The sequence below is a fragment of the Ranitomeya variabilis genome, chromosome 6 (assembly GCF_051348905.1).
Source record: "Ranitomeya variabilis isolate aRanVar5 chromosome 6, aRanVar5.hap1, whole genome shotgun sequence".
Classification (NCBI taxonomy): Eukaryota; Metazoa; Chordata; class Amphibia; order Anura; family Dendrobatidae; genus Ranitomeya; species Ranitomeya variabilis.
Genome location: NC_135237.1, coordinates 22078307 through 22222485, shown reverse-complemented (window position 1 = coordinate 22222485; position 144179 = coordinate 22078307). Strand labels below are relative to the sequence as shown.

General features: G+C 44.8%; 5 protein-coding genes across 15 annotated transcripts; 3 read left to right on the top strand and 2 right to left on the bottom strand.

Moving 5' to 3' along the window:
* The first annotated feature begins 10955 nt into the window (after positions 1-10955).
* Positions 10956-17775, top strand: DNAJC19 (DnaJ heat shock protein family (Hsp40) member C19). Its single transcript, XM_077268030.1, has 6 exons — positions 10956-11086; positions 15130-15181; positions 15457-15530; positions 15788-15864; positions 16049-16119; positions 17616-17775. The coding sequence occupies exons 1-6, from the start codon at positions 11084-11086 to the stop codon at positions 17684-17686; spliced, it is 348 nt and encodes a 115-aa protein (XP_077124145.1). The 5' UTR covers positions 10956-11083; the 3' UTR covers positions 17687-17775.
* Positions 17776-27755: 9980 nt separating this feature from the next.
* On the bottom strand, positions 27756-30113 carry LOC143781428 (E3 ubiquitin/ISG15 ligase TRIM25-like). The gene has a single exon (XM_077268029.1). The coding sequence runs from the start codon at positions 29977-29979 to the stop codon at positions 28390-28392; it is 1590 nt and encodes a 529-aa protein (XP_077124144.1). The 5' UTR covers positions 29980-30113; the 3' UTR covers positions 27756-28389.
* Positions 30114-40082: 9969 nt separating this feature from the next.
* Positions 40083-62393, top strand: SELENON (selenoprotein N). Of its 2 annotated transcripts, none has more exons than XM_077268021.1 (2): positions 40083-40212; positions 59278-61940. In XM_077268021.1, the coding sequence occupies exon 2, from the start codon at positions 59280-59282 to the stop codon at positions 60972-60974; it is 1695 nt and encodes a 564-aa protein (XP_077124136.1). In that variant the 5' UTR covers positions 40083-40212; positions 59278-59279; the 3' UTR covers positions 60975-61940. The 2 variants fall into 2 exon arrangements, with proteins under 2 accessions (XP_077124136.1, XP_077124135.1); XM_077268020.1 differs by having other exon boundaries at positions 40089-40319; positions 59278-62393.
* A 2661-nt stretch (positions 62394-65054) lies between these two features.
* Positions 65055-75696, bottom strand: SEC22C (SEC22 homolog C, vesicle trafficking protein). 6 transcript variants are annotated; one of them, XM_077268022.1, is made up of 9 exons: positions 75581-75696; positions 74140-74215; positions 73860-73949; positions 71977-72188; positions 69263-69426; positions 68308-68463; positions 67289-67404; positions 67046-67111; positions 65055-65885 (listed from the first exon to the last, which is right to left on the bottom strand). In XM_077268022.1, the coding sequence occupies exons 4-9, from the start codon at positions 72150-72152 to the stop codon at positions 65685-65687; spliced, it is 879 nt and encodes a 292-aa protein (XP_077124137.1). In that variant the 5' UTR covers positions 72153-72188; positions 73860-73949; positions 74140-74215; positions 75581-75696; the 3' UTR covers positions 65055-65684. The 6 variants fall into 6 exon arrangements, with proteins under 6 accessions (XP_077124137.1, XP_077124140.1, XP_077124139.1 ...); XM_077268025.1 differs by having other exon boundaries at positions 71977-72421; positions 72922-73949; positions 75581-75687; XM_077268024.1 differs by having other exon boundaries at positions 73666-73949; positions 75581-75687.
* A 15236-nt stretch (positions 75697-90932) lies between these two features.
* NKTR (natural killer cell triggering receptor) lies at positions 90933-126626 on the top strand. 5 transcript variants are annotated; one of them, XM_077268041.1, is made up of 18 exons: positions 90933-91068; positions 98008-98084; positions 100761-100835; positions 100916-100940; positions 101025-101132; positions 101656-101700; positions 105963-106050; positions 106294-106323; positions 108693-108838; positions 109222-109435; positions 109517-109666; positions 109777-109867; positions 109988-110136; positions 114072-116654; positions 116809-116904; positions 117171-117221; positions 125125-125223; positions 125309-126626. In XM_077268041.1, the coding sequence occupies exons 2-18, from the start codon at positions 98061-98063 to the stop codon at positions 125379-125381; spliced, it is 4047 nt and encodes a 1348-aa protein (XP_077124156.1). In that variant the 5' UTR covers positions 90933-91068; positions 98008-98060; the 3' UTR covers positions 125382-126626. The 5 variants fall into 5 exon arrangements, with proteins under 5 accessions (XP_077124156.1, XP_077124155.1, XP_077124154.1 ...); XM_077268042.1 differs by having other exon boundaries at positions 91015-91068; positions 100916-100944; XM_077268040.1 differs by lacking the exon at positions 100916-100940 and having other exon boundaries at positions 117174-117221.
* The last annotated feature ends 17553 nt before the right edge of the window (positions 126627-144179 follow it).

Sequence of the window (144179 nt, the reverse complement as noted above, 5' to 3'; positions counted from 1 at the left end):
TTATAGTAGTTATATTCTTGTACATAGGGGCAGTATTATAGTAGTTATATTCTTACACATAGGAGCAGTATTATTGTAGTTATATTCCTGTACATAGGAGCAGTATTATAGTAGTTATATTCCTGTACATAGGAGCAGTATTATAGTAGTTATATTCCTGTACATAGGAGCAGTATTATAGTAGTTATATTCTTGTACATAGGGGCAGTATTATAGTAGTTATATTCTTACACATAGGAGCAGTATTATAGTAGTTATATTCCTGTACATAGGAGCAGTATTATAGTAGTTATATTCCTGTACATAGGAGCAGTATTATAGTAGTTATATTCTTGTACATAGGGGCAGTATTATAGTAGTTATATTCTTACACATAGGAGCAGTATTATAGTAGTTATATTCTTATACATAGGAGCAGTATTATAGTAGTTATATTCCTGTACATAGGAGCAGTATTATAGTAGTTATATTCTTGTACATAGGAGCAGTATTATAGCAGTTATATTCTTGTACATAGGAGCAGTATTATAGTAGTTATATTCTTGTACATAGGAGCAGTATTAAAGTAGTTATATTCTTGTACATAGGAACAGTATTATAGTAGTTATATTCTTGTACATAGGGGCAGTATTATAGTAGTTATATTCTTGTACATAGGAGCAGTATTATAGTAGTTATATTCTTGTACATAGGGAGCAGTATTATAGTAGTTATATTCTTGTACATAGGGGCAGTATTATAGTAGTTATATTCTTGTACATAGGAGCAGTATTATAGTAGTTATATTCTTGTATATAGGAGCAGTATTATAGTAGTTATATTCTTGTACATAGGAGCAGTATCATAGTAGTTATTTTCCTGTACATAGGAGCAGTATTATAGTAGTTATATTCCTGTACATAGGAGCAGTATTATAGTAGTTATATTCTTGTACATAGGGGCAGTATTATAGTAGTTATATTCTTACACATAGGAGCAGTATTATAGTAGTTATATTCCTGTACATAGGAGCAGTATTATAGAAGTTATATTCCTGTACATAGGAGCAGTATTATAGTAGTTATATTCTTGTACATAGGAGCAGTATTATAGTAGTTACATTCTTGTACATAGGGGCAGTATTATAGTAGTTATATTCTTACACATAGGAGCAGTATTATAGTAGTTATATTCTTATACATAGGAGCAGTATTATAGTAGTTATATTCCTGTACATAGGAGCAGTATTATAGTAGTTATATTCTTGTACATAGGCGCAGTATTATAGTAGTTATATTCTTGTACATAGGAGCAGTATTATAGTAGTTATGTTCTTGTACATAGGAGCAGTATTATAGTAGTTATATTCTTGTACATAGGAGCAGTATTATAGTAGTTATATTCCTGTACATAGGAGCAGTATTATAGTAGTTATATTCTTGTATATAGGAGCAGTATTATAGTAGTTATATTCTTGTACATAGGAGCAGTATCATAGTAGTTATATTCCTGTACATAGGAGCAGTATTATAGTAGTTATATTCCTGTACATAGGAGCAGTATTATAGTAGTTATATTCTTGTATATAGGAGCAGTATTATAGTAGTTATATTCTTGTACATAGGAGCAGTATCATAGTAGTTATATTACTGTACATAGGAGCAGTATTATAGTAGTTATATTCCTGTACATAGGAGCAGTATTATAGTAGTTATATTCTTGTACATAGGGGCAGTATTATAGTAGTTATATTCTTACACATAGGAGCAGTATTATAGTAGTTATATTCCTGTACATAGGAGCAGTATTACAGTAGTTATATTCCTGTACATAGGAGCAGTATTATAGTAGTTATATTCTTGTACATAGGGGCAGTATTATAGTAGTTATATTCTTACACATAGGAGCAGTATTATAGTAGTTATATTCTTATACATAGGAGCAGTATTATAGTAGTTATATTCCTGTACATAGGAGCAGTATTATAGTAGTTATATTCTTGTACATAGGAGCAGTATTATAGTAGTTATATTCTTGTACATAGGGGCAGTATTATAGTAGTTATATTCTTGTACATAGGAGCAGTATTATAGTAGTTATATTCTTGTACATAGGGAGCAGTATTATAGTAGTTATATTCTTGTACATAGGGGCAGTATTATAGTAGTTATATTCTTGTACATAGGAGCAGTATTATAGTAGTTATATTCTTGTATATAGGAGCAGTATTATAGTAGTTATATTCTTGTACATAGGAGCAGTATCATAGTAGTTATTTTCCTGTACATAGGAGCAGTATTATAGTAGTTATATTCCTGTACATAGGAGCAGTATTATAGTAGTTATATTCTTGTACATAGGGGCAGTATTATAGTAGTTATATTCTTACACATAGGAGCAGTATTATAGTAGTTATATTCCTGTACATAGGAGCAGTATTATAGTAGTTATATTCCTGTACATAGGAGCAGTATTATAGTAGTTATATTCCTGTACATAGGAGCAGTATTATAGTAGTTATATTCTTGTACATAGGGGCAGTATTATAGTAGTTATATTCTTACACATAGGAGCAGTATTATAGTAGTTATATTCCTGTACATAGGAGCAGTTTTATAGTAGTTATATTCCTGTACATAGGAGCAGTATTATAGTAGTTATATTCTTGTACATAGGAGCAGTATTATAGTAGTTATATTCTTGTACATAGGAGCAGTATTATAGTAGTTATATTCTTGTACATAGGAGCAGTATTATAGTAGTTATATTCTTGTACATAGGAGCAGTATTATAGTAGTTATATTCTTGTACATAGGAACAGTATTATAGTAGTTATCTTCTTGTACATAGGGGCAGTATTATAGTAGTTATATTCTTGTACATAGGAGCAGTATTATAGTAGTTATATTCTTGTACATAGGGAGCAGTATTATAGTAGTTATATTCTTGTACATAGGGGCAGTATTATAGTAATTATATTCTTGCACATAGGAGCAGTATTATAGTAGTTATATTCTTGTATATAGGAGCAGTATTACAGTAGTTATATTCTTGTACATAGGAGCAGTATCATAGTAGTTATTTTCCTGTACATAGGAGCAGTATTATAGTAGTTATATTCCTGTACATAGGAGCAGTATTATAGTAGTTATATTCTTGTACATAGGGGCAGTATTATAGTAGTTATATTCTTACATATAGGAGCAGTATTATAGTAGTTATATTCCTGTACATAGGAGCAGTATTATAGTAGTTATATTCCTGTACATAGGAGCAGTATTATAGTAGTTATATTCTTACACATAGGAGCAGTATTATAGTAGTTATATTCTTATACATAGGAGCAGTATTATAGTAGTTATATTCCTGTACATAGGAGCAGTATTATAGTAGTTATATTCTTGTACATAGGAGCAGTATTATAGTAGTTATATTCTTGTACATAGGAGCAGTATTATAGTAGTTATATTCTTGTACATAGGGGCAGTATTATAGTAGTTATATTCTTGTACATAGGAGCAGTATTATAGTAGTTATATTCTTGTACATAGGAACAGTATTATAGTAGTTATATTCTTGTACATAGGGGCAGTATTATAGTAGTTATATTCCTGTACATAGGAGCAGTATTATAGTAGTTATATTCTTGTACATAGGAGCAGTATTATAGTAGTTATATTCTTGTACATAGGAGCAGTATTATAGTAGTTATATTCTTGTACATAGGGTCAGTATTATAGTAGTTATATTCTTGTACATATGGGCAGTATTATAGTAGTTATATTCTTGTACATAGGAGCAGTATTATAGTAGTTATATTCTTGTACATAGGAGCAGTATTATAGTAGTTATATTCTTGTACATAGGGGCAGTATTATAGTAGTTATATTCTTGTACATAGGAGCAGTATTATAGTAGGTATATTCTTGTACATAGGGGCAGTATTATAGTAGTTACATTCTTGTACATAGGGGGCAGTATTATAGTAGTTATATTCTTGTACATAGGGGCAGTATTATAGTAGTTATATTCTTGTACATAGGGGCAGTATCATAGTAGTTATATTCCTGTACATAGGAGCAGTATTATAGTAGTTATATTCTTGTACATAGGAGCAGTATTATAGTAGTTATATTCTTGTACATAGGGGGCAGTATTATAGTAGTTATATTCTTGTACATAGGGGTAGTATTATAGTAGTTATATTCTTGTACATAGGGGGCTGTATTATAGTAGATATATTCTTGTACATAGGGGCAGTATTATAGTAGTTATATTCTTGTACATAGGAGCAGTATTATAGTAGTTATATTCTTGTACATAGGAGCAGTATTATAGTAGTTATATTCTTGTACATAGGAGCAGTATTATAGTAGTTATATTCTTGTACATAGGAGCAGTATTATAGTAGTTATATTCTTTTACATAGGAACAGTATTATAGTAGTTATATTCTTGTACATAGGAGCAGTATTATAGTAGTTATATTCTTGTACATAGGGGCAGTATTATAGTAGTTATATTCTTGTACATAGGAGCAGTATTATAGTAGGTATATTCTTGTACATAGGGGCAGTATTATAGTAGTTACATTCTTGTACATAGGGGGCAGTATTATAGTAGTTATATTCTTGTACATAGGGGCAGTATCATAGTAGTTATATTCCTGTACATAGGAGCAGTATTATAGTAGTTATATTCTTGTACATAGGAGCAGTATTATAGTAGTTATATTCTTGTACATAGGGGGCAGTATTATAGTAGTTATATTCTTGTACATAGGGGTAGTATTATAGTAGTTATATTCTTGTACATAGGGGGCTGTATTATAGTAGATATATTCTTGTACATAGGAGCAGTATTATAGTAGTTATATTCTTGTACATAGGAGCAGTATTATAGTAGTTATATTCTTGTACATAGGGAGCAGTATTACAGTAGTTATATTCTTGTACATAGGAGCAGTATTATAGTAGTTATATTCTTGTACATAGGAGCAGTATTATAGTAGTTATATTCTTGTACATAGGAGCAGTATTATAGTAGTTATATTCTTGTACATAGGGTCAGTATTATAGTAGTTATATTCTTGTACATATGGGCAGTATTATAGTAGTTATATTCTTGTACATAGGAGCAGTATTATAGTAGTTATATTCTTGTACATAGGAGCAGTATTATAGTAGTTATATTCTTGTACATAGGGGCAGTATTATAGTAGTTATATTCTTGTACATAGGAGCAGTATTATAGTAGGTATATTCTTGTACATAGGGGCAGTATTATAGTAGTTACATTCTTGTACATAGGGGGCAGTATTATAGTAGTTATATTCTTGTACATAGGGGCAGTATTATAGTAGTTATATTCTTGTACATAGGGGCAGTATCATAGTAGTTATATTCCTGTACATAGGAGCAGTATTATAGTAGTTATATTCTTGTACATAGGAGCAGTATTATAGTAGTTATATTCTTGTACATAGGGGGCAGTATTATAGTAGTTATATTCTTGTACATAGGGGTAGTATTATAGTAGTTATATTCTTGTACATAGGGGGCTGTATTATAGTAGATATATTCTTGTACATAGGGGCAGTATTATAGTAGTTATATTCTTGTACATAGGAGCAGTATTATAGTAGTTATATTCTTGTACATAGGAGCAGTATTATAGTAGTTATATTCTTGTACATAGGAGCAGTATTATAGTAGTTATATTCTTGTACATAGGAGCAGTATTATAGTAGTTATATTCTTTTACATAGGAACAGTATTATAGTAGTTATATTCTTGTACATAGGAGCAGTATTATAGTAGTTATATTCTTGTACATAGGGGCAGTATTATAGTAGTTATATTCTTGTACATAGGAGCAGTATTATAGTAGGTATATTCTTGTACATAGGGGCAGTATTATAGTAGTTACATTCTTGTACATAGGGGGCAGTATTATAGTAGTTATATTCTTGTACATAGGGGCAGTATCATAGTAGTTATATTCCTGTACATAGGAGCAGTATTATAGTAGTTATATTCTTGTACATAGGAGCAGTATTATAGTAGTTATATTCTTGTACATAGGGGGCAGTATTATAGTAGTTATATTCTTGTACATAGGGGTAGTATTATAGTAGTTATATTCTTGTACATAGGGGGCTGTATTATAGTAGATATATTCTTGTACATAGGAGCAGTATTATAGTAGTTATATTCTTTTACATAGGAACAGTATTATAGTAGTTATATTCTTGTACATAGGAGCAGTATTATAGTAGTTATATTCTTGTACATAGGAGCAGTATTATAGTAGTTATATTCTTGTACATAGGAGCAGTATTATAGTAGTTATATTCTTGTAAATAGGGGCAGTATTATAGTAGTTATATTCCTGTACATAGGAGCAGTATTATAGTAGTTATATTTTTGTACATAGGAGCAGTATTATAGTAGTTATATTCTTGTAAATAGGAGCAGTGTTATAGTAGTTATATTCTTGTACATAGGGACAGTATTATAGTAGTTATATTCTTGTACATAGGAGCAGTATTATAGTAGTTATATTCTTGTACATATGGGGAGTATTATAGTAGTTATATTCTTGTACATAAGGGGCAGTATTATAGTATTTATATTCTTGTACATAGGGGGCAGTATTATATTAGTTTTATTCTTGCACATAATGGGCAGTATTATAGTAGTTATATTCTTGTACATAGGGGCAGTATTATAGTAGTTATATTCTTATTCATAGGAGCAGTATTATAGTAGTTATATTCTTGTACATAGGAGCAGTATTATAGTAGTTATATTCTTGTACATAGGAGCAGTATTATAGTAGTTATATTCTTGTACATAGGGAGCAGTATTATAGTAGTTATATTCTTGTATCAAGGGACAGTATTATAGTAGTTATATTCTTGTACATTGGAGGCAGTATTATAGTAGTTATATTCTTGTACATAGAGGCAGTATTATAGTAGTTATATTCTTGTACATAGGGGCAGTATTATAGTAGTTATATTCTTGTACATGTGAGCAGTATTATAGTAGTTATATTCTTGTACATAGGAGCAGTATTATAGTAGTTATATTCTTGTACATAGGGAGCAGTATTACAGTAGTTATATTCTTGTACATAGGGGCAGTATTATAGTAGTTATATTCTTGTACATAGAGGCAGTATTATAGTAGTTATATTCTTGTACATAGGGGCAGTATTATAGTAGTTATATTCTTGTACATAGGGGCAGTATTATAGTAGTTATATTCCTGTACATAGAGGGCAGTATTATAGTAGTTATATTCTTTTACATAGGGGCAGTATTATAGTAGTTATATTCTTGTACATAGGGGCAGTATTATAGTAGTTATATTCTTGTACATAGGAGCAGTATTATAGTAGTTATATTCTTGTACATAGGAGCAGTATTATAGTAGTTATATTCTTGTACATAGGAGCAGTATTATAGTAGTTATATTCTTGTACATAGGATCAGTATTATAGTAGTTATATTCCTGTACATAGGGAGCAGTATTACAGTAGTTATATTCTTGTACATAGGGGGCAGTATTATAGTAGTTATATTCTTGTACATGGGGGCAGTATTATAGTAGTTATATTCTTGTACATGTGAGCAGTATTATAGTAGTTATATTCTTGTACATAGGAGCAGTATTATAGTAGTTATATTCTTGTACATAGGGAGCAGTATTACAGTAGTTATATTCTTGTACATAGGGGCAGTATTATAGTAGTTATATTCTTGTACATAGAGGCAGTATTATAGTAGTTATATTCTTGTACATAGGGGCAGTATTATAGTAGTTATATTCTTGTACATAGGGGTAGTATTATAGTAGTTATATTCTTGTACATAGGGGCAGTATTATAGTAGTTATATTCTTGTACATAGGGGTAGTATTATAGTAGTTATATTCTTGTACATAGGGGCAGTATTATAGTAGTTATATTCCTGTACATAGAGGGCAGTATTATAGTAGTTATATTCTTGTACATAGGGGCAGTATTATAGTAGTTATATTCTTGTACATAGGGGCAGTATTATAGTAGTTATATTCTTGTACATAGGAGCAGTATTATAGTAGTTATATTCTTGTACATAGGAGCAGTATTATAGTAGTTATATTCTTGTACATAGGGGCAGTATTATAGTAGTTATATTCCTGTACATAGAGGGCAGTATTATAGTAGTTATATTCTTGTACATAGGGGCAGTATTATAGTAGTTATATTCTTGTACATAGGAGCAGTATTATAGTAGTTATATTCCTGTACATAGAGGGCAGTATTATAGTAGTTATATTCTTGTACATAGGGGCAGTATTACAGTAGTTATATTCTTGTACATAGGGGCAGTATTATAGTAGTTATATTCTTGTACATAGGAGCAGTATTATAGTAGTTATATTCCTGTACATAGGGGCAGTATTATATATAAAGAAGCCCCACAGATACATTAACAATTTTCTATCAGACATACTGATAGGGAATTTAGATTGAGCGCCCCATCGGGGACAGCGATGATGATGTGTGTAAAGCGCTGCGGAATATGTTAGCGCTATATAAATAATAATATAGTAATAATTTTATTTATATGGCGCCAACATATTCCGCAGCGCTTTACATTATAGAGGGGACTTGTACAGACAATAGACATTACAGCATAACAGAAATCACAGTTCAAAACAGATACCAGGAGGAATGAGGGCCCTGCTGCTCGCAAGCTACAAACTATGAGGAAAAGGGGAGACACGAGAGGTGGATGGTAACAATTGCTTTAGTTATTTGGACCGGCCATAGTGTAAGGCTCGGGTGTTCATGTAACGCTGCATGAACCAGTTATCAGCCTAAGTATGTAGCAGTACAGACACAGAGGCTATTGACTGCATAAAGTGTATGAGAACATGATGAGAGGAACCTGTTTATGGTTTAAGTTTTTTTAATAGGCCACACAGGGATAGTTAGGTTAATGCGTTGAGGCGGTAGGCCAGTCTGAACAAATGCGTTTTTAGGGCACGCTTAAAACTGTGGGGATTGGGGATTAATCGTATTAACCTAGGTAATGCATTCCAAAGAATCGGCGCAGCACGTGTAAAGTCTTGGAGACGGGAGTGGGAGGTTCTGATTATTGACGATGCTAACCTGAGGTCATTAGCGGAGCGGAGGGCACTGGTAGGGTGGTAGACTGAGACCAGAGAGGAGATGTAGGGTGGTGCTGAGTCATGGAGTGCTTTGTGGATGAGGGTAGTAGTTTTGTACTGGATTCTGGAGTGGATGGGTAGCCAGTGTAATGACTGGCACAGGGTAGAGGCATCGGTGTAACGGTTGGTGAGGAATATGATCCTGGCAGCAGCATTCAGGACAGATTGGAGCGGGGAGAGTTTGGTAAGAGGGAGGCCGATTAGTAGAGAGTTACAATAGTCCAGGTAAGAATGAATAAGAGAAACAGTAAGAGTTTTTTGCAGAGTCGAAAGTAAGAAAAGGGCGAATTCTAGAAATGTTTTTGAGATGGAGATAAGAAGAGCGAGCCAGTGATCGGATGTGGGGGGTGAATGAAAGCTCGGAATCAAGGATAACCCCAAGGCAGCGGGCATGTTGCTTTGGAGTAATGGTGGAACCGCACACGGAGATGGCAATGTCAGGCAAAGGTAGTTTAGTAGAGGGAGAGAACACGAGGATAAAGATTATTATTATTATTATTATTATTATCAGATGGACGATATGTTCTGTGCTCTGTAGATGGCGTCTGATTGAACTTGAACTGAACTTGAACTTTCTTTCGGATTTGCTGATGCTGGTTCTTTGCTGCCATCTAGTGTTCATTATTGCATATAACATGTTCCAAATACAAAGCAAACACTGTAAGGGTATGTTTCCACGGTCAGGAAACGTTGCTTGTTTGACGCTGCGCAGAGCTGCAGCGTCAAACAAGCAGCGTCCAGATGTTCCAGCATAGTGGAGGGGATTTTATGAAATTCCGTCTTCTCTATGCGTGGAAACCCGCACGCGGCGGCCCTGCGACTCCGGACATGCTGCGCGTCTTTTCAGACCGCAGCATGTCCGTACACCTTGCGGGGACGCAGCGTCCCCGCAAGGCATATCACAGGGCCCTATGGGAGAGAGCGATCATCCCGGATGTGAAGAGTTAACACATCCGGCAGGATCGCGTCCCAGAAAGGGGGCGGGGCTTCGCCGCTGCGACGATACCGCCGGCCATCCTGACAGTGGAAACATAGCCTAATACTACCTCTCCAGCAATGGATCCTTGATAGCCACAGATGTCACACGTGCACGCTCCTCATTCAGGGTATGTGCACACGATGCAGATTTTTCTGCTGCAGAAACGCTGCAGATTTCAAAGACGTGCACGTCGCTTCTTTTGCGCAGTTCTGCAGCGTTTCTGCGCAGATTTTTCTGCACCATGTGCACAGCTTTTTTTTTCACATTGATTTACATTGTACTGCACAGAAACTGCATCAAATCTGCAGATGCAGATTAATGCAGAAAATTCTGCACCACATTTCCTACATGAGCACATAGTCAGACATTTATTTTTCCCTTTTCTTTGATAAATGAACCGTAAGTAAATAACCATCATTATCTTCCATCTCAGCTCAGATTGCCACAATCGTCTCTTTCGCTCACAATCCCGACTCACGAGCGATCAGATTGAGGCTGCGGTCACACGCTCAGTATTTGGTCAGTATTTTACATCAGGATTTGTAGCCAAAACCAGGAGTGGAACAATCAGAGGAAAAGTATAATAGAAACCTCTGCACCACTTCTGTATTTATCACCCACTCCTGGTTTTGGCTACAAATACTGATGGAAAATACTGAATGTGTGACGGCAGCCTGACAATTATCTATGCGTGACCGTGTGTCTGTGAACAATAAAGTTTAAAAAAAAAAAAAATAATAATCTTATGGCGCAACCTAACCTTGACTTTTCCACTATTCCATATAGTGGGCGGGGTTAGTGACGGAAAGGGAGGTGCTTCGGTCGCACAGCGCGGCGGCTCCTGCTGGTCATGGTGTGCGGGCGGTGACGCTGCGGCTCCGGTGTGTTTAGCGCCTGTCAGCATGGTGAGGAGACGGGAGGGACCGGGCTCGGCTGTGGGGCAGGGAACGGGAAGGCCGCCATGGACAGGTCACGTGTCTCTGTATCCGACACGGTCAGTCACAGGTGGTCACGTGTCCCCATGTGGTCACATGACCTGTGTGCTCTGAGCTGTCAATTATCTTGTGTTTTTCTTTTCCCATAATCTCTGCTTGCTGTCAGTGTATGAGCGCGTTTAATCCTGTGGTAGAAGCTTGTGCACTGGTGCTGGGGAGGATGCTGTGGTGTCACCCCTCTGCCCCCGGGCACTGGTGCTGGGGGGATGCTGTGGTGTCACCCCTCTGCCCCCGGGTGCTGGGGAGGATGCTGTGGTGTCACCCCTCTGCCCCCGGGTGCTGGGGAGGATGCTGTGGTGTCACCCCTCTGCCCCCGGGTGCTGGGGAGGATGCTGTGGTGTCACCCCTCTGCCCCCGTGCACTGGTGCTGGGGAGGATGCTGTGGTGTCACTCCTCTGCCCCCGGGCACTGGTGCTGGGGAGGATGCTGTGGTGTCACCCCTCTGCCCCCGTGCACTGGTGCTGGAGAGGATGCTGTGGTGTCACTCCTCTGCCCCCGGGCACTGGTGCTGGGGAGGATGCTGTGGTGTCACCCCTCTGCCCCCCGGGTGCTGGGGAGGATGCTGTGGTGTCACCCCTCTGCCCTCGTGCACTGGTGCTGGGGAGGATGCTGTGGTGTCACCCCTCTGCCCCCCGGGTACTGGTGCTGGGGAGGATGCTGTGGTGTCACCCCTCTGCCCCCGGGTGCTGGGGAGGATGCTGTGGTGTCACCCCTCTGCCCCCGGGTGCTGGGGAGGATGCTGTGGTGTCACCCCTCTGCCCCCGTGCACTGGTGCTGGGGAGGATGCTGTGGTGTCACCCCTCTGCCCCCCGGGTACTGGTGCTGGGGAGGATGCTGTGGTGTCACCCCTCTGCCCCCCGGGTACTGGTGCTGGGGAGGATGCTGTGGTGTCACCCCTCTGCCCCCGTGTACTGGTGCTGGGGAGGATGCTGTGGTGTCACCCCTCTGCCCCCGTGCACTGGTGCTGGAGAGGATGCTGTGGTGTCACCCCTCTGCCCCCGGGGACTGGTGCTGGGGGGGATGCTGTGGTGTCACCCCTCTGCCCCCGGGTACTGGTGCTGGGGAGGATGCTGTGGTGTCACCCCTCTGCCCCCGGGTACTGGTGCTGGGGAGGATGCTGTGGTGTCACCCCTCTGCCCCCATGCACTGGTGCTGGGGAGGATGCTGTGGTGTCACCCCTCTGCCCCCGGGCACTGGTGCTGGGGAGGATGCTGTGGTGTCACCCCTCTGCCCCCGGGGACTGGTGCTGGGGAGGATGCTGTGGTGTCACCCCTCTGCCCCCCGGGTACTGGTGCTGGGGAGGATGCTGTGGTGTCACCCCTCTGCCCCCGGGGACTGGTGCTGGGGAGGATGCTGTGGTGTCACCCCTCTGCCCCCGTGTACTGGTGCTGGGGAGGATGCTGTGGTGTCACCCCTCTGCCCCCGTGCACTGGTGCTGGAGAGGATGCTGTGGTGTCACCCCTCTGCCCCCGGGGACTGGTGCTGGGGAGGATGCTGTGGTGTCACCCCTCTGCCCCCTGGTGCTGGGGAGGATGCTGTGGTGTCACCCCACTGCCCCTGGGTACTGGTGCTGGAGAGGATGCTGTGGTGTCACCCCTCTGCCCCCGGGTGCTGGGGGGGATGCTGTGGTGTCACCCCTCTGCCCCCGGGTACTGGTGCTGGGGAGGATGCTGTGGTGTCACCCCTCTGCCCCCGGGGACTGGTGCTGGGGAGGATGCTGTGGTGTCACCCCTCTGCTCCCCGGGCACTGGTGCTGGGGATGATGCTGTGGTGCCACCCCTCTGCCCCCGGGCACTGGTGCTGGGGAGGATGCTGTGGTGCCACCCCTCTGCCCCCGTGCACTGGTGCTGGGGAGGATGCTGTGGTGTCACCCCTCTGCCCCCGGGCACTGGTGCTGGGGAGGATGTTGTTTTGTCACCCCACTGCCCCCGGGCACTGGTGCTGGGGAGGATGCTGTGGTGTCACCCCTCTGCCCCCTGGTGCTGGGGAGGATGCTGTGGTGTCACCCCACTGCCCCTGGGTACTGGTGCTGGAGAGGATGCTGTGGTGTCACCCCTCTGCTCCCCGGGCACTGGTGCTGGGGATGATGCTGTGGTGCCACCCCTCTGCCCCCGGGCACTGGTGTTGGGGAGGATGCTGTGGTGCCACCCCTCTGCCCCCGTGCACTGGTGCTGGGGAGGATGCTGTGGTGTCACCCCTCTGCCCCCGGGCACTGGTGCTGGGGAGGATGTTGTTTTGTCACCCCTCTGCCCCCGGGCACTGGTGCTGGGGAGGATGTTGTTTTGTCACCCCACTGCCCCCGGGCACTGGTGCTGGGGAGGATGCTGTGGTGTCACCCCTCTGCCCCCGGGCACTGGTGCTGGGGAGGATGTTGTTTTGTCACCCCTCTGCCCCCGGGTGCTGGGGGGGATGCTGTGGTGTCACCCCTCTGTCCCCGGGCACTGGTGCTGGGGAGGAAGCTGTGGTGTCACCCCTCTGCCCCCGGGGACTGGTGCTGGGAGGATGCTGTGGTGTCACCTCTCTGCCCCCGGGCACTGGTGCTGGGGAGGATGCTGTGGTGTCACCTCTCTGCCCCCGGGCACTGGTGCTGGGGAGGATGCTGTGGTGTCACCTCTCTGCCCCCGGGCACTGGTGCTGGGGAGGATGCTGTGGTGTCACCTCTCTGCCCCCGGGCACTGGTGCTGGGGAGGATGCTGTGGTGTCACCCCTCTGCCCCCGGGCACTGGTGCTGGGGAGGATGCTGTGGTGTCACCCCTCTGCCCCGGGCACTGGTGCTGGGGAGGATGCTGTGGTGTCACCCCTCTGCCCCCGGGGACTGGTGCTGGGGAGGATGCTGTGGTGCCACCCCTCTGCCCCCGTGCACTGGTGCTGGGGAGGATGCTGTGGTGTCACCCCTCTGTCCCCGGGGACTGGTGCTGGGGAGGATGCTGTGGTGCCACCCCTCTGCCCCCCGTGTGCTGGGGAGGATGCTGTGGTGTCACCCCTCTGCCCCCCGTATACTGGTCTTGGGGAGGATGCTGTGGTGTCACCCCTCTGCCCCCCGTATACTGGTCTTGGGGAGGATGCTGTGGTGTCACCCCTCTGCCCCCCATGTGCTGGGGAGGATGCTGTGGTGTCACCCCTCTGCCCCCCGTGTGCTGGGGAGGATGCTGTGGTGTCACCCCTCTGCCCCCCATGTGCTGGGGAGGATGCTGTGGTGTCACCCCTCTGCCCCCCGTATACTGGTCTTGGGGAGGATGCTGTGGTGCCACCCCTCTGCCCCCGTGCACTGGTGCTGGGGAGGATGCTGTGGTGTCACCCCTCTGCCCCCCGTATACTGGTCTTGGGGAGTATGCTGTGGTGTCACCCCTCTGCAGTTCACCATATAAGATAAATATTCTGATGCTTTATTAGTTCTGACCGTCTCGAGCTGCGGTACCAAATGTTTCTTTTAAATGTTATTTTTCTTTTGGGAAAAAAAGAGGATGATGTGAAATTTTATTAATTTTGTATTCCTCTTTCCCCCATTTTATTGGTTTCTGTGGGGGACATGAACCTATGACCACTTTTACAATACAGTGTAATACTGCAATGTTTCCTATAATCCTTGATCTCCTATCAGCCAAGTGGATCAAACGCCGCCGACACCATGCCTCTATACCACCATCCGCATGGGACTGAGGGGGCTTGGAATGGACACTCTCCCCGCTGGGCAGAGTGAGGCCCCTCCGGCACCATGAATTCAGCTGTTTGGATGTACATTGTATAGTGGCCGCAGTCAGTACTGCAGCTCAATCAGCTCCTACAGAAGTGAATGTGATCTGAGCTGCAGTACCAAGAACATCCACTAGACGGAGCTGTGCTATGTTGGCTGCAAACAGCTGATTTGTGGAGGAGTCGCACCGATCTGATAGTGATCCATTATCCTAAAACACGGCAGGTAAACGTTTCTTTTTGTTTTTTTTTCTCCCCAGGCAAGCTCTTTGATCGCAGCCGGTCTCACCATTGCAGTGGCGGGATTTGCAGGTACCGAACACACCGATAAAGGAATTCACGTTGAATAAATGCGTTATACAAGAACATGGCTGCTATATTCCAGAAACTGCGCCACCCCTGTCCTTGGGTGGTGTCTGGTATTACAACTTGCTATACATGTTCTGTGGACAGGTGTTTCTGGAGGAAAGCGGCCATGTGATACACATATGAGGAGCGCGGAGCTGCTGTGGATCGCGCGGAGCTCCTCCGGAGGATTATAATAATATATTACATGATATCTGAGTCCGTGTCTTTCTTCTCTTCAGGCCGGTACGCGCTGCAGGCCTTCAAACACCTGGAGCCTCAGGTCAAGCAGGCGATGCAGACCCTGCCCCAGTCGGTAAGAGATCTACCCTGCGTCCTGGCATCATGCACATGGTCATGTTAGGTGACAAGGTCTGGAGCTGGCGGCATCGCCAGTCTCTGGGCATCGTGCCTGATCCATCATCCGCAGCTTACCCCCTTATACAGACACTGCTGTGTGGTTCATTCCTCCTCTCGCACAGATCTGTCCTGAGACGACTACAACAACAACAACCCCTTTATAAAAAAAAATAATAATTTCGGGAGGTAAATTAATCTTTCTTCTCCCTTTAGGCATTTGCCGGTTATTACAAAGGTGGATTTGAACCCAAAATGACCAAAAGGGAAGCTGCACTGGTCCTCGGAGTGAGGTAGGTGCCAGCCAAACGTTAAGGGATGGTGTAGACTGGATACAATTGGAGCAAACCCTCAGCTGTGCCGGGAGAACGTGCTAAATGCAAACTAGTGTCCAAATTCACTGAAAGCAAGCGGAGATCTTACAAATGGAGGAAAAATGGTGGTTGCTGGCGTTGACTCCTATCTGTTTTCTTGTAGCCCCACGGCAAATAAACTGAAGATCCGGGAAGCTCACAGGCGGATCATGCTGCTCAATCACCCCGACAAAGGTAAACACAAGTGTGGGGGTCCCTTAACTGCTTCCCGCGCCCGCCTCGAAACTGTTCCATACAGGGCAGCTGCCCGTTGTTTGTATATCCAGCAGCGATCACAGAGAGCTCCGATCACTGCTGTTTAACCATTTAGATGCCAGTACCTTTCACTGACTGACTGCGGCATTTAATGACGTCATCACCTCTCACATACACAATCAGGCGCCCTCTGCTTTCACCCTCTTCCTTCCCCTTTTTAAGTTAATAAATGCCGGTCAATTACCCTGGGAGGCGATTTTTTTTTTTTTCTTTTTTTAACGTGAAATATAATTAAATTACACTAAAAAGAAATATTAAAAATATAAATAAATACTACTTTTCCTATCCAAAATACTTCAGTACTTAAAATATACATGTTTGGAATCACTATGAAAATAAAAAGAAAGTAACCCAGACAGTAATCTGCTTGAAATAATATATTGAAAAGCTAGAATTGCATCTTTTTAAGTCACCGCACCCTTCACAAAAAAAATCCAATAAAAAAAGATCTAAACATCAAATTAACCCCCAAAATAGTAACAAAAGGTTCAGGTCGCCGAGCAAAACACGAGGCTGGACGCACCTCCAATAAAGGATAAAAGAAAAGTTCCTGGTCTCAGATTTTTATTTATTTTTTATGTACAAAGAGAAGAATATTTTTTTTTAACTGCTAGTATAATGTTTCACTAGTAAACTACACTGTTCTGCGGAAAGAAAAAACTGCAATTTAGTTTTTACCATTTTACTTAAATTTTTTTTTCCAGTGCAGTAAGTCCTTTATACAGTAAAATAATGTGGAACTGCATCTTGTCCCTCCCCCCCAAAAAAAAAAAAAAGAATCGTAAAAAAAACGAAAACTAGCTCTGTCTCAAAAGGTTTGATTTGGCATCTGATAATCCAGAAAGTCTGACATCTACGACCTTTTCCATGCGAGACTTGCCTGATAATCCAGAAGCATAATTTCCAGACTAAAGGAATGTTATTATTAAAATCTTTTTAAATGTACAGAGGATGAACTGTAACAATGGGAATGTGCTGCTGTAATGACTGATCTGAAGCCAATCTTCACCTGTGTCCTTCTGACAACACTTCCTGTCACAGGGCCGCTGTGTGGCTGATGGCTACCATTAATAGTGGCCGCTGTGTGTGCAGAATATGTGGGCATTGGTGGCAGGAAGTGTTATCATGGGTGCACAGAAATGGATGTGCGTGACAATATGGGGTTGCTGCAGAGTGTAGGGTCTGAAGCCTGTCGTTCAGTCCTGTTTGTGACCCTATGGTAACACTTCTGGTCATAGTTACATTGTGCGGAGCTCTCTCCTCTGCACATCTGGATGGTAATTTGCATCTTCACAACTTCCTAGTGACAGGCAGAGTTGTCATGGGGACGCAGAAGTCGCTGATTTGCGCAGTGTGATTGGCTGCTGTCTGTCCTTCCTTTGTGTTTTACAGACGCCCCTCTCCGTATTTTCCAGGCGGATCTCCGTATATCGCGGCCAAGATTAACGAAGCAAAGGATTTGCTGGAAGGACAAGTGAAGAAATAGACCCGAGCGGCCGACACTGGACTGATTTATACCTCAAGCTTCCGGGAATTCTGGGGACTCGATTGTCAATAAAGCAAATTGAATTGTGATCACGGGCCGAAGACGTTTTTATCATGTTCTAGCTCGAAATGGCTGATAACAGAGAGTACTAAAATGTATATATCTTTCCTCTTCTGAAGCTTTCCCCAAAGCAGAAAGTGGCAATAGAATATGCTACCTGTCCTCTAGTCAGGGTCTCGGTCAGTCTGAAGTGGCTGATAACAGGGAACAATAGTGTGAATTCCCCTGTGCTGCAGTCGGACCTTCAATTTGTAACATTTACTGAATTAGCCTGGCTGATAACAGAGAACAATATACGGTATTATACATGGGGATGTTGGGTACATTTCTTAAAGGGATCATAATTCTCAAAATCAGCCGGGAAGCAAACGTGCACGATGGCAGATGGAGGGTACAGTGCACTGCTTGCTGGGATTACTACTTTTCTGTCCACGCAGAACATGAACCAGCAGGGGCTGACCATGACCGGTTAGAGCTCCTTCAACTGTCAGGAAACAAGCAGAATTCTGAATACAGCTCTGGGTGTAGGTACATGGTGGGAGATGGAGGCTTCTGCTCTTCTGTCTGTTGGGAGGGACGACTCCATCTCCTTCAGTGCAATGTAGCAGATGATCTTTATAGACACTGAACAAGCAGGAGGGGGACGAGATTTGAGCTCTTTCCAGGAGCAGAATTGTGAGTGCAGCTCTGGATGTAACAAAGTTGATATGTAGTCTAGAGGAATATTTTGTCCTGCAATAATGTGACCGGACGGCCTCTTTCAGCAGCGGCTCCTTCGCTCTCATGGCACGTGCCTCCTCCTTGAGGATCTCGGAGCTTTTCTTGCACATCTTATGAATTAAACATCTGGTCTGTGGGGAATTGATTCCTGCTTCTTACTCCGCTCACATCCTGCTGACCCGACGCTCTGCTGCTGCCGGCGCTGCCAATGAAGGGCAGCTGCCAGGGAATGGCGGCTGCTCGCTCAGACGCCTCCTTAAGATACTGTCTGCTTGGCTTTTACATTTCAGTGAATTCCTCTGAAAAGATGGAGCTTCACTTACCAATCATTATTCTACTCTAGTTACATCCAAAGCTGCAGGAATACAACCGTGCCTGGTGGGAGATGTAGTGATAACATTTTACCTTTACCAAGATAATATCTGCTTGCTGTCAGTGAATGGAAACGCTGCACTTGTGATGAGCGATCTCAATACTGCGCCTTTGTTGGCATGACTCCAATCACACCCAAAGCAGCAGTAACAGCCTCTGGTCAGCTCTGAAGCTGCCTTACTGAATGCTGCCCTCTGCTGGTGCAGTAACTGTATCCCCGGAGGCGGTGCAGCAGAGGGAGGCACATGTTGATATCTGTCCGCAGCTTCTCAGTTGCAGCTCTGGCTGTGATTGGAGTATAAGACCTGCTGTTATTTCTGCGGACCCCCGCAGTATGCTATGGGTTAGGTGTAATGTACAGAGCACAAACTTACACGGTATTGGCAATGCTGTGCGCCACGTATTGCGGTCTGGGGTGTGATGACTTTTGCTCTTGGCCAGTGTATGGTGTCTCTTCCGGATCTCTGATGGAGCGGATGCTTATTCCAGCCTGCAGTGTGGATTGAGTTACCCCCCACGTTCTGCTCATGCCCTTCGTGGTCTCTTCTATTGTGCCATGCTGACAGTTTCCATTTCTGCGCAGAGGTCTGTCACTAATGAGCGGCTCACATTTCTTCCTGCCTCCAGCTGTCGCACCCTGCGTGCCGATATTATAAATGACCTTCGGCGTATATGGAGAGCTGTATACGTTATATAGTCACACCCTATACAGAAAAATGCCATTCCGTGCTATTGCTCTCTGTTATCAGCTGTTTTACACTGGGAACGTTATGACAAATCCGTGCCGCCATTTACCCAGAGAATTATTTACTTCCACAGTCTGACTGGTGGCGGCAATAAAATGTCCACCAGCTGCTCCTTTAAGGTTTACTGGCCCTTTAAGTTGCTTGGATGTTCTGCATAGAATGTGGTCACAGCTGCTGAGAGGAGTGTGGACGGGCGTGAAGACATCCGCAGCTGACTACTGTCTCCTCCCCGAAGTGTGAAAAGTGGCATGAAAGGAAAAGGAGCTGCTCCATCTGGAGTAACAATCGCCATAAAAAAGGACTACATCACCCAGCATCAGTCTGTCTGTGGCCTAGGATGTCGCTCAGCGTCAGTCGGTACACTAGGACGTCGCTCGGCGTCAGTCTGTCTCTACACTAGGACGTCGCTCAGCCTCAGTCTCTACACTAGGATGTCGCTCAGCGTCAGTCTCTACACTAGGATGTCGCTCAGCGTCAGTCTGTCTCTACACTAGGACGTCGCTCAGCCTCAGTCTCTACACTAGGATGTCGCTCAGCGTCAGTCTCTACACTAGGATGTCGCTCAGCGTCAGTCTGTCTCTACACTAGGACGTCGCTCAGCGTCAGTCTGTCTCTACACTAGGACGTCGCTCGGCGTCAGTCTGTCTCTACACTAGGACGTCGCTCGGCGTCAGTCTGTCTCTACACTAGGACGTCGCTCAGCCTCAGTCTGTCTCTGGACTAGGACGTCGCTCGGCGTCAGTCTGTCTCTACACTAGGACGTCGCTCGGCGTCAGTCTGTCTCTACACTAGGACGTCGCTCAGCCTCAGTCTGTCTCTGGACTAGGACGTCGCTCGGCGTCAGTCTGTCTCTGGACTAGGACGTTGCTCGGCGTCAGTCTGTCTCTACACTCGGACGTCGCTCAGCCTCAGTCTGTCTCTGGACTAGGACGTCGCTCGGCGTCAGTCTGTCTCTACACTAGGACGTCGCTCAGCATCAGTCTGTCTCTACACTAGGACGTCGCTCGGCGTCAGTCTGTCTCTACACTAGGACGTCGCTCGGCGTCAGTCTGTCTCTACACTCGGACGTCGCTCAGCATCAGTCTGTCTCTACACTAGGACATCGCTCGGCGTCAGTCAGTCTCTACACTAGGATGTCTCTCAGCGTCTGTCTCTACACTAGGACGTTGCTCAGCGTCAGTGTCTAGTCGAGGACGTCGCTCGGCGTCAGTCTGTCTCTACACTAGGACGTCGCTCAGCGTCAGTCTGTCTACACTAGGCCGTCGCTCGGCGTCGGTCTGTCTACACTAGAACGTCGCTCGGCGTCGGTCTGTCTACACTAGAACGTCGCTCGGCGTCAGTCTGTCTCTACACTCGGACGTCGCTCAGCATCAGTCTGTCTCTGGACTAGGACGTCGCTCGGCGTCAGTCTGTCTCTACACTAGGACGTCGCTCGGCGTCAGTCTGTCTCTACACTAGGACGTCGCTCGGCGTCAGTCTGTCTCTACACTCGGACGTCGCTCAGCATCAGTCTGTCTCTGGACTAGGATGTCTCTCAGCGTCTGTCTCTACACTAGGACGTTGCTCAGCGTCAGTGTCTAGTCGAGGACGCCGCTCGGCGTCAGTCTGTCTCTACACTAGGACGTCGGTCAGCGTCAGTCTCTACACTAGGACGTCGCTTGGCGTCAGTCTGTCTACACTCGGACGTCGCTCAGTGTCAGTCTGTCTCTGGACTAGGATGTCTCAGCATCAGTCTGTACACTAAGGCTAGGTTCACATTGCGTTAGGGCAATCCGTTTAGCGCTTGCGGATTGCGCTAACGCAATGTTTTTGTAGGGGCCGCGTTTAGGGGTCGCGCTAACGTCCCCGCTCTCGCAGATCCCCGATCTGCGAGAGCGGGGAACGGACCTCGGGCGCGCCGCGGACGCTGCAAGCAGCGTCCGAGGCGCGCTTCAAAAGCGGCACATCGCTAGCGCGAGCCGAAAAAGGCACGCGCTAGTGATGCGCTACAGGCAAAATTTACATTGCTGTCAATGGGTGCGCTAACGGACCCGTTGCACGGCGTTAATTGCGACATTTTCGCCGTGCAACGCTGTCCGTTAGCGATCACCCACTAACGCAATGTGAACCTAGCCTTAGACGTCGCTCAGCGTCAGTCTGTCTCTGGACTAGGATGTCTCTCAGCGTCAGTCTGTCTGTACACTAGGACATCGCTCAGCGTCATCTGTCTCTGGTCGAAGACGTCGCTCAGCGTCAAGTCTGTCTCTACACTAGGACGTCGCTCGGCGTCAGTCTGTCTCTGGACTAGGATGTCTCTCAGCGTCAGTCTGTACACTAGGACGTCGCTCAGAATCATCTGTCTCTGGTCGAGGACGTCGCTCAGCGTCAAGTCTGTCTCTACACTAGGACGTCGCTCGGCGTCAGTCTGTCTCTGGACTAGGATGTCTCTCAGCGTCAGTCTGTACACTAGGACGTCGCTCAGAATCATCTGTCTCTGGTCGAGGACGTCGCTCAGCGTCAAGTCTGTCTCTACACTAGGACGTCGCTCGGCGTCAGTCTGTCTCTGGACTAGGATGTCTCTCAGCGTCAGTCTGTACACTAGGACGTCGCTCAGAATCATCTGTCTCTGGTCGAGGACGTCGCTCAGCGTCAAGTCTGTCTCTACACTAGGACGTCGCTCAGCGTCAGTCTGTCTCTACACCAGGACATCGCTCGGCGTCAGTCTGTCTCTACACCAGGACGTCGCTCAGTGTCATCTGTTTCTACACTAGGACGTCGCTCAGCGTCAGTCTGTCTCTGGTCGAGGACGTCGCTCAGCGTCAGTCTGTCTCTACACCCGGACGTCACTCAGTGTCATCTGTTTCTACACCAGGACGTCGCTCAGCGTCAGTCTGTCTCTGGACCAGGACGTCGCTCAGCGTCAGTCTGTCTCTACACCAGGACGTCGCTCAGCGTCAGTCTGTCTCTACACCCGGACGTCACTCAGTGTCATCTGTTTCTACACTAGGACGTCGCTCAGCGTCTTTCTCTACACCAGGACGTCGCTCAGCGTCAGTCTGTCTCTACACCAGGACGTCGCTCAGCGTCAGTCTGTCTCTACACCAGGACGTCACTCAGTGTCATCTGTTTCTACACTAGGACGTCGCTCAGCATCAGTCTGTCTCTACACTAGGACGTCGCTCAGCGTCAGTCTGTCTCTACACCAGGACGTCGCTCAGCGTCAGTCTGTCTCTACACCAGGACGTCGCTCAGCGTCTGTCTGTCTCTACACCAGGACGTCGCTCAGCGTCAGTCTGTCTCTACACCAGGACGTCGCTCAGCGCCAGTCTGTCTCTACACCAGGACGTCACTCAGTGTCATCTGTTTCTACACTAGGACGTCGCTCAGCATCAGTCTGTCTCTGGACCAGGACGTCGCTCAGCGTCAGTCTGTCTCTGGACCAGGACGTCGCTCAGCGTCAGTCTGTCTCTACACTAGGACGTCGCTCAGCGTCAGTCTGTCTCTACACCAGGACGTCGCTCAGCGTCAGTCTGTCTCTACACCAGGACGTCGCTCAGCGTCTGTCTGTCTCTACACCAGGACGTCGCTCAGCGTCAGTCTGTCTCTACACTAGGACGTCGCTCAGCGTCAGTCTGTCTCTACACCAGGACGTCGCTCAGCGTCAGTCTGTCTCTACACCAGGACGTCGCTCAGCGTCTGTCTGTCTCTACACCAGGACGTCGCTCAGCGTCAGTCTGTCTCTACACCAGGACGTCGCTCAGCGTCAGTCTGTCTCTACACCAGGACGTCACTCAGTGTCATCTGTTTCTACACTAGGACGTCGCTCAGCATCAGTCTGTCTCTGGACCAGGATGTCGCTCAGCGTCAGTCTGTCTCTACACCAGGACGTCGCTCAGCGTCAGTCTGTCTCTACACCAGGACGTCACTCAGTGTCATCTGTTTCTACACTAGGACGTCGCTCAGCGTCAGTCTGTCTCTACACCAGGACGTCGCTCAGCGTCAGTCTGTCTCTGGACCAGGACGTCGCTCAGCGTCAGTCTGTCTCTACACTAGGACGTCGCTCAGCATCAGTCTGTCTCTACACCAGGACGTCGCTCAGCGTCTGTCTGTCTCTACACCAGGACGTCGCTCAGCGTCAGTCTGTCTCTACACCAGGACGTCGCTCAGCGTCAGTCTGTCTCTACACCAGGACGTCGCTCAGCGTCAGTCTGTCTCTACACCAGGACGTCGCTCAGCGTCAGTCTGTCTCTACACCAGGACGTCACTCAGTGTCATCTGTTTCTACACTAGGACGTCGCTCAGCATCAGTCTGTCTCTGGACCAGGACGTCGCTCAGCGTCAGTCTGTCTCTACACTAGGACGTCGCTCAGCGTCAGTCTGTCTCTACACCAGGACGTCGCTCAGCGTCAGTCTGTCTCTACACTAGGACGTCGCTCAGCGTCAGTCTGTCTCTACACCAGGACGTCGCTCAGCGTCAGTCTGTCTCTACACCAGGACGTCGCTCAGCGTCTGTCTGTCTCTACACCAGGACGTCGCTCAGCGTCAGTCTGTCTCTACACCAGGACGTCGCTCAGCGTCAGTCTGTCTCTACACCAGGACGTCGCTCAGCGTCAGTCTGTCTCTACACCAGGACGTCACTCAGTGTCATCTGTTTCTACACTAGGACGTCGCTCAGCATCAGTCTGTCTCTGGACCAGGATGTCGCTCAGCGTCAGTCTGTCTCTGGCAAAGCACATTGCTTGGCTTTAGTTGAACTGCCTTAAATCCCAACAGTACATTCTATTATTGAGTATTCCCAGAATAGAGAGTAACATACTGATTGCTGGAGCCCAATAATGGCGATCTGCAGCGCCCCCTACGGAGTGCAATGAAGGTGCGCATCCTCAACCTCCGCTCAATTCGTTGTCTATGGGACTGTTGGGGAAAGCCGAGTGCAGCTCTCCATTATGTCCGCCAGTCCCATAGGGAATAAATAGATGGGTTTTGCTCCCGTTCTTGAGATCCAGAGCTACATTCTTCAGATCACTGAGAGGTAAAGCTACACACGTTGCGGATTCGGGTGTGGATATTTTTGCACTGTTTTTGCAAAATCCGCAGGTAAACCACACTGCGGATTACCCGCGGATTTAACGTGGATTTTGTGTGGATTCCACCTTCAGCTTTACACCTGCGGATTCCTATTGAGGAGCAGGTGTAAACTGCTGCGGAATCCGCACAAAGAATTGACATGCTGCGGAAAAAACACTGCTGCGTTTCTGCGCATTTTTTTTCCGCACCATGTACACTGCGGATTTTGTTTTCCATAGGTTTACATGGTACTGTAAACTCAGGGAAAACAGCTGCAGATCTGCAGCGTCAAATCCGCTGCGGATCCGCAGCAAAATCTGCAACGTGTGCACATACCCTAAGACCTGCAGTAAGACCCCCAGCGATCACCAAGTTATTGTCTTATGGATAGGAAAAAAGTTCAGTTTAAAGAATACCCTTTTAAGAGGACTGGTGGTCCATGACACTGGGAGCTATGGGAACAGTCAAGCGTGCGGACCCCCAGGTAACACCTCAGTCATGTAGGACATCTGTGGATATGCCATAAATGTCTGCAGTGAGGATACCCCTTAGGCTGGCAGGGATTCCGCTATCTATAAACGATCTTTCTATTTTTTTATTGTAACATTTCTGAGACCAGACGATAGAATATTGCCAGAACAGAAAGTTTAAAAAAAAAATAAAGGAATTCCAAACATTCCTCATGGCAGCAGTAATATAATCTGTGTAATCTGCTCTGACGTTACATCCGCCCCGTGTGAGCGGCCCCGACAATATCCCACTCCCATATGGGACATGGAAACATCTCTCTAAGGCCGGGGTCACACTAGACCATAATACGGACGAGTGCTATGCGATAAAAAATCGCATAGCACTCGGCCCAATGTTAATCTATGGTTCAGCTCCCATCATCCGATATTTTCTCCACCGTATTTCGGATCCGAGGGAACTCGCAGCAGGCTGCGATTGTCAGCGTATCTCGGCCGAGACTCGCCAATGAAAGTCTATGGGTGCGAGAAAAAATCGGATTACACACGGACCATGCGTGTGCATTGCAAGAAATACGCAGCGGTGTTCTATAGAAAAGCCGGTAATTCAATTGCCGGCTTTTCATTTCTCCTTCACAAACCCGACAGGATATGAGACATGATTACATACAGTAAACCATCTCATATCCCCCTTTTTTTTGCATATTCCACACTACTAATGTTAGTAGTGTGTATGTGCAAAATTTGGCCGCTGTAGCTGCTGAAATAAAGGGTTAAATGGCGGAAAAAATTGGCGTGGGCTCCCGCGCAATTTTCTCCGCCAGAATGGTAAAGCCAGTGACTGAGGGCAGATATTAATAGTCAGGAGAGGGTCCATGGTTATTGGCCCCCCCGTGGCTAAAAACATCTGCCCCCAGCCACCCCAGAAAAGGCACATCTGGAAGATGCGCCTATTCTGGCACTTGGCCACTCTCTTCCCACTCCCTGTAGCGGTGGGATATGGGGTAATGAAGGGTTAATGCCACCTTGCTATTGTAAGGTGACATTAAGCCAGATTAATAATGGAGAGGCGTCAATTATGTCACCTATCCATTATTAATCCAATTGTCTGAAAGGGTTAAAACACACACACACACACACACACACACACACACACATGATTTAAAAGTATTTTAATGAAATAAACACAGCGGTTGTTTTAATAATTTATTGCTCTCTCAATCCATTTTCAGACCCTCGCTTGGCAAAACAATAAACACACAATATACATACCTTCTGATGTCCTATCACGTCCCACGAGGTAATCCATCTGGAGGGGTTAACTAATATTACAGGCACGAGCTGCGATAATCCACTCGCTCGTGCCTGTAATCCCCGGGTGCTGAAAGGAAAGCAGAGTGATCTATACTTACATTCATTTGCGGTGATGCGCCCCCTGGTGGATGTCCTCATATGACCTGGAGCGTGGGAAAAAGTTCCCAGGCTGCAGTTCATGAGAACATCCAGCAGGGGCGCATCACCGCGACGCAATGTAAGTATAGATCCAGCTTTCCTTTCAGCACCCGGGGATTACAGGTACGAGCGAGTGGATTATCGCAGCTCGTGCCTGTAATATTAGTTAACCCCTCCAGATGGATTACCTCGTGGGACGTGATAGGACATCAGAAGGTATGTATATTGTGTGTTTATTGTTTTGCCAAGCGAGGGTCTGAAAATGGATTGAGAGAGCAATAAATTATTAAAACAACCGCTGTGTTTATTTCATTAAAATACTTTTAAATCATGTGTGTGTGTGTTTTTTAACCCTTTCAGACAATTGGATTAATAATGGATAGGTGACATAATTGACGCCTCTCCATTATTAATCTGGCTTAATGTCACCTTACAATAGCAAGGTGGCATTAACCCTTCATTACCCCATATCCCACCGCTACACGGGAGTGGGAAGAGAGTGGCCAAGTGCCAGAATAGGCGCATCTTCCAGATGTGCCTTTTCTGGGGTGGCTGGGGGCAGATGTTTTTAGCCAGGGGGGGCCAATAACCATGGACCCTCTCCTGGCTATTAATATCTGCCCTCAGTCACTGGCTTTACCACTCTGGCGGAGAAAATTGCGCAGGAGCCCACGCCAATTTTTTCCGCCATTTAACCCTTTATTTTAGCAGCTACAGCGGCCAAATTTGGCACATACACACTACTAACATTAGTAGTGTGGAATATGCAAAAAAAAAAGGGGATATGAGATGGTTTACTGTATGTAATCATGTCTCATATCCTGTCGGGTTTGTGCAGGAGAAATTAAAAGCCGGCAATTGAATTACCGACTTTTCACAGATATCGCGCTGAATGAAATATAAATACAGAATATATATATATATATATATATATGTGTCTCAATGACATATATATATATATATATATATATATATATATATATATATATATATATATATATATATATATATATATATATATATATATATATACACTGTATATATGTTTTCTCGAACATTTGAGCACATAAATCCATTAGATGTCGGTTTTGCAAGCTTGCGAGAAAATCTCGGCATACGGATGCCATACGGATCATTTGATGCGAGGAAATCGCATCCTCGCACTGCACACGGATCACTGTTTTTGAAACATTTGTGCGATTCTCGGCCGTGAAAAACGGACCGTTTTTTTATACGTTAAGTGTGTCCCCGGCCTAACACCCGCTCCCTGCACCAATAACAATGGAAATAACACTGTTGTCCAGCAAGGAATGGGAGGCAGGTGCTGGGTAATAAAGGGTGATACAATCATCTGACCTAAGGCCACCCAGCACCAGGTGAAAAAGACCAGCAGCCAGAAAACACCAACAACATGGCGGATGGTCAAAAACAAAACAGATTCTAACAACAGCAATCAGAGATGTTAAAAATGGCAAAAAAGTATATTAGAAAGTTACAGAACATTGCATTACACAATGACGGTCACATTCAAGATTATAGCAACGTCACCTACATCAGGTCACAGAGCTTACAGGGGATCAGGGGCTCCTTCCTTTTAAAGGGGATCACAACAATCCACAATATGGCCATTGAGGAGCTCCGTCACACGGCCGTAGGGGCAAGAGGCTACCGTACAATGCTTGCTGGGAACACTACACCTCCCACAGTGCACCACAGCAGAGCATGAACCAGCAGGGGATGACAAGGGCAGAGTTGAGGTCCTTTATCCTTCCATCGTCCTGCCCCCCGATATCTGCGTCGCCCACTACATACATGTGACCCCTCTGGCCTACGCTGGGTCTCAGCTTCTGATACGGACCCAGGAGTTATTGTAGACGCAGAAGGCGGCGTGCAGGGGTTCTGTGAAGTGTGCGATGAACGTGTGCAGGTGCCTGATGGACTCACACACCTGGTAGAAGGACAGGCGGCCCGCCTCGTAGTCCAGGTATATGCCGAGTCTTTGCACCGCCGTGTCGGGGTACAAGGGGTTAATCTTGGAGTCGTGGATGGCGGAGTGCGTCTTGTCCGACATTCGCAGGCACCAGGACTTCTTGTTGTAGCCGGTCACGGCCCGGTCTCCTTTCCTTTCGATACTTGGGTAGGCCAATCCCACCATCCAGTAGCCGGACTCGCTGGTCTCCACCTCCCAGTAGTTCTGTCCGGACGTGAAGATTCTGGTGCTTAATATGTGATAGTTCACGAAGCGTTCCGAGGTCTTGGGTCGGCACTGCTTAGACTCCGACCAGGAGGCCGTTTTCAGGTCCCGGGACACTGCGACGTAGTCCCCGGCGGTGTTGACGTCCAGCAGTATATTGGAGGCCAGCTTCATGTTGAAGCCTCGCTTTGCCTTCAGGCCGGTCACGATGTCCGTTAGGGCCGTGTGGAGCATGACGGAGATCAGGCCTTCATCTAGATCGCACACGGCCTGGACCTTTTTCTCGTCCCTCTTCCTGTCCTCCAGTTCTCCACCCTCAACGGCGTAACAGTTGGTGGCTTCCGACTCCCGTCCTTGCAAGACGGTCAGCGGGTCGGTGATGCTGCACAGCTCTTCGATGCATTGCATCTTCTTGGTCAACTGGTCCTTCTCCATCTCCAGCTGTTGGATCAGATCGGTCACGTGAAGGGAAACCTGCTCCTCTTGACTGGACACCTCATTCAAGACCTTCTTCTCCAGGACCTCCAACTCTTCCCGAATCTCCTTAAACAAGAGGGTGACCCTCTCGGTGATGGCGGACGCCTTCTCTTCTACTTTTTGCCGGTGCTCTTGTAAACTTTGCACCCTTTTTTCGGTCTCTTCTCTCTTCGAGGTCAGTTTCTCCATGACGAGTCTCAGTTTCTCCTTCTTCTTCTTGGATGCCTCGTAGAGAAGCGACACCTGATGTCCCCGGTGCTCTCCGAAGGCGCAGCAGGACACGCAGATGCAGGCCGCATCCTGGGAACAGTAGTACTCCAGTAGCTTTTTATGGATGGAGCATTTTCGATTTTCCAGAGAGGTGGTGGGCTCAGTGAGGGTGTGCTCCACCAGCTTGCTGTGTGCCCTTAGGTGGATGTCACACAGGGAGGTCTCGCACTGCAGACAAGTCTTAACGGCGGGCACAGGACAATGGACGCAGTAGGTGCAGAAGATCCCCGCTTGCTCCTGCACCGGTCTGGAGGACAGGAAGCATTCCACGATATTGCACAGTTTCATGTTCCTCTGCACCGGGGGGCGGCTGACAGACTCGGCTCGGCATTCTGGACAGCTGTAGACCCCCGCGTCCTCCTGGCTGTCCAGGACTCGGCTGATACACACCCGGCAGAAGTTGTGGCCGCAGTTCAGCATGGCGGGGTCGGTGTAAATGCTCAGACAGATGGAACAGTTCAGCTCCTCTTTCAGCTCAGTCGTAGCCATGTTTGTAGCTGCAGAAGATCGCCTCCTGACACCGTGCAGACCCCCTGCAGCCGCTATGTGACAGCTGCAAGCCCACGAATGCAAATGTAGCCTGACTGCAGAAAAGCACAAGACTTCATCTGCCCACAGCCCGCCAGTCAGTGCTCGCAGCCCCCAATAGCAGCGCCTGTCTCAGCCCACAGTGCCAGAAAGTGCAAAGCGAGCCGGGATTGGTCGCTGTGTTGATAAGGAAGAAAACTCTGAGACAAGAAGGAAACTTAGCTTAAAGGGGCGCGGACCGCTGATAAAGAACAGCAGCATTGTAAGGCTATGTGCCCACATTGCAGAATAGAAGCAGAATTTTATTTTCAATTCTGCATACCCTTGGCAGGAAAAACGCATGCGGATTTAGATGCGGTTTTACCGCGTATTTACTGCGTTCTCCATGCGTTTTACAAGCATTATTTTTAATACATGTCTATGGGTGGGGAATTGCCGCGATTCCGCAAAAATAATGAACATGCTGCGTTTTTTACCACAATGCGTTTCCGCCGCAGACAAAAAAAAAAAAGCGGCATGGGCACATCAATTGCGGAATGAATTAGAAATTAATGGGATGCTGTTTGTAAGCGTTTTTTTAACCCCTTAAGCCCCAAGGGTGGTTTGCACGTTAATGACCGGGCCAATTTTTACAATTCTGACCACTGTCCCTTTATGAGGCTATAACTCTGGAACGCTACAACGGATCTTGGCGATTCTGACATTGTTTTCTCATGACATATTGTACTTCATTATAGTGGTAACATTTCTTTGATATTACCTGCGTTTATTTGTGAAAAAAAACCCGGAAATTTGGCAAAAATTTAGAAAATTTCGCAATTTTCCAACTTTGAATTTTTATACAATTAAATCACAGAGATATGTCACACAAAATACTTAATAAGTAACATTTCCCACATGTCTACTTTACATCAGCACAATTTTGGAAACAAATTTTTTTTTTGTTAGGGAGTTATAAGGGTTCAAAGTTGACCAGCAATTTCTCAGTTTTACAACACCATTTTTTTTTAGGGACCACATCTCATTTGAAGTCATTCTGAGGGGTCTATATGATAGAAAATACTCAAGTGTGACACCATTCCAAAAACTGCACCCCTCAAGGTGCTCAAAACCACATTCAAGAAGTTTATTAACCCTTCAGGTGTTTCAGAGGAATTTTTGGAATGTTTAAATAAAAATGAACATTTAACTTATTTACACAAAAAATTTACTTCAGCTCCAATTTGTTCTATTTTACCAAGGGTAACAGGAGAAAATGGACCCCAAAAGTTGTTGTACAATTTGTCCTGAGTACGCCGATACATCATATGTGGGGGTAAACCACTGTTTGGGCACATGGCAGAGCTCGGAAGGGAAGGAGCGCCATTTGACTTTTCAATGCAAAATTGACTGGAATTGAGATGGGACGCCATGTCGTGTTTCGGGAGCCCCTGATGTACCTAAACATTGAAACCCCCCACAAGTGACACCATTTTGGAAAGTAGACCCCCTAAGGAACTTATCTAGATGTGTGGTGAGCACTTTGACCCACCAACTGCTTCACAGAAGTTTATAACGCAGAGCCGTAAAAATAAAAAATAAAAATTTTCCCCACAAAAATTATTTTTTAGCCCCCAGTTTTGTATTTTCCCAAGGGTAACAGGAGATATTGGACCCCAAACGTTGTTGTCCAATTTGTCCTGAGTACGCTGATACCCCATATGTGGGGGCGAACCACTGTTTGGGCGCATGGGAGAGCTTGGAAGGGAAGGAGCGTCATTTGGAATGCAGACTTAGATGGAATGGTCTGCAGGCGTCATGCTGAATTTGCAGAGCCCCTAATGTACCTAAACCGTAGAAACCCCCCACAAGTGACCCCATATTGGAAACTAGACCCCCCAAGGAACTTATCTAGATGTGTTGTGAGAACTTTGAACCCCCAAGTGTTTCACTACAGTTTATAACACAGAGCCGTGAAAATAAAAAATATTTTTATTTTACACAAAAATTATTTTTTAGCCCCCAGTTTTGTATTTTCCCAAGGGTAAAGGTACCGTCACACTAAACGACATCGCTAGCGATCCGTGACGTTGCAGCGTCCTGGCTAGCGATATCGTTTAGTTTGACACGCAGCAGCGATCAGGATCCTGCTGTGATGTCGCTGGTCGCTGAATAAAGTCCAGAACTTTATTTGGTCGTCCGATCGCCGTGTATCGTTGTGTTTGACACCAAAAGCAACGATACCAGCGATGTTTTACACTGGTAACCAGGGTAAACATCGGGTTACTAAGCGCAGGGCCGCGCTTAGTAACCCGATGTTTACCCTGGTTACCAGCGTAAAAGTAAAAAAACCAAACAGTACATGCTCACCTGCGCGCCCCCAGCGTCTGCTTCCTGCTCTGACTGAGATCCGGCCCTAAAGAGAAAGTGAAAGCACAGCGGTGACGTCACCGCTGTGCTGTTAGGGCCGGAGCTCAGTCAGTGTCAGGAAGCAGACGCTGGGGGCGCGCAGGTGAGCATGTACTGTTTGGTTTTTTTACTTTTACGCTGGTAACCAGGGTAAACATCGGGTTACTAAGCGCGGCCCTGCGCTTAGTAACCCGATGTTTACCCTGGTTACCCGGGGACCTCGGCATCGTTGGTCGCTGGAGAGCGGTCTGTGTGACAGCTCTCCAGCGATCAAACAGCGACGCTGCAGCGATCGACATCGTTGTCGCTATCGCTGCAGCGTCGCTTAATGTGACGGTACCTTTACAGGAGAAATTGGACCGCAAAAGTTGTTGTCCAATGTGTCCTGAGTACGCCGATACCCCATATGTTGGAGTAAACCCCTGTTTGTGCGCACGGGAGAGCTTGGAAGGGAAGGAGCACTGTTTTACTTTTTCAACGCAGAATTGGCTGGAATTGAGATCGGATGCAATGTCGCATTTGGAGAGCCCCTGATGTGCCTAAACAGTGGAAACCCCCAATTATAACTGAAACCCTAATCCAAACACACCCCTAACCCTAATCTCAACTGTAACCCTAACCACACCTCTAACCCTAATCCCAACCCTATTCCCAACTGTAAATGTAATCCTAACCCTAACTTTAGCCCCAACCCTAACTGTAGCCCTAACCCTAGCCCTAACTCTAACCCTAACCCTAGCCCTAACCCTTTTATTTTTCGTATCTAAGGGGGTGATGAAGGGGGGTTTGATTTACTATTTATAGCGGGTTTTCTAGCGGATTTTTATGATTGGCAGCCGTCACACACTAAAAGACAGTTTTTATTGCAAAAAATTTTTTTGGCGTTACCACATTTTGAGTGCTATAATTTTTCCATATTTTGGTCCAATGAGTCATTTGAGGTCTTGTTTTTTGCGGGACGAGTTGACGTTTTTATTGGTAACATTTTCGGGCATGTGACATTTTTTGATCGCTTTTTATTCCGATTTTTGTGAGGCAGAATGACCAAAAACCAGCTATTCATGAATTTCTTTTGGGAGGGGGCGCTTATACCGTTCCGCGTTTGGTAAAATGGATAAAGCAGTTTTATTCTTCGGGTCAGTACGATTACAGCGATACCTCACTTATATTTTTTTTATGTTTTGGCGCTTTTAAAAACTATTTTATAGAAAAAATAATTATTTTTGCATCGCTTTATTCTGAGGACTATAAGTTTTTTATTTTTTCGCTGATGATACTCTATGGTGGCTTGTTCTTTGCGGGACAAGATGACGTTTTCAGTGGTACCATTGTTATTTATATCCGTCTTTTTGATCGCATGTTATTCCACTTTTTGTTCGCCGGTATGATAATAAAGCGTTTTTTGCCTCGTTTTGGTGGTTTTTTTTTACGGTGTTCACTGAAGGGGTTAACTAGTGGGAAAGTTTTATAGGTCGGGTAGTTACGGACGTGGCGATCCTAAATATGTGTACTTTTATTGTTTTTTGATTTTTATTTAGCTAAAGGAATGTATTTATTGGAACAATATTTTTTTTTATTATTATTTATTTAGGATTTTTTTTTTTTTTTTTTTACACATGTAATTTTTTAAATTTTTTTTTTTTTACATTTTTACTTTGCCCCGGGGGGGTGGGGGGGACATCACAGTAAAGTGACAGATCGCCGATCTGACACTTTGCTGTGCACTGTGTCAGATCGGCGATCACACAGCACAGCAGGGAGGCTTCCCGGCGCTTGCTCTGAGCAGGCGCTGTGAAGCCACCTTCCTGCAGGACCCGGATGTAGTCCCGCGGACATTTTGGATCCGGGGCCTGCAGGGAGGAGACGCTCGGTACAAGGTGAGCACATCGCCTTGTACCGATCGTCTCAGGGAAGCACGCAGGGAGCCCCCTCCCTGCGCGATGCTTCCCTGTACCGCCGGCATACCATGATCATGTTTGATCGCAGTGTGCCGGGGGTTAATGTGCCGGGGGCAGTCCGTGACCGCTCCTGGCACATAGTGCCGGATGTCAGCTGCGATAGTCCCGTGAGCACGGCCGATTGCGCTGGACGTACTATTCCGTCCTTGGGAAGTAGAGCCCACCCCACATGGACGGAATAGTACGTCCAAAGACAGAAAGGGGTTAAGTATTTACGCAGCGGAAAATTGCTGCAAAAACGCTTAAAAAACACAAAGTAGGCACATAACCTAAGAGGAGCACTGGAGACACAGGACGTAAAGCAGCGTCCCTGACATCATCGGGGGCCCCGCACCTAACCTCACTCATCCCAGTGAAGAGCACCACGTGGAGCATGCAATGGCTGATAGCAGAGAGTAATAGATTGTATTCTCCTGTCCTCTCCCCAGTAATGGCTGATAACAGACAGCAAGAGATTGTAGGTCTTTTATTAAATAAAAAATACTTCGCGTGACACTAACTATGATACATTACAAATAAAACACAACAGAACAAAACCTAAGAACAAAGCTCCAATCAGACGACAGCAAACGACAAAAATCACAAAGAAATAAACCAGAAATGGAACCAAAATGGAGAAAGTTCATGACCAACAAATCAGGGACAAGAAAGAAAAATTCCATTAAAATAAAGAAAGCAAAACTAAAAGACAACAAATAAAATACTTATAACTCACATGAATACACCGTAAAATAATAAATAATAAATAGTATAAAATCATGTAAGACCCCCGGCCCAGCTTCATTCATACTACTATAAACAACCCCAGCTACATTCACACCGTCCTGTATACAATATTATATACACTATAAACATATTACACTAAACCGATTTATAAAACACCGCAAACACAACAAAACCCTACTGGTCCCACTGCCTCACCTTACAGCCACCCCCTTACACCACCACATTCACCCTACAACAAACCTAAATACAATACAGTGTTGTTTTTTTTGTTTTCTTTTTTTAAATTAACATTTTTTTTTTCAATTTATTATTATTTTTTTTTCTTTTTCCATTGTTATTATTTAAAAAAAAATATATATATATATATATATATATATATATATATACACACACACACACACACACACACACACCTACACTAACTATCCCGCCACCCCTGATCCAGCTCTGGCCACAAAGTTCAGGAATTATCCGAGCTAGGATCAGGCCCCAAAGTTTTTCCCCAGGCGGGACCTGGGCCAGGCCAGATCAGTCTCTTATCACCGCTGTTGAACCCCCCAATCCCCCCACCCAACCTTAGACCCTCTATTATACACACTATATACAATACACTATATACAATATATACATAAACCAACATCACAGAACACAACCTACATACTCACCACCCAAGGCTCAAGTTCGATGCCTGCAAACCTTCTATTCAGGGAACAGAAATACAAAACAAAAATCTAGGGTGTAAAGACATCAGCCCGCCACCAGGATGTAGGAGCGCTAACGGACTAAGGCACCCCGAAGGAGAAACCCCTCCAGAGATGGGCCGCCCTCTGGGCACCCAGTCCCCCGCACTCCAGAGAACGCACCTTCACCAGGGCACCTAGGATGCTGCTACAAACTTCTTCTACACGGAGGATTTTACTCTGCGTCGAAACTAAAACTCGTGCGTTCCACGTGAAGTACCTGACCACTGCGCTGACTAAGAATAAAGTGGCTCGGTCCCTTGGTCCCTTCTCCCGAGGTCTCTGAACGCTCCATAGGCCCACTCGGCATAGGACAGAGTGGCCAGCCGCGGCCAACCAATGGAAGCGCCCACCTGTTGTACACCTCTGTATTAAAGGGACAATGAAGCAGGAAGTGCTCCAAGCTTTCCAGCATGGTAGCGCAATCCTCACGGGGACAATTCCTGTCCACGGAGCTCCTGTGCTTCAAATTGTCCCTCACATACAACTTACCTTGGAAGCAGCGCCAAGTCAAGTCCCAATACTTCTTGGGTGGATGGCCACCATGTCCCAACAAGGCTGGGACGTCAGCAAGGAGGTGGAGGAGTCATGTTTTGGGCCGGAATCATGGGGAGAGAGCTGGTAGCCCCTCTAGGGTCCCTGAAGGTGTGAAAATGATATTGGAAAAGTATATAGAGTTCCTGACTGACCATTTTCTTCCATCGTACAAAATCCTGTTCATGCCACAAATGATACCTCCGAGTCATTGGCTGCTGTGGGCGTAAAAGGAGAGAAACTCATAGTGCGGCCACCACCCTCCCCTGACCTCAGACCTACTGAGAACCAGAAGACCTATGAAGGTGGGGGCCGATCACATCAGAACAGCAGAAACTCTCCAAAAACTTCCAAGATCAATGGAGGCCGAATTGTGGCGGTGAAATCATGAAGCTCCGGGCCATGTGCTGCAGATGTTGACCGATCTCTGCTCTTTACAACCTATAACATGGCCGGAGTCTTGTTGTGCAGAACAATTTGATGCATTTCGAGTTTTTTTTTTTAAATAAATCCTGATCTCATTGGGAGATTTGTCCAATAAATGTGATTTATCCTCGAACAGTCGATGATTGAACATTACACGTCTCACCTGCAGCCGCCATCCTGGAAAATCAGAGGAAAAACAGCATCTGTGTAATCATTTGTAGCGCAGTGTAGCATGAAATGTCTGATAATACATTGGTACAGGAAAGATCTATATCTTGGTACCGTGTTCGCCAGTGGATAGAAAAATATTTAGAATTGAGAGTCCTCAGTAGTTGATTCCTTTTAATGGCTAACTGAAAAGATGGTAACAAATTGCAGCTTTTGGGACTACATACGTCTCTTCATCAGGCAAAGACTAAAAGAAATTCTGAAGAATCACATATTTATGCACAACACAGAAAAATGCCATAGATAAGACAGGTGATGTGAAGCAGAACTATCATTATAGGAGAGGGATAAACAGTTGTCCATAAATATTGGAACATTTCACAGATAAGGAGTGTGAATGTTTTATTGTCCTCTGATTGGGGTCTGTGCTGTGATGCCCCCACAAGGTCTGAGGAGCAAATTCCTTAATTTACGTAAAATGCTGCCATATAAGGCTCCCATAGTGCTGCCATAGGGTTGCCATATTACTCTGCTCCCATAGTGCTGCCATATTACTCTGCTCCCATAGTGCTGCCATATAGGGCTCCAATAGTGCTCCCATATAGGGCTCCCATAGTGCTGCCATATAGGGCTCCCATAGTGCTGCCATATTACTCTGCTCCCATAGTGCTGTCATATTACTCTGCTCCCATAGTGCTGTCATATAGGGCTCCCATATAGGGCTCCCATAGTGCTGCCATATAGGGCTCCCATAGTGCTCCCATATAGGGCTCCCATAGTGCTGCCATATAGGGCTCCCATAGTGCTGCCATATTACTCTGCTCCCATAGTGCTGTCATATAGGGCTCCCATAGTGCTGCCATACAGAGCTCCCATAGTGCTGCCATATAGGGCTCCCATAGTGCTGACATATAGGGCTCCCATAGTGCTGCCATATAGTGCTCCCATAGTGCTGCCATATAGGGCTCCCATAGTGCTGCCATATAGGGCTCCCATAGTGTTGCCATATAGGGCTCCCATAGTGCCGCCATATAGGGCTCCCATAGTGCTGCCATATAGGACTCCCATAGTGCTGCCATATAGGGCTCCCATAGTGCCGCCATATAGGGCTCCCATAGTGCTGCCATATAGGGCTCCCATAGTGCTGCCATATAGGGCTCCCATAGTGTTGCCATATAGGGCTCCCATAGTGCTGCCATATAGGGCTCCCATAGTGTTGCCATATAGTGCTCCCATAGTGCTGCCATATAGGGCTCCCATAGTGCTGCCATATAGGGCTCCCATAGTGCTGCCATACAGTGCTCCCATATAGGGCTCCCATAGTGTTGCCATATAGGGCTCCCATAGTGCTGCCATATAGGGCTCCCATAGTGCTGCCATATAGGGCTCCCATAGTGCTGCCATATAGGGCTCCCATAGTGTTGTCATATAGGGCTCCCATAGTGTTGCCATATAGGGCTCCCATAGTGCTGCCATATAGGGCTCCCATAGTGCTGCCATATAGGGCTCCCATAGTGCTGCCATATAGGGCTCCCATAGTGCTGCCATATAGGGCTCCCATAGTGCTGCCATATTACTCTGCTCCCATAGTGCTGTCATATAGGGCTCCCATAGTGCTCCCATATAGGGCTCCCATAGTGCTGCCATATAGGGCTCCCATAGTGCTCCCATATAGGGCTCCCATAGTGCTGCCATATAGGGCTCCCATAGTGCTGCCATATTACTCTGCTCCCATAGTGCTGTCATATAGGGCTCCCATAGTGCTGCCATACAGAGCTCCCATAGTGCTGCCATATAGGGCTCCCATAGTGCTGCCATATAGGGCTCCCATAGTGCTGCCATATAGGGCTCCCATAGTGCTGCCATATAGGGCTCCCATAGTGTTGCCATATAGGGCTCCCATAGTGCCGCCATATAGGGCTCCCATAGTGCTGCCATATAGGACTCCCATAGTGCTGCCATATAGGGCTCCCATAGTGCCGCCATATAGGGCTCCCATAGTGCTGCCATATAGGGCTCCCATAGTGCTGCCATATAGGGCTCCCATAGTGTTGCCATATAGGGCTCCCATAGTGTTGCCATATAGTGCTGCCATATAGGGCTCCCATAGTGCTGCCATATAGGGCTCCCATAGTGCTGCCATACAGTGCTCCCATATAGGGCTCCCATAGTGTTGCCATATAGGGCTCCCATAGTGCTGCCATATAGGGCTCCCATAGTGCTGCCATATAGGGCTCCCATAGTGCTGCCATATAGAGCTCCCATATAGGGCTCCCATAGTGCTGCCATATAGAGCTCCCATATAGGGCTCCCATAGTGCTGCCATATAGGGCTCCCATATAGAGCTCCCATAGTGCCGCCATATAGGGCTCCCATAGTGCCGCCATATAGGGCTCCCATAGTGCTGCCATATAGGACTCCCATAGTGCTGCCATATAGGGCTCCCATAGTGCCGCCATATAGGGCTCCCATAGTGCTGCCATATAGGGCTCCCATAGTGCTGCCATATAGGGCTCCCATAGTGTTGCCATATAGGGCTCCCATAGTGTTGCCATATAGTGCTGCCATATAGGGCTCCCATAGTGCTGCCATATAGGGCTCCCATAGTGCTGCCATACAGTGCTCCCATATAGGGCTCCCATAGTGTTGCCATATAGGGCTCCCATAGTGCTGCCATATAGGGCTCCCATAGTGCTGCCATATAGGGCTCCCATAGTGCTGCCATATAGAGCTCCCATATAGGGCTCCCATAGTGCTGCCATATAGGGCTCCCATAGTGGTGCCATATAGGGCTCCCATATAGAGCTCCCATAGTGCCGCCATATAGGGCTCCCATAGTGCTGCCATATAGGGCTCCCATAGTGCTGCCATATAGGGCTCCCATAGTGCTGTCACACTGTAACTGCCTCCACTGATCACCTCTCTTTTGCTGTGCAGTTGTCTATAGAATTCATTCTCCCACCAGCACACAAACAGTTAACAGAACATCTCCCCCACTCATCACACAGAATGGATGCGCCCCCCCCTGAGCCTCCGCTCACTTTACACCAGCGACGAATGCGTTAACCCGCTGGGCCCGGCCCATACAGCGCAATCAGGCTTCAACCCCTGACCGTACCACTGCGCGACTAAATGGGGGGGATGCAAACATCTGACTGGTTATTTGCAGTGCTATGGAGAGTGTGCAAACACCCGAGGCGTTACAGTGTGGGGAGATTCTTCCCGTAGATGGGGGACTGCGCCGGGTGGAGCAGGTAGGGGGCGAGGAGACGGCGCGAAGGGTTAGGGTCTCCCCATCCCTGGCAGTGGTAGTGACGCCCTGTGTGCGGGCAGCGGATCGGTCTGGCCGGGAGTGCGGGAGGTAAGCGGCGGCTCATCCTCCTCGTCGTGAGGGGCGATCACCTCTGGGGTCTGCTCTGCCACCGGCAGCAGTGTAGGGCGGGCTGTAGGGGGCGCTCCGCTGTCTGCCGCCACATCCGGACGGGTCAGACGCTGCGGTTTTCATGCGATTTGAACCATGAAACTTTATTAAACACACACACACACCTTCACAGAGCGCTGACGAGCCGCCATAAAGTCGCTTCGCGCAGTTTCCATCATCACATTTATCAGACGCTAAAATACAAGTTCTCTGTGTAGTCGGAGCGTCAGGCGCTGAGGGTCGGGGTCTCGTTACAGTGGTGTCCAGTGACGTAACCGGACGTCCATGGGCCCCAGTGCAGAAGCTCCAGGGGGCCCAATCACTGCACGTCATTAATCCCAGGGGTCTGATCATAGGGGAGAATGGGACTATTGGGCCCCTGTAACCCCTGATGAGCGAGCTGTGCATGCTCCGGACGCTTCATGTTCTGTCACATTCATCTGATGACCGTAATCATCATCCGCAGGTTTTATATCATCATCATCAGTATCATTCGCCCCAGTCCGGACACTTGTAGCAGCGGCTGTCCTGTCCCTCATCAGTAATGCCGTCCTGTAGTCTAGATACACGCCGCGGATACACGCTGTGGTGGATACACTATGGTAGATACACAGTATGGATACACGCCGCGGCGGATACACTATGGTAGATACACAGTATGGATACACGCCGTGGTGGATACACTATGGTAGATACACAGTATGGATACACGCCGTGGCGGATACACTATGGTAGACACATACTATGGATACACGCCGTGGCGGATACACTATGGTAGATACACAGTATGGATACACGCTGTGGTGGATACACTATGGTAGATACCTACTATGGATACACGCCGCGGATACACTATGGTAGATACACAGTATGGATACACGCTGTGGTGGATACACTATGGTAGATACACAGTATGGATACACGCTGCGGTGGATACACTATGGTAGATACACAGTATGGATACACGCTGTGGTGGATACACTATGGTAGATACACAGTATGGATACACGCTGCGGCGGATACACTATGGTAGATACACAGTATGGATACACGCTGCGGTGGATACACTATGGTAGATACACAGTATGGATACACGCTGTGGTGGATACACTATGGTAGATACACAGTATGGATACACGCTGCGGCGGATACACTATGGTAGATACACAGTATGGATACACGCTGCGGTGGATACACTATGGTAGATACACAGTATGGATACACGCTGCGGTGGATACACTATGGTAGATACACAGTATGGATACACGCCGCGGCGGATACACTATGGTAGATACACAGTATGGATACACGCCGCGGATACACTATGGTAGATACACAGTATGGATACACGCTGCGGTGGATACACTATGGTAGATACACAGTATGGATACACGCCGCGGCGGATACACTATGGTAGATACACAGTATGGATACACGCCGCAGATACACTATGGTAGATACACAGTATGGATACACGCTGCGGTGGATACACTATGGTAGATACACAGTATGGATACACGCTGTAGTAGATACCTACTATGGATACACGCTGTGGTGGATACACTATGGTAGATACACAGTATGGATACACGCTGCGGTGGATACACTATGGTAGATACACAGTATGGATACACGCTGCGGTGGATACACTATGGTAGATACATAGTATGGATACACGCCGCGGATACACTATGGTAGATACACAGTATGGATACACGCCGCGGATACACTATGGTAGATACACAGTATGGATACACGCTGTAGTAGATACCTACTATGGATACACGCTGTGGTGGATACACTATGGTAGATACACAGTATGGATACACGCTATGATGGATACATGCTGTAGTAGATACATACTACACTGTGTCCAAATTATTCTGCACGAAGAGTTTATGAGTGATAAGGTTAGAATTTTTTGTTTGCCATTTAATCTCATTGATGGTGATGTGTGTCAGGACTGAATTGCAGATACCTGTGCACATTAGTTTGGCCGGTGTGTCCAAATAAAGGCAAGACTACTTAAGAAGGCTGTTCCACATTATTAAGCAGCCTACATTTTTTGCCAAAATGGGAAAGAAAAAGGATGTGTCGGCTGCTGGGAAGCAACAAATTGTGGAGTATTTAGGTCAAGGTATGACTACAATCAACATTGCCAAGACACTTCATCGTGATCATCGCACAATCAAGAAGTATGTAGCTGATTCCCGGCACACACGTGTGCGTGCTGATAAGGAAACATTAAGGACTCTTTTCAACAGGCAATTGCGTAAGGTTAAAAGAGCAGCTGCAAAAATGCCTTGTCATAGCAGCAGACAAGTTTTTGAAGCTGCTGGTGCCTCCAACGTCCCCAGAACAACAAGATGCAGGGTCCTTCAGAGGTTTGCAGCTGTGCGTAAGCCATCCTGTCGACCACCTCTATCCACTGCACACAAGCAGAAACGGCTCCAGTGGGCCAAACGATACATGAAGACTGACTTCCAAACTGTTTTGTTCACCGATGAGTGCCATGCAACGCTCGATGGTCCAGATGGGTGGAGTGGAGGATGGCTGGTTGATGGACACCCCATGAAAACACGGCTAAGGCGCCAACAAGGAGGAGGTGGAGTAATGTTTTGGGCTGGAATCATGGGGAGAGAGATTGTCGGCCCCTTTATGATCCCTGAAGGGGTAAAGATGAACTCCATAATCTATGTGGAGTTTCTAAAACAACACCTCCTGCCATGGTTCAAGAGGAAGAACCGTGCTTTCCGCACCAAGATCATTTTCATGCATGATAATGCACCGTCTCATGCTGCAAAAAACACATCTGCATCTCTGGCTGCTATGGGCATAAAAGAGGACAAACTTATGGTGTGGCCACCATCTTCCCCTGACCTCAACCCCATTGAGAACCTCTGGAGCATCATCAAAAGGAGTGTCTATGATGGCGGGAGGCAGCTCACATCTAAGCAACAGCTCTGGGAGGGGATTCTGTCCACATGCAAAACAATTGGAGCAGAAACCATCCAAAAACTGACAAATTCAATGGACCAGAGAGTTCAGAAGCTTCTTTCCAACAAGGGGTCCTATGTGCAAATGTAACATCACCTAGAATAAAGTTTTCACTTGAAAACTGTTTGATTTCATTTTGTAATAAGCTGATAATGCTTATAACTTCACAATTCACCATTTGTTTGTTCAAAATAATTAAAAAAAAAAGGTTGAAAACTCTGCTGTGCATAATAATTTGGAACATGCATTTTGAGTGTTTATTTTTTAAAAGAACCTGTTTTCATAGGCAGCTTGTTCCAAAACATTGCAGTTATACTAGAATAGTAGATGACTGGAAAATAACAATGACTGCAATTCAGATAGGTAATTTAGAGAAAATAGGAGGAAATATTATTTGCATAATAATTTGGAACACAGTGTATGGATACACACTGTGGTGGATACACACTATGGATACACGCTGTGGTAGATACACGCTGTGGTGGATACACACTATGGATACACGCTGTGGTGGATACACGCTGTGGTAGATACACGCTGTGGTGGATACATACTATAGCTACATACCGTAGATCCTTTGTAGGCCGTGACATCAGGGGTCGGTTTCTTGCCTTTCACGTCGCAGGACCGGATCACTCGGGCACATGTAGCCGCCATGATTGCTGCGTTTGACTTTTCTGGTCTATGGAGTTTCTAGGATTCTCCACACCTCAGTGCAGGGAGATAGTGGGGGGTCAAGCACAGACCATGTGACCTGCCCAGAATGAGGGTCCGCTCAGTATTACACCACAAAGCCCCTCACTATTTCATATTTTTTCTCCATGTGTCGCCATCTGCACGTGTCAGTAGGAGTTTTCGGGGTGCAGTTCCCTCCTGATCAGTCTGGGGGGGCACCTGGTTCCTCTCCCCTGATATCCCCAGTCTCCTCTCTCCGGAGGGAACCGCCTAGTTCTGCTCCAGCAGATTGAGTGTCGCTACGCTTCAGCCAGGAGAGGCCAGTAGTCCCTGACCCTCATTGTGGCCGTCTGACTCGGTGGGACGCTGATGGGTTATTGGGGGTCTTTTTCCTGTTGGAGGGGGCTACAGTGGACTTCATCCTAGTGCACTTTTTGTGGCACTTTTGTGAGTGCACTTGGGTGACGGGAGCGCGGGACTCGGTTGACGGGAGCGCGGGACTCGGTTGACGGGAGCGCGGGACTCGGTCGACGGGAGCGCGGGACTCGGTCGACGGGAGCGCGGGACTCGGTCGACGGGAGCGCGGGACTCGGTCGACGGGAGCGCGGGACTCGGTCGACGGGAGCGCGGGACTCGGTCGACGGGAGCGCGGGACTCGGTCGACGGGAGCGCGGGACTCGGTCGACGGGAGCGCGGGACTCGGTCGACGGGAGCGCGGGACTCGGTCGACGGGAGCGCGGGACTCGGTAGATGGGAGCGCGGGACTCGGTCGATGGGAGCGCGGGACTCGGGTGATAGCGCGGGACTGGGGCGACGGGAGCACGGGACTCGGGCTCTCCTTTTTAGAGGAGAGGATTTTTTCACAGGTTTTTGCCATCTACTAAAAGTTAGAGGACTAAGCAGTGCAGGGGCCCCTCTCTGCAAGGGCCACAAGCAGTCACATGATTTTATGATTTTCTCCTGTGCCCTTTGCAGCTCTGGGGGGGTCGCTTTGTTCTAAATCTGCATTATAAGACTCATTCACAGGCCACTGAAAGGATTGACAACTTCTATAGCAAAAATAATGGCAGCCGATAATGGTTGTCACCCATCACCTCCTAAGCAAAATTAGAAATGGTGGAAGAAATTATAGAGCCCCTTTATTGTCAGATTTAAGGCTGCCCCATTCCCACTGACCAAAGTATAATAGGAATATCCCTTTAACCCCTTAAGCCCCGAGGGTGGTTTGCACGTTAATGACCGGGCCAATTTTTACAATTCTGACCACTGTCCCTTTATGAGGCTATAACTCTGGAACGCTTTGACGGATCTTGGCGAATCTGACATTGTTTTCTCGTGACATATTGTACTTCATGTTAGTGGTAAAATTTATTCGATATAACTTGCGTTTATTTGTGAAAAAAATGGAAATTTGGCGAAAATTTTGAAAATTTCGCAATTTTCCAACTTTGAATTTTTATGCCCTTAAATCACAGACATATGTCACGCAAAATACTTAATAAGTAACATTTCCCACATGTATACTTTACATCAGTACAATTTTGGAACCAAAATTTTTTTTTGTGACGGAGTTATAAGGGTTAAAAGTTGACCAGCAATTTCTCATTTTTACAACACCATTTTTTTTTAGGGACCACATCTCATTTGAAGTCATTTTGAGGGGTCTATATGATAGAAAATACTCAAGTGTGACACCATTCTAAAAACTGCACCCCTCAAGGTGCTCAAAACCACATTCAAGAAGTTTATTAACCCTTCAGGTGTTTCACAGGAATTTTTGGAATGTTTAAATAAAAATGAACATTTAACTTTTTTTCACACAAAATTTATTTCAGCTCCAATTTGTTTTATTTTACCAAGGGTAACAGGAGAAAATGGACCCCCAAAGTTGTTGTACAATTTGTCCTGAGTACGCTGATACCCCATATGTGGGGGTAAACCACTGTTTGGGCGCATGGCAGAGCTCGGAAGGAAAGGAGCGCCATTTGACTTTTCAATGCAAAATTGACTGGAATTGAGATGGGACGCCATGTTGCGTTTGGAGAGCCCCTGATGTGCCTAAACACTGAAACCCCCTACAAGTGACACCATTTTGGAAAGTAGACACCCTAAGGAACTTATCTTGATGTGTGGTGAGCACTTTGACCCACCAAGTGCTTCACAGAAGTTTATAATGCAGAGCCGTAAAAAAAAAAAATCATATTTTTTCACAAAAATGATCTTTTCGCCCCCAATTTTTTATTTTCCCAAGGGTAAGAGAAGAAATTGGACCCCAAAAAATGTTGTGCAATTTGTCCTGAGTACGCTGATACTCCATATGTGGGTGTAAACCATTGTTTGGGCGCATGGCAGAGCTTGGAAAGGAAGGAGCGCCATTTGACTTTTCAATGCAAAATTGACTGGAATTGAGATGGGACGCCATGTTGCGTTTAGAGAGCCCCTGATGTGCCTAAACATTGAAACCCCCTACAAGTGACACCATTTTGGAAAGTAGACCCCCTAAGGAACTTATCTAGAGGTGTGGTGAGCACTTTGACCCACCAAGTGCTTCACAGAAGTTTATAATGCAGAGCCGTAAAAATAAAAAATCATATTTTTTCACAAAAATGATCTTTTCGCCCCCAATTTTTTATTTTCCCAAGGGTAAGAGAAGAAATTGGACCCCAAAAAATGTTGTGCAATTTGTCCTGAGTACGCTGATACACCATATGTGGGTGTAAACCATTGTTTGGGCGCATGGCAGAGCTTGGAAGGGAAGGAGCGCCATTTGACTTTTCAATGCAAAATTGACTGGAATTGAGATGGGACGCCATGTTGCGTTTGGAGAGCCCCTGATGTGCCTAAACATTGAAACCCCCCACAAGTGACACCATTTTGGAAAGTAGACCCCCTAAGGAACTTATCTAGATGTGTTTTGAGAGCTTTGAACCCCCAAGTGTTTCACTACAGATTATAACGCAGAGCCGTGAAAATATATATATATTTTTTTCTCAAAAATGATTAAGCCCCCAGCTTTGTATTTTTACAAGGGTAACAGAATAAATTGGACCCCAAAATTTGTTTTCCAATTTGTCCTGAGTACGCTGATACCCCATATGTGGGGGGGAACCACTGTTTGGGCGCATGACAGAGCTCGGAAGGGAAGGAGCGCCATTTGGAATGCAGACTTAAATGGATTGGTCTGCAGGCGTCACGTTGCATTTGCAGAGCCCCTGATGTACCCAAACAGTACAAACCCCTCACAAGTGACCCCATATTGGAAACTAGAGCTCCCAAGGAACTTATCTAGATGTGTTGTGAGAACTTTGAACCTCCAAGTGTTTCACTACAGTTTATAACGCAGAGCCGTGAAAATAAAACATCTTTTTTTTTCCCACAAAAATGATTTTTAGCACCCCAAATTTTTATTTTCCTAAGGATAACAAGAGAACTTGGACCCCAGAAGTTGTTGTTCAATTTGTCCCGAGTACGCTGATAACACATATGTTGGGGTAAACCCCTTTTTGGGCGCACGGGAGAGCTCGGAAGGGAAGGAGCACTGTTTTACTTTTTCAAAGCAGAATTGGCTGGAATTGAGATTGGACGCCATGTCGCGCTTGGAGAGCCCCTGATGTGCCTGGACAGTGGAAACTCCCCAATTCTACCTGAAACCCTAACCCAAACACACCCCTAACCCTAATCCCAAAGGTAACCCTAACCACACCCCTAACCCTGACACACCCATAATTCTAATCCCAACCCTAATCCAAACCGTAAATGTAACCCTAACCCTAACTTTAGCCCCAACCCTAACTTTACCTCCAACCCTAACCCTAACCCTACCCCTAACCCTAAACGTGACTGAAATACGTGGCACTGAAATACGTGGCACTGAAATACGTGGCACTGAAATACGTGGCACTGAAACACGTGGCACTGAAACACGTGGCACTGAACTACGTGATACGTGGCACTTAAATACGTGGCACTGAAACACGTGGCACTGAAATACGTGATACGTGGCACTGAAATACGTGGCACTGAAATACGTGGCACTGAAATACGTGGCACTGAAATACGTGATACGTGGCACTGAAATACGTGGTACTTAAATACGTGGCACTAAAATATGTGGCACTGAAATACGTGATACGTGGCACTGAAATACGTGATACGTGGCACTGAAATATGTGATACGTGGCACTTAAATACGTGGCACTGAAACACGTGGCACTGAAATACGTGATACGTGGCACTGAAATTCGTGGCACTGAAATTCGTGGCACTGAAATACGTGGCACTGAAATACGTGGCACTATGACTGTCAGAAAATGTTCATTAAACGGTTAGGGGTGAGGTTAGGGGTAGAGTTAGGGTTTGGATCCCTTTATCACCTTGATGGTGGTGGGTGGCTTTTCAGTGTGTTTTCTGTTTTTTTTTTCGATAAAAACGCATGCGTTTTTAACGCAAACGCATGTGCTTAAAAACGCAAGAAAATACTGCAGGTTGTATTTCTGAAAATGAACGCATGCAGAAAAAAAACGCATGCGTTTGAAAACGCGACCAAACCCGTACAAAAAAACGCATGCGTTTTCAATGTTAAATATAGGGAAAAAACGCATGCGTTTTTTGTGCAAAAAACGCTGCAGACAAAAACGCAAGTGTGAAACCAGCGACGCTTTTTATAGCAAAAAAGTTTTTGCGTCTCCACATTTTGAGACCTATAATTTTTCCACATTTTGCTCCACAGAGTCATGTGAGGTCTTGTTTTTTGCGGGACGAGTTGACGTTTTTATTGGTAACATTTTCGGACACGTGACATTTTTTGATCGCTTTTTATTCCGATTTTTGTGAGGCAGAGTGATCAAAAACCAGCTATTCATGAATTTCTTTTGGGAGAGGCGTTTATACCGTTCCGCGTTTGGTAAAATTGATAAAGCAGTTTTATTCGTCCGGTCAGTATGATTACAGTGATACCTCATTTATATAATTTTTTTATGTTTTGGCGCTTTTATACGATAAAAACTATTTTATAGAAAAAATAATTATTTTGGTATTGCTTTATTCTCAGGACTATAACTTTTTTATTTTTTTGCTGATGATGCTGTATGGCGGCTTGTTTTTTGCGGGACAAGATGACGTTTTCAGCGGTACCATGGATATTTATATCAGTCTTTTTGATCGCGTGTTATTCCACTTTTTGTTCGGCGGTATGGTAATAAAGCGTTGTTTTTTGCCTCGTTTTTTTTTTTTTTTTCTTACGGTGTTTACTGAAGGGGTTAACTAGTGGGGCAGTTTTATAGGTTGGGTCGTTACGGACGCGGCGATACTAAATATGTGTACTTATATTGTTTTTTTTTTTTTATTTAGATAAAGAAATGTATTTATGGGAATAATATATATTTTTTTTTTGTTATTTATTTAGAATTTTTTTTTTTTTTTTTTTTTTACACATGTGGAATTTTTTTTTTTTTACTTTGTCCCAGGGGGGGACATCACAGATCGATGATCTGATAGTGTGCACAGCACTCTGTCAGATCACCGATCTCACTGACAGGGCTGCAGGCTTACCAGCGCCTGCACTGAGCAGACACTCGGTAAGCCACCTCCTTCCCTGCAGGACCCGGATGCCGCGGCCATCTTAGATCCGGGACCTGCAGCCAGGAAGGAGGTAGGAGACCCTCGCAGCAACGCGATCACATCGCGTTGCTCCGGGGGTCTCAGGGAAGCCCGCAGGGAGCCCCCTCCCTGCGCGATGCTTCCCTATACCGCCGGTACACTGCGATCATGTTTGATCGCGGTGTGCCGGGGGTTAATGTGCCGGGGGCGGTCCGTGACCGCTCCTGGCACATAGTGCCGGATGTCAGCTGCGATAGGCAGCTGACACCCGGCCGCGATCGGCCGCGCTCCCCCCGTGAGCGCGGCCGATCGCGTATGACGTACTATCCCGTCACCCGGAATTAAGTCCCAGGTCACCTTGACGGGATAGTACGTCATACGGGATTAAGGGGTTAAGGATGAACACAGTAGGACGACTGACAAGTGTGCACAATGCAGAGGCGACGTGCGGAATGGAAATAAATGACGTACTGTACGTTCCGCCCCGGAGCCCGACATTGGCATTGATCGAGGTGAACGCCCGCAGGCTAATTCTGCACTTAGTCTGATTTTCATGACTTTCGTGAAAAGAGGCAAAAATCTAATTCATTCTTTGCTGTGCAGTGAAGGAAACAATAGAAAACTGTGCACAGATGTAGCAGAGCCGAGGCTGTCGCTGCCCAAATCGTGGAGATAATAAGGCTATGTGCACACGTTGCGGATTTCTGTGCAGATTTTTCCACTCAGTTTTTGAAAAATCCGCAGGTAAAATGCACTGCGTTTTACCCTCGGATTTACCGCGGATTTCCAGTGTTTTTTATGCGGATTCCTATTGAGGAGCAGGTGTAAAATGCTACGGAATCTGCACAAAGAATTGACATGCTGCGGAAAACGTGCACTGCAGGTTTGGTTTTCCATAGGTTTACATGGTACTGTACACTGCATGGAAAACTGCTGCGAATCCGCAGCGTCAAATCCACAATGTGTGCACATAGCCTTAGATGTTCTGTGTAGAAAAAAAAACAAAAAAACTAGAGACTGAGCATACCAGAGACCAGGTGTGAACAGGGGCAAACTAAGAGTTTTCACCTCCAAATAGAACAGATAAGGTTACACTACAACGCGAAAACATGAAATGTATGAAACTGGAGTTAAATTACTGCTCTAGAAAATGAGAAAAACTGAGATACTGAGCTCATAAAGTGGCCAATTCATGTGTGTCCAGCAGCCAACGACGAGGCGATCCTCCTTATTAGGAATTTAATCGAATGTAGTTATATTCTTGTACATGGGGCAGTATTATAGTAGTTATATTCTTGTACATAGGAGCAGTATTATAGTAGTTATATTCTTGTACATAGGAGCAGTATTATAGTAGTTATATTCTTGTACATAGGAGCAGTATTATAGTAGTTATATTCTGGTACATAGGAGCAGTATTATAGTAGTTATATTCTTGTACATAGGAGCAGTATTATAGTAGTTATATTCTTGTACATAGGAGCAGTATTATAGTAGTTATATTCTGGTACATAGGAGCAGTATTATAGTAGTTATATTCTTGTACATAGGAGCAGTATTATAGTAGTTATATTCTTGTACATAGGAGCAGTATTATAGTGGTTATATTCTTGTACATAGGGGCAGTATTATAGTAGTTATATTCTTGTACATAGGAGCAGTATTATAGTGGTTATATTCTTGTACATAGGGGCAGTATTATAGCGGTTATATTCTTGTACATAGGGAGAAGTATTATAGTAGTTATATTCTTGTACATAGGGGCAGTATTATAGTAGTTATATTCTTGTACATAGGAGCAGTATTATAGTGGTTATATTCTTGTACATAGGAGCAGTATTATAGTAGTTATATTCTTGTACATAGGAGCAGTATTATAGTAGTTATATTCTGGTACATAGGAGCAGTATTATAGTAGTTATATTCTGGTACATTGGAGCAGTATAATAGTAGTTATATTCTTGTACATAGGAGCAGTATTATAGTAGTTATATTCTTGTACATAGGAGCAGTATTATAGTAGTTATATTCTTGTACATAGGAGCAGTATTATAGTAGTTATATTCTGGTACATAGGAGCAGTATTATAGTAGTTATATTCTTGTACATAGGAGCAGTATTATAGTGGTTATATTCTTGTACATAGGGGCAGTATTATAGTAGTTATATTCTTGTACATAGGAGCAGTATTATAGTGGTTATATTCTTGTACATAGGGGCAGTATTATAGCGGTTATATTCTTGTACATAGGGAGAAGTATTATAGTAGTTATATTCTTGTACATAGGGGCAGTATTATAGTAGTTATATTCTTGTACATAGGAGCAGTATTATAGTGGTTATATTCTTGTACATAGGGGCAGTATTATAGTAGTTATATTCTTGTACATAGGAGCAGTATTATAGTGGTTATATTCTTGTACATAGGGGCAGTATTATAGCGGTTATATTCTTGTACATAGGGGCAGTATTATAGTAGTTATATTCTTGTACATAGGAGCAGTATAATAGTAGTTATATTCTTGTACATAGGGGCAGTATTATAGTAGTTATATTCTTGTACATCGGGGCAGTATTATCGTAGTTATATTCTTGTACATAGGAGCAGTATTATAGTAGTTATATTCTTGTACATAGGGGCAGTATTATAGTAGTTATATTCTTGTACATAGGAGCAGTATTATAGTAGATATATTCTTGTAGATAGGGGCAGTATTATAGCGGTTATATTCTTGTACATAGGGAGAAGTATTATAGTAGTTATATTCTTGTACATAGGGGCAGTATTATAGCAGTTATATTCTTGTACATAGGAGCAGTATTATAGTGGTTATATTCTTGTACATAGGAGCAGTATTATAGTAGTTATATTCTTGTACATAGGTGGCAGTATTATAGTAGTTATATTCTTGTACATAGGGGCAGTATTATAGTAGTTATATTCTTGTACATAGGAGCAGTATTATAGTAGTTATATTGTACATAAGGGCAGTATTATAGTAGTTATATTCTTGTACATAGGGGCAGTATTATAGTAGTTATATTCTTGTACATAGGGGCAGTATTATAGTAGTTATATTCTTGTACATGGGGGACAGTATTATAGTAGTTATATTCTTGTACATAGGAGCAGTATTATAGTAGTTATATTCTTGTACATAGGGGCAGTATTATAGTAGTTATATTCTTGTACATAGGGGCAGTAATATAGTAGTTATATTCTTGTATATAGGAGCAGTATTATAGTAGTTATATTCTTGTACATAGGGGCAGTATTATAGTAGTTATATTCTTGTACATAGGGGCAGTTGTCATGTTCTCAATGGCAAGAGAACATAGCATCAGCATATATAGGAACTAGCTCTTGGAAGATGGGAACTGAGCTGACCATGAACTAAACCTAACGCACAACTAGCAGTGGCCGGGTAGCATGCCTACGTTGATTCTAGATGCCCAGCACCAGCCGGAGGACTAAATAATGCTAGCAGAGGAAAATATTAGTCCTAGCTCACCTCTAGAGAAATACCCCGAAAGGAGACAGAGGCCCCCCACATGTATTGGCGGTGAATTAAGATGAAATAACAAACGTAGTATGAAAATAGGTTTAGCAAATTTGAGGTCCACTTACTACATAGCAGAAGACAGAAAGGACACTTTCATGGTCAGCTGAAAACCCTATCAAAACACCATCCAGGAATTACTTTAAAACTCTGGCATTAACTCATAACACCAGAGTGGCAATTCCTGTTCACAAGAGCTTTCCAGACACAGTAACGAAACTACAGCTGTGAACTGGAACAAAAATGCAAAAACAAACATGGACAAGAGTCCAACTTATCTAGTAGTTGTCTAGGAGCAGGAACAAGCACAGAGAGGCTTCTGATAACATTGTTGACCGGCAAGCAACTAACAGAGCAGCAAGGTTATATAGCGACTCCCACATCTTGATGGGAACAGGTGAACAGAGAAGATGAAAACACCAGTTCAATTCCACCAGTAGCCACCGGGGGAGCCCAGAATCCAAATTCACAACAGTACCCCCCCCTCAAGGAGGGGGCACCGAACCCTCACCAGAACCACCAGGGCGATCAGGATGGGCCCTATGAAAGGCACGAACCAGATCAGAGGCATGAACATCAGATGCATTCACCCAAGAATTATCCTCCTGGCCGTATCCCTTCCACTTGACCAGATACTGGAGTCTCCGTCTGGAAACACGAGAGTCTAAGATTTTCTCCACAACGTACTCCAACTCACCCTCAACCAACACCGGAGCAGGAGGCTCAACGGAAGGCACAACCGGTACCTCATACCTGCGCAATAATGACCGATGAAAAACGTTATGAATAGAGAAGGATGCAGGGAGGTCCAAACGGAAGGAAACAGGGTTAAGAATCTCCAATATCTTATACGGGCCGATGAACCGAGGCTTAAACTTAGGAGAAGAGACTCTCATAGGGACAAAACGAGAAGACAACCACACCAAATCCCCAACACAAAGCCGAGGACCAACACGACGGTGGCGGTTGGCAAAAAGCTGAGTCTTCTCCTGGGACAACCTCAAATTGTCCACCACCTGCCCCCAGATCTGATGCAATCTCTCCACCACAGCATCCACTCCAGGACAATCCGAAGTTTCCACCTGACCAGAGGAAAATCGAGGATGAAACCCCGAATTACAGAAAAACGGGGACACCAAAGTGGCAGAGCTGGCCCGATTATTGAGAGCGAACTCTGCCAATGGCAAAAAAGCAACCCAATCATCCTGGTCAGCAGACACAAAACACCTCAGATATGTCTCCAGGGTCTGATTAGTCCGCTCGGTCTGGCCATTCGTCTGAGGATGGAAAGCGGACGAAAAAGATAAATCTATGCCCATCCTAGCACAGAATGCCCGCCAAAATCTAGACACGAATTGGGTCCCTCTGTCAGAAATGATATTCTCAGGAATACCATGCAAACGAACAACATTTTGAAAAAACAGAGGAACCAACTCGGAAGAAGAAGGCAACTTGGGCAGAGGAACCAAATGGACCATCTTAGAGAAACGGTCACACACCACCCAGATGACAGACATCTTCTGAGAAACAGGCAGATCTGAAATAAAATCCATCGAGATGTGCGTCCAAGGCCTCTTAGGAATGGGCAAGGGCAACAATAATCCACTAGCCCGAGAGCAACAAGGCTTGGCCCGAGCACAAACGTCACAAGACTGCACAAAGCCTCGCACATCTCGTGACAGGGAAGGCCACCAGAAGGACCTTGCCACCAAATCCCTGGTACCAAAAATGCCAGGATGACCTGCCAACGCAGAAGAATGAACCTCAGAGATGACTCTACTGGTCCAGTCATCAGGAACAAACAGTTTATCAGGTGGGCAACGATCCGGTCTATCCGCCTGAAACTCCTGCAAGGCCCGCCGCAGGTCTGGAGAAACGGCTGACAATACCACTCCATCCTTAAGGATACCTGTGGGCTCAGAGTTACCAGGCGAGTCAGGCTCAAAACTCCTAGAAAGGGCATCCGCCTTAACATTCTTAGAACCCGGTAGGTATGACACCACAAAATTAAACCGAGAGAAAAATAATGACCAGCGCGCCTGTCTAGGATTCAGGCGCCTGGCGGTCTCAAGATAAATCAAGTTTTTGTGGTCAGTCAATACCACCACCTGATGTCTGGCCCCCTCAAGCCAATGGCGCCACTCCTCAAAAGCCCACTTCATGGCCAAAAGCTCCCGATTCCCAACATCATAATTCCGCTCAGCGGGCGAAAATTTACGGGAAAAGAAGGCACAAGGCCTCATCACGGAGCAGTCAGAACTTTTCTGCGACAACACTGCCCCAGCTCCGATCTCAGAAGCGTCGACCTCAACCTGAAAAGGTAGAGCAACATCAGGCTGACGCAACACAGGGGCAGAGGAAAAACGGCGCTTAAGCTCCCGAAAGGCCTCCACAGCGTCAGGGGACCAATCAGCAACATCAGCACCCTTCTTAGTCAAATCGGTCAATGGCTTAGCAATATCCGAAAAACCAGCAATAAATCGACGATAAAAGTTTGCAAAGCCCAAAAATTTCTGAAGACTCTTAAGAGAAGAGGGCTGCGTCCAATCACAAATAGCTTGAACCTTGACAGGATCCATTTCAATGGAAGAGGGAGAAAAAATATATCCCAAAAAGGAAATCCTCTGTACCCCAAAAACACACTTAGAACCCTTCACACACAAAGAATTAGACCGCAAAACCTGGAAAACCCTCCTGACTTGCTGGACATGAGAGTCCCAGTCATCCGAAAAAATCAGAATATCATCCAGATACACAATCATAAATTTATCCAAATAATCGCGAAAAATATCATGCATAAAGGACTGGAAAACTGACGGAGCATTAGAAAGACCAAAAGGCATCACTAAATACTCAAAGTGGCCCTCGGGCGTATTAAATGCGGTTTTCCACTCATCCCCCTGCCTGATTCGCACCAAATTATACGCCCCACGAAGGTCAATCTTAGAGAACCACTTGGCCCCCTTTATGCGAGCAAACAAATCAGTCAGCAACGGCAATGGGTATTGATATTTTACAGTGATTTTATTCAAAAGCCGATAATCGATACATGGTCTCAAAGAGCCGTCTTTTTTTGACACAAAGAAAAAACCGGCTCCTAAGGGAGATGACGATGGACGAATATGTCCCTTTTCCAAGGACTCCTTTATATATTCTCGCATAGCAGCATGTTCAGGCACAGACAGATTAAATAAACGACCCTTTGGGTATTTACTACCCGGGATTAAATCTATGGCACAATCGCACTCTCGGTGCGGAGGTAATGAACCAAGCTTGGATTCTTCAGAGACGTCACGATAGTCAGACAGGAACTCAGGAATTTCAGAGGGAATAGATGATGAAATGGAAACCACAGGTACATCCCCATGAGCCCCCTTACATCCCCAGCTCAACACAGACATAGCTCTCCAGTCGAGGACTGGGTTGTGAGATTGCAGCCAAGGCAATCCTAGCACCAAATCATCATGTAGATTATACAGCACCAGAAAGCGAATAATCTCCTGGTGATCCGGATTAATACGCATAGTTACTTGTGTCCAGTATTGTGGTTTATTATTAGCCAATGGGGTGGAGTCAATCCCCTTCAGAGGAATAAGAGTCTCCAAAGGCTCTAAATCATACCCACAGCGTTTGGCAAAGGACCAATCCATAAGACTCAAAGCGGCGCCAGAGTCGACATAGGCGTCCGTGGTAATAGATGACAAAGAGCAAATCAAGGTCACAGATAGAATAAACTTAGACGGTAAGGTGCAAATGGAAACAGATTTATCAAGCTTTTTAGTGCGCTTAGAGCATGCTGATATAACATGAGTAGAATCACCACAATAGAAACACAACCCATTTTTCCGTCTAAAATTCTGCCGCTCGCTTCGGGACAGAATTCTATCACACTGCATACTCTCTGGCGACTTCTCAGTGGACACCGCCAGATGGTGCACTGGTTTGCGCTCCCGCAAACGCCTATCGATCTGAATAGCCATTGTCATGGACTCATTCAGACCCGCAGGCACAGGGAACCCCACCATAACATCCTTAATGGCATCAGAGATACCCTCTCTGAAAGTCGCCGCCAGGGCGCACTCATTCCACTGAGTAAGCACAGACCATTTACGGAATCTTTGGCAGTAAATTTCCGCTTCATCTTGCCCCTGAGATAGGGACATCAAAGTTTTTTCTGCCTGAAGCTCCAAATGAGGTTCGTCATAAAGCAACCCCAAGGCCAGAAAAAACGCATCCACATTGAGCAACGCAGGATCCCCTGGTGTCAATGAAAAAGCCCAGTCTTGAGGGTCGCCCCGGAGCAAGGAAATCACAATCCTGACCTGCTGTGCAGGGTCTCCGGCAGAGCGAAATTTCAGGGACAAAAATAATTTGCAATTATTTCGAAAATTCTGAAACCCAGATCTATTCCCCGAGAAAAATTCCGGCCAAGGAATTCTCGGCTCAGATACAGGTGCATGACAAACAAAGTCTTGCAAATTTTGTATCTTCGTGGCGAGATTATTCAAACCTGCAGTTACACTCTGAAGATCCATTACAAACAGGTGGACACAGAGCCATTCAAGGGTTAAGAGGAGGTAAGAAGCAGCTGGACAGCAATTAAGGGCTAGGCAGCAAAACTCTGAGGGGAAAAAAAAAAAAAAAATTCCCTTAAACACTTCTTTTTCTCCTGCTTCAGCCCAAACAATTAACACTTTGATGGTCCGGTCAAACTGTCATGTTCTCAATGGCAAGAGAACATAGCATCAGCATATATAGGAACTAGCTCTTGGAAGATGGGAACTGAGCTGACCATGAACTAAACCTAACGCACAACTAGCAGTGGCCGGGTAGCATGCCTACGTTGATTCTAGATGCCCAGCACCAGCCGGAGGACTAAATAATGCTAGCAGAGGAAAATATTAGTCCTAGCTCACCTCTAGAGAAATACCCCGAAAGGAGACAGAGGCCCCCCACATGTATTGGCGGTGAATTAAGATGAAATAACAAACGTAGTATGAAAATAGGTTTAGCAAATTTGAGGTCCACTTACTACATAGCAGAAGACAGAAAGGACACTTTCATGGTCAGCTGAAAACCCTATCAAAACACCATCCAGGAATTACTTTAAAACTCTGGCATTAACTCATAACACCAGAGTGGCAATTCCTGTTCACAAGAGCTTTCCAGACACAGTAACGAAACTACAGCTGTGAACTGGAACAAAAATGCAAAAACAAACATGGACAAGAGTCCAACTTATCTAGTAGTTGTCTAGGAGCAGGAACAAGCACAGAGAGGCTTCTGATAACATTGTTGACCGGCAAGCAACTAACAGAGCAGCAAGGTTATATAGCGACTCCCACATCTTGATGGGAACAGGTGAACAGAGAAGATGAAAACACCAGTTCAATTCCACCAGTAGCCACCGGGGGAGCCCAGAATCCAAATTCACAACAGGCAGTATTATAGTAGTTATATTCTTGTACATAGGGGCAGTAATATAGTAGTTATATTCTTGTACATAGGAGCAGTATTATAGTAGTTATATTCTTGTACATAGGGGCAGTATTATAGTAGTTATATTCCTCTACATAGGGGCAGTATTATAGTAGTTATATTCTTGTACATAGGAGTATTATAGCAGTTATATTCTTGTACATAGGGGCAGTATTATAGTAGTCATATTCTTGTACATAGGGGCAGTATTATAGTAGTCATATTCTTGTACATAGGAGCAGTATTATAGTAGTTATATTCCTCTACATAGGAGCAGTATTATAGCAGTTATATTCTTGTACATAGGAGCAGTATTATAGTAGTTATATTCTTGTACATAGGAGCAGTATTATAGTAGTTATATTCTTGTACATAGGAGCAGTATTATAGTAGTTATATTCTTGTACATAGGAGCAGTATTATAGTAGTTATATTCTTGTACATAGGGGACAGTATTATAATAGTTATGTAATAGGGACTCTCTTACCTTGACTACTCTTCCAGTTTGATATGAGACCTATTAATCCCATATTCTGATGTTACGTGATCGTTGATGATTTCATGTATTTACAGTTTCTTCTTATTTTCAGATATGACAACTGATCTTCGCAAAAGGAAAAAAGATACAGACTTGAACAATGTTGCACACAAAGAAACTTTGGACAAAGAGAAAGTCCAGAAAGAAAAAAGCTCTTCATTTTGCTTAAAGTGCTTTCGATGGACAATGATCCTGGTTTTGCTCGTGGCCTCGGTGATTGGAGTTCGCATGTACCGGGATAATGAACTGGTGAAACGCCAGGAGGCCGGCCTGCGGACTCTGGGTATCGAGGGTCTCCTTCTCTTCTCTTCCCTGGATGCTGACAAGGACATGTACATTAGTCCTGAGGAGTTCAGACCTATTGCCGAAAAATTTACTGGGATTTCTCCAGCATTTGACTATGAAGAAGAGGACAACTTGGATCCCAACGGGGAGACACTGACTGTTGCCGCACAGTTTCAGCCTCTGCTCATGGAGACCATGACCAAGAGCAAGGATGGGTTCTTAGGAATCACCAACAGTGCTCTTTCCGGGCTGAGAAACTGGACGTCTCCAGCTGTGCCCACCACTGTTTTTTTTGCTCGGCAGTTCAAGGCTTTCCTCCCACCAAAAAATAAAGTAGACCTTGGTGATCTTTGGTGGATCATCCCCAGCGAACTCAACATCTTCACCGGTTACTTACCCAATAACAGAATTTATCCTCCACCTCCGAAGGGTAAAGAAGTCCTCATCCATAAACTCCTGTCTATGTTTCACCCTCGTCCCTTCATCAAGACCAGGTTTGCACCTCAAGGATCGGTGGCTTGTATCCGGGCAGTCAGCGACTTCTACTATGACATTGCCTTTCGGATCCATGCCGAGTTTCAGCTTAACGAGCCACCAAATTTTCCTTTCTGGTTTTCTCCTGGTCAGTTCACTGGCCACGTAATCCTCTCCAAGGACGCTTCCCACGTGAGATACTTCAAGTTGTTTGTCCCAAATAACCGGACACTGAACGTTGACATGGAATGGCTGTACGGAGCCAGTGAAAGCAGCAACATGGAGGTGGACATCGGCTACCTGCCCCAGATGGAGTTGCAGTCTCTGGGTCCGTCCATCCCCACGGTGGTCTACGATGAAAACGGAAATGTCATAGATAGCCAGACGTCAGATGGGGAACCTCTAGAATTTGTGTTTGAGGAGATAACTTGGGAGTCTGAGATAAGCTGGGAAGATGCGTCCAAAAAACTTGAAGTCACCATGTACCCCTTCAAGAAGGTTTCGTATTTTCCTTTTACAGAAGCGTTTGATAGAGCGTTGGCCGAAAAGAAACTTGTTCACTCGGTCTTACTTTGGGGGGCACTGGACGACCAGTCCTGCTGAGGTTCGGGGCGAACTCTCCGCGAGACCGTCCTGGAGAGTTTGCCCGTTCTTGCTCTGCTCAACGAGAGCTTCATCAGTAGTTGGTCACTGGTGAAAGAACTCGAGGAACTTCAGGGCAACAAAGAAAACAATTCGTCTGCCACTTTGGCTTCTCTACACCTGGAAAAATACAACTTTCCTGTGGAGATGATGATCTGTCTTCCTAACGGAACTGTCGTTCATCACATTAACGCCAATTATTTCCTAGATATCACTTCCGTGAAGCCAGAAGAAGTGGACTCCAGCCTGTTTAGTTTCGCCGACGGTTTGGAAGATGTGTCCACTTCTACCTATGTGAAATTTCTGAAGGAAGGGTTGGAGAAATCGAGATCATACTTGGAGTCTTAAGTGAAGAGGACGAAAAATGGATTTTTAAATTTTTTTTTTTAGTTTTGCATTTTCTTTTACCATAGGGTCTTGACCAAAATCTTAGTCTGATATCACGTTGAGTCTTACAGTATTATACAAGTATGTGCCTCAACTTTGCAGGTACTACTCTTGGGGTGCACAACCCACGGCTCTGGGGGCTACATGCCGACTTTGATATTTTCTGTGAACAGATGATGCACGTATGAAATATTAAGGCTAAGTTCACACTGGGCATTTTTTATTCTAATTTTCAGCTGAGTTTTATTGTTTTTTTGTCCTCAGGATTTTGTGCTTTGCTTGGTTTTCTGGACATAGAGGATGCCATTTCTTTCAGCATTCTTCACCTATTGACTTGAATGGGTGGTGAAAAAATGCACTAAAAACTCAAATATCAGATTTTGCTGCATTTTTTTTAGCCAAAACCTGATTCTATAGAATAAGACTTTTAGTTTTCAATACGAAACTTTATCATCGGGCACGAGAAACAAATCTAGCGTGCAAAAACCAAGGAAAACCAAGCAAAACACGCTCCTTTCTGCAGCTTCATTTCTGCCAAGAGATCAGTTTTTGCTGCTGAAACACATAGTGTGAACTTAGTCTTAGGGTTTCTTACTTTTCAGAGATCCAAAAAAAGAGCCAAGGACGTCTATTCTTAAAACGGACATTTATGACGTCTATTGTCTCTATGGCATAAATATCTGATGGAGAACCAATCTGTTTATTGCTGGCCTTGGAGTGGTACAATCTCATATTGTGCCCCATTAACCTGGGCTCCCACCTCAGACGGATGATTCTTTTAGAGGGGTATCTTCATCACAGACTCCGGTAAAAGCAAATGAAGAGAGCCCAGGAGCTGAGCGCACATTTCTAAATACATTTTGATATGGTCTCCTTAAAGGGGTTGTCCACTTCTGGACACTACCTCCTTAAATGCTTAAGTCCCTCATATAAAATATAAAAAACCCAACCCACACTAACCTTCCGGCCCTTTTTATTCTGGCAGCGGGGTGATATTGTATCGGTATTTCTTCAGAGCAGATGTCCGCTCTATGGGATTAGTGAAGGCTGCAGCCGATCAGTGATCTCAGATTGGCTGCAGGGGTCACGTGACATAATGTCGCGACCACTGAATGAGACAGCGCCAATGTGGCCAGAACGGCGCAGAACTAGAGGAAGAATTTGTTTTATGTGCAGCACCCAAGCAATTAAGATGGGAGTGCCCAGTAGAGGACATCCCCTTTTATAGATGGTTCTGGGGTGGGGATAACTGGTTTTCAATATATGTGGGATCCCCATTTATGAAACCTTTATAATGGAAACCTTGGATATGATGAATGTCCGTGATGGAAACACCCCTTTAAATGTATCCCTGACTAGAAGATGATAATCCCACCCCCCCCCCCGGACTCCAGACACACTAATCCCGCCCCCCAGACTCCAGAGACACTAATCCCACCCCCGGTCTCAAGATGCACTAATCCCACCCCCCAGTCTCAACACACGCACTAATCCCGCCCCCCGGTCTCAATACACGCACTAATCCCGCCCCCCGGTCTCAACACACGCACTAATCCCGCCCCCGGACTCCACAGACACACTAATCCCACCCCCGGTCTCAACACACGCACTAATCCCGACCCCGGACTCCAGACGCACTAATCCCACCCCCAGTCTCAACACACGCACTAATCCCGCCCCTGGTCTCAGACGCACTAATCCCACCCCCAGTCTCAACAGACGCACTAATCCCGCCCCCGGACTCCACAGACGCACTAATCCCGCCCCCAGTCTCAACAGACGCACTAATCCCGCCCCCAGTCTCAACAGACGCACTAATCCCGCCCCCGGACTCCACAGACGCACTAATCCCACCCCCGGTCTCAACACACGCACTAATCCCACCCCCGGTCTCAACACACGCACTAATCCCGCCCCCCAGACTCCACAGACGCACTAATCCCACCCCCCGGTCTCAACAGACGCACTAATCCCGCCCCCCAGACTCCACAGACGCACTAATCCCACCCCCCGGTCTCAACAGACGCACTAATCCCACCCCCCGGTCTCCACACACGCACTAATCCCGCCCCCGGTATAAACACACGCACTAATCCCGCCCCCGGATTCCACAGACGCACTAATCCCGCCCCCGGTCTCAACACACGCACTAATTCCGCCCCCAGTCTCCACACACGCACTAATCCCGCCCCCCGGACTCCACAGACGCACTACAGATTATAGGGAATTATAATGTAGATGATAGTAATATTTTTAGATTTTGGGGATTTTTTTTCACCCCATGTGAACTATGCATCATCTGCTCTTAAGTATTATTTGTGCCAATTTTTTTGTATCTTACAGCAGCGGAGAATTTCCCCTCGTCCCTGACAAGTTGCGTTCTATGATGGTTTAACCCTAAATTTACTGTGAACGGATTAGACCTGATATTTCACGCTTCTCGCGCTCCGGGAGGGGGAGGCATTTTGTCTCATTCTTGTTGTTCTTTTTCCTACAAATGTTTTTGGCGTTTTTGTAAGCGACCCCTGGAAAAGTTCCTGGTGGGTTGTCCCAATATATCGTCATTGTACGTGGGGTCTTTAGTGACTAATAATGTACGTGGATTAGGGAACGTGGAGGTGACTGCAAATGTATGATAACGAGGGGGGTGGGATGATGGATGAAGCCAAAATGACCAGGAATGGGGCCCTTATGTTGGGGACTAGAAAGCTGCACAATCACAACTTTGTAGCTTGCCCTTCATAGTATAAAGCTAAAAGGAACAGTCCATGACAGACTAGCATTAAGTAATTAGAAGCTCATGGGCCTTGGGGGTGGAGAATGGTTTAACTTCTCTGTTAAACCCCGCCCCTGAGGATTTAATATAAAGACCTTCCCATGAGGAACTAAGGTGTTTAAGAATTTGGGGTTCGTAAATAAGTAGTTGACTAAGTTTTCATGTGGAAACCATCAATCCTAAGAGTGGATCACCCCGAGATGGAGAAAGGGGTCCTGAGTTCCCTCATCACAACAGGGCCCCCTGTTAAAAATCACCTCTATAATCATGTCCTATAAAGTCACATACGGCTCCAGCTGTTGATGCCACACTTTGCCATGTTCCCTGTCCCCCTACATGTTATTTTTAGTCACTTGTTACATTGTGAATGTCCCGACATGATTACTAAGTGTCGCTATGCATAGATTGGAGCGTCCCATCGATAGGACGGCTCCGGACACGTGTTTTTTATGTATTTAGACAATTTAACTATTTTTCTATTTTAACAATTATTATTATTTTATGATACATTTTCACTTACCTTGTGTGCTGTCCAGAAGGCTCGAGGGTTAATTCACAGACAACTTGTTTTCTATAAGACGCACTAGAAACACGGGTGCGCTTATATTTATGCAACTGCATTGGGTGTTGAGTTGTCTGACACTTGTGCGATTAACCCCCCCCCAATCCAATATGGAGACATGAACCGGCCCTTTAATTAATGGGAGGGCCATATGCAAATAAAAGAAGCGGGGGGGGCCTTAATGTATTCATGATTTGATTAAAAACAAGTTACAGAAAGGAAGTAGTGTGAAAGGAAACTATTAAAAGCACATAAAACAGCAAAAAAGTCATCTATTAAATATATATAATAAAGGGGAGGTGCTGTCAGTAACTGCCAATCAGATTGCATGCATTCATGTAGTGCCGGAATCTGATTGGCTGCTCACAGCCCCTCCTCTTCCGCCTGGTTTTTGCACTACTGGTGTTTTATACATTGTTTCTTTTTATATTGCCGCAGACAGGATGGATGATTTTGCCTTTTCTTACATTTTCTGTTCTTTTTTGACAGTCTAATCTGAAAGTAACAGTGTTGCTGGATCAGACCTGAGGACCGGACAGTTGTTTAAGAAATAGCAATAAAAAGTGTTCTTTCTGCTAAAATTGTTTTTCAAAAATTTCTAATCCCCCCCCCCCTTTTCATAATTTGATGCATTAATTAATAATAAATTGATGTGTAAATGATGTCGACCGTTTCACTGATCCATTGCTGAAAGGCAAAGTTTGAAAGAGTTCGAACAATGTGACTTCTCATTTTTTTTTTAATTAAAGAAAATGACACACAGAATAATGACAAAGCAAGAATTACCGACCTCGTAACTTCATCCATGGAACAATATAAAAAAATTAAAAAAAAAAAATTGTTACAGCCAAAAAGACAAACTAAGTTGTTGGGTTTTTTTCAAGCCACTGAAATAATAATAATAAAAAAATAATAATACTGGCCTGTTACTGCCGTAATTGTGCTGACATGAAGAATTATTACCTTGTAATTTTTATTACAAAATTAGTGCTGCAAAACCAAAAATGACAATTGTTTTTTTTCACCCACCATTTCACCTCCTTAGTAATTTTTTTCCAGATTTTGATTTTTTAAGGGGTTATTATGGCTTTAATACAGCACCCTCTAGTGGCCAGTGAACAGAGCGCCCTGGTGGTCACAGAGCAGCACCCCGTAGTGGTAAGTGAACAGAGCACACTGGTGGCCACAGAGCAGTGCCCTCTATTGGCCACACGTATAATTGCCGGGGTTAGGAGGAATCCGCTTGAAGCTTTTCTTGTAATTTCATTTATAAAATTTAAAAAAAAAATTAAATAAAACTGCGATATAAATAAGAGTCAGTCCAGCGCTGCCGTCACACCCCACAGCCGGTGTGTCTGTCCACACACCTCCGATTCCCGATCTGCACCGCAGACAGGAACGCCACCAGGACGTGGAAGCCGATCTGCCACAGGTTGCGCAGTCCGTACAGGTAGAGGTTACACAGGCCGATCACCAGGAACGATCCCCAGGACTTCAGGGCGCGGGCCGGAGAGAACACGACGTACAGGTAACACTGGGGGCCGAAGAGACAAAAGTTATAACACTGGGACATCAACTTCTCGCCGGCTATGGAGCCGCCCAGTGTACTCTACTGCTCTCTGGTACCAGCCAAGGCAGCTTACTGTAGTGTTGTTTAACCCCTTCCTGACTACAGTTAATATTACAGGATATAGAGAAAGCCACGGTCTGTCACTGCACTTCACAAAAGTACCAAGATGGCGGCGACCACTCATCAGCGCCCGCTGACGGGGTATCAGACAATGACAGCAGTAGCTAAGTGGTTAAACAGCAGCGATCAGAGCTGCTCCGTACACAGACATCACACATCGGGAAGGGAATGGGTTAATGGGATAAGTGAAAAAAAAAAACCCAAAACATCCAGAATCACAAATCCGACTTCTGCGCTAACTTTATGGCTCAGGAAACTTCATAGGATAATTCAGTGTAAGAGATTGTGTCACAACTCATTGTCACTGTCATGATCTCTGCATACTGCCAGGACATGGAAAAGCCTCATACCACCCCGAAAACCTGTAAGAGCAAGGGGGTTGTTACAATGTATCAGTGCAGGTAACATGTATCAGTCTGGCGTCCGGGCTGGTGGGTTGTTACAATGTATCAGTGCAGGTAACATGTATCAGTCTGGGGTCCGGGCTGAGGGGTTGTTACAATGTATCAGTGCAGGTAACATGTATCAGTCTGGGGTCCGGGCTGAGGGGTTGTTACAATGTATCAGTGCAGGTAACATGTATCAGTCTGGGGTCCCGGCTGGTGGGTTGTTACAATGTATCAGTGCAGGTAACATGTATCAGTCTGGGGTCCGGGCTATGGGGTCGTTACAATGTATCAGTCTGGAGTGTAGACCGTTCAGCACACCGGTGATTGTCTAGACTGGACACAATTGTAAATAAACCTCAGCAGTGAGGAGAAATATCGGAATATTGCCATTCACTGTCAGCGAGCAGAGATCTTGAAAATAATAAAGAATTCAAAGTTGCTGAACCGTTCAGGAGATAATGACTAATCGGTATTTATATAAATAACTTCACATCTTATCTTCCCCCAGCGGTGCGCACGAAAACTAGGAAACAACTCTCCCCATCGTCCTCTCTGGCTGTACGGTTGTTTTCCACCATCTGAGATTTGAGTAAAATGTTTTTATTGTCTCCTCACCTGTAATAAACTTGCAGAAAAAGCCATGAGGAACGCCAGAACTTTTCCTGCATTTTCATATCCGTCCTGTAAAAAGAAAAACAAGTCTATTCTCATTACATCTATTTATACCAAGGAAAACATCAGACCCGTTAGATGAAGTATATTAGTCACTCTGGTGATACCCAGGAGGCAGCTGCAATGTCATTCCTGCTCCTCACTCCCCAGCAAGTTATCAGACGCTTCACAATGTCCGGCGTGTACCTGGAATGAGTTCTCGGCCAGGTGGACTCCCCGGATGAGGCTCAGCGAGCTGCACATGATGTTCAGAGTCAGCGACAGGATGCCCAGCGCGCTCACCGGGCTCATCCGCTGATTGGCTACGAGGAATAAATAAGATGGAAATCAGGAAAATGCTGCAAATATCATCAGGAAGAGAATTACACCACAGGGCACATCTGCTCGCCAAGTCTGGACTCTTTACTAAATTCTGCTGATTTAATTACAAATATACCGTTATAAGGAGGGAAGCGCATTTTTTCCCTGATACAGAGTTTCAAATTTTGAGATACATGATTATATTCTGGTTATCGGCAACAACAACTAGATGTAGCTCATTGTACACAGGTTTATATAGTCACCACTAGGGGGAGCTCACTACATACAGATTTATACAGCCACCACTAGGGGGAGCTCACTACATACAGATTTATACAGCCACCACTAGAGGGAGCTCACTACATACAGATTTATACAGCCACCACTAGAGGGAGCTCACTACATACAGATTATACAGCCACCACTAGAGGGAGCTCACTACATACAGATTATACAGCCACCACTAGGGGGAGATCAGTACATACAGATTTACACAGCCACCACTAGGGGGAGCGCACTACATACAGATTTATACAGCCACCACTAGGAGGAGCTCACTACATACAGATTTATACAGCCACCACTAGGGGGAGCTCACTACATACAGATTATACAGCCACCACTAGAGGGAGCTCACTACATACAGATTATACAGCCACCACTAGGGGGAGATCAGTACATACAGATTTACACAGCCACCACTAGGGGGAGCGCACTACATACAGATTTATACAGCCACCACTAGGAGGAGCTCACTACATACAGATTTATACAGCCACCACTAGGGGGAGCGCACTACATACAGATTTATACAGCCACCACTAGGGGGAGCTCACTACATACAGATTATACAGCCACCACTAGGAACAATCATTATTTCTATACACTTAACCAACCCTTCCTACCTGGACTCACTTGTGTGCCTATGTGCCCATTAGCAATACCATTCGCTTCCGCTACCTCCTCGAGCCTGACAGACACCGGTGTGGCGCTGGGATCCAGGTGTATGGGCGGGCTGGCACCAGAGTTAAAATTGTGTTTTACACGTTGTATGACGCCATCTGCAATATGGACACAAGAGGAAGAAAATGTATACAAATGTCTCTCCACGTTCCTGCAATCTTCCTAACTTCCAGGTTCCGCTGCAGACAATCTCATCCTGTGTCGGCTGCTGCTCCCTGAAGCCGAGAGGATAACACAGGAGCAACTGCAGAGTCTAGTCTGGAGGTCTTTATTTGTTTAAGGGTCCTGGTCTGGGGTAATGATTTTACTTAGAAGGTATGGCTTGGGAAAGGGGATCTGTACTTACTTAGAAGGTCTGGGGTCTGTATTTATTTTGGGGGACTGGTCTGGTGGTCTATTGATAGGGTCATGTTTAGGGGCTATATGACTTTAGAGTTTCTGTTCTGGGGCTTGTATTAGTGTATGGGCTTTGGTCTAGGATCTCTATTAGTTTACAGGGTCTGGTCAGGGGGTCTATTATTCTTAAAAGGTTTTCATATGGTGTCTGTATTTATTCAGTGGGTCCATTATGGATTCTATAAGTTTAGGAGGTCTCGTCCGAGGACTATTATTTTAGGGGTCTGTATTAGTTTAGGGAGCCTGGTCTGTGTTTATTCAGGCGGTCTGGTCTGGGATCTGTGTTTATTTAAGGGGTATGGTCTGGGGTCTATATGGTTTCTAGTCTGCATTTATTTAAGGCGTCTGGTGTGGAATCTATATTTTTAGGAGGTTTAATCTTGGAGGCTACATTACTTCAGGGGTCTGTATTAGTTTTGGGAGCCTGGTCTGGGGTTTGTATTTAGTCGGGGGCTATGGGCATTCGTTTTCTGCACGGACAAGCACTTGATTATAACTCACCGAACTCCAGGAAGGCGTACGGTCTGGATGCCAGGGCTATGGCGGTGCTATTGTACGAAGCGGAGAACTCCCAGATGAGCTCCTCCAGGAAGGAGAACGCGGCTGCGGACTGGAAACTGCTGGTGCAGATGGTCAGAGAGGAAATGTCACCTGAAGAGCAGAAACTGGGGAGACAGAAAAACACATAAGTGGTGAAAAAAACAACAACAAAAAACACGGAGTCATATACACACCTTCGAAGCCGTGGCCGCTATTAACTGTGGCATTTAATGGGTTAAGAAAACTAGAAACCTATTTCATGGCCCCTTATGAGTGTCTTGACGCCAATTCCTTAAATGGTTAAGATTCTGCTTGCTGTGAGTGAATGGAAACCTTCATCTCCGCAGTCTGTCTCTTTGTGGCACAAAGGATCTCATCTGTACAGGATTCAGCCAGGAATCTTTTCACTGACAGCCGGCAGAGCTCTTACACAATTAGAAAGTCGCAGAAATGTTCATTTTTTAGGGGAGGAACCCAGGTACCACAGGACCCGAACCGCGGGGAGGAACCCGGGTATTAAAGGACCCGTGCCTCAGGGAGGAACCCGGGTATTACAGGACCCGAGCCGCAGGGAGGAACCCGGGTATTACAGGACCCGAGCCGCAGGGAGGAACCCATGTACCACAGGACCCGAACCGCGGGGAGGAACCCGGGTACTACAGGACCCGAGCCGCGGGGAGGAAGCCGGGTATTACAGGACTCGAGTCGCAGGGAGGAACCCGGGTATTACAGGACCCGAGCCGCAGGGAGGAACCCGGGTATTACAGGACCCGAGTCGCAGGGAGGAACCCGGGTACCACAGGACCAGAGGGAAAGAACCCGGGTATTACGGGACCCGAGCCGCAGGGAGGAACCTGGGTACCACAGGACCTGAGCCGCGGGGAGGAACCCGGGTATTACAGGACCCGAGCCGCAGGGAGGAACCCGGGTACCACGGGACCAGGGGGAAAGAACCCGGGTATTACAGGACCCGAGCCGCAGGGAGGAACCCGGGTACCACAGGACCTGAGCCGCGGGGAGGAACCCGGGTATTACAGGACCCGAGCCACAGGGAGGAACCCGGGTATTACAGGATCCGAGCCGCAGGGAGGAACCTGGGTACCACAGGACCTGAGCCGCGGGGAGGAACCCGGGTATTACAGGACCCGAGCCGCAGGGAGGAACCCGGGTACCACAGGACCAGGGGGAAAGAACCCGGGTATTACAGGACCCGAGCCGCAGGGAGGAACCCGGGTACCACAGGACCTGAGCCGCGGGGAGGAACCTGGGTAGCACAGGACCAGAGGGAAAGAACCCGGGTATTACAGGACCCGAGCCGCAGGGAGGAACCTGGGTACCACAGGACCAGAGGGAAAGAACCTGGGTATTACAGGACCCGAGCCGCAGGGAGGAACCTGGGTAGCACAGGACCAGAGGGAAAGAACCCGGGTATTACAGGACCCGAGCCGCAGGGAGGAACCTGGGTACCACAGGACCTGAGCCGCGGGGAGGAACCCGGGTATTACAGGACCCGAGCCGCAGGGAGGAACCCGGGTACCACAGGACCAGGGGGAAAGAACCCGGGTATTACAGGACCCGAGCCGCAGGGAGGAACCCGGGTACCACAGGACCTGAGCCGCGGGGAGGAACCCGGGTATTACAGGACCCGAGCCACAGGGAGGAACCCGGGTATTACAGGATCCGAGCCGCAGGGAGGAACCTGGGTACCACAGGACCTGAGCCGCGGGGAGGAACCCGGGTATTACAGGACCCGAGCCGCAGGGAGGAACCCGGGTACCACAGGACCAGGGGGAAAGAACCCGGGTATTACAGGACCCGAGCCGCAGGGAGGAACCCGGGTACCACAGGACCTGAGCCGCGGGGAGGAACCTGGGTAGCACAGGACCAGAGGGAAAGAACCCGGGTATTACAGGACCCGAGCCGCAGGGAGGAACCTGGGTACCACAGGACCAGAGGGAAAGAACCTGGGTATTACAGGACCCGAGCCGCAGGGAGGAACCTGGGTAGCACAGGACCAGAGGGAAAGAACCCGGGTATTACAGGACCCGAGCCGCAGGGAGGAACCTGGGTACCACAGGACCTGAGCCGCGGGGAGGAACCCGGGTATTACAGGACCCGAGCCGCAGGGAGGAACCCGGGTACCACAGGACCAGGGGGAAAGAACCCGGGTATTACAGGACCCGAGCCGCAGGGAGGAACCCGGGTACCACAGGACCTGAGCCGCGGGGAGGAACCTGGGTAGCACAGGACCAGAGGGAAAGAACCCGGGTATTACAGAACCCGAGCCGCAGGGAGGAACCTGGGTACCACAGGACCAGAGGGAAAGAACCCGGGTATTACAGGACCCGAGCCGCAGGGAGGAACCTGGGTACCACAGGACCTGAGCCGCGGGGAGGAACCTGTGTATTACAGGACCCGAATTCTCCATCCCCTCAATCATGACAATCGCCTGAAATTGTGTCACTTTCATATTTTTTTGTATAATGAACAATTCAAGAACTTTCATGTAAAGTTTGGGTTTTAATTTCTCTGCTTAATTATGCCTATATCAAAGGCTGAACACAGAACGAGAGACACCACTTATCACAGCTGGGCGCTTGTTACAATGTATTCAGTCTGAAAAATTAGAAATAATAATCCCCCCATTACAGATGTTCTGTGGGCGCGGGACTCACTGTATGCTGAGGTCGCACACCCTGGCGCTGCCCCTGGCCGGCCGCTGGGACAGGTCCACACACAACCTCCGCAAACATTTCTTGCACTCCAACACTTGCTTGTTCGGGTGGAAATCTGTGGAAGCCGAGAGCGGGAGACCGTCCTGTAGCCTCACGATGCAGGCGTAGAGGATCATGGGCAGAGGCTGCCGTACGACTCATGAAGTCACCACCTGCATTAGAGAAAAGAAAATCACTATTGTAATCATTGTACGGATCATACAGAGAAAACTGCAGAATCACCAAGTGCCGCGCCGGAGTTATTATACCTCAGAGCTGCACTCACTATTCTGCTGGTGCAGTCACTGTGTACATACATTACATTACTGATCCTGAGTTACATCCTGTATTATACCCAGAGCTGCACTCACTATTCTGCTGGTGCAGTCACTGTGTACATACATTACTGATCCTGAGTTACCTCCTGTATTATACTCCAGAGCTGCACTCACTATTCTGCTGGTGCAGTCACTGTGTACATACATTACATTACTGATCCTGAGTTACCTCCTGTATTATACTGCAGAGCTGCACTCACTATACTGCTGGTGCAGTCACTCTGTACATACATTACATTACTGATCCTGAGTTACATCCTGTATTATACCCCAGAGCTGCACTCACTATTCTGCTGGTGCAGTCACTGTGTACATACATTACATTACTGATCCTGAGTTACATCCTGTATTATACCCCAGAGCTGCACTCACTATTCTGCTGGTGCAGTCAGTGTACATACATTACTGATCCTGAGTTACATCCTGTATTATACCCCAGAGCTGCACTCACTATTCTGCTGGTGCAGTCACTGTGTACATACATTACATTACTGATCCCTAGTTACATCCTGTATTATACCCCAGAGCTGCACTCACTATTCTGCTGGTGCAGTCACTGTGTACATACATTACTGATCCTGAGTTACATCCTGTATTATACTCCAGAGCTGCACTCACTATTCTGCTGGTGCAGTCATTGTGTACATACATTACATTACTGATCCTGAGTTACATCCTGTATTATACCCCAGAGCTGCACTCACTATTCTGCTGGTGCAGTCACTGTGTACAACATACATTACTGATCCTGAGTTACCTCCTGTATTCTACTCCAGAGCTGCACTCACTATTCTGCTGGTGCAGTCACTGTGTACATACATTACTGATCCTGAGTTACCTCCTGTATTATACTCCAGAGCTGCACTCACTATTCTGCTGGTGCAGTCACTGTGTACATACATTACATTACTAATCCAGAGTTACATCCTGTATTATACTCCAGAGCTGCACTCACTATTCTGCTGGTGCAGTCACTGTGTACATACATTACATTACTGATCCTGAGTTACATCCTGTATTATATATTCCAGAGCTGCACTCACTATTCTGCTGGTGCAGTCACTGTGTACATACATTACTGACCCTGAGTTACATCCTGTATTATACTCCAGAGCGGCACTCACTATTCTGCTGGTGCAGTCACTGTGTACATACATTACATTACTGATCCTGAGTTACATCCTGTATTATACCCCAGAGCTGCACTCACTATACTGCTGGTGCAGTCACTGTGTACATACATTACATTACTGATCCTGAATTATACTCCAGAGCTGCACTCACTATTCTGCTTCCTGACACTTGATTTTACCTGCAGTGCCCCCGAGGCAGGGAGACTAATCTAGAGTTGGGGTCTTTCAGAGGGTAAAATCCAGACATCTACAGCCGGAACCCAGAGCAGATATAGGAGCTCCATCTCCTGTGTATGAATCTAGGAATTATTGATACTTTGTGCTACAAATGTTTAGAGGATTACTTGCAGCTGGGGATTTGTTCCATCCTTACAATTTATCTCTTTAATTAGGCGGCGCGGTCACGTGAGCTGCAGTTTGACCACCAGTCCGGCACTCGCTCATCAGTCCATAGGTCGGTGATCTACAGAGAGAATGACATCAGCTGTTACATCCCTCCTGGCAGCGCTGGGACTTGTCCTATCCCCCCAGCTCCACCCGCCATGTTCCTCCCATGCAGCTGAAGAAATCATTTCTGCCTTACAGAGGAGCAGCGAAATTAAGTGACTCCATCTAAAGAAGATCTGCAGCTACAAAACTCCCTCGTCTCTTACCTGCGAGTGCACAGTCTACAGCGAAGCCTGTGAGATGGTGCAGTAAAGAGAGGTCCCTGCCTCCTGCTTGTAAGAGCTGACAGGAAACAAAGCTTATGTCAAGCAGAAGGCAGGAAAACGTTGCTGTATATACACACAATCACATCCAATATATACAAACGGCGCAGATTATATATATATATATATATATATATATATATATATATATATACATACATACACACACACACACATATATACACACACACACACCCCCCCGGTATACACGCACGGCACAGATATACATACACCCCACCCCCCCGTACACACACACGGCACAGATATACATACACGCCCCGTATACACACAGAGCAGATACATACACCCCCCCGTATATACACACAGCACAGATATACATACACGCCCCGTATGCACACAGAGTAGATACATACACGCCCCGTATACACACACGGCACAGATACATACACCCCCCGTACACACACACACAGCAGATATACATAAACCCCCGTATACACACACGGCACAGATACATACACGCCCCGTATACACACACGGCACAGATATACATACACCCCCCGTATACACACAGAGTAGATACATACACGCCCCGTATACACACACGGCACAGATACATACACCCCCCGTACACACACACACAGCAGATATACATAAACCCCCGTATACACACACGGCACAGATATATACACCCCCGTACACACACACACACAGCACAGATATACATACACCCCCGTATACACACACGGCACAGATATACATACACCCCCCGTATACACACAGAGCAGATACATACACCCCCCCCGTATACACACACAGCACAGATATACATACACCCCCCGTATACACACACAGCAGATACATACACGCCCCGTATACACACACGGCACAGATACATACACGCCCCGTATACACACACGGCACAGATATACATACACGCCCCGTATACACACAGAGCAGATACATACACGCCCCGTATACACACACGGCACAGATATATACACCCCCTGTACACACACACACAGCACAGATATACATACACCCCCCGTATACACACACGGCACAGATATATACACCCCCTGTACACACACACACAGCACAGATATACATACACCCCCGTATACACACACGGCACAGATATACATACACGCCCCGTATACACACAGAGCAGATACATACACGCCCCGTATACACACACGGCACAGATATATACACCCTTGTACACACACACACACACACACGGCACAGATATACATACACCCCCGTATACACACACGGCACAGATATACATACACCCCCGTATACACACACGGCACAGATATACACGCACCATACAGACACACACACATATATACCCTCTCCAGCAGCGGTATACACAGTATACAGAGCAGGTGTTGCCGTGTGACGTCACTAGGGCGCCCCCTACCTGTCAGTGCGGGGGTTACAGGACGCACCAGGTGTGAGGCCGAATCTCCACTCTGAGTCCCCGCGGCCAGGCCAGAGCCGCTCACTGAGCATGCGCGCACAGCGGGGTCTGCTCTTAAAGCAGCACCACTCTGGTGATGTTCTTAAAAGGGCGAGCACAGGGCTGCAGCTGCGGATAGCGCCTCCTGTCAGAGCCCAGGACGAGGCACAAAGCTAATGTGCAAATGTCTGCAGCCACTCATACGACATGGGCGACACCGGGGAAAACCAGTCGTATGAGTGGCTGCAGACATTTGCACATTAGCTTTGTGCCTCGTCCTGGGCTCTGACAGGAGCATTCATCTGCAGCTTGTTATTACAGTTGTCAGCCTCTTTCCAGTCTGAAGGGGTTGATAACAGAAAGCAGTAGATTACAGTCATGAGGAAAATATAGGCAGAAATATTACCCTGGAAAGCAGATACAGGGGGACCCACGAGCCTCCAGACTGGAGCATAGCCCCCAGCAGACGCAGCGGTATGTCGGGGGCTTCTCAGGGCGCGGACTGAGGTCCCAGAGAACAGCCGGCACCATGACGGCAGGACGGGTCCAGAATACACACAGAGATTAACGTGCAGAGTCCTGATCTAATGTGGGGGGCGTCAGGCCGGTCACGTGCCACGAATCATGGTGGAGACCCTACACAGGGGTCCGGGGGCACACAGGAAACATGGCGACCACCCCCCGAGGGGGCACACAGGAAACAAGGTGACCATCCCCTGAGGGGGCACACAGGGCAACCACCCCCCGAGGGAGCACACAGGGCAACCACCCCCGAGGGGGCACACAGGGCGACCACCCCCCGAAGGCACACACAGGGCGACCACCCCCCGAAGGCACACACAGGGCGACCACCCCCCGAAGGCACACACAGGGCGACCCTCACTGAGGGGGCACACAGGAAACAGGGCGATTATTCCCCAAGGGGGCACACAATTAACAGCGCGACCCTCCCAGATGGGGTGCACAGAACATAGAGCTCCACCATGATATCCTCGTAGGGGTGGGAGCTGCCCCCTAGACGCAGTCATGGGAGGACACAATAATTTCACCTGTAGATGAAAAAAAAATAGTTTCTGTTTTGGCTTTTTATCCTGTCATGCTCATTAATAAGACCCTGACAGCAAATACAGTGCCAAACATAAACATGCCAAATGTAAATTTTTGGTGAAGAATCAACAACAAGTGGAACACAATTGTGAAGTTGAACGAAATTTATTGGTTATTTTAGATTTTTGTGGAAAATCAAACACTGAAAAGTGGGGCGTGCAATATTATTCGGTCTCTGTAACTTAATATTTTGTTGCTCCACCTTTTTCTGCGATTACAGCTGCAGTCCCTTGGGGTTTGTCTCTATCAGTATTGTACATCGAGAGACTGAAATTCTCGCCCATTCTTCCTTGGCAAACAGCTCGAGCTCAGTGAGGTTGGATGGAGATCGTTTGTGGACAGCAGTTTTCAGCTCTTCCCACAGATTCTCCATTGGATTGAGGTCTGGACTCTGACTTGGCCATTCTAACACCTGGATACGTTTATTTGTGAACCATTCCATTGTAGATTTTGCTTTCTGTTTGGGATCATTGTCTTGTTGGAAGACAAATCTCCGTCCCAGTCTCAGGCCTTTTGCAGACTCCAACAGGTTTTCTTCAAGAATGGTCCTGTATTTGGCTCCATCCATCTTCCCATCAATTTTAACCATCTTCCCTGTCCCTGCTGAAGAAAAGCAGGCCCAAACCATGATGCTGCCACCACCATGTTTGACAGTGGGGATGGTGTGTTCAGGGTGATGAGCTGTGTTGCCTTTACGCCAAACATATCGTTTGGCATTGTTGCTAAAAAGTTTGATTTTGGTTTCATCTGACCATAGCACATTCTTCCACATGTTTGGTGTCTCCCAGGTGGCTTGTTGCAAACTGTAAACAACACTTTTTATGGATATCTTTGAGAAATGGCTTTCTTCTTGCCACTCTTCCATAAAGGCCAGATTTGTGCAGTGTACGACTGATTGTGTCCTATGGACAGACTGTCCCACCTCAGCTGTAGATCTTTGCAGTTCATCCAGAGTGATCATGGGCCTCTTGGCTGCATCTCTCATCAGTCTTCTCCTTGTTTGAGATGAAAGTTTAGAGGGACGGCCGGGTCTTGGCAGATTTGCAGTGGTATGATACTCCTTACATTTCAATATGATCGCTTGCACAGTGCTCCTTGGGATGTTTAAAGTCTTGGAAATCATTTTGTATCCAAATCCGGCTTTAGACTTCTCCACAACAGTATCACGGACCTGCCTGTTGTGTTCCTTGGTCTTCATGATGCTCTCTGTGCTTCACACAGAACCCTGAGACTATCACAGAGCAGGTGCATTTATACGGAGACTTGATTACACACAGGTGGATTATATTTATCATCATCAGGCATTTAGGACAACATTGGATCATTCAGAGATCCACAATGAACTTCTGGAGTGAGATTGCTGCACTGAAAGTAAGGGTGTGTGTCCACGGTCAGTAAACGCTGCTTGTTTGACGCTGCGCAGAGCTGCAGCGTCAAATACGCAGCGTCCAGATGTTCCAGCATAGTGGAGGGGATTTTATGAAATCCCGTGTCCACTATGCGTGGAAACACGCATCCGACTTCCCTGCGACTCCGGACATGCTGCGCGTCTTTTCAGATCGCAGCATGTCCGTGCTACCTGCGGCGACGCTGCGTCGCCGCAAGTAATATCACAGGGCGCTATGCGAGGGTGCGATGATCCCGGATGTGTACAGTTAACACATCCGGCATCATCGCGTCCCAGAAAGGGGGCGGGGCTTAGCGCCGAGGGGCTTAGCGCCGAGCGGCTTCGCCGCTACGGCGATACCGCCGGCCATCCTGACCGTGGACACGTACCCTAAAGGGGCCGAATAATATTGCACGCCCCACTTTTCAGTTTTTGAATTTCCACAAAAATGTAAAATAACCAATAAATTTTGTTCAGCTTCACAATTGTATTCCACTTGTTGTTGATTCTTCACCAAAAATATACATTTGGTATCTTTATGTTTGAAGCATGATATGTGGGAAAAGGTTGAAAAGTTCCAGGGGGACGAATACTTTCGCAAGGCACTGTACATGCTGCCCGATCAAATCATAGATGAAAAAAGGAAACAACATTTTATAATCAACTTGGTTCATTCATAAATCCTGGCCTCGGCTGCTGTCACTGAGTTTATTAATGGTCGTATGAGAAAGGTTCTGCTGCTGAATGCACTTTGGCAAATCATCAAGATCCGCTGCTGGCAGCTCCTGTGTAATCACAGACTGATGATGTCCCCGATGTCCTGGATGGAGACAATTCTGGAGACGCTGCAGCCACGGGAGCAGGTTTAGGCCACACAGGTTGCTCAATATAGCACCAGGAACATGCGGCCAGGGGGTGTGACGAGGAAAAATGGCTCTTGGGGCAATTTGGAGAAATGGATGCCCTTCCTCAACCTCAGTGATAGCAGCCAAAGCTGTAACTGTGGAGATTTGTGCAATGGGCTCAGACTACACACTGAATAATCCAGAGGTTTAGAAAATGTTGTTTCCATTCACCATTTGTAGATCAGTGACGTCTCCATCCTGAGATTTCCATAATTCCAGCACTTTGCCTTCATGGTGCTGTAATTTCTCTGTTGAGCGTATCGTAGGATTAGAAGTACTTTATCAACAGCTCCCTGCACACAGTATGATGCCCCCACATACAGTATGATGCCCCTGCACACAGTATGATGCCCCCGCACACAGTATGATGCCCCGCACACAGTATAATGCCCCCTACACAGCATGATGCCCCCACACACAGTATGATGCCCCCACACACAGTATGATGCCCCTGCACACAGTATGATGCCCCTGCACACAGTATGACGCCCCCCACACAGTATGATGCCCCTGCACACAAAATGATGCCCCTGCACACCATATGATGCCCCGCACACAGTATGATGCCCCCTACACAGCATGATGTCCCCGCACACAGTATGATGTCCCCTACACAGTATGATGCCCCCTACACAGCATGATGCCCCCTACACAGCATGATGTCCCCTACACAGTATGATTCCCCCCACACAGTATGATGCCCCCTACACAGTATGATGCCCCCCACACAGTATGATGTCCCCCAGTTTGATGCCCCCCACACAGTATGTCCCCCACACAGTATGATGCCCCCACACAGTATGATGCCCCCTACACAGCATGATGTCCCCCACACCGTATGATGCCCCCTACACAGCATGATGTCCCCCACACAGTATGATGCCCCCTACATAGCATGATGTCCCCCACACAGTATGATGTCCCCACATAGTATGATGCCCCCTACACAGTATGATATTCCCCCACACAGTATGATGCCCCCTACACAGTATGATGCCCCCTACACAGCCTGATGCCCCCACAGTATGATGTCCCCTACAGAGTATGATGCCCCCACACAGTATGATTCCCCCACACAGTATGATGCCCCCTACACAGCATGATGTCCCCGCACACAGTATGATGTCCCCTACACAGTATGATGCCCCCTACACAGCATGATGCCCCCTACACAGCATGATGTCCCCTACACAGTATGATTCCCCCCACACAGTATGATGCCCCCTACACAGTATGATGCCCCCCACACAGTATGATGTCCCCCAGTTTGATGCCCCCCACACAGTATGTCCCCCACACAGTATGATGCCCCCACACAGTATGATGCCCCCTACACAGCATGATGTCCCCCACACCGTATGATGCCCCCTACACAGCATGATGTCCCCCACACAGTATGATGCCCCCTACATAGCATGATGTCCCCCACACAGTATGATGTCCCCACATAGTATGATGCCCCCTACACAGTATGATATTCCCCCACACAGTATGATGCCCCCTACACAGTATGATGCCCCCTACACAGCCTGATGCCCCCACAGTATGATGTCCCCTACAGAGTATGATGCCCCCACACAGTATGATTCCCCCACACAGTATGATGCCCCCTACACAGTATGATGTCCCCCCACACAGTAGGATGCCCCCACACAGTAGGATGCCCCCTACAAGCACCATCGAACAATATCCATAGATGAAGATGGGAACAACCCCGAAGTTCGGGTCAGATGACCGTGAAAGTAAGAAATTGGCCTGATTGCAGCAAGACAGAATGGATCCTATTGTAACAAACCCTCAGCTGTAAACTAGATCAGCTTCTAGTTTCCATAATGACAATGTAAATAAGGAGAATGCTGTGTATTAAAATCAGAAGGTATGGAGGGGTCCACACAGCAGCAGGACCCCCAAGTATATGGAAACTTTATGGCGATATACCGTATTTAGTAGGATGGGGGAGGCGGACAGTCTGGTGTGGAGCTCTGGGTGATACAGGTGATATAATGCCGCCATATTGTGCCACACTCTGCTGCAGAAACACTAAATAACTAATACTTATTTTCATTGTCCAGAGCTGATGGTGCTCAACATTATCCCCTGCTAAAATCACGAGCCTTAAACTTTACACAGGAATGCGACACCCGGGCACCGCGACAGATCTACATGAACCCTTTAACTGCCTGGGTTGATTTTACTTAGTGAATGCGATAGATGGAAGACGTGAGATAGAAATGTATGTGATGGAAAGATACATTGATATAAGATTATTATCCATCTTTCCCGAGTGACCATTATATACACAGAGCCCATTACTGATCCTAGAGTCCTAAACCCTCCAGGATTCTACACTACATAGAGAATAGTATGTGCCCCTCCATATCCAGCTCCGGGGGCTTCTCCGACCTCCATCCTACATCATAGACATAATATGGAGTCGTCATCTGCAGATATAACGGCTCTCGCTCTTGCGGGAAGAAATATTACTAGATTTTGGAGGCGTCTGTGGGAATTTTTGCCCCTTCATTCAGAAGATCATTTGTGGGGTCAGACCCTGATATTGGGGGGGGGCCGGGCTCACAATCTCCATTATAGGATGGGGCATGTTCCCCCCATGCCTGTATGGACCTCGTCATGGAGGGCAGATAAGGGTCTTCCCAAAACTGTTCCCACAAAGCTGAAGCTACAATTGTCCACAATGTCTTGTCGTGAAGATTAAGATTTCCCATCACTGGAGCTGAGGGTCCGAGGCCGCCCCCTGATAACAGCCCATAGCATTATCCTCCTCCACCAACAGTACAGGGGGCACAATGCAGTCAGGGGGTAACGTCCTCCTGCAATCACCAAACCCAGGCTCCTCCATCAGACATAGATAGAGAAGTGCGATCCGTCACTGCATAGAACACATCTCCTCCAGAGTCCAGTGGTGGCGGCTTTACACCGCTCCATCCGACGCTCGGCATTGTGCTTGGTGATGTACGGCTGCATGCAGCTGCTTGGCCATGAAGCTCCCAGCGGAGGCGCAATGTTTGTGCTGATACCAGAGGAGGTTTGGACTCTGCAGTTATGGGGTCAGCAGAGCGGTGGTGACATTTCTGCCCACTGCTCCTCAGCACTCGGCCCCCCGCTCTGTAACGTTACAGGGTCAACACTTCATGGCTGAGGTTCCTTCCTCTTCTCAATAACATCACTCACAGGTGATGGGGAAGATTCAGGAGGAGAAACGTCATGGACGGACTTGTTACCCCGTTGGCTCCAATTGCAAGACCGCGCTGGTAATAGCTCTGCACCACTGGCCGCTCTGTTACATGGCAGTAAAAGAAGACGGCATATTGGGGGCTGAAGGTTATACACTGGGGTAACTGTGAGGCCAGATGTTATACACCAGGGGGTGTGGGGGGCAGGATGTTATACACTGGGGGAGTGATGAGGCCGGATGTTATACACTGTGGGAGTGAGGGGTCCGGATGTTAAACAGTGGGGTATATGGGAGTCCGGATGTTATACAGTGGGGGAGCGAGGGGCCCGGATGTTATACACTGGGGGAGTGTGGGGGCCGGATGTTATACAGTGGGGGAGTGAGGGGGCCGGATGTTATACACTGGTGAAGTGAAGGGGCCGGATATTATACACTGGGGGAGTGAGGAGGCCGGATGTTATACACTGGGGGAGTGAGAGAGCCAGATGTTATACACTGGGGGACTGATGGGGCCAGATGTTATACACTGGGGAAGTAAAGGGGCCAGATTTTATACACTGGGGGTGCGAGGCTGGATAATATACACTGGGGGAGTGTGGGGGCCGGATATTATACACTGGGGGAGCGAGGAGGCCTGATATTATACACTGGGGGAGTGAGGGGTCCGGATGTTATACAGTGGGGTATATGGGAGTTCGGATGTTATACAGTGGGGGAGCGAGGGGGCTGGATGTTATACAGTGGGGGAGCGAGGGGGCCGTATGTTATACAGTGGGGGAGTGAGGGGGCCGGATGTTATACACTGGGGAAGTGAAGGGGCCGGATATTATACACTAGGGGAGTGAGGAGGCCGGATGTTATACACTGGGGGAGTGAGAGAGCCAGATGTTATACACTGGGGGACTGAGGGGGCCAGATGTTATTCACTGGGGAGTAAAGGGGCCGAATTTTATACACTGGGGGTGCGAGGAGGCCGGATATTATACACTGGGAGGGTGTGGGGGCCGAATGATATACATTGGGGGAGCAAGGGGGATGGATGTTATACAGGGAAGGGGTAAATGGGAGGCCGGATGTTATACACAGGAGCAGTGAGGGTGCTGGATGTTATACAGGGGGAATAAATGGGAGGCCAAACGTTATATACCGGGAGTTAATGGGTATTATACTATATTTCTCCGTATAGCATATGTCTGTGAGCTCACGCTATCAACCCTCTGTATGTTATGAAATGCGCCTGTCAGCCCCATTGACATCGGGAATGGTGATGTGTTACCTTCTGACAGGTCTGTGTGACATACAAGTAGGTGGTTTTCGGTGGATTTGCCCTTTAAGCCAGGTGTGATCTGTTCCCTGGCAGGTGAGCAGTATAATTCTGTGTACACTTCTGATCACATCCCGGATACAAGATGCTCCATAATGAAGTCAGTGCGCCCACATCCTTGTCTGGCGACTTAGAAACCGTCAGAAGTTCTTCCAAGTGCGCAAGAGCCGCATCCTGGACATGTAATTAAAGGAGCTGGAAATCTGCCAGCAAAGTAAGGAAGCAGCTGAGCGTGAGCAAAAATCACAGCAGCTCTCTGAAGATATATGTATAAAAAATAATAATTGTCTCTCCTGAAAATAAACAGCACCTTCCAAAAATCATAATACCCCTCAAAACCAAGAATAACCGCTCTAAAAAAAAATCAGAATACCCGCATGAAAAATACCCCCTAAAATTAGAATAGCCTCCTAAGAAAAGACTAATCCAAAAATTAGAAGAATGTCATGAAAAATAGAATTGCTCCCAACAATCAGAAAAAAATCCCCCCAAAAAACAGAATAAGTCAACGAAAAGCACACGCTTTTTAAAAACAGGTCCTCGAGTTGTGTTCTCCTATAAATTCTAATCGGTAACTTGAATAGCACCTCAAAAACAAAGAAAATCAGAATAACACCATGGCAGTCACAACAGCCCCCCAAAAATCAGTCTGACCATAAAAAAAACAGATTAACCCACCAAAAAATCAGGATAACTCCCCGAAAAACAGAATACCTCCTTATAACTACTGATCGAAACTGTGACTATCACCTTCTAAATCAAGGTCGTCATCTTTTTGTAGAAATTCTGCTCTATAATCAGAATAAACCATCAGAAAAATGAGATTAGACCCTAAAAATTATAATCATGGCCCTCCAAAAATCAGACCCGTCATCCCCCCAAGAATCAGAACCGTCATCCCAAGAATCAGGACCGTCATCCCCCAAGAACCAAAGAATCAGAACCATCATCCCCCAAGAATCAAAAGGCATCCCCAGAATCAGAATGTCACCCCCCAAGAATCAGAACCATCATCTCCCCATGATTCAGGACTATCATTCCCTAAGAATCAGAACCATCATCCCCCAAGAAGCAGAACCGTCATCCCCCCAAGAATCAGAACCATCATCCAAGAATCAGAACCGTCACCCCCCCAAGAATGAGAACTGTCACCCCCCCAAGAATCAGTACCATCATCCCTCAAGAATCAGAACCATCATCCCCCAAGAATCAGAACCATCACCCCCAAGAATCAGAACCATCATCCCCCAAGAATCAGAACCATCATCCCCCAAGAATCAGAACCATCATCCCCCAAGAATCAGAACCGTCACCCCCAAGAATCAGAACCATCACCCCCAAGAATCAGAACCATCACCCCCAAGAATCAGAACCATCACCCCCAAGAATCAGAACCATCATCCCCCAAGAATCAGAACCATCATCCCCCAAGAATCAGAACCGTCACCCCCAAGAATCAGAACCGTCACCCCCAAGAATCAGAACCATCATCCCCCAAGAATCAGAACCATCACCCCCAAGAATCAGAACCATCACCCCCAAGAATCAGAACCATCACCCCCCCAGAATCAGAACCATCACCCCCAAGAATCAGAACCATCACCCCTGTTGTGAATTTACTTTTTGCTCCCTCTAGTGGTTACTAGTTTTTTGACTCTGGTTTTTCTGTCATTCCTTTTATCCGCACCTGGGTCGTTAGTTAAGGGTGTTGCTGTTTAAGCTCCCTGGACCTTCAGTTCAATGCCTGGCAACGTAGTTATCAGAGCTAGTCTGCTGTGCTCTTGTCTACTGATCCTGGTTCCAGTTATATCAGCTAAGTCCGCTTTTTGCTTTTTGCTATTTTGTTTTGGTTTTGTATTTTTGTCCAGCTTGTTCCAAATATATATCCTGACCTTTGCTGGAAGCTCTAGGGGGCTGGTGTTCTCCCCCCGGACCGTTAGACGGTTCGGGGGTTCTTGAATTTCCAGTGTGGATTTTGATAGGGTTTTTGTTGACCATATAAGTTACCTTTCTTTATTCTGCTATCAGTAAGCGGGCCTCTCTGTGCTAAACCTGGTTCATTTCTGTGTTTGTCATTTCCTCTTACCTCACCGTTATTATTTGTGGGGGGCTTCTATCCAGCTTTGGGGTCCCCTTCTCTGGAGGCAAGAAAGGTCTTTGTTTTCCTCTACTAGGGGTAGCACTGTGGTTTTACTCTTGAACCATTAGAAAATCCTATTCCTCTTAGGGGTATTGATGCTACGCCATTGGCAGCAAATAAACCGCAGTATTGGACACAGGTTACCATGTGCATGACTCCTGAACACCGCGAGGTGATACGTTTCCTGGTTTTACATAAAATGCATGATTTGGTTGTTTTAGGGCTGCCATGGTTACAGACCCATAATCCAGTCCTTGACTGGAAGGCTATGTCAGTGTCTAGTTGGGGCTGTCGTGGTATTCATGGGGATTCCCTGCCTGTGTCTATTGCTTCTTCTACGCCTTCGGAAGTTCCGGAGTATTTGTCTGATTATCAGGATGTCTTCAGTGAGTCTGAGTCCAGTGCACTGCCTCCTCATAGGGACTGTGACTGTGCTATAGATTTGATCCCAGGCAGTAAATTTCCTAAGGGAAGACTGTTTAATCTGTCGGTACCTGAACATACCGCTATGCGTTCATATATCAAGGAGTCTCTAGAGAAAGGACATATTCGTCCGTCTTCTTCCCCTCTTGGTGCGGGATTCTTTTTTGTGGCAAAAAAGGACGGATCTTTGAGATCTTGTATTGATTATCGGCTTTTAAATAAGATCACTGTCAAATTTCAGTATCCTTTACCGCTGTTGTCTGACTTGTTTGCCCGGATTAAAGGTGCCAAGTGGTTCACCAAGATAGATCTTCGTGGTGCGTACAACCTTGTGCGCATTAAGCAAGGTGATGAATGGAAAACCGCATTCAATACGCCCGAAGGTCATTTTGAGTACTTGGTGATGCCTTTTGGGCTCTCCAATGCGCCTTCAGTTTTTCAGTCCTTTATGCATGACATTTTCCGGAAGTATCTGGATACATTTTTGATTGTTTATCTGGATGATATTTTGGTTTTTTCTGATAATTGGGATTCGCATGTGGAGCAGGTCAGGTTGGTCTTTAAAATTTTGCGTGAAAATTCTTTGTTTGTCAAGGGCTCAAAGTGTCTCTTTGGTGTACAGAAGGTTCCCTTTTTGGGGTTCATTTTTTCCCCTTCTGCTGTGGAGATGGACCCAGTCAAGGTCCGAGCTATTCTTGATTGGACTCAGCCCTCGTCAGTTAAGAGTCTACAGAAGTTCTTGGGTTTCGCTAACTTCTACCGTCGTTTTATCGCTAATTTTTCTAGCATTGTGAAACCTTTGACGGATATGACCAAGAAGGGCTCCGATGTAGCTAACTGGGCTCCTGCTGCCGTGGAGGCTTTCCAGGAGTTGAAACGCCGGTTTACTTCGGCGCCTGTTTTGTGCCAGCCCGATGTCTCACTTCCCTTTCAGGTTGAGGTGGATGCTTCAGAGATTGGAGCAGGGGCCGTTTTGTCGCAGAGAGGCCCTGGTTGCTCTGTTATGAAACCTTGTGCCTTTTTCTCTAGGAAGTTTTCGCCTGCCGAGCGAAATTATGATGTGGGCAATCGGGAGTTGTTGGCCATGAAATGGGCATTTGAGGAGTGGCGTCATTGGCTCGAGGGTGCTAAGCATCGTGTGGTGGTCTTGACTGATCACAAAAATCTGATGTATCTCGAGTCTGCTAAACGCCTTAATCCGAGACAGGCCCGCTGGTCATTGTTTTTCTCCCGCTTTGATTTTGTTGTCTCGTATTTACCAGGTTCAAAGAATGTGAAGGCCGATGCTCTTTCTAGGAGCTTTGTGCCTGATGCTCCTGGAGTCGCTGATCCTGTTGGTATTCTTAAAGATGGAGTTATCTTGTCAGCTATTTCTCCGGATCTGCGACGTGTGTTGCAGAGATTTCAGGCTGATAGGCCTGAGTCTTGTCCACCTGACAGACTGTTTGTCCCGGATAAGTGGACCAGCAGAGTCATTTCCGAGGTTCATTCCTCGGTGTTGGCAGGTCACCCGGGAATTTTTGGCACCAGAGATCTGGTGGCCAGGTCCTTTTGGTGGCCTTCCTTGTCAAGGGATGTGCGGTCATTTGTGCAGTCCTGTGGGACTTGTGCTCGAGCTAAGCCTTGCTGTTCTCGTGCCAGCGGTTTGCTCTTGCCCTTGCCTGTCCCGAAGAGACCTTGGACACATATCTCCATGGATTTCATTTCTGATCTTCCGCTATCCCAGGGCATGTCCGTTATTTGGGTGATATGTGATCGCTTCTCAAAGATGGTCCATTTGGTTCCTTTGCCTAAGCTGCCTTCCTCTTCCGATCTGGTTCCTGTGTTTTTCCAGAACGTGGTTCGTTTGCACGGCATCCCTGAGAATATTGTGTCAGACAGAGGATCCCAGTTCGTTTCCAGATTCTGGCGATCCTTTTGTAGTAGGATGGGCATTGATTTGTCATTTTCGTCTGCTTTCCATCCTCAGACTAATGGACAGACGGAGCGAACCAATCAGACTTTGGAGGCTTATTTGAGGTGTTTTGTCTCTGCTGATCAGGACGATTGGGTGACATTCTTGCCGTTGGCTGAGTTTGCCCTTAATAATCGGGCTAGTTCCGCCACCTTGGTTTCGCCTTTTTTCTGCAACTCTGGTTTCCATCCTCGCTTTTCTTCGGGTCATGTGGAGCCTTCTGACTGTCCTGGGGTGGATTCTGTGGTGGATAGGTTGCAGCGGATCTGGAATCATGTGGTGGACAACTTGAAGTTGTCACAGGAGAGGGCTCAGCGCTTTGCCAACCGCCGCCGCGGTGTGGGTCCCCGACTACGCGTTGGGGATTTGGTATGGCTTTCTTCCCGCTTTGTTCCTATGAAGGTTTCCTCTCCCAAATTTAAACCTCGTTTTATTGGGCCTTACAAGATATTGGAAATCCTTAATCCTGTATCTTTTCGTCTGGATCTTCCTGTGTCGTTTGCTATTCACAATGTATTTCATAGGTCCTTGTTGCGGCGGTACATTGTGCCTATAGTTCCTTCTGCTGAGCCTCCTGCTCCGGTGTTGGTTGAGGGCGAGTTGGAGTACGTGGTGGAGAAGATCTTGGATTCTCGCCTCTCCAGGCGGAGGCTTCAGTACCTGGTCAAGTGGAAGGGCTATGGTCAGGAGGATAATTCCTGGGTGGTCGCCTCTGATGTTCATGCGGCCGATTTAGTTCGTGCCTTTCATGCCGCTCATCCTGATCGCCCTGGTGGTCGTGGTGAGGGTTCGGTGACCCCTCACTAAGGGGGGGGTACTGTTGTGAATTTACTTTTTGCTCCCTCTAGTGGTTACTAGTTTTTTGACTCTGGTTTTTCTGTCATTCCTTTTATCCGCACCTGGGTCGTTAGTTAAGGGTGTTGCTGTTTAAGCTCCCTGGACCTTCAGTTCAATGCCTGGCAACGTAGTTATCAGAGCTAGTCTGCTGTGCTCTTGTCTACTGATCCTGGTTCCAGTTATATCAGCTAAGTCTGCTTTTTGCTTTTTGCTATTTTGTTTTGGTTTTGTATTTTTGTCCAGCTTGTTCCAAATATATATCCTGACCTTTGCTGGAAGCTCTAGGGGGCTGGTGTTCTCCCCCCGGGCCGTTAGACGGTTCGGGGGTTCTTGAATTTCCAGTGTGGATTTTGATAGGGTTTTTGTTGACCATATAAGTTACCTTTCTTTATTCTGCTATCAGTAAGCGGGCCTCTCTGTGCTAAACCTGGTTCATTTCTGTGTTTGTCATTTCCTCTTACCTCACCGTTATTATTTGTGGGGGGCTTCTATCCAGCTTTGGGGTCCCCTTCTCTGGAGGCAAGAAAGGTCTTTTGTTTTCCTCTACTAGGGGTAGCTAGATTCTCCGGCTGGAGCGTGTCATCTAGAATCAACGTAGGAATGATCCCCGGCTACTTCTAGTGTTGGCGTTAGGAGTAGATATATGGTCAACCCAGCTACCACTGCCCTATGAGCTGGATTTTTGTATTCTGCAGACTTCCACGTTCCTCTGAGACCCTCGCCATTGGGGTCATAACACACCCCCCAAGAATCAGAACCATCACCCCCAAGAATCAGAACCATCACCCCCAAGAATCAGAACCATCACCCCCCCAGAATCAGAACCATCACCCCCCCAGAATCAGAACCATCACCCCCAAGAATCAGAACCATCTCCCCCAAGAATCAGAACCATCACCCCCAAGAATCAGAACCATCACCCCCCAAGAATCAGAACCATCACCCCCAAGAATCAGAACCATCATCCCCCAAGAATCAGAACCATCATCCCCCAAGAATCAGAACCATCACCCCCAAGAATCAGAACCATCATCCCCCAAGAATCAGAACCATCATCCCCCAAGAATCAGAACCGTCACCCCCAAGAATCAGAACCATCACCCCCAAGAATCAGAACCATCACCCCCAAGAATCAGAACCATCATCCCCCAAGAATCAGAACCGTCACCCCCAAGAATCAGAACCATCACCCCCAAGAATCAGAACCATCACCCCCAAGAATCAGAACCATCATCCCCCAAGAATCAGAACCGTCACCCCCAAGAATCAGAACCGTCACCCCCAAGAATCAGAACCATCATCCCCCAAGAATCAGAACCATCACCCCCAAGAATCAGAACCATCATCCCCCAAGAATCAGAACCATCATCCCCCAAGAATCAGAACCGTCACCCCCAAGAATCAGAACCATCACCCCCAAGAATCAGAACCATCATCCCCCAAGAATCAGAACCATCACCCCCAAGAATCAGAACCATCATCCCCCAAGAATCAGAACCATCATCCCCCAAGAATCAGAACCGTCACCCCCAAGAATCAGAACCGTCACCCCCAAGAATCAGAACCGTCACCCCCAAGAATCAGAACCATCATCCCCCAAGAATCAGAACCGTCACCCCCAAGAATCAGAACCATCACCCCCAAGAATCAGAACCATCACCCCCAAGAATCAGAACCGTCACCCCCAAGAATCAGAACCATCATCCCCCAAGAATCAGAACCATCACCCCCAAGAATCAGAACCATCACCCCCAAGAATCAGAACCATCACCCCCAAGAATCAGAACCGTCACCCCCCAAGAATCAGAACCGTCACCCCCAAGAATCAGAACCGTCATCACAACAATCATTAAACATATGGCGGCTCTGATTTTCCGGTGACTTCACCTCCAGAAGTATGGAGATAGAAAAAGCCATTATAGAGAAAACCGTCCCACAATTTGGCCAGATATCACAATATTATGGGCTAATTCCTCCTGGGAGATGTAGTTCCCCATCTCCATAAACGCAGCACTGACACGTCACCATAGAGACAGTGGGAAACTGCAGACAGGCGATCACAATGGCCAGCCCTGCTGACGACGGCACTCCCAGCAATCAGCGCGGCTGAGGACCCCTGTGCGGAGATCGGAGGACGGCGGAAAGGAAGAGCGGACGGCGGATGAGACGCTGAGGGGTCAGTGCACGGGGCCGACATACTGTCTACAGCTGTGACGTACGGGATACGTCCGCATATCTCTGTACGGGCGGGAAATCTCCTGTGTACCGTCACAGCCGCCGCATATGCAGTCTGTACCCCTATATAGGGTATATATACACCTCACGTGTCCCCCGTATACACTGTACATTATATATACACCTCACGTGTCCCCGTATACACTGTACATTATATATACACCTCGCGTGTCCCCCGTATACACTGTACATTATATATACACCTCACGTGTCCCTGTATACACTGTACATTATATATACACCTCACGTGTCCCCGTATACACTGTACATTATATATACACCTCGCGTGTCCCCCGTATACACTGTACATTATATATACACCTCACGTGTCCCTGTATACACTGTACATTATATATACACCTCACGTGTCCCCGTATACACTGTACATTATATATACACCTCGCGTGTCCCCGTATACACTGTACATTATATATACACCTCGCGTGTCCCCGTATACACTGTACATTATATATACACCTCACGTGTCCCCGTATACACTGTACATTATATATACACCTCACGTGTCCCCGTATACACTGTACATTATATATACACCTCGCGTGTCCCCGTATACACTGTACATTATATATACACCTCACGTGTCCCCGTATACACTGTACATTATATATACACCTCACGTGTCCCCGTATACACTGTACATTATATATACACCTCACGTGTCCCCCTTATACACTGTACATTACATATACACCTCACGTGTCCCCGTATACACTGTACATTATATATACACCTCACGTGTCCCCGTATACACTGTACATTATATATACACCTCACGTGTCCCCGTATACACTGTACATTATATATACACCTCACGTGTCCCCCTTATACACTGTACATTACATATACACCTCACGTGTCCCCGTATACACTGTACATTATATATACACCTCACGTGTCCCCGTATACACTGTACATTATATATACACCTCACGTGTCCCCGTATACACTGTACATTATATATACACCTCGCGTGTCCCCGTATACACTGTACATTATATATACACCTCACGTGTCCCCGTATACACTGTACATTATATATACACCTCACGTGTCCCCGTATACACTGTACATTATATATACACCTCACGTGTCCCCCTTATACACTGTACATTACATATACACCTCACGTGTCCCCGTATACACTGTACATTATATATACACCTCACGTGTCCCCGTATACACTGTACATTACATATACACCTCGCGTGTCCCCCGTATACACTGTACATTATATATACACCTCGCGTGTCCCCGTATACACTGTACATTATATATACACCTCGCGTGTCCCCCGTATACACTGTACATTATATATACACCTCACGTGTCCCTGTATACACTGTACATTATATATACACCTCACGTGTCCCCGTATACACTGTACATTATATATACACCTCACGTGTCCCCGTATACACTATATTATATATACACCTCACGTGTCCCCCGTATACACTGTACATTATATATACACCTCGCGTGTCCCCCGTATACACTGTACATTATATATACACCTCACGTGTCCCTGTATACACTGTACATTATATATACACCTCACGTGTCCCCGTATACACTGTACATGATATATACACCTCACGTGTCCCCGTATACACTGTACATTATATATACACCTCACGTGTCCCTGTATACACTGTACATTATATATACACCTCACGTGTCCCCGTATACACTGTACATTATATATACACCTCGCGTGTCCCCCGTATACACTGTACATTATATATACACCTCACGTGTCCCCCGTATACACTGTATATTATATATACCTCACGTGTCCCCCGTATACACTGTACATTATATATACACCTCACGTGTCCCCGTATACACTGTACATTATATATACACCTCACGTGTCCCCGTATACACTGTACATTATATATACACCTCACGTGTCCCCGTATACACTGTACATCATATATACACCTCACGTGTCCCCGTATACACTGTACATCATATATACACCTCACGTGTCCCCGTATACACTGTACATTATATATACACCTCACGTGTCCCCCTATACACTGTACATTATATATACACCTCACGTGTCCCCCTTATACACTGTACATTACATATACACCTCACGTGTCCCCGTATACACTGTACATTATATATACACCTCACGTGTCCCCGTATACACTGTACATTATATATACACCTCACGTGTCCCCGTATACACTGTACATTATATATACACCTCACGTGTCCCCGTATACACTGTACATTATATATACACCTCACGTGTCCCCGTATACACTGTACATTATATATACACCTCACGTGTCCCCGTATACACTGTACATTATATATACACCTCACGTGTCCCCCGTATACACTGTACATTATATATACACCTCACGTGTCCCCGTATACACTGTACATTATATATACACCTCACGTGTCCCCGTATACACTGTACATTATATATACACCTCACGTGTCCCCGTATACACTGTACATTATATATACACCTCGCGTGTCCCCCATATACACTGTACATTATATATACACCTCACGTGTCCCCGGATATACTGTATATTATATATACACCTCACGTGTCCCCGTATACACTGTACATTATATATACACCTCACGTGTCCCCGTATACACTGTACATTATATATATACCTCACGTGTCCCCGTATACACTGTACATTATATATACACCTCACGTGCCCCCGTATACACTGTACATTATATATACACCTCACGTGTCCCCGTATACACTGTACATTATATATACACCTCACGTGTCCCCGTATACACTGTACATTATATATACACCTCACGTGTCCCCGTATACACTGTACATTATATATACACCTCACGTGTCCCCGTATACACTGTACATTATATATACACCTCACGTGTCCCCGTATACACTGTACATTATATATACACCTCACGTGTCCCCCGTATACACTGTACATTATATATACACCTCACGTGTCCCCCGTATACACTGTACATTATATATACACCTCACGTGTCCCCCGTATACACTGTACATTATATATACACCTCACGTGTCCCCGTATACACTGTACATTATATATACACCTCACGTGTCCCCCGTATACACTGTACATTATATATACACCTCACGTGTCCCCCGTATACACTGTACATTATATATACACCTCACGTGTCCCCGTATACACTGTACATTATATATACACCTCACGTGTCCCCGTATACACTGTACATTATATATACACCTCACGTGTCCCCCGTATACACTGTACATTATATATACACCTCACGTGTCCCCCGTATACACTGTACATTATATATACACCTCACGTGTCCCCGTATACACTGTACATTATATATACACCTCACGTGTCCCCGTATACACTGTACATTATATATACACCTCACGTGTCCCCGTATACACTGTACATTATATATACACCTCACGTGTCCCCCGTATACACTGTACATTATATATACACCTCACGTGTCCCCCGTATACACTGTACATTATATATACACCTCACGTGTCCCCCGTATACACTGTACATTATATATACACCTCACGTGTCCCCCGTATACACTGTACATTATATATACACCTCACGTGTCCCCGTATACACTGTACATTATATATACACCTCACGTGTCCCCGTATACACTGTACATTATATATACACCTCACGTGTCCCCCGTATACACTGTACATTATATATACACCTCACGTGTCCCCCGTATACACTGTACATTATATATACACCTCACGTGTCCCCCGTATACACTGTACATTATATATACACCTCACGTGTCCCCGTATACACTGTACATTATATATACACCTCACGTGTCCCCCGTATACACTGTACATTATATATACACCTCACGTGTCCCCGTATACACTGTACATTATATATACACCTCACGTGTCCCCGTATACACTGTACATCATATATACACCTCACGTGTCCCCGTATACACTGTACATTATATATACACCTCACGTGTCCCCCGTATACACTGTACATTATATATACACCTCACGTGTCCCCGTATACACTGTACATCATATATACACCTCACGTGTCCCCGTATACACTGTACATTATATATACACCTCACGTGTCCCCGTATACACTGTACATCATATATACACCTCACGTGTCCCCGTATACACTGTACATTATATATACACCTCACGTGTCCCCCGTATACACTGTACATTATATATACACCTCACGTGTCCCCGTATACACTGTACATTATATATACACCTCACGTGTCCCCCGTATACACTGTACATTACATATAGTCTCTGGTCAGGCTGCTGTTTGCTCTGTGTCTTGTGTAGATGGTTTTCTGTTCTGTTACATTATGGGTCTCGGCTGCTGACCCTGTATGTACCGTCCTTATCTGATATTTGGGTGGTCCTATCTGCGGTTGTGTTTTGGGTGTTCTATCCCTGCGCTCCGCTGACTCCTGTAAGACGAGACGAGGGCTTCCTTCCTCATCATCACCCTCATTCTCACACCGTGCAGTCTCTGTGGAGCCCAATACATGGCTTGTTCCAGAAATCTCCTGTCCTGAAACTGTTAATATACCTGACCCCGAGGGCGGCTGAAAACTTCCTGGGATCTGGTCCAGAAGACCCGGAGGGAACAAGAGAGCAAACCACCAACTATTCCCCATCAGAGAAGACATGCAAAAGTTCTGACACTTTTTTACTGTATTTCCTCTGGGGGGTATTTATCCAAGACTTTATGCCTTCCCCTCTTATTAAAGGGAATGTCAGCACGGTTCATGGCCCCCCCCCCCCCCCCCTCCAAAGGGGCGTACCCAGCTTTTTTTGTCATTGATTTACATTGTACTGTAAATCAATTGCGGATCTGCAGCGTTTCTGTACCGGAAATAACGCTGCGGATCCGCAGAGAATCTGCAACGTGTGCACATACCCTTAGGGTATGTGCACACGATGCGGATTTTGCTGCGGATCCGCAGCGTTTCTGCAGCTGCAGGTCCGCAGCAGTTTCCCATGAGTTTACAGTTCAATGTAAACCTATGGGAAACCAAAAACGCTGTGCACATGCTGCGGAAAAAACGCAGCGGTTTACATTCTGCAGCATGTCACTTCTTTCTGCAGATTCCACAGCGGTTTTAGGCTATGTGCACACGTAGGAAATGTGGTGCAGAATTTTCTGCACTAAATCTGCATCTATTGGCAGAAAACGCAGGTGCAGATTTGATGCAGTTTCTGTGCAGATTTTACCAGTGCAGATTTTTATCATGGAGGGGTGCAGAAATGCTGCAGAACTGCACAAAAGAAGCGACATGCACTTCTTTGAAATCTGCAGCATTTCTGCGCAGATATTTCTGCACCATGTGCACAGCTTTTTTTTTCACATTGATTTACATTGTACTGTAAATCACAGTGCAGTTCTGCACCAATTCTGCACTAAATCTGCATCGTGTGCACATACCCTTAGGCTATGTGCACACGTTGCAGATTCGGCTTAGAAATTTCTGGTGCGGATTCTGTCTCTCCTGGCAGAAAACGCACCTGCGTTTTTTTGTGCGGTTCCGCAGCGTTTTTTTGTGCGTTTTTGCTGCGGTTTTCTTGCGGATTTGCTGCGTTTTTTACCCCTGCGGTTTTCTATAATGGAATGGGTATAAAAACGCTGCAGATTCACAAAAAATAATTGACATGCTATTTCTTTTAAACCGCAGCGGATTTTCCGCAAAGTGTGCACAGCATTTTTTTTTTCTCATTGATTTACATTGTACTGTAAATCAATTGCGGATCTGCAGCGTTTCTGCACTGCAAAAAACGCTGCGGATCCGCAGAGAATCCGCAACGTGTGCACATACCCTTACAGCTGCCCCTATGGAAAACCGCAGTTGTTAAACCGCAGTGAAAACCGCAATAAATCCGCAGCAAAAACACAGCATTTTTGCCCTGCAGATTTATCAAATCTGCTGCGGAAAAATCCGCAGTGGCCAAGAATACATGTGCACATATGAAAACCTGTCCTGATTTCTCACAGCTGAGAGTTTGCAACAGTTGTTACAATTCACATTAAACACGTCTCCCTCTTGTTTTGTGTTACAATGTATCATTCTGGTGTCCAGGTTGTTTAGATACAAAGAATTTTTAAGACTGTGACACACTGAGATGTCCAGGTGGTTTTCAGCCTCACATATCACCTTGAGCAAGTAAAGATCTTGAAAGTGGAGGGGATTTGAAAACCAAAATTTAATATTAAGTTGTAAAACTTTTCAATGCACAACGATGAAACTTTATATGTGAAGGATCAGCCAGTCCCTTAAAGGCTATATGCACACGGCTCTTTAAGACACTGGCGGAACCACATCAGAAAAAAGCCATCATTCTTTTTCCAGAAGCCGCTTCGCTGCCAGTTTTGCCTTCGTTTCTGCGTCGTTTTTTTTACTGTAATTTAAACTAGTGATTGCTTTCTTATCAGAAGCCGCCCATAGGATGAACGCGTTACTTCTTTTCACCACTTCACGGTTTCCAAACCTGGAACCAGTTAAACGAAGGAGCACTAGACGTAACATGCGCACAATTGCTGTGCACGATCTTCATTTTTTTGCAGCGGTGTCGCTGCGCTTTGTCAGGTGGTTTCCACATAGAATCTGCCTGAAATAGGTATTGTGTGCACGTAAGTCTGTGTGTGTCCTGGTAGCTGAATGCTGAGCTCTTACCTGTGAGATGACTCCTGGTACCTGGGGGAGGAGGAGTCTGGTCTCTCTTATATAGGACAGTGCCTGCTGTATTGTGGGGTGACTGCAGGAGAACGTTCTGCTCTTTACAGCGCGGGGACTTGATCATCTCCTTTCTTCTTCTATGAAGGTCGTGTCTGAGCTGTAGGATGGCGGAGAAGGCGCGTCCCCAGTGCTTCTTCAATGTGGAAATTAACAGGGAGCCCAGTAAGTACGAGCTGCTAGTTGTGATTGTGGAAAGTGCAGACCTCTGCTGTTTTTCTTTTTGCCTTTAGACTTTTGTGATTTCCTATATATGACTTTCCAGCTGTTATCAAACTACAACCCCCAGACATATGGCAGATATAGCTGGGAGTTGTAGTTTTGCAACAGCTGCAGATCCACAGGTTGGTCACCGCTGCATGAAACCATTATTTTTGGTATATGGAGATGAGCATTGTTGGGTTTTAATCTTTATTTATTGTGCTGCATTTATCATTTATTAATGTTATTTTTTTTACTTTTTTGTTACTGCTTTGCTATTGTGCCATCTTATACCTTTATTAGCTTGGTGTTTGAGGTGTCATAGTTGAGGGTCTCACCCTGTATTTTATGGGTAGATTATTAGGGTTGTTAATTTTTATTTACTTATTATTCTCTGCCTATGTATCGCCATCATGTTCCAGAGTGCTTTACAGACATCATCATTTCTCCTGTAAGGCTGTATTCACATGTTGCGTTTTTGCTGCTTTTTTTTTTTCCCACAGGCAAAACCTGCTCTCTTGGCAGTAAAGAAGCTGCTAACAAAAAGCAGGTTTTGCTGTGTATTTGCCGCATTTTTTGTTGTCTCTTGTTTAGTGAGCACTCCCAAAAATCATGATGCAACTTCCTTGAGGTTCTTGCACCAAAAATGCAGCAAAACCTGATACCTGCGTTTTTGCACTTATTACTTTCTATGTGTGAAAAAGTGCTGCAAAAACGCTGCAAGAAGTGACATGCTGCAGTTTGTATAAATGCAGCAGTTTTCCAAATCAGGTAGGAAAAAAAGCCAGTGCGAGATTTCATCATGATTTCTGAAATCTCGTAGCTTTTGCTGATACTGTAAAACACATAATAAAAATTTTGCATAAAAAGTAGCAAAACTGTAACGAGTAGTGTTGAGCGATACCTTCCGATACTTGAAAGTATCGGTATCGGATAGTATCGGCCGATATCCGAAAAATATCGGATATCGCCGATAACGATACCCGATACCAATACAAGTCAATGGGACACAAGTATCGGAAGCTATCCTGGATGGTTCCCAGGGTCTGAAGGAGAGGAAACTCTCCTTCAGGCCCTGGGATCCATATTCATGTAAAAAATAAAGAATTAAAATAAAAAATATGGATATACTCACCCCTCCGGCGGCCCCTGGACCTTACCGATGTAACCGGCAGCCTCCGTTCCTAAGAATGAGGAGTTTAGGACCTTCGATGACGTCTCGGCTTGTGATTGGTCGCGTGAGCGGTCACATGAGTGGTCACACGACCAATCACAAGCCGCGACGTCATCGCAGGTCCTAAACTCCTCATTTTTAGGAACGGAGGCTGCCGGTTACATCGGTAAGGTCCAGGGGCCGCTGGAGGGGTGAGTATATCCATATTTTTTATTTTATTTTTTACATGAATATGGATCCCAGGGCCTGAAGGAGAGTCTCCTCTCCTCCAGACCCTGGGAACAATACACTGGGAACTTCCGATTCCGATTTCTGATATCACAAAAATATCGGAACTCGGTAACGGAATTCCGATACAGCAAATATCGGCCGATACCCGATACTTGCGGTATCGGAATGCTCAACACTAGTAACGAGTGAACATAGCCTAATGTTATGTTCACACACGTTGCATTTTTGATGTGTTTTTTTTTACTGCAAATTTTAAGCTGCGTCTTACAGTATTTGCGCTTTCACATAACACGGGCCTCTCAAAGACAAAAAAAGACACAAAAACTGGTATATGATAAACATAATACGGGCCTAAAAAGCCTGTGTCATGGAAAGATGTGGTTTTGCAAAAAAGCATTTTTTTATTTAGAAAAAATGCCTGTCAGATAAAACTACATAAACAACTGGAAATTGCCAAAACCTACATACCTGAGGAATACTGAGAGATGCAAAATATTAAGTTTAGTAATGGCCAGGGTTATGCATCATAGGGTTAATTGGATTTTTTTGTAATATTATTTATTTATATTTTTTGGTGTGTGCATGTCTGTGTATGTATATATGTGTAAAATATATATATATATATATATATATATATATATATATATATATATAATCATTTTTTTTAATGTACTTTCTTTGTATGTGAATCTTTTAAATTTTCTGAGACTTGTAACTTTTTATTTTCTCAGCGATGTGAGCGCTTGTGTTTTGTTTTTTTTGTTGTTGTTTTTTTTTGCCTGTCGAGTTGTGAATTTTAACTGTACCATTTTTGGGGTGCATGCTATGTATATATATTTTTTTTATTTTATTTTTTTTATCGGTTTTGACTGCGGGATTACACTATCAAGACCTGAGCGATTCTGACTCCCACATTGGTCGTGTAGACTTCATGGGGATTCTGCCTCTGCTTTATTTCAGTAACCAGAGACTAGTAAAATAACTGAATTTTTTTTTTTTTTATATAGTGACCCAGAGACCGTAAGGGCAGTGTAAAGCATGGGGGATCAAGATGCGCTTCTGCCAGGACAGGAGCTGTATTTCATTCTATCATAGATTGCCATACACTTATAGAGCTGAAGTCGCTGATCCTAGTTTTACCCTAATGGAGCAGAGCTGAAGTGTAAAGCACGAGAGAAGCAAAGGACAGGAGACTAAAGCTAAAATTTTAAAACTTATTTTCTTTTTCTCCACAGTTGGCCAAATTGTATTTCAGCTTTTCTCTGATGTCTGCCCCAAAACTTGCAGGAACTTCCTGTGTCTATGTACAGGTAGGTCCCACTGTTTCTCACAGTTGATCTTTGCAACTGAGCAGATTTTTTTTTTTTTTATTATTATTCTTTTCCCTCAGATTTTGAAATTAGAAGCCAAGATCCGTACGTATGTAATAAACGCAGCATTCTGTGCACAATCCGAGGAATTGGGACTGTTGATGAGGATTTTTTTCTCTCTTCTTCTAGGGGAAAAAGGAATTGGGAAAGTTACAAAGAAAAAGTTATGTTATAAGGGTTCCACGTTCCATCGAGTGGTGAAAAGCTTCATGATCCAAGGTGGTGACTTCAGTGAAGGTGAGGATGTAGTGTGACATCTACAGAACGGCATGTGGTGGTCCGGAGAGCATTGCACCAAACCCCGTTTACTTCTCACCCTGTTACGTTTAACCCCTTCACCCCCTGGCGATTTTCTTTCTTTTTTTTTCGTTTGTGCCTTTGCCCCTCCCCTTCTTCCAAGAGCCATATTTTTTTTATTTTTCCGTCCCCATAGCTGTATGAGGGCTAGATTTTTGCGGGATGAGTTGTGCTTTGAAATGGCATCATTTATTGCCGTCACCACTAGAGGGAGCTCAGGAACTTACTATATACAGTTTATACATTGAGCTCAATGATAACACTGTCTGCACTGAGCTCCCCCTAGTGGTGGCTGCAGGCAGGTTGTATTTAATCATTTAAATATATTGGATTTGGAGCTTTGTGTCAGAAAATTGGAGCCCTGAGTCTTACAAATTGTAAGATTATTTGGTGCAAAATTTTGCAGCTGTTTTGGTAACGATAAAGGTTTTTGTACCAATAGCTGCATTGTTTTTTATTACAGGTAATGGAAAAGGCGGGGAGTCTGTTTTTGGCGGCTATTTTAAAGGTAAGGTCGCAGTCACGTTTCCCTGTTTTTTTATGCTCTTGTATTTGTTTTTGTTTTTCCATTATTTCCACCCTGCATATTAAAATGGTTAGAAAAAAAATGTTTGATAAGATCCATCGTTAGATTTTCCTGCATGTCTCTAATGTTTGCATGATCCTTCCATGTGCATGAATCTTCTGGACCGGAGTATATTGAGGGTTTTTTATGTTGTTTTTTTTTCCTAGCTGCTTATCTGTAGACAGGGATTTTCTGACTGTGTTTTATATATTCAGTGTCATTCTCAGCATGGAGGTTAGGCAACTTTTTTCAATGACAACTCCTATCTTCCTGCCTAAAACTGTCAACATATTCTTTTATTTATAGAGAATGTGATCTATTGCAAAATCCTAAGGTAAGAAAAATGCAAGCTCAGTAAACTCGATAAATTCACTCTTCCCCTGCACCCTCCTCCCCGCAGCCAATGGACTCTTCTTCATCATTTTTTTCAAATTTCTGTAAAAAAAAACAAAACGGAGGATTTGAGCATAAATCTCTTTTCCCGTGATTTTGTCCATCGCTGTTATTGTCAGAACTTGTTTCACTGTCACTTTGTCATCTCAGCTCCCATAGAGGAGCCAAGGAGTGCCCCCAACAGTGCGGCCCCTCTATGTTGCTCTAGGCATAGGACTGGAAGTAGACGATGATTTCCTTGGAATTTGCGTTTTGCAGGGTGCATGTCCGTAGGGTTTCACTAGATTAAACCCTGAAGGGCTTGTCCAGCCTGACCTTAATAATAGTGTCATCCTAGTATAACGGAAAGCTCTGCTACTTCATGATATATATTCTGTTTCCGTTCTTTACGTGTAGGACCTCTACTGCAAGTCAGTGAATGGAAGCAAAGCTGAAAACTTGTACAGACTCAATGGGTTTGTCTCATGTCTGGGAACACGCACCTATCTCCAAACTCCTGCAGAGGTCTTCACACAGGTGCTGTCTCTCTCCATTCATTACTATGAGCGTTCTGAATAGAGAGTATCCATAACAATGAGTGGAGAGAGACGAAATGTGTGACCACCTCTCCAATCACTGGTGTTCTGATGCCAGCGAGAACAGGGAATTGGGGGAGTACCCCTCCTGTTCTGGAGACAGATGCAGGTCCTATCTCTGTCAGATATTTAGGGCCTGTGCACACGTTGCAGATTTGTCACATTTTTTTTTTCCTACACAATTTGTCACGAAGCCTGAAGGGTTTCCTGATCCCAGAAAAGTGATGAGAATACTAAAGTTGCTTATTTTTGACTTTCAGATTTAATTCTGCAGAATGTCAATTATTTCAGTGTTTTTGCTTAAGGTTTCACCCATACTAATGAGTGGGGAAAATCTGCACCAAAAAGTATGTTAAAAAAAAAAAAAACTCGACACGGGTGCAGAAATTTTCTGCACCAAATTCGCAAGGTGTGCACATAGCCTTACAGGGGTTGTTATGGAGAGATAATCCCTTCTTTTAATACCTCTCATAGCGAAGGTTTTTCACAATAATTTCCAATCCGGGCAATGTTAGAAATCAAATCGTCATTGTCACTGTGTATCAGTGCACGGACGTCTTGGATCACACTTGCGTTAGGCGTTTCGTTTTTTTGTTTGGTTTTATAGGAACTCCTGCCAGAAATGGCTCCGTCCTAAGACTATGTGCTCATGCAGATGAGCGTATAAATCCGACGTGTTCGATATTTCCGGATATATTTCTATTATAAACCCAGGAAACTGTGTGTGATTATCTCCATATTTTAATGTAGCGGTATGAAAGCAAATCACACACAGATATGAAAAACGGACACGCAGATGAAAATATAATGAATATTTAAAAAAAAAAAATCATCCAAGCTTTCTGCATAAAACTTGGGCAATTTTTCAGATGCCCGCCTAAAACAACCAGCGCCGGATGGACCTGATTAACTTTAATGCAGTCGGTTGGCTGTCATTTTATCCCTCCCCCCAAAATATCAATGTAGCTCTAGGGCTCCATTTTTTTTCCACTAAAAATGCTAACATTTGCGCTGAACACAAGTGTGAACCTTGGACTCTGTTCACATTATGAGGTGTTTGGAGGGGAGGATCTACCTCCGAAGGACGGCTAGCATATAGTAAAGGTATTCTATGTGATATACGCTTTGGGACCATACACCATGGTCTGCTGATATACTCTGCCGTCGGTTCAGCGGAGCCCTATGTATACTGGACTGAAAATGATAAGAAACCCTCAGCTGCGAGAAGTATCTGATTTATAAGGATTCAGTGTCTGGTTATAATCCGGCGTTTCCGTTCACTGACAGTAAGCAGAGATACAATACAGGCGGGCGTGCAGCCCTGGGTTGCGGAGCTCTTCTTTATACGAGGATGGGCCCCGTGTGCGCTCTCGGAGGGTTAGTCTGTACTCTGCTGTAGCCATGTGGCGCGGTCTGTATCCACTGAAGGCTTTCTCTTTGTTTCCTTTAAACAGTGTTCTCAGACAGGTAAGTCCTCCGCCTGCGGCCGATCCTCAGACCTTTCTTCTGTTCTGTTTGCAGATATTGTGATTTCTATAATGGACGTGTTTGTTTTTGTTTCTGGGGTAAATTCTTTGTGTAGATCACTTAAAGCAAAACTCCACGTCTGAACATTAGCAAAGTCTTCCTGTAATGATGAGCAACATCGCAGATGCTGAATTGGGTTCACGTCATTGGTTATACTCCAGTCACATCCAAAGCTGCATCGGCAACTTTTCATTGTTTAGTCAGTAGCACGGGAGTAGTTGCCACCAGTGTAACCATTACAGAGCCCAGTATCCTGCGTGTATGGGAAGCTGGGAGAGGAAAGATCCCGGAGTCCGAGAGCAAAGTGCGATGCAGCTCTGGATGTGAGAGGATGGAATGCAACTAACGACCAGGACAAAATAAAGAGGAGTCAATGATGTTCAGAAATGCAGCGGTGCTTTAATTACAGGCTTGTAGCTTTATTCTTTTAGCTTTCAGCTGCAGGATATTGTGATCTGATCATTTTAAGACAGTTTTCAACGATCGATAATATTTTACAGTTTATGTATATAATTAATCTACGTAAGAAAGTAATTCACTTTACAGCCCATATTATACTCCAGAGCTGCACTCACTACTCTGCTTGTACAGAGATCCCACCAGCAGAGTAGTGAGTGCAGCTCTGGAGTATAATACAGGATGTAACTCAGGATCAGTAATATATGTGCACAGTGACAGCACCAGCAGAATAGTGAGTGCAGCTCTGGGGTATAATACAGGATGTAACTCAGGATCAGTAATATATGTGCACAGTGACAGCACCAGCAGAATAGTGAGTGCAGCTCTGGGGTATAATACAGGATGTAACTCAGGATCAGTAATGTAATGTATGTACACAGTGACTGCACCAGCAGAATAGTGAGTGCAGCTCTGGGGTATAATACAGGATGTAACTCAGGATCAGTAATGTACTGTATGTACACAGTGACCGCACCAGCAGAATAGTGAGCGCAGCTCTGGGATATAATACAGGAGGTAACTCCGGATCAGTAATGTACTGTATGTACACAGTGACCGCACCAGCAGAATAGTGAGCGCAGCTCTGGGATATAATACAGGAGGTAACTCAGGATCAGTAATGTATGTACACAGTGACTGCACCAGCAGAATAGTGAGTGCAGCTCTGGAGTATAATACAGGATGTAACTCAGGATCAGTAATGTAATGTATATACACAGTGACTGCACCAGCAGAATAGTGAGTGCAGCTCTGGGGTATAATACAGGATGTAACTCTGTGTTTTTTGTACATGGGTCTTGGTGTCACTGAATAGATTCATTAACCATGTGGAACATTCAGCAGCATGGGTGTCCTTCCTGAGATGAGGGTAGCTATCATTAACCCCTTCTCGGACCTTGCTGTTTGGGGTCGCTGTAGCCTGTACCTATGTGTCTTCCGAGTTTGGTGTTCTGTCGATTATGTTGTGTGCTGGGGAAGAATGGCAGTACTGCTGTCTTCCTGTAGGGTAAGTGAGGGGTCTGTAGTCTCTCCTGGTGCTATCAGGGGGCCATCTTCGCTGCAGTAATGATGAGTGAGGTGGTCCCGGCTTATGTGTGCACGCCACCGCAGCTCTCGGCTTCTTGGCACACGTTTATGGACACTTGCAGATCTCGTCTACCCACGTTGGAATTTTCTTTGTGTCTTAAATTAGATGCATTAAATATTTTTCTTTTATTTTTTCCTTCTTCTTTTTTTCTTTTTATACCACAGACGAAAACTTTATTCTCAAACATGACCGTGCATTTCTTCTGTCCATGGCAAACCGAGGAAAGCATACCAACGGATCGCAGTTCTTCATGTAAGTGCGCACATCCCTCCTAGTGTGCGTTGTGCAGATCGTATGGCCCCACACTGGATAAAGACAAACGTGGAATATTATTACCCCAATGTGCTTTATTCCTTTTTATTTTTCCAATTTATTGAGCCTTTTTTGTACTTTTTAAGATAACATTGAACGTTTGTGAATCACCATTATTAGACATTCACTTAACCAGTTTTCATTTTTATTTTTTTTCCCCCGTTCCATTAATTGTTTGAGCAGAACGACGAAACCAGCACCGCATCTCGATGGGTAAGAGAACTGCAGTCTTTGTTTTGTTCGTTATATGGTCATTATTATTATTAGTTATTATTGACCTGATTTGTAAACCCGGTCTTCATCATCTCACTGTATTGTATAATGAAAAGTTTTGCAACATTTTCTCTCCATTTTCAACAATTCTGCTGCCTGACAGTGAGTTAAAACATTTTTATATCCAGATTTCAATATCTGGATATATCGGCACTAGGGGGGACTTGCCTATTTAAAGGGGTTTATTCCTACCTGATAAATTGAAGACATATCGTTATTATATGCCATCACTTTGTGATGGATGGAGATCTGACCTTTGGGCCCCCCACTGATCCTGAGAATGGAGGGTCCGCAGCACCTATATAGCTCTGTGACCCTTTGTAAGTTATTCCAACCCCCTGGCTGTGTAGGAAAACCGCACTGTAACAGCGGGGTAAAACCGCCCTTATGTTCCGTTATACTCTGTGCGGGTGCCAGATGTCGGACCCCCACTGATCATATCTTAATGATCTGCTCTCACTTTACAGGGTGGGAGTATCCCTTTAAAACCTGTCCCATTGACACATCTGCGATGTTCGTTACTGTGTATCAGGGCATTCTTTTTCTTTAACCCCCAGTAATAACATTTAAGATCATGTCACAAAACTGATGTTAAAAACAATACTCTGACCCATTTCCACCACCCAGGAATAGAGGTGGGGAACAGTGGTTATATTCTTTTTTTTTTTTTCTTTGATTTTTCTACATATTTAAACAAAAATTAAGTAAAATTGTACATAGAAAAAAACACTCATAAAATAATCAACTCTAAAAAAGTTTTACAGAAATAAAATACTGCATGTAAAATATCCAAATTCACAATCTAAAATTCTACATAAAAAATCTACATAGACAAAATGCTAAAAGTATACGTAATGTCTACAAATATGAAATATAATTATACATGAAATAAAATCTCTCATATGCTTCATATATATAATAAACAAATCTATGTAAATACAATTGTACATGAAATAAAATTCTACACAAATTAAATAAGGTTAATATAAATATATATAATTTCTGCATATATAAATACTCAACATAAATAAAATGTTATATAAATAAAACTACATCTACATGTAAAATATAGTTCTACTGAAATAAAAGTATACTTATAAAATATTGGTATAAATGAAAATGCTAAATGTATCATAATTTTCTGCAGATATAAAGTAAAATACTGAGTAAATAAAACTCAATATACGATACTTGTAGAATACAGTTCTACATAATTTAAATTATACATTTATAACATTTGCATATGCAAAATGCTACATGAAATAAAATAATCTACATAATTAACATAGATAAAAGGATAAATATATATACCGTAATACATTTCTGCAAATGTAAAGATTGTAGACAAAACAAAAATCTATATCAATAATATGCTACAAATGTAAAATAAAATTCTACATGAAATAAATCTATGTAAATAATGTGCATGTATATATTGGGGAAAAAAATGGAGGCAGCACACCAGTTTGTAAAGGTGAAAAAAAAAAATCTTTTTAACAGGTCATAGTGGCGACGTTTCGGCTCCAAGTGTGAGCTTTTCTCAACCTTGAGAAAGGCGCACACATACATTGCTGCTGCTTTTTATGTGTATGTATATAGTATATAGTATATGTATGTGTGTGCATGTGGAATTTAATGTGTAGAATTTTATTTAAAAGTAGAATTAAATTTTATATATGTTGAATACAAATTATAGATTTAAAAATTCTACATATATAATATTCTACATATGTTGTGTAATATAAAAAAAATAACATTCAATATGAAATAAGTAAAGTGCTACATTTATAATTATCTAGATGAATGTAGGGGGCAAACTGTTTTTGTTCAAGTGTAAAATCATTTTCATTAAGTGGATAAAATGAGCTAACTAACAAAAAAAACAACCCTGACTATATTTCTTTATTATTATTATTATTTATTTATATAGCAGCATTAATTCCATGGTGCTGTACATGAGAAGGGGTTACATACAGGGTTATAGATATCGTTTACAGTAAAGAAATTTGCAGTGACAGACTGGTACAGAGGGGAGAGGACCCTGCCCTAGCGGACTTACATTCTCTTTATTTGGGATATAAATAATTTAATAAAAGATCCTGCGTATCCGGATAGCTGCAGTTCTCCTTTCTCCCTTTATTACAGAACAGGTCTGAAAATGCCGGTTTCTGAAAATGCTAGAAGCCGGCATGTCTTCATAGATTGTCTCGCCGATACTTTCTCCTTTTTTCTCTGACTGTTGTGTGTTGTGACATTAGTATCGGATCATCGTGTGTTTGTATCTTACACCTTTTTATCCTCTCTTTCAGCATTCACGTGGTGTTCGGACTTGTAATCTCTGGTTTTGAAGTAATTGAGCAAATTGAGAATCTGAAGACGGACGCGGCCAGCCGCCCCTATGCTGATGTCAGAGTCATAGACTGCGGTATCCTGGGATCTAAATCCACCAAAGATGGTGAGTAGATCACGCAGACGCTGAACAAAGCATCTACAGACGTAGCCACTAGAATGAAACCTCCATGCTTTACACTGCTGGAGAGAGAAAGGATTGCAATCTAAAATGTGACTAATTTTTGCACAACTGAGACCCGGTGTGATTTTGCTGGTTCTATGGGTATTAGTGGTCTGCCCAGTTGTGACATTTGTGGTCTGAGACAGCAGTACAGAGTATTTCAGGGGATTATCCTGATATATATTTCAGGAAAGAATTGTACAGATCTCACCTGTATGTAACACTGGTGTCAACCATGTCTGTGTAATACAGAATCAATCTTACAAAGATTCATTTTCCAAAGTTAGTTAAAGTGGTTAATTCATCATCTGCTTAATATTTCCCAGAAAAAATAAAGACGCCGATCTCAGAGTCTGCAAAATCATATTCAAGTTCCAAGTCGACGTCTTCCTCAGAGTCTTCATCCTCACAGAGTGAAGCCGAAGTGGAAAGAAGCAAGAAGCGGAAGCAGAAAAGGAAAACCAGAGCGAAACGCGTAAAGAGAAGGCGCAAGGAGGGACGGCGAGACGCCAAGGAAGAGAAGCCGCAGGGTCGCAACAGGTGCGTTTTTAAGCTCCGTTTTTGAAGCTTTCCGGTTTCTTAGACCGATGTTGGGATCATGGATAATCTTCTCCTTTTCAGCTCTCATGAAAGAAACAGCACTACGGAAGATAAAGACTCCAGCGCAAAGAGGGATAAACCTGTGGTGCGGCCCGAGGAGATCCCTCCGATCCCTGAGAACCGCTTCCTGCTTAGAAAAGATGCTCCTATCAACAACCCTGAGCCTGAGCAGTAAGGCAGCCCTTACTAGTGTCACATATCGCTTATATATATATGTGTTTTTTTTTTTCTTTTTTAAATCTGAGGTTATTCAATTTTTACTTTATTTACATTTGTTTTAGGAAAACATCTCCTGCGATTCCAGAAACGAATGAGCAGAACAAAGGCTCCATTACTAAGTCTGGTAGAAAGATCCGTGGCCGAGGCACAATAGTAAGTGTTATGTCTTTAAATGCAATAGGCCCGCAATATATATATTTTTTTTTTTTCTTGGGACCACTTTTCTTATCTGTAAGGTATTGTTTACCCTAATGTTCCTCTGCCTCTTTCCAGCGCTATCATACACCTCCGCGGTCCAGATCTCGATCAGAGTCCAGTGGCGACAGGGAAAGCAGCGAGACCCCTCCACATTGGAAGGAAGAAATGCAAAGATTGAAGTCATATAAGCCACCAACTGGGGAAAAGTGGAGCAAAGGCGACAAGTAAGAGATGGATGTACAGTTGTGATCAAAAGTTTACATACCCTGTCAGAATTTTTGCTTTCTTGGCCTTTTTGTTTCAAAGAATATGAATGATAACACCAAAACTTTTCCTCCACTCATGGGTAGTGGTTGGGTGAAGCCATTTATTGTCAAACTACTGTGTTTTCTCATTTTAAATCATAATGACAACCCAAATCATCCAAATGACCCTGATCAAAAGTTCACATACCCCATTTCTTAATACTGTGTATTGCCCCCTCTAACATTATTATTATTATTATTATTATTATTTATTGTTATAGCGCCATTTATTCCATGGCGCTTTACAAGTGAGGAGGGGTATACATAATAACAAGTACAATAATCTTGAACAATACAAGTCATAACTGGTACAGTAGGAGAGAGGACCCTGCCCGCGAAGGCTCACAATCTACAAGGGATGGGTGAGAATACAGTAGGTGAGGGTAGAGCTGGTCATGCAGCGGTTTGGTCGATCGGTGGTTACTGCAGGTTGTAGGCTTGTCGGAAGAGGTGGGTCTTCAGATTCTTTTTGAAGGTTTCGATGGTGGGCGAGAGTCTGATGTGTTGTGGTAGAGGGTTCCAGAGTAGGGGTGATACGCGAGAGAAATCTTGTATGCGATTGTGGGAAGAGGAGATAAGAGGGGAGTAGAGAAGGAGATCTTGTGAGGATCGGAGGTTGCGTGTAGGAAAGTACCGGGAGATGAGGTCGCAGATGTAAGGAGGAGACAGGTTGTGGATGGCTTTGTACGTCATGGTTAGGGTTTTGTACTGGAGTCTCTGGGCAATGGGGAGCCAGTGAAGGGATTGACAGAGGGGAGAGGCCGGAGAATAGCGGGGGGACAGGTGGATTAGTCGGGCAGCAGAGTTTAGAATAGATTGGAGGGGTGCGAGAGTGTTTGAGGGGAGGCCACAGAGCAGAAGGTTGCAGTAGTCAAGGCGAGAGATGATGAGGGCATGGACTAGGGTTTTTGCAGATTCATGGTTGAGGAATGAACGGATTCGTGCAATATTTTTGAGTTGAAGTCGGCAGGAAGTGGAAAGGGCTTGGATATGTGGTTTGAAGGAGAGATCAGCGTCAAGGATTACCCCGAGGCAGCGAGCTTGTGGGACTGGGGAGAGTGGGCAGCCATTTACTGTAATGGATAGGTTCGTTGGGGGGGTCACGTGAGATGGGGGGAAAGATGATGAATTCTGTTTTGTCCATGTTAAGTTTCAGAAATCTAGCGGAGAAGAAGGATGAAATAGTGGACAGACATTGAGGGATTCTGGTTAGTAGGGAGGTGATATCTGGTCCAGAGATGTAGATCTGTGTGTCATCAGCATAGAGGTGATACTGAAAGCCATGAGATTCTATGAGCTGTCCCAGGCCAAAGGTGTAAATGGAGAAGAGCAGGGGCCCAAGGACTGAACCTTGTGGGACTCCGACAGATAGGGGGCGAGGTAAGGAGGTGGTGTGTGAGTGGGAGACGCTGAATGTCCGGTCTGTTAGGTATGATGAGATCCAGGATAGGGCCAAGTCTGTGATGCCAAGGGATGAGAGGGTCTGTAATAATAGGGAATGGTCCACTGTGTCAAAGGCAGCCGACAGGTCGAGGAGGAGGAGGACAGAGTGTCGCTTGCTCTTGGCGGTTAAGAGGTCATTGGTGACCTTAGTTAGGGCAGTGTCAGTGGAGTGGTGTGACCGGAAGCCAGATTGTAAGCGGTCAAAGAGGGAGCAAGAAGAGAGATGGGAGGACAGTTCAAGGTAGACGTGTTGTTCCAGTAGTTTTGAGGCATAGGGGAGGAGTGATATAGGGCGATAGCTAGATACAGAGGATGGGTCAAGAGAGGGCTTTTTGAGGATAGGTGTGATGAAGGCATGTTTAAAGCTTGAGGGGAAAACACCAGTTGTTAGTGATAGGTTGAAGAGATGGGTTAGGGTTGGGATGAAGTTTGTGGTGAGGTTTGGGATGAGGTGGGATGGGAGCGGGTCAAGTGCACAGGTGGTGAGATGGTAACATCAATGAAAGCTTGAAGTCTTTTGTGGTAGTTGTGGACAAGGTTCTTTATTTTCTCAGATGGTAAAGCTGCCCACTCTTCTGGGCAAAAAGAATCCAGTTCCTGTAAATTTCTGGGCTATCTAGCATGAACTGCGCACTTGAGATCTCCCCAGAATGGCTCAATGATATTGAGGTCAGGAGACTGAGATGGCCACTCCAGAACCTTCACTTTGTTCTGCTGTAGCCAATGACAGGTCGACTTGGCCTTGTGTTTTGGTCATTTGATCATTATCATGTTGGAACGTCCCAGTATGTCCCATGCCCAGCTTCCGGGCTGATGAGTAACTCCGGATCAGTAATGTAACGTGCACAGTCACTGCACCAGCAGAATAGTGAGTGCAGCTCTGGGGTATAATAAAGGATGTAACTCAGGATCAGTAATGTAATGTATGTACACAGTGACTGCACCAGCAGAATAGTGAGTGCAGCTCTGGGGTATAATAAAGGATGTAACTCAGGATCAGTACAGGATCAGTAATGTAATATACAGTATGTACACAGTGACTGCACCAGCAGAATAGTGAGTGCAGCTCTGGAGTATAATACAAGATGTAACTCAGGATCAGTAATGTAATGTATGTACACAGTGACTGCACCAGCAGAGTAGTGAGTGCAGCTCTGGGGTATAATGCAGGATGTAACTCAGGATCAGTAATGTAATGTATGTACGCAGTGACTGCACCAGCAGAGTAGTGAGCACAGCTCTGGGATATAATACAGGATGTAACTCAGGATCAGTAATGTAATGTCTGTACACAGTGACTGCACCAGCAGAATAGTGAGTGCAGCTCTGGAGTATAATACAGGATGTAACTCAGGATCAGTAATGTAATGTATGTACACAGTGACTGCACCAGCAGAATAGTGAGTGCAGCTCTGGAGTATAATGCAGTATGCAACTCAGGATCATTAATGTAATGTATGTACACAGTGACTGCACCAGCAGAATAGTGAGTGCAGCTCTGGAGTATAATACAGGATGTAACTCAGGATCAGTAATGTAATGTATGTACACAGTGACTGCACCAGCAGAATAGTGAGTGCAGCTCTGGAGTATAATGCAGTATGTAACTCAGGATCATTAATGTAATGTATGTACACAGTGACTGCACCAGCAGAATAGTGAGTGCAGCTCTGGAGTATAATACAGGATGTAACTCAGGATCAGTAATGTAATGTATGTACACAGTGACTGCACCAGCAGAATAGTGAGTGCAGCTCTGGAGTATAATACAGGATGTAACTCAGGATCAGTAATGTAATGTATGTACACAGTGACTGCACCAGCAGAATAGTGAGTGCAGCTCTGGAGTATAATACAGGAGGTAACTCAGGATCAGTAATGTAATGTATGTACACAGTGACTGCACCAGCAGAATAGTGAGTGCAGCTCTGGAGTATAATGCAGTATGTAACTCAGGATCATTAATGTAATGTATGTACACAGTGACTGCACCAGCAGAATAGTGAGTGCAGCTCTGGGGTATAATACAGGATGTAACTCAGGATCAGTAATGTAATGTATGTACACAGTGACTGCACCAGCAGAATAGTGAGTGCAGCTCTGGAGTATAATACAGGATGTAACTCAGGATCAGTAATGTAATGTATGTACACAGTGACTGCACCAGCAGAATAGTGAGTGCAGCTCTGGAGTATAATACAGGATGTAACTCAGGATCAGTAATGTAATGTATGTACACAGTGACTGCACCAGCAGAATAGTGAGTGCAGCTCTGGAGTATAATACAGGATGTAACTCAGGATCAGTAATGTAATGTATGTACACAGTGACTGCACCAGCAGAATAGTGAGAGCAGCTCTGGAGTACAGGATCAGTAATTTAATAAAACAAAACCATTATCTTTTCTTTAGACTCAGTGAACATCTGTCCACTCATTGGGATGAAGGAAGTTTATCTCCAAGATCAAGAACGAATTCCTGGTCACAAGATGGTTATCGTTCAGACAGTAGCAGGGAGCGCGCTTCAAGCTCAAAAACTCGGAAGAAGGATAAGAAGGTGAAGCGTAAAAAGAAATCCAAAAAAATGAAACATTCAAAAAAGCACAAGAAGAAGGAAGAGTCTTCAGGTTCTCATCGAGAAGAATCGTCAAGCAGGAAGAGAAAGTATTCCCAGGAACGAAAACAGAGAACGTCGTCGCGATCTTCTGAAGATTCTTCTAAAAGGGGCTGGTCTCGATCTGATATAGAGCAGGAATCCTCCCATCATTCCCAATCCAGGTCGAGATCTTATTCCAGAGACAGTGGAAGATCAAGAAACAAGTCAATTTCTAGAGGCTGCACAAGAAGTAGATCCCGCAGCAAATCGAGATCCAGAAGCAAAAATATGTCTGGGTCACACTCCAACTCTCATTCCTCCAAGAGAACAAAGACTTCTTCAGCATCTCCCCAAAAGAAAAAATCATCCGGAAGCAAATCTGGAGCAGGCGTTCAGCCCGGAAAATCTGCAAATACCAAGTCGATGGATGAATCTGTCCTTGCCTTTGTCACAAATGAGAACGTTCATGTGTTTTCATTAAGTGACAGTCCTCCTCCTTCCCGATGGAAGCCTGGTCAAAAGCCCTGGAAGCCTTCTTACGAACGGATTCAAGAAGTTAGGACCAATGCCTCTAATATTCTTCTGTCCCAAAGTAGGCACGGTGCGAGCAAGGTCAAAAGGGATTCTTACCGAAAGAAGCGTTCAAGCTCGGAAAGTGAACGCAGCGATTATTCCGGCAGGAGTTCAAGCTATCGTCATAAATCAAAAGATCGTTCTTCTTCCCGATCTTATAGCAGATCTTACACCCAATCTCTGAGTCGCAGCAGCTCATCTTCACCCACCGAGAGAGCCATGTCCTCACCGTACAACAGTTCTTCATCCAGCGAATCCGATGATGTTGTCTCTTCAAAAGGAACAAAAAGACGCCGCAAAGAAAAAGGTGAAATAGAAAATTCTGTGTCCCCAAAAAGCCCGGGGAGTCTTCCTAATGCCAGTTCTTCCTCTGACACGGACGAGGGAAAGGAGTTCACTAAAAGTTTGCTGAAAACCACCATGGCGTTACTGGAAAATCATACCTCCGACAGTGGCAAAGAGGAAGAAAAAAACTGCGTAGAAGAGCTTAATACGGACCAGGAAAAAAACAAAACTGAGATAGAAAGCACTCAGACTGTGATGTCCAACGTAGAGAAGATGTTGGAGAGCGACACGTTAGAAGAAAGTGTCAGGAAACTCGGAGACGAGGACACAATTTCCATTTCGCAAAATACAAATGTGACAGAAGAAGCAGCATCTTCTGGGAAGGAAGAAGGAGAAGCTTCTGAATCAGACTCCGAGGAAGTAAAACCTTCAAAAACGCCACCGTCCGAAGCATCCTCATTACCAAAGGCTTCTGAAAACCTTTCCAAAACTCCCCAAACTGAGACCTCCACTCCTGAACATAAAAGCAAGTCGAAGAAACACAAGCGACGCTCTGGTAAGAAAAGCATGAAGAAGAACCGATCAAAGAGCAAAGCAAAGGACAAATCCAAAAAAAATAAAGAAAAAAAGCTGAAAGCTCAGAAGAAGAAGCAAGCCTTCCACTGGCAACCGCCACTTGAGTTTGGAGAGGAAGAGGAGGATGAAGAGACTGCAGGTGGAGAAGGTGTTCAGTTGAAAGAAACCAACCCAAAAGACTTGCTTCTATATAAACCATCATCTACTGAGAGCAAAAGCGCAACCGATGGGTCTCTGCACATTGATAAAATCAGCAAAGAGCCAAAGATCATGTCTATCACACCTGCCGCAAAGGCATGGGAAGAAGAGCCGTTTTCAAAAGTTGCAAAAAATCCACCGACGCCTACAAGTGTCGAGCAAACATCCGACAATATAAAAGCATTTACGTCTCATCGATCGATGCCACAGATTAAACAAGAGGAAAATTGTAGAGCCCGCACTCCAGGAAATGTCGTCGCTGGAAACGCTGACCAAATTTCTACTCCGTCTACAAGCGCTACATCCGCCTCAGGGGAAAGTATACAAGTCAAAGAAGAAAATCAAACTGCATCGTCAATACAAAAAGTTGAAGCTGACATCTCCGAAACTGCCACCATCGATAATAAATGGAAGCCAGTCCAAGGTCCTACCTTTGTGCAGAACCAAAAGCCAACCGTTGTGCCCGTGGTTACTCCGGCTGAACCGGAGAAGAAGGCTCATGGTCTGAGAATCGAGATTAAAAGTATAAACAAAGTGAGACCAGGATCACTTTTCGATGAAGTGCGGAAGACTGCTCGTCTAAACCAGCGTCCAAGGAACCAGGAGAGTTCCAGCGAGGAAAGGTCTTCAAGCCAAGAGGAGGAAAGCAGATCGAGTGGCAAGGCCAGGAGTCAAAGCAAATCCCAGACTCCTTCCAGTCACCGATCAAGATCTTTATCTTCTAGCAGGTCGAGGAGTCGATCTGTTGGATATAGTTCTTCATCCAGGTAGGAAACGCACTGTACGTGTCCGCTGATCTCCTTTCATCAGTGGGAATCATCAGTCCAGAGTGTGAGTCTCTAGTTATGAAGGCGCCTTTTATTACAAGGCGTGGATGAATGCTTCAGTTATGGACTGAATTGGTGTCACCATCTTTATCAGGTCAAGAAGTTACACTAGAAGTCGAAGCAGGAGACGCTACAGTGACTACAGATCGCGGACACGCAGCAGATCTTCCGCCAGTTCAAGAAGTTCTAGGTAAGACAAGCGCCAGCACAACAACCCTATGCATGCCCTAAAGGCATTGAAGACTGACCCAAGTCTTATATTCCAGCTCCATTGCTTTTTTTACTGTTCCTTTACACTTCTTCACCTTTTTAATTGTATATTTTTTTCACAAGTAAATATGTAGAATCCCTTTTAAGTAAATTATTATCCAGCCACAAAGACAGTAGCCAAAATGTTTTAAGTCCTTGTTCATTGTATTTACATTAGTATAACTAACGTAACTGTGTTCAATATAGCAGGAGCCGCTCAAGAAGTATCTCATACGATCGTCATCGCAAAAGATCCAGGTATGGAAGTTACAAGTAATAACGTACATCTACAGGAATATAACTAATATAATACTACTCCTATGTACAAGAATATAACTACTATAATACTACTCCTATGTACAAGAATATAACTACTATAATACTGCCCCTATGTACAAGAATATAACTACTATAATACTGCTCCTATATACAAGAATATACCTACTATAATACTGCTCCTATGTACAAGAATATAACTACTATAATACTGCCCCTATGTACAAGGATATAACTACTATAATACTGCCCCTATGTACAAGGATATAACTACTATAATACTGCCCCTATGTACAAGAATATAACTACTATAATACTGCCCCTATGTACAAGGATATAACTACTATAATACTGCCCCTATGTACAAGGATATAACTACTATAATACTGTCCCTATGTACAAGGATATAACTACTATAATACTGCCCCTATGTACAAGGATATAACTACTATAATACTGCACCTATGTACAAGAATATAACTACTATAATACTGCTCCTATGTACAAGGATATAACTACTATAATACTGCTCCTATGTACAAGAATATAACTACTATAATACTGCCCCTATGTACAAGAATATAACTACTATAATACTGCCCCTATGTACAAGAATATAACTACTATAATACTGCCCCTATGTACAAGAATATAACTACTATAATACTGCTCCTATATACAAGGATATAACTACTATAATACTGCCCCCTATGTACAAGAATATAACTACCATAATACTGCTCCTCCTTGATAAGAATATAACTACTATAATACTGTCCCTATGTACAGGAATATAACTACTATAATACTGCTCCTATGTACAAGAATATAACTACTATAATACTGCTCCTATGTACAAGAATATAACTACTATAATACTGTCCCTATGTACAAGGATATAACTACTATAATACTGCCCCTATGTACAAGGATATAACTACTATAATACTGCCCCTATGTACAAGAATATAACTACTATAATACTGCTCCTATGTACAAGGATATAACTACTATAATACTGCTCCTATGTACAAGAATATAACTACTATAATACTGCCCCTATGTACAAGAATATAACTACTATAATACTGCCCCCTATGTACAAGAATATAACTACTATAATACTGCTCCTATGTACAAGGATATAACTACTATAATACTGCTCCTATGTACAAGAATATAACTACTATAATACTGCCCCTATGTACAAGAATATAACTACTATAATACTGCCCCCTATGTACAAGAATATAACTACCATAATACTGCTCCTCCTTGATAAGAATATAACTACTATAATACTGTCCCTATGTACAGGAATATAACTACTATAATACTGCTCCTATGTACAAGAATATAACTACTATAATACTGCTCCTATGTACAAGAATATAACTACTATAATACTGCCCCCTATGTACAAGAATATAACTACTATAATACTGCCCCTATGTAGAAGAATATAAATACTATAATACTGCTCCTATGTACAAGAATATAACTACTATAATACTGCTCCTATGTACAAGAATATAACTACTATAACACTGCCCCCTATGTGCAAGAATATAACTACCATAATACTGCTCCTCCTTGATAAGAATATAACTACTATAATACTGTCCCTATGTACAGGAATATAACTACTATAATACTGCTCCTATGTACAAGAATATAATTACTATAATACTGCCCCTATGTACAAGAATATAACTACTATAATACTGCCCCTATGTACAAGAATATAACTACTATAATACTGCTGCTATGTACAAGAATATAACTACTATAATACTGCCCCCTATATACAAGAATATAACTACTATAATACTGCTCCTATGTACAAGAATATAACTACTATAATACTGCCCCCTATGTACAAGAATATAACTACTATAATACTGCTCCTATGTACAAGAATATAACTACTTTAATACTGCTCCTATGTACAAGAATATAACTGCTATAATACTGCCCCTATGTACAAGGATATAACTACTATAATACTGCTCCTATGTACAAGGATATAACTACTATAATACTGCTCCTATGTACAAGAATATAACTACTATAATACTGCCCCTATGTACAAGAATATAACTACTATAATACTGCCCCTATGTACAAGAATATACTATAATACTGCCCCTATGTACAAGAATATACTATAATACCGCCCCTATGTACAAGAATATAACTACTATAATACTGCCCCTATGTACAAGGATATAACTACTATAATACTGCTCCTATGTACAAGGATATAACTACTATAATACTGCTCCTATGTACAAGAATATAACTACTATAATACTGCCCCTATGTACAAGAATATAACTACTATAATACTGCCCCTATGTACAAGAATATACTATAATACTGCCCCTATGTACAAGAATATACTATAATACCGCCCCTATGTACAAGAATATAACTACTATAATACTGCCCCCATGTACAAGAATATAACTACTATAATACTGCCCCCATGTACAAGAATATAACTACTATAATACTGCCCCCTATGTACAAGAATATAACTACTATAATACTGCTCCTATATACAAGGATATAACTACTATAATACTGCCCCCTATGTACAAGAATATAACTACCATAATACTGCTCCTCCTTGATAAGAATATAACTACTATAATACTGTCCCTATGTACAGGAATATAACTACTATAATACTGCTCCTATGTACAAGAATATAACTACTATAATACTGCTCCTATGTACAAGAATATAACTACTATAACACTGCCCCCTATGTGCAAGAATATAACTACCATAATACTGCTCCTCCTTGATAAGAATATAACTACTATAATACTGTCCCTATGTACAGGAATATAACTACTATAATACTGCTCCTATGTACAAGAATATAATTACTATAATACTGCTGCTATGTACAAGAATATAACTACTATAATACTGCCCCTATGTACAAGAATATAACTACTATAATACTGCCCCCTATATACAAGAATATAACTACTATAATACTGCTCCTATGTACAAGAATATAACTACTATAATACTGCCCCCTATGTACAAGAATATAACTACTATAATACTGCTGCTATGTACAAGAATATAACTACTATAATACTGCCCCTATGTACTGGAATATAACTACTATAATACTGCTCCTATGTACAAGAATATAACTACTATAATACTGCCCCCTATGTACAAGAATATAACTACTACAATACTGCCCCTATGTACAAGAATATAACTACTATAATACTGCTCCTATGTACAAGAATATAACTACTATAATACTGCCCCTATGTACAAGAATATAACTACTATAATACTGCCCCCTATGTACAAGAATATAACTACTTTAATACTGCTCCTATGTACAAGAATATAACTGCTATAAGGCTGCCGTCACACTAGCAGTATTTGGTCAGTATTTTACATCAGTATTTGTAAGCCAAAACCAGCAGTGGGTGATAAATGCAGAAGTGGAGCATATGTTTATATTATACTTTTCCTCTAATTGTTCCACTCCTGGTTTTGGCTTAAGGTACCTTCACACTAAACGACGCTGCAGTGATATCGACAACGATGCCGATCGCTGCAGCGTCGCTGTTTGGTCGCTGGAGAGCTGTCACACAGACAGCTCTCCAGCGACCAACGATGCCGAGGTCCCCGGGTAACCAGGGTAAACATCGGGTTACTAAGCGCAGCGCCGCGCTTAGTAACCCGATGTTTACCCTGGTTACCATTGTAAATGCAAAAAAAACAAACAGTACATACTCACCTTCTGCTGTCTGTCACACGTCCCTCGCCGTCTGCTTCCCGTACTGACTGAGTGCCGGCTGGAAAGCAGGGCACAGCGGTGACATCACTGCTGTGCTCTGCTTTCACTTTACAGCCGGCACTCACAGTCAGTGCGAGAAGCAGACGGCAAGGGACGTGTGACAGACAGCAGAAGGTGAGTATGTACTGTTTGTTTTTTTTGCATTTACAATGGTAACCAGGGTAAACATCGGGTTACTAAGTGCGGCGCTGCGCTTAGTAACCCGATATTTACCCTGGTTACCACTGTAAAACATCGCTGGCATCGTTGCTTTGGCTGTCAAACACGACGATACACGCCGATCTGACGACCAAATAAAGTTCTGAACTTTCAGCAACGACCAGCGATATCACAGCGGGATCCTGATCGCTGCTGCGTGTCAAACACAACGAGATCGCTATCCAGGACGCTGCAACATCACGGATCGCTATCGTTATCGTTGCAAAGTCGTTTAGTGTGAAGGTACCTTTACAAATACTGATGTAAAATACTGAACAAATACTGCTAGTGTGACGGCAGCCTAATACTGCTCCTATGTACAGGAATATAACTACTATAATACTGCTCCTATGTACAAGAATATAACTACTAGAATACTGCTCCTATGTACAAGAATATAACTACTATAATACTGCCCCTATGTACAAGACTATAACTACTATAATACTGCCCCTATGTACAAGAATATAACTACTATAATACTGCTCCCTATGTGCAAGAATATAACTACTATAATACTGCTCCTATGTACAAGAATATAACTACTATAATACTGCCCCTATGTACAAGAATATAACTACTATAATACTGCTCCTATGTACAAGAATATAACTACTATAATACTGCTCCCTATGTGCAAGAATATAACTACTATAATACTGCTCCTATGTACAAGAATATAACTACTATAATACTGCCCCTATGTACAAGAATATAACTACTATAATACTGCTCCTATGTACAGGAATATAACTACTATAATACTGCCCCTATGTACAAGAATATAACTACTATAATACTGCTCCCTATGTGCAAGAATATAACTACTATAATACTGCTCCCTATGTACAAGAATATAACTACTATAATACTGCTCCTATGTACAAGAATATAACTACTATAATACTGCCCCTATGTACAAGAATATAACTACTATAATACTGCTCCTATGTACAGGAATATAACTACTATAATACTGCCCCTATGTACAAGAATATAACTACTATAATACTGCTCCCTATGTGCAAGAATATAACTACTATAATACTGCCCCTATGTACAAGAATATAACTACTATAATACTGCTCCTATGTACAAGAATATAACTACTATAATACTGCCCCTATGTACTGGAATATAACTACTATAATACTGCTCCTATGTACAAGAATATAACTACTATAATACTGCCCCTATGTACTGGAATATAACTACTATAATACTGCTCCTATGTACAGGAATATAGCTACTATAATACTTCCCCTATGCACAAGAATATAACTACTATAATACTGCTCCTATGTACAAGAATATAACTACTATAATACTGCCCCTATGTACAAGAATATAACTACTATAATACTGCTCCTATGTGCAAGAATATAACTACTATAATACTGCTCCTATGTACAAGGATATAACTACTATAATACTGCTCCTATGTACAAGAATATAACTACTATAATACTGCCCCTATATACAAGAATATAACTACCATAATACTGCTCCTCCTTGATAAGAATATAACTACTATAATACTGTCCCTATGTACAGGAATATAACTACTATAATACTGCTCCTATGTACAAGAATATAACTACTATAATACTGCTCCTATGTACAAGAATATAACTACTATAATAATGCTCCTATATACAAGAATATAACTACTATAATACTGCTCCTATGTACAAGAATATAACTACTATAATACTGCTCCTATGTACAAGAATATAACTACTATAACACTGCCCCCTATGTGCAAGAATATAACTACCATAATACTGCTCCTCCTTGATAAGAATATAACTACTATAATACTGTCCCTATGTACAGGAATATAACTACTATAATACTGCTCATATGTACAAGAATATAATTACTATAATACTGTCCCTATGTACAAGAATATAACTACTATAATACTGCCCCTATGTACAAGAATATAACTACTATAATACTGCCCCCTATATACAAGAATATAACTACTATAATACTGCTCCTATGTACAGGAATATAACTACTATAATACTGCTCCTATGTACAAGAATATAACTACTATAATACTGCTCCTATGTACAAGAATATAACTACTATAATACTGCTCCTATGTACAAGAATATAACTACTATAATAATGCTCCTATATACAAGAATATAACTACTATAATACTGCTCCTATGTACAAGAATATAACTACTATAATACTGCTCCTATGTACAAGAATATAACTACTATAACACTGCCCCCTATGTGCAAGAATATAACTACCATAATACTGCTCCTCCTTGATAAGAATATAACTACTATAATACTGTCCCTATGTACAGGAATATAACTACTATAATACTGCTCATATGTACAAGAATATAATTACTATAATACTGTCCCTATGTACAAGAATATAACTACTATAATACTGCCCCTATGTACAAGAATATAACTACTATAATACTGCCCCCTATATACAAGAATATAACTACTATAATACTGCTCCTATGTACAAGAATATAACTACTATAATACTGCCCCCTATGTACAAGAATATAACTACTATAATACTGCTCCTATGTACAAGAATATAACTGCTATAATACTGCCCCTATGTACAAGGATATAACTACTATAATACTGCTCCTATGTACAAGGATATAACTACTATAATACTGCTCCTATGTACAAGAATATAACTACTATAATACTGCCCCTATGTACAAGAATATAACTACTATAATACTGCCCCTATGTACAAGAATATACTATAATACTGCCCCTATGTACAAGAATATACTATAATACCGCCCCTATGTACAAGAATATAACTATAATACTGCCCCTATGTACAAGAATATAACTACTATAATACTGCCCCTATGTACAGGAATATAACTACTATAATACTGCTCCTATGTACAAGAATATAACTACTATAATACTGCCCCTATGTACAAGAATATAACTACTATAATACTGCTCCTATGGACAAGAATATAACTACTATAATACTGCTCCCTATGTGAAAGAATATAACTACTATAATACTGCTCCTATGTACAGGAATATAACTACTATAATACTGCTCCTATGTACAAGAATATAACTACTATAATACTGCTCCTATGTACAAGAATATAACTACTATAATACTGCCCCTATGTTCAAGAATATAACTACTATAATACTGCCCCTATGTACAAGAATATAACTATAATACTGCCCCTATGTACAAGAATATAACTACTATAATACTGCCCCTATGTACAGGAATATAACTACTATAATACTGCTCCTATGGACAAGAATATAACTACTATAATACTGCTCCTATGTACAGGAATATAACTACTATAATACTGCTCCTATGTACAAGAATATAACTACTATAATACTGCTCCTATGTACAAGAATATAACTACTATAATACTGTCCCTATGTACAGGAATATAACTACAATAATACTGCCCCTATGTACAAGAATATAACTACTATAATACTGTCCCTATGTACAGGAATATAACTACTATGATACTGCCCCTATGTACAGGAATATAACTACAATAATACTGCCCCTATGTACAAGAATATAACTACTATAATACTGCCCCCTATGTACAAGAATATAACTACAATAATACTGCCCCTATGTACAAGAATATAACTACTATAATACTGCCCTTTCCTTTTGTTGCGTCTAGCACAGTATATTAGCACTACCTTCAGGTTCCTCCTTCACCGCGTTTCCGTCCTTTTCTATTCTCTGTGACCTCCTCGGTTCCTCCTCCGGACCTGGCACAGGACATTGTACGCGGTCTTTGTATAAGTCTCGCCCTCTGTCTCTCCTTTCCAGGAGCCGGTCTTACACGTATGACAGCTATGACAGTCGGAGCCGCAGCCGTAGCAGAAGCCCTTCCTACTACAGATCGCGCAGCTATAACCGCCGCTCCAGGTGCGTAATGACACAATATGAACCCGCCGCAGTTTTAACGCTCAGGGGTAATTTTTTATTATTTTTTTTTGTCTGCTTTCCGCAGAAGTCGGAGGTCATCGTACAGTGGGAGTGATCGAAGTTACGGTCATCGCCGGCGCCACAGTGGGAGGAGCTAAGAAACTTTTTTTTGTTTGGTGTATTTGTGTTACACAGAATCTGAAGAAGCGTCCACCGGAGCCGCGTGTACATTATTATTATAAGATGTCGGCCTGCCCGTATCTGGAGCTCGTGGGCTGACCTCCATCTATGCACATGGGCTTCACCCTGAGAGCGGAGGGGCTTCTCCAGGCCTGACTTAATGATGATGGATCTTTAGGATCGTTCATCAATAGCAGATCGGTGGGAGACCAACAGCCAGCCCACCCAGGTCACTGCCCTGTACCATCATAGCTCCGAAAAATAGGGACTTTTTATTTTTCCTTTTAGCGCCACTTCTATAATTTTTTTTTACTTGTTTACTTTGTCTAGTTTTCTGATCTATGTAAAAAGAACTTAAAAACTTTAGCGGACTTCTGATTATCCTTCACTGGACCCTAAAAGGCGCCGGACTGTCAGATTTTCAGACAATGCGTATTACTCCATAAACCGCCCCCAATACAAGTGTGTAAAAGTGGCACATTATTTTTTATTTATTTATTTTTTTTATCCGTGACCAGTGTTACGTGGTTTCCCGTTTTCGGAGGGCCCCTTATGGGTATTGTCTTTGGAGCCTATGTATCCAGATCATCAGTATTACACAGATTGTTCTTCTGTGAGGTTATTCCAGCTATTAAAGTGATGCTGTTCAGCCAGTGTTCCCTGTTATCAGCCGCTACATTATATCACATATTCTGAGATTCTGTAGATGTCACTGATATCAGACTCGTGTTATACTATCCACTGGTCACTTTTAATTCCACCTTTCGTAACGTACATCACCGGTGCCTAAAATGTGGACTTTTTTGTTTTTTGATCATCGCCCGTCCCCTCTCACTTTGTGGCATGCCCCAAAAATGTATTTTCTGTGGTTTAGAAGGGGTTTCCAGCCTTTCTAACACTACAAAATTAGGTATTACCTATAAAATGTGGCGCCATATCTTATGCCTCTGATGCCGTCCGCGCTCCAGAAATGTGTTCTTTTTTTTTTTTGTTTTTCATCTTTTTGTAAGTTGCAAAAAATACGGACGCTCCTGCACATTCATTGGGTGGGAATCTCGGGGGCTCCGTACGTTTCCTTGGGAGGGATAGGTGGTTGTGAAATATGTAGGAATTGTACTTTTTTTTTTTTTTTTTTTTTTTTTATATATATATTTTCAGCTTTATATTCATTTTATGCTTTGAAAAAAATATAAACCTTGTAAATAAAACGATTATTAAAGGTGACACTGACTGAAGTTTATTTAAAGGGGATGTCCACTAGTAAATATATAGGCACCATTTGCACACTGATATAAAAATGATCAAGTGAAGAGTTACATTATTTACTTAATGTGGTCACAATGTATGGCGATGGGCACGTCCTTGCCCTGAGTGCTGGGGGTCGCACAGGATCGATCACTCACCCCACACTAAGGCCTCTTCATGTCTCTGCAGGGGAGCCAATTAATGGAGCTTCCTGCCTTTTTGTCAGGGAAGGAGCAGAGGCAGGCAGCATTGGAGAGGAACTAAAAAGGGATTAATTATATGGTTGCCAGAGGGAGAAGGAGACTGATTCTAACCAAAGCCCGCCCCCAGCAGCACTAAGGACACATGGAAGCAAAAAAAAAAAGTTGAATATTTTTTTTTCCCCCCCTTATTTTATATCTCTTTACTGCTTTTCCCAACCTTTTCTATGAAAATATTTTTTGAGATCACCTCTTTAAATAATAATGGTTTCTGCAACTAATTTGAAACACAAGAATCACGTGAGCTTGCACTGAACTATAGTAGAGAGTTTGAACAGACAGAGCTGCAGTGCAAAGCATGGTGGATGCAGAGAGCTGCAGACTCTCCTGAGACAGAAGGCGTATTTCACACTCCAATGGGTGGTGCAGCTGAGCTGGAGTCGTTGATCGTAGATTTTTCTTTTTCCAATTAGTGCTGAAGCAACCGCATCTGAATATGGTAAATTGACAAAATGTGGGGGGGATTCGTGCCGCTAGGGTCTCTCTCCTCTGCTGCCAGGATGCTGAGGATCCTGATAACTGCCGATCTCTGGCATTGAAACCTATCAACAACCAAGAGCCTGATGCCCCATAAATGTACATGACACTTGTTGAATGCACAAGTGAAGTTTTTATTATTAAAATGGATACAACATACAAAAATTACTGATACGTTAAAAAACAGATGATGGGAATGAGGTGAGAGACTACAAAGGAAAACCAGCCGCATGAGAACACACACATAACATAGTGAGGGTATTACCAATCAGCAGCCCAAATAATGCATATCTCCAGAACAACAAGGCATAATACTGAACGCTAATGAGGGGGGGACAAGAAGGAAGCAAAGACGTCAAATGTATAATGGCCAATGGCTCATAAGAGCTTACTCCTATCCCTAGAATGTATCCCTCCGTACTATAGTACTGCCCATACAGTGCAAAGTGTCCTAAGAGGCGCCTAAATGATACGCCATGTACTGGGCTTACCCATGTGTGCGCTCCCGTGCAGTCGGTATCCAGCAGAGAGCTCCGACGCGCGTTTCGCGTGCTGTGCTTCCTCGGGGGTCTGGCATTGTCTGATATTTCAGCCGTGTCCCGACTGGGAGGAAGTGGCGGACATGGGGGTAAACGAGCGATTACACCTCTTATTACATAACTGAATATAGATGTATTGTATGGATAAGTATATGAACCCCCTAACCATCACACTACTGGCAGCATCAGGTGTTCACATACTTATCCATACAATACGATGGGTGAGAATTCTTTTGGCTGTATACTGGAGTTTAATACAGTCAGATCTAGCTCACGTCATAGATTTATACAGATTTATACCACCACCACTAGGGGGATCTCGCTGCATACAGATTTATACAGCCACCACTAGAGGGAGCTCATTACATACAGATTTATACAGCCACCACTAGGGGGAGCTCACTACATACAGATTTATACAGCCACAACTAGAGGGAGCTCACTACATACAGATTTATACAGTCACCACTAGAGGGAGCTCGCGACATACAGATTTATACAGCCACCACTAGAGGGAGCTCACTACATACAGATTTATACAGCCATCACATCACTATAGGGAGCTCACTACATACAGATTTATACAGCCACCACTAGAGGGAGCTCATTACATACAGATTTATACAGCCACCACTAGGGGGAGCTCACTACATACAGATTTATACAGCCACAACTAGAGGGAGCTCACTACATACAGATTTATACAGTCACCACTAGAGGGAGCTCGCGACATACAGATTTATACAGCCACCACTAGAGGGAGCTCACTACATACAGATTTATACAGCCATCACTATAGGGAGCTCACTACATACAGATTTATACAGCCACCACTAGAGGGAGCTCATTACATACAGATTTATACAGCCACCACTAGGGGGAGCTCACTACATACAGATTTATACAGCCACAACTAGAGGGAGCTCACTACATAAAGATTTATTCAGTCACCACCAGGAGGAGCTCTGAAATTTGGAACTACTGCCATCTGGAACATTAGATTCTCATTGAATTTGGATGATGCAATGAGGCGGCACCATATTTCCATGGTTGTGATTGGTGCAGTCTATGTCCTGGCAATGATAGGATGCAAAGTGATTTCTGAAGGAATTAACAGTGTATAAGAATACGTTATCTGACGGCCGCCAGCGATCTCGACTATTTTGGAAACCGGTTTGGAAGATCAGGTGGAAATTTTGTTAGTCATTAATCTGTCTATGACCTGAATGGGTTAATGATTTACTCGTTCATATTCATCTGCACAAGGCTGGGAAAAGGTAAAAGGGGTTGTCCAGTAGTGGATACTAATAATTAATAAGGGGTTGTCCAGTAGTGGATGCTAATAATAAGGGGTTGTCCAGTAGTGGATGCTAATAATAAGGGGTTGTCCAGTAGTGGATGCTAGTAATTAATAAGGGGTTGTCCAGTAGTGGATACTAGTAATTAATAAGGGGTTGTCCAGTAGTGGATGCTAGTAATAAGGGGTTGTCCAGTAGTGGATGCTAATAATTAATAAGGGGTTGTCCAGTAGTGGATACTAGTAATTAATAAGGGGTTGTCCAGTAGTGGATGCTAATAATAAGGGGTTGTCCAGTAGTGGATGCTAATAATAAGGGGTTGTCCAGTAGTGGATGCTAGTAATTAATAAGGGGTTGTCCAGTAGTGGATACTAGTAATTAATAAGGGGTTGTCCAGTAGTGGATGCTAGTAATAAGGGGTTGTCCAGTAGTGGATGCTAATAATTAATAAGGGGTTGTCCAGTAGTGGATACTAGTAATTAATAAGGGGTTGTCCAGTAGTGGATGCTAATAATAAGGGGTTGTCCAGTAGTGGATGCTAATAATAAGGGGTTGTCCAGTAGTGGATGCTAGTAATTAATAAGGGGTTGTCCAGTAGTGGATACTAGTAATTAATAAGGGGTTGTCCAGTAGTGGATGCTAGTAATAAGGGGTTGTCCAGTAGTGGATGCTAATAATTAATAAGGGGTTGTCCAGTAGTGGATACTAGTAATTAATAAGGGGTTGTCCAGTAGTGGATGCTAGTAATTAATAAGGGGTTGTCCAGTAGTGGATGCTAGTAATTAATAAGGGGTTGTCCAGTAGTGGATGCTAGTAATTAATAAGGGGTTGTCCAGTAGTGGATGCTAGTAATTAATAAGGGGTTGTCCAGTAGTGGATGCTAGTAATTAATAAGGGGTTGTCCAATAGTGGATGCTAGTAATTAATAAGGGGTTGTCCAGTAGTGGATGCTAATAATTAATAAGGGGTTGTCCAGTAGTGGATGCTAGTAATTAATAAGGGGTTGTCCAGTAGTGGATGCTAGTAATTAATAAGGGGTTGTCCAGTAGTGGATGCTAGTAATTAATAAGGGGTTGTCCAGTAGTGGATACTAGTAATTAATAAGGGGTTGTCCAGTAGTGGATGCTAGTAATTAATAAGGGGTTGTCCAGTAGTGGATGCTAGTAATTAATAAGGGGTTGTCCAGTAGTGGATGCTAATAATTAATAAGGGGTTGTCCAGTAGTGGATGCTAGTAATTAATAAGGGGTTGTCCAGTAGTGGATGCTAATAATAAGGGGTTGTCCAGTAGTGGATGCTAGTAATTAATAAGGGGTTGTCCAGTAGTGGATGCTAATAATTAATAAGGGGTTGTCCAGTAGTGGATGCTAGTAATTAATAAGGGGTTGTCCAGTAGTGGATGCTAATAATAAGGGGTTGTCCAGTAGTGGATGCTAGTAATTAATAAGGGGTTGTCCAGTAGTGGATGCTAGTAATTAATAAGGGGTTGTCCAGTAGTGGATGCTAATAATAAGGGGTTGTCCAGTAGTGGATGCTAGTAATTAATAAGGGGTTGTCCAGTAGTGGATGCTAGTAATTAATAAGGGGTTGTCCAGTAGTGGATGCTAGTAATTAATAAGGGGTTGTCCAGTAGTGGATGCTAGTAATTAATAAGGGGTTGTCCAATAGTGGATGCTAATAATAAGGGGTTGTCCAGTAGTGGATGCTAATAATAAGGGGTTGTCCAGTAGTGGATACTAATAAGAAGGGGTTGTCCAGTAGTGGATGCTAATAATTAATAAGGGGTTGTCCAGTAGTGGACACGAGCAATTAAGGGGTTGTCCAGTAATGGATACTAATAATAAGGGCTTGTTCACACTTTGCAGATTTTGCTGCGGATTTTTCCGCAGCGGATTTTGAAAAACCGCATTGAAAAACCGCAGCGGTTTTCCCTGTGGATTTTCCTGCGGATTCCTCTGCGGGTTTTCAACAGCACTTTCCTATTGGTGCATGTTGAAAACCGCTGCGGAATCCGCAGAAAGAAGTGACATGCTCCTTCTTTTTTTCTGCAGCAATTCCGCACGGTTTTTAAAGGGATTTTCTGCAAAGTGGGAACAGCGGATTTTGTTTTCCATAGGGTAACATTGTACTGTACCCGGCATGGAAAACTGCTGCGGATCTGCAGCGTCAAATCCGCAGCGGATCCGCAGAAAAAAACGCAAAGTGTGAACATAGCCTAAGGGGTTGCCCAGTAGTGGATGCTAGTAATTAATAAGGGGTTGTCCAGTAGTGGACACGAGCAATTAAGGGGTTGTCCAGTAGTGGATACTAATAATAAAGGGTTGTCCAGTAGTGGATGCTAGTAATTAAGGGGTTGTCCAGTAGTGGATGCTAGTAATTAAGGGGTTGTCCAGTAGTAGATGCTAGTAATTAAGGGGTTGTCCAGTAGTAGATGCTAGTAATTAAGGGGTTGTCCAGTAGTAGATGCTAGTAATTAAGGGGTTGTCCAGTAGTAGATGCTAGTAATTAAGGGGTTGTCCAGTAGTGGATAACACCTTTAAACCCACTCTCCTTAAGGCTACTTTCACACTAGCGTTTTTTTCAATACGTCGCAATGCGTCGTTTTGGCAAAAAAACGCATCCTGCAAAAGTGCTTGCAGGATGCGTTTTTTTCCCATTGACTAACATTAGCGACGCATTTGCGACGCATTGACACACGTCGCAACCGTCGTGCGACGGTTGCGTCGTGTTGTGGCGGACCGTCGGCTGCAAAAAATGCTACATGTAACGTTTTTTGCTGCCGACGGTCCGCTTTTTCCGACCGCGCATGCGCGGCCGGAACTCCGCCCCCACCTCCCCGCACTTCCCCGCACCTCACAATGGGGCAGTGGATGCGCTGGAAAAATGCATCCGCTGCCCCCGTTGTGCGGCGCAGAGAACGCTAGCGTCAGTAACCTCGGCCCGACGCTAGTGTGAAAGTAGCCTAAGTTGCATGTAATTTAAAAAACTGGTGATTTTACTAAATAAGATTCATTAGCAGCAAAAATGTCCAGAAGGGCCCATAAAATACCTACATTTCTAGGAAAAGTCAGGTCCTCTCCCCCTGGTTGTGCGATCCCGGCGTGGTGAGCAATAACTTTTTGTTCTCCAGTTCTTTTATGGGACCCGAGTCTGCGCCCGTTTGCTGCTCACACTACACACATTAGTGCAGCAGTATACGGTGTAATTGGCGGTCTCTGATGGAACATTGTAAGACCAGACGGCCACCTGAGCGAACTGCTTCATACACAGAGGTGTGTGAACCTGGCGCTAGGAAAAGTGTTCAAGAACGTATAAAAATAATTTCTTCCAGAAGATAACGACTGTTTTAATCTGTGCGGCATCTAAGTTTCGGCCGTTTTTCTATCCACATTGATAATAAAAATACTAGATGGAATTTATAGAGATTTGGATTAGAGCTGCGGAGATCAGAGCCGCACTGATGGACACTTCAGCACAGGCGTTTGTTGGGGTTTTTTGTGCAAACTTTTAAATCTAAAGGCAAATTTCGCCCCAAAACCCAGATCAGATACGCGGCTGCCATGCTGGTTTCCAGCTGACATGGTCACTGATGTGAACAACCGCATTGATCTGTGCTTTGTCTGTGTGCTGTCTGCTGTAGTGCTGCAGGGTTGGTGCAGTGTGACAGACAGGCAGTGACCCAGGAAAGTTCACAGCAAATGTATTTAATGTCCAAACAACTCATAAAATAAAAAGCTCATGGTATCCTACGGATCGCAGCCAGGGCGTCACAATAGTCCGTACCCGAGACTGGTTACCGAGGGTGACTGCACCACCGTATCACGCTACGGGGTGCCAGACATTCGCTGTTTTGGGGTCTGAGTTACCTCACACAAGCTGGACACTGCAGAGCCACCTGCTCTACCACTTGCAAACAAACACTGACACACCCAACCCTTTGCTACAGGGTTTTTAAAATGGAATCTGTGGCTATGGGCCACTTGTAAGATCAGGCATGGAGGGAGCGACCGGCCCCACTACCATCCTGCAGTTCACTCCAAAAATAAAATTCTTAAATCTGCCTTGGGCAAACAGCTTTTGCCCAAGACCAAACTTACTTTTATTTTGCACTGCAATCACAGCTATAGCTGTGACTACAATGCGCTCCAGCAGTCTTAATACGCTTCTATGCACATCCTGGGGGACACATAGCGACACTTGTCAGTGCCTCACATACCCCCGCTCTGTTCAAACTTGTGGGGTTGAACATTTGTCACCATACAGGTGGCCCTTGGCAGGGCATCTGCATTTCTTTGCGACTTTCCCGCCTGATGTTCCACGGTGAAATTAAAATTCTGCAGAGAGAGAGAGAAACCATCTGGTGACCCGAGCATTCCTCTCCTTGGCATTTCTCATCCATGATCTGTCACCAAGCGAAATGGTCGACTGAGTAAATAATAGCGTAGGGACTCCAAGGCCCACTTAATGGCGAGGCACTCCTTCTTCACTACGCTATAATGTTTCTCAGCTGCGGTGAGTTTCCTACTTAGGCAGGTGACCGGATGTTCCTCCCCGTTCACCTACTGTGACAAAACTGCTTCTAGGCCCACGTAAGAGGCATCAGTCTCATGATGAAGCGTTTCTGGAAGTTGGGGCTAATGAGGATGGGCTGTCCGCCCAGTGCCACCTTCATAGATTGGTACGCTTCCTCCGTCTCGGGGTTTGTACCAAGCCATGACCGACTTCTTTCCCTTGAGGAGATCGGTTAGGGGTGTTATTCTCCCGAAAAATTAGGTATAAACCTCCGGTAATACCCGATGATTCTGAGAAATGCTCTCACGTGTTTGATGGTAACAGGTTGAGGCCAGTTCTGAATAGCCTTAATTTTATTTATTTGGAGTTTAATAACCCCACGGCCGATCACGTATCCCAAGTACCTTGAGCCTTATTGCGCATGTCTTTGAATTCGCCGTCAAGCCCACGGCTCTGAGCGAATCTACTACCGCTTGTACCCAGGACAGGTGGGTATGTCAGTCAGTGCTAAAGATGATGATGTCATCGGACGCATACTTCAGATGGGTTCCAGCACTGTGTCCATCAACTCTGGAACGTGGCTGGGGCCCCATGTAGTCCGAAGGGCAGGATGACATCGTGGTACTGACCCTCCGGTGTTACGAAGGCGGTCTTTTCCTTTGCCGACACCGTAAGAGACACCTGCCAATAACCCTTGGTCAGATCAAGCGTGGTAAAGTACTGGGCCTGATGGAGTTGCTCGATCAGCTCGTCCACCCGGGGCATTGGATAAAGGTCGAACTTCGACACCTCGTTTAATATACGGAAGTCATTACAGAACCGTAATGAGCCGTCCGGCTTCGGGATTAGCACAATCGGGCTAGCCCACTCACTCCGGGATTCCTCAATTACTCCCAGCTGGAGCATTTGTCATACCTCACTCGCGATGGCTTGTCTTCGGGCCTCGGGCACACGGTATGGTTTCATTCACACCCTTATGTGAGGCTCGGTGACAATGTCATGCTGGATGACAGAGGTACGACCGGGTAGTTCCGAGAATACATCTGCATTCTCTTGCACTAATTTCCGGACCTCTCGACGCTGCTCTTTCAGAGAGTGTCTCCTACTTTTACCTTTCTCTCGGCCTCGTCCTTGGCTGGTAACAGAGGGTTCCCTGTTTGTATGACCGGGGTCGCCTCCGCGACCAAACATTTCCGGTCCTTCCAGGCTTTTAGTAGGTTCACATGATATAACTGTTCGGGTTTTCTCTTCCGGAGCTGGTATACTCAGTAGTTCACTTCCCCCATTTTTTCCCGAACCTCATATGGACCGTGCCACTTGGCCATAAGTTTACTCTCCATGGTGGGCACTAGCACTAACACCCGATCCCCTTCCTTAAAGGATCTGACCCTGGCCCTTTTATTATATGTGTGGCTCTGTACAGACTAGGCATTCATCAGATGCTCCTTTATAATGGACCTGTCTGCCGCAATCTGGTCCGGCATACTTGTCACATGCTCAATTACACTCCTATGTGGTGTCGGCTCCTGTTCCCATGTTTCCTTAGCCACGTCCAACAACCCCCTTGGATGCCTTCCATACAATAGCTCAAAATTAGAGAAATCCATGGAAGCCTGTGGTACCTCACGGATAGCGAAGATTAGATAGGGCAATAACATGTCCCAGTCTCTCCAGTCCTTTGAGATCACCTTTTTGAGCATGGACTTGAGGGTTTTGTTGAAGCACTCAACTAATCCGTCGGTCTGGGCTGATACACCGACGTACGCAACTGCTTTATCTTGAGGAGCTTGCACAGTTCCTTCGTCACCTTGGACATAAAAGGAGTCCCTTGATCAGTAAGGATCTCTTTCGGTAGCCCAAGGCAACAGAACATGGCAAACTCCCGGGCTATAAGCTTAGCTGAGGTGTGCCGAAGCGGAAAGGCCTCAGGGTACAGGGTGGCATAGTCTACCATTATTAATATGTGTTGGTGGCCCGGGTGGTTTTTACTATCTGCCCCAAAAGATCCATCGTACCTCTATGATGGGCAGATGTATCAATGGACTGCGGTAGTTCACGGTGGGTGAGGTTAGTTGGCACTCGGACAGGTGTCTGTTATGGTTCTCAATGGCAAGAGAACATAGCCCAGCAAACATAAGAACTAGCTCTTGGAAGGATGGAAACTAAACTGACCATGAACTAAACCTGCCGCACAACTAACAGTAGCCGGGTAGCGTAGCCTGCGTTTTATCCCTAGACGCCCAGCGCCGGCCGGGGGACTAACTAATCCTGGCAGAGGAAAATATAGTCCTGGCTCACCTCTAGAGAAATTTCCCCGAAAGGCAGACAGAGGCCCCCACAAATATTGGCGGTGATTTTAGATGAAATGACAAACGTAGTATGAAAATAGGTTTAGCAAAATTGAGGTCCGCTTACTAGATAGCAGGAAGACAGAAAGGGCACTTTCATGGTCAGCTGAAAACCCTATCAAAATACCATCCTGAAATTACTTTAAGACTCTAGTATTAACTCATAACATCAGAGTGGCAATTTCAGATCACAAGAGCTTTCCAGACACAGAAACTAAACTACAGCTGTGAACTGGAACAAAATGCAAAAACAAACAAGGACTAAGTCCAACTTAGCTGGGAGTTGTCTAGCAGCAGGAACATGCACAGAAAGGCTTCTGATTACAATGTTGACCGGCATGGAAGTGACAGAGGAGCAAGGCTAAATAGCGACTCCCACATCCTGATGGAAACAGGTGAACAGAGAGGATGATGCACACCAGTTCAATTCCACCAGTGGCCACCGGGGGAGCCCAAAATCCAATTTCACAACAGTACCCCCCCCTCAAGGAGGGGGCACCGAACCCTCACCAGAACCACCAGGGCGATCAGGATGAGCCCTATGAAAGGCACGGACCAAATCGGAGGCATGAACATCAGAGGCAGTCACCCAAGAATTATCCTCCTGACCGTATCCCTTCCATTTGACCAGATACTGGAGTTTCCGTCTGGAAACACGGGAGTCCAAGATTTTTTCCACAACGTACTCCAACTCGCCCTCAACCAACACCGGAGCAGGAGGCTCAACGGAAGGCACAACCGGTACCTCATACCTGCGCAATAATGACCGATGAAAAACATTATGAATAGAAAAAGATGCAGGGAGGTCCAAACGGAAGGACACAGGGTTAAGAATCTCCAATATCTTGTACGGGCCGATGAACCGAGGCTTAAACTTGGGAGAAGAAACCCTCATAGGGACAAAACGAGAAGACAACCACACCAAGTCCCCAACACAAAGCCGAGGACCAACCCGACGCCGGCGGTTGGCAAAAAGCTGAGTCTTCTCCTGGGACAACTTCAAATTGTCCACTACCTGCCCCCAAATCTGATGCAACCTCTCCACCACAGCATCCACTCCAGGACAATCCGAAGATTCCACCTGACCAGAAGAAAATCGAGGATGAAACCCCGAATTACAGAAAAAGGGAGACACCAAGGTGGCAGAGCTGGCCCGATTATTGAGGGCAAACTCCGCTAAAGGCAAAAAAGCAACCCAATCATCCTGATCTGCAGACACAAAACACCTCAAATATGTCTCCAAGGTCTGATTCGTCCGCTCGGTCTGGCCATTAGTCTGAGGATGGAAAGCAGACGAGAAAGACAAATCTATGCCCATCCTAGCACAGAATGCTCGCCAAAATCTAGACACGAATTGGGTACCTCTGTCAGAAACGATATTCTCCAGAATACCATGCAAACGGACCACATTTTGAAAAAACAGAGGAACCAACTCGGAAGAAGAAGGCAACTTAGGCAGGGGAACCAAATGGACCATCTTAGAGAAACGATCACACACCACCCAGATGACAGACATCTTCTGAGAAACAGGAAGATCCGAAATAAAATCCATCGAGATGTGCGTCCAGGGCCTCTTCGGGATAGGCAAGGGCAACAACAATCCACTAGCCCGAGAACAACAAGGCTTGGCCCGAGCACAAACGTCACAAGACTGCACGAAGCCTCGCACATCTCGAGACAGGGAAGGCCACCAGAAGGACCTTGCCACCAAATCCCTGGTACCAAAGATTCCAGGATGACCTGCCAACGCAGAAGAATGAACCTCAGAAATGACTTTACTGGTCCAATCATCAGGAACAAACAGTCTACCAGGTGGGCAACGATCAGGTCTATCCGCCTGAAACTCCTGCAAGGCCCGCCGCAGGTCTGGAGAAACGGCAGACAATATCACTCCATCTTTAAGGATACCTGTGGGCTCAGAATTACCAGGGGAGTCAGGCTCAAAACTCCTAGAAAGGGCATCCGCCTTAACATTCTTAGAACCCGGCAGGTAGGACACCACAAAATTAAACCGAGAGAAAAACAACGACCAGCGCGCCTGTCTAGGATTCAGGCGTCTGGCGGACTCAAGATAATTAGATTTTTGTGGTCAGTCAATACCACCACCTGATGTCTAGCCCCCTCAAGCCAATGACGCCACTCCTCAAAAGCCCACTTCATGGCCAAAAGCTCCCGATTCCCAACATCATAATTCCGCTCGGCGGGCGAAAATTTACGCGAGAAAAAAGCACAAGGTCTCATCACGGAGCAATCGGAACTTCTCTGCGACAAAACCGCCCCAGCTCCGATTTCAGAAGCGTCGACCTCAACCTGAAAAGGAAGAGCAACATCAGGCTGACGCAACACAGGGGCGGAAGAAAAGCGGCGCTTAAGCTCCCGAAAGGCCTCCACAGCAGCAGGGGACCAATCAGCAACATCAGCACCCTTCTTAGTCAAATCAGTCAATGGTTTAACAACATCAGAAAAACCAGCAATAAATCGACGATAAAAGTTAGCAAAGCCCAAAAATTTCTGAAGACTCTTAAGAGAAGAGGGTTGCGTCCAATCACAAATAGCCTGAACCTTGACAGGATCCATCTCGATGGAAGAGGGGGAAAAAATATATCCCAAAAAGGAAATCCTCTGTACCCCAAAAACACACTTAGAACCCTTCACACACAAGGAATTAGACCGCAAAACCTGAAAAACCCTCCTGACCTGCTGGACATGAGAGTCCCAGTCATCCGAAAAAATCAAAATATCATCCAGATACACAATCATAAATTTATCCAAATAATCACGGAAAATGTCATGCATAAAGGACTGAAAGACTGAAGGGGCATTTGAAAGACCAAAAGGCATCACCAAATACTCAAAGTGGCCCTCGGGCGTATTAAATGCGGTTTTCCACTCATCCCCCTGCTTAATTCGCACCAAATTATACGCCCCACGAAGATCTATCTTAGAGAACCACTTGGCCCCCTTTATGCGAGCAAACAAATCAGTCAGCAGTGGCAACGGATATTGATATTTAACCGTGATTTTATTCAAAAGCCGATAATCAATGCACGGCCTCAAAGAGCCATCTTTCTTAGCCACAAAGAAAAAACCGGCTCCTAAGGGAGATGACGAAGGACGAATATGTCCCTTTTCCAAGGACTCCTTTATATATTCTCGCATAGCAGCATGTTCAGGCACAGACAGATTAAATAAACGACCCTTAGGGTATTTACTACCCGGAATCAAATCTATGGCACAATCGCACTCCCGGTGCGGAGGTAATGAACCAAGCTTAGGTTCTTCAAAAACGTCACGATATTCAGTCAAGAATTCAGGAATCTCAGAGGGAATAGATGATGAAATGGAAACCACAGGTACGTCCCCATGCGTCCCCTTACATCCCCAGCTTAACACAGACATAGCTTTCCAGTCAAGGACTGGGTTATGAGATTGCAGCCATGGCAATCCAAGCACCAACACATCATGTAGGTTATACAGCACAAGAAAGCGAATAATCTCCTGGTGATCCGGATTAATCCGCATAGTTACTTGTGTCCAGTATTGTGGTTTATTGCTAGCCAATGGGGTGGAGTCAATCCCCTTCAGGGGTATAGGAGTTTCAAGAGGCTCCAAATCATACCCACAGCGTTTGGCAAAGGACCAATCCATAAGACTCAAAGCGGCGCCAGAGTCGACATAGGCATCCGCGGTAATAGATGATAAAGAACAAATCAGGGTCACAGATAGAATAAACTTAGACTGTAAAGTGCCAATTGAAACAGACTTATCAAGCTTCTTAGTACGCTTAGAGCATGCTGATATAACATGAGTTGAATCACCGCAATAGAAGCACAACCCATTTTTTCGTCTAAAATTCTGCCGTTCATTTCTGGACAGAATTCTATCACATTGAATATTCTCTGGCGTCTTCTCAGTAGACACCGCCAAATGGTGCACAGGTTTGCGCTCCCGCAGACGCCTATCGATCTGGATAGCCATTGTCATGGACTCATTCAGACACAGGGAACCCCACCATAACATCCTTAATGGCATCAGAGAGACCCTCTCTGAAATTCGCCGCCAGGGCACACTCATTCCACTGAGTAAGCACAGCCCATTTACGGAATTTCTGGCAGTATATTTCAGCTTCGTCTTGCCCCTGAGATAGGGACATCAAGGCCTTTTCCGCCTGAAGTTCTAACTGAGGTTCCTCATAAAGCAACCCCAAGGCCAGAAAAAACGCATCCACATTGAGCAACGCAGGATCCCCTGGAGCCAATGCAAAAGCCCAATCCTGAGGGTCGCCCCGGAGCAAAGAAATCACAATCCTGACCTGCTGAGCAGGATCTCCAGCAGAGCGAGATTTCAGGGACAAAAACAACTTGCAATTATTTTTGAAATTTTGAAAGCAAGATCTATTCCCCGAGAAAAATTCAGGCAAAGGAATTCTAGGTTCAGATATAGGAACATGAACAACAAAATCTTGTAAGTTTTGAACTTTCGTGGTGAGATTATTCAAACCTGCAGCTAAACTCTGAATATCCATTTTAAACAGGTGAACACAGAGCCATTCCAGGATTAGAAGGAGAGAGAGAGAGAAAGGCTGCAATATAGGCAGACTTGCAAGAGATTCAATTACAAGCACACTCAGAACTGAGGAAAAAAAAAAAAAATCTTCAGCAGACTTCTCTTTTCTCTGTCAATTAATTTAACCCTTTTGGCCGGTCAAACTGTTATGGTTCTCAATGGCAAGAGAACATAGCCCAGCAAACATAAGAACTAGCTCTTGGAAGGATGGAAACTAAACTGACCATGAACTAAACCTGCCGCACAACTAACAGTAGCCGGGTAGCGTAGCCTGCGTTTTATCCCTAGACGCCCAGCGCCGGCCGGGGGACTAACTAATCCTGGCAGAGGAAAATATAGTCCTGGCTCACCTCTAGAGAAATTTCCCCGAAAGGCAGACAGAGGCCCCCACAAATATTGGCGGTGATTTTAGATGAAATGACAAACGTAGTATGAAAATAGGTTTAGCAAAATTGAGGTCCGCTTACTAGATAGCAGGAAGACAGAAAGGGCACTTTCATGGTCAGCTGAAAACCCTATCAAAATACCATCCTGAAATTACTTTAAGACTCTAGTATTAACTCATAACATCAGAGTGGCAATTTCAGATCACAAGAGCTTTCCAGACACAGAAACGAAACTACAGCTGTGAACTGGAACAAAATGCAAAAACAAACAAGGACTAAGTCCAACTTAGCTGGGAGTTGTCTAGCAGCAGGAACATGCACAGAAAGGCTTCTGATTACAATGTTGACCGGCATGGAAGTGACAGAGGAGCAAGGCTAAATAGCGACTCCCACATCCTGATGGAAACAGGTGAACAGAGAGGATGATGCACACCAGTTCAATTCCACCAGTGGCCACCGGGGGAGCCCAAAATCCAATTTCACAACAGGTGTCACAGTACCTCTGGACCTCAGCATAGACCCCAGGACAAAAAAAATTGCCCCCAAGTGCCCTCCCAGCATGTGGGTGTGAGCCATTTCGAGCACCGCCTGATGGTTAGATTGTGGCACTACCAGTTGTTCCACCATCTCATCCAAGATTTTATCCACCCTGTATAACAAATCGTGGCGGATAGTCATACTGGGAAACACTACCTTGGCACCCGGTTGCTGAGCCACTCCATTTATCTCTATCACCCTTGCTCGTGCCCAGGTCAGAGTGGGATCCTGGAGGTGAGCTGTCCCGAATTTACCAGGGGACACTTCCAGCTAGGCAATCGGTGGGGTCTCCTCGACCTCTCCTCCCAATACCGCTAGGGGAGACCTATTGGGGTTACACTCTGTCCCTAGGTTGGCGACCCCTATGGCAGGTATCCCTGACTCGGGATCCGCGCTCGGCATAACATTTACTCTGGGAGGGTTAACCTTGGCCTCCCACAGGGACCAGAGTAGGGGCAAATCTCTTCTCAACACAGTCCCATATGGAAGGGTCTTCACCACTCCCACCACATGTTTTTATTCCCGGCAGCAAGTGACCCATGGACCAAAGTCACTAAGCTCCCCGAGTCCAAGAGAGCCTCTGTTTGGCACCCGTTAACGAGTATCTGGCACAGTTAGGGTTGATGCCGGCAGTGCCCGTAGTTGCAGTACAGACTGGCTGGGCATACATAGACACTCTGCACATAAACCCGCAATCCATAGATTTAGCCGTCAGGGGGCAGTTGGCAGCCACATGTCCAGGCCCTTGGCACAGCCTGCACCTACACTGTGTTCCAAATTATTATGCAAATTGGATTTAAGTGTCATAAAGATTTAATTGTTTTGTTTTTCAAATAAACTCGTGGATGGTATTGTGTCTCAGGGCTCAATGGATCACTGAAATCAATCTTAAACACATGTGATAATTAGTTTTCCAGGTGATTCTAATTAAAGGAAAACTACTTAGAAATGATGTTCAGCATTATTAAGCAGCCACAGGTTTCAAGCAATATGGGAAATAAAAAGGATCTCTCTGCTGCTGAAGTGCAATAAATAGTGCAATGCCTTGGAAACGGTATGAAAACATTAGATATTTCACAAAAACTTAAGAGTGATTATCATACTGTGAAGAGATTAGTGACTAAAACAGAGCACAGACAGAGTTCATGCAGATAAAGGCAGAATGAGGAAGGTTTCTGCCAAATTCATTGGATTAAGAGAGCAGTTGCCAAAATACCATTACAAAGCAGCAAACAGTTATTGAAGCTGCTGGTGCCTCTGGAGTTCCTAGAACCTCAAGGTGTAGGATCCTTCACAAGCTTGCTGTGGTGCATAAACCTACTATTCGGCCACCCCTAAACAGTGTTCACAAGCAGAAACGGTTGCAGTGGGCCCAGACATACATGAAGACTAATTTTCAAACAGACTTCTTTACTGATGAGTGTCGAGCAACAATGGATGGTCCAGATGGATGGAGTAGTGGATGGTTGGTGGATGGCCACCATGTCCCAACAAGGCTGCAACGTCAGCGAGGAGGTGGAGGAGTCATGTTTTGGGCCGGAATCATGGAGAAACAGCTGGTAGGGCCCTTTAAGGTTCCTGAAGGTGTGAAAATGACCTCTGCAAAGTATAAAGAGTTTCTGACTGACAACTTTCTTCTATGGTCTAAAAAGCAGAAACGTGCCTTCAGGAGCAAAATCATCTTCATGCTGACAATGCCCCATCTCATGCTGCAAAGAAAACCTCTGAGTCATTGGCTGCTATGGGCATAAAAGGAGATAAACTCATGGTGCGGCCACCATCTTCCCCTGACCTCAACCCTATAGAGAACCTCTGGAGAATCATCAAGCAAAAGATCTATGAGGGTGGGAGGCCGTTCACATCAAAACAGCAGCTCTGGGAGGCTATTCTGACTTCATGCAAAGAAATACAAGCAGAAACTCTCCAAAAACTCACAAATTCAATGGATGCAGGAATTGTGAAGGTGATGTCAAAGAAGGCTCCTATGTTAACTTGTAACTTGGCCTGTTAGGAGGTTTTGGAGTTAAATAGCTTTAGGGTATGTGCACAAACCGCAAGAAAAAAGAGTGCGGATTTTCTGCAGAAAATCTCTGGTTTTGTTCAGGAAATTTCTGCTTAAAATCCTGACGTGTGCACATAGCCTTATTGTTCAGTGAATGTGACCTCCTAATGCTGCAAATTCCACAAATGAGCATTTTCAGGTCTTTATAACAAATGTTTAGAAATTCTACTGTGCCTAATAATTTGGAACAGTGCATTTTGAGGTTTTATTCATTTTGGAGATTAAACTGTTATCATTGGGAGGTTTCTTCAATAAAATTCGATGTATAATCTAACGGGTGATGACTTTTATTAGACTGACTGTCATTTGCACCGACCATTTAGGAAAATCCGAGAAAAATATCATTTGCATCATAATTTGGAACATGGTGTAATAACGGCAGCACGACTCGGGACCAGTTTAGGGGAAATGGGACTTTTGCCACCCTCCCTTCAGGGTACCTCTTCATTACGGGCTCAGCCCTGGTTGTCCCCAGCAGAGGGTCAGGGACCTTTCCCAGGCTCCTGGGCTTGCGGTGCCCGGCGTGACAGCCGAAGTGGAGCAGTGT

Coding starts and splice junctions, on each gene's coding strand:
- LOC143781428 (XM_077268029.1), bottom strand. CDS start 29,979: ATGGCTACGACTGAGCTGAAAGAGGAGCTGAACTGTTCCATCTGTCTG.
- NKTR (XM_077268039.1), top strand. CDS start 98,027: ATGGCGGAGAAGGCGCGTCCCCAGTGCTTCTTCAATGTGGAAATTAAC. Junction 100,836..101,024: donor CTTCCTGTGTCTATGTACAG/GTAGGTCCCACT, acceptor CTCTTCTTCTAG/GGGAAAAAGGAATTGGGAAA. Junction 106,324..108,692: donor CCAGCACCGCATCTCGATGG/GTAAGAGAACTG, acceptor CCTCTCTTTCAG/CATTCACGTGGTGTTCGGAC.
- DNAJC19 (XM_077268030.1), top strand. Junction 15,531..15,787: donor TGCAGACCCTGCCCCAGTCG/GTAAGAGATCTA, acceptor TTCTCCCTTTAG/GCATTTGCCGGTTATTACAA. Junction 16,120..17,615: donor GCTCAATCACCCCGACAAAG/GTAAACACAAGT, acceptor CGTATTTTCCAG/GCGGATCTCCGTATATCGCG.
- SEC22C (XM_077268022.1), bottom strand. CDS start 72,152: ATGATCCTCTACGCCTGCATCGTGAGGCTACAGGACGGTCTCCCGCTC. Junction 69,427..71,976: donor GTGTGCGACCTCAGCATACA/GTGAGTCCCGCG, acceptor CTGTCTCCCCAG/TTTCTGCTCTTCAGGTGACA. Junction 67,405..68,307: donor AGGCACACAAGTGAGTCCAG/GTAGGAAGGGTT, acceptor TATTCCTCGTAG/CCAATCAGCGGATGAGCCCG.